This window comes from Hordeum vulgare, chromosome 6H (assembly GCF_904849725.1).
Source record: "Hordeum vulgare subsp. vulgare chromosome 6H, MorexV3_pseudomolecules_assembly, whole genome shotgun sequence".
Lineage (NCBI taxonomy): Eukaryota > Viridiplantae > Streptophyta > Magnoliopsida > Poales > Poaceae > Hordeum > Hordeum vulgare.
Window position 1 is genome coordinate 550,669,685 of NC_058523.1, and position 144,179 is coordinate 550,813,863.

Consider the following 144,179-nt stretch of genomic DNA (forward strand, 5'->3'; position numbering starts at 1 on the left):
ATAAATATATCATCTCTAACACCATCTATGATTGTGAACACTCACTAAACTATTACATGCCTAGAAGTATATGTTGGACAAGGAAGACAACGTAATGAATTGTGTTTGCTTGGCTCTGAACAATGTTATATGATTAGAGATCCCTTAGCATGTGACGATTTCTTCCACCTCATATTAGCCAAAACCTCCCGTACCAAGTAGAGATACTACTTGTGCATCCATAAACCTTCAAACCAGTTTTGCCATGAGTGTCCACCATACCTACCTATGGATTGAATAAGATCCCTCAAGTAAGTTGTCATCGTTGCAAGCAATAAAAATTGCTCTCTAATATGTATGGTCTATTAGTGTGTGGAAAATAAGCTTTATACGAACCTGTGATGAGGAAGACATAAAAGCGACAGACTGCATAATAAAGTTCTTTATCACATGAGGCAATATAAAGTGACGTTCCTCCGCACTAAGAGGACACGCATCCAAACCTCAAAAGCGCATGACAACCTCTGCTTCCCTCTGCGAAGGGCCTATCTTGTACCTTTACCTATTGTCCCTGAAAGAGTCATGGTGATCTTCACCAATTCCTTATTTTGCGTTTGTCTTGGCTACCGTCGCATGCTTGGGAAAGATCTATATTCATATGTCAACTTGGAGGTAAGTATCCATGAATTATTATTGTTGACATTACCCTTGAGGTAAGCAGCTGGGAGGCAAATATAAGCCCCTATATTTCTTTGTGTTTAGCTGAAACTTTGATCTCATGAGTACCACGTGAGTTGTAGCAATTGTAGAGAACGAAAGAATGATTCAGTATGTGGATTTGCTTTACAAGCTCTTATTTGACTCTTTCTGACGTTGTGATAAATTGCAATTGCTTCAATGACTAAAGGCTATCGATTGTTACTTCTCGGTAAGGTTCTTGATCCATACTTTACTTTGTGAAGGAATTATCACTTTAGCATGAGAGATTATATGTTGGTATTGTTGTTCTGATCATGATCATGTTGCATGAATGTTCGTATCTTGTTTTGTCGACACCTCTGTCCCTAAACATGTGGACATATTTACTGAGCTCGGCTTTCGCTTGAGGACAAGCGAGGTCTAAGCTTAGGGGAGTTGATACGTCCATTTTGCATCATGTTTTCATGTTGATATTTATCGCTTCTTTGGCTGTTATTTCACTTCACGGTACTATTCTTATGCCTTTTCTCTCTTATTTTGAAAGGTTTACATGAAGAGGGAGAATACGGACAACTGGAATTCTGGCTTGAAAGTGGAGCAAAGTTGAGATACCTATTCTGCGCAACTCCAAACACCGTGAAAATCAACGGAGATTTTTTCCCAATTTATAAAAAATACTGGGCCGAAGAAGTACCGGAGGGGCACCACGGGGTGCCCACAAGCCTGCACGGCGCGACCCCCCCCCCCAGGCCGCGCCATGGGGGCTTGTGGGCAGCCCATTGGCCCCCTCTTTTGCTATATGGAGGGTTTCGTCCAAGAAAAAATCAGAAGGGAGCTTTTTCGTGGTTTCGCCGCCGCCATGAGGCGGAACTTGAGCAGAACCAATCTAGAGCTCCGACAGGACGATCCTGCCGGGGAAACTTCCCTCCCGGAGGGGAAAATCGTCGCCATCGTCATCACCAACACTCCTCTCATCGCAGGGGACTCGTCGCCATCAACATCTTCATCAGAACCATCTCATCTCCAAACCCTAGTTCATCTCTTGTAACCAATCTCCGTCTCGCGACTCCGACTGGTACTTGTAAGGTTGCTAGTAGTGTTGATTACTCTTTGTAGTTGATGCTAGTTGGATTACTTGGTGGAAGAGTTTATGTTCAGATCCTTGATGCTACTCATTACACCTCTGATCATGATTATGATTATGCTTTGTAGTAGTTACTTTTGTTCCTGAGGACATGTGATAAGTCATGCTAATAATAGTCATGTGAATTTGGTATTCGTTTGGTTTTTTGATATGTTGTATGTTGTTTTTCCTCTAGTGCACTAGAGGAATCGGGCATTTTGCCGTCACGATGCTACAGACGGCAAAGACAGAATTACAGACGGCAAAGATTTTGCCGTCTGCCCATGACGGCAAACAATGTCGTCAGCCTACGTGCCCGCAAAGGGTGTCTTTGCCGTCAGCGGCCGGGAGAGCAGACGACAAATATTTTGCCGTTAGTGAAGTTATTTTGCCGTCTTCTAGGCTGGTAGACGGCAAATATATGGTAGGAAGACGGAGCGTCCTAGCTAACGGGCGCCGTTAGTCATGTTTGCCGTCTTCTTCATGTGTACAAGACGGCAATCTACCTCAAAAACTTGCCGTGTGCCAAACCTATATAAGACGGCAAACTAATCATACTATTTTGTCGTCTGCGGAACGTGTACAAGACGGCAAATTAATCATACTATTTTGTCGTCTTGAACATGACGGCAAAGAGGTTTAACAGCATAAATAGACAATATAATAGAAGAAATAGACAATACAACAGCATAAATACACAATATAGCACACATCCATAATCCCCACATAACACATATATACAACATATGACACATACCATAACACATACATATAGTACCCACCATAACACATATATATACAGCATATAACATAATCCATAGCACATTCAGCACACACCATAACACAACCATAATCCACACATAACATATATATACAGCATATGGCACACACCATAACACATACATATATATAGCACCCACCATAACACACACACACACACACATATATATACAACATATAACATAATCCATACCACATTCATACATCATATAACATAACCCATATCCCATCTATATATATAGCATTATAGCACATCCATGTCATAATAGTTGGCATTACTACATAATATTTGACATTAAGATAAATGTCTTCATGTGAATATCGTAGTCCAAAGAGCATTCGTATGGCAACCTACAAGATGAAATCATACACATATGTCAAATTTTGGCACACAATAAATAACATATTTCAGTTGATTAAGGAAATAATAAAAATTATTTAAAAATAAAAATAGCATTAGATTCTCATATTTAGGAACCGAAGGGAGTAGTTACTAGCTAAAAATAGCATCAGGTTCTCATATTTTAGGAACCAATTAAAGGGAGTAGTTACTAGCTAAAAATAGCGTCAGGTTCTCATATTTAGGAACCGAATGGAGTAGTTACTAGCTAAAAATAGCATAGGTTCTCATATTTAGGAACCGAAGTGCTTGATTGATCATTCAGCCAGATCCATGTCACTTCAACTTGCAAAACACATCGAATAATAGTCTAGTGGCTCCGCTCCCAGATGCAACGTTCCCTAACATGAACCACCAATAATTCAATCACCAGTTCACATGGGGAAGCAACAAGCAAGTAGCAGAAGGCCAGCAGCAATAAGCAAGCAGGAGCAAATGAACATCATGGGGAAGCAACAAGCAATCAGCAGCAGCACATGAACAACACGCGGAAGCAACTAGCGAGTAGAAGCAGCAGCAAGGGTAGACGAACGGGGAATGCGCAGCAGCAGCTCAACAAAAAATCGATTCAAGTGTGGGAAACATCAGATGAAAATATAAGACTTTTTTGACACTACACCAGAGTAAAAAATTGTCTTAGTACGGACGGAGGGAGTACATCCTTACTATTCAAGTTGGCTCTTTTTTTACGTTGAAATATAGTTGATAAATAATCTGTCTAAAAGTTTAGAGGTGGTCACTTTGATCTAATAGTTGCAGGTCTTCTACATATAGTATACTCGCTGAAACTAAAGATTTGAGGTTTTTTAGTTATGCAATAGATAATTCGGAGGCCATTGTTTGTATTGTGCAGTGCTAAAAGCATTCCTACCATATTGAGGCATGAACAATACAAAACAACGGGCGCGGCATGCCGTCGCGCTTTTCCGCCTGCTAGTAAGTCTAAAATATGATATCAATTGCATAAATAAAACAATCAGGATATAAATAAACCAATCAGGATATAAATATTTTGTGAAAGCGTCTAAAATGTGAATGTAGGTGACTCATCTAGTTCTATGTAAATATATAGCTTCAAGTGGTCTCTAAATCATGAAGATCTCAAGTGGTCTCTAAATCATGAAGATCTCAAGTGGTATCTACTTGTCAATGAGATATGGAGGCACTAACCATATCAGATCTCAAAGATGTGGAGAACCATCAAGGTTATTGCCAACAAAGCTAGGACCATGAGCATGTGAAGATCCAACATTATTCGATCCGTGGGTCGATGGATGCTGGATGAAGTATTTACATGGTTAATTAAAATGAAACTCGGACTAAGAGATGCAATAATGATCCTTGCAAATACTTCAGTTAACTAACCATAGGATGCGGAGTAAGGGCGGAAAAATCAAAATCAGGCATACCATTCTGGGTACAATAAGCCTGCAAATTATGTTAAGAGTGATGGAGGTTAAGCACCGATAGTAAAAGAATACATGTGTTGGCTATTAAGGAATTTTGCTTGGCTATTAAGCAACTAACCGTAAATATTTGGAAGTTTTTAGTATTTTGTGCCCACAACGCCTGCTGCATCCTCTCATCAGCCAGTCGCCTCTCCTCCGCCCTCTCCGCTGCCCTGTCCTCAGCCGCCAGTCGCCTCTCCGCCGCCCTGTCCTCAGCCGCCAGTCGCCTCTCCTCTGCCCTCTCCGCAGCCGCCAGTCGCCTCTCCATTATCAACTTCTTTGTATGTTCTTTATAGTTTTTACACTTGAAGTAGGGACACCAATTTTTTCTCTTGCCAGTAGCAAATGTTGCCTTTATGAATTTATTGGTCTTGTCCAACAACTCAGCGGTCATGTCACCCTCACTAGGGTGATCATTGTACATCCACTCACGATCATCCATATTGTAAGCCTTGGGACTAATGGCAATTAGTTACAAGGCTTCGAATATACTTGGGACATGTCATTTTATTCAGATTCATCAAGTTAGATATAATGTAATTAAATGTAGATACATAACTAATTACTTTTTTCATATTATTTACCCCACAGTTTTATTTTTTATCACTAGCACAAATGCCCGTGCGTTTCAACGGACGAAAATATCAATTCTTATGAACCATGGTTGGACCGGGCGATGAATGACGTCAAGGGACAACATTCGCTAGTGATAAAAAAAGATGCATCATTTGAGGATAACGACATGAAGCTTAGGATGCAAAGGGTATGATTTGGAGTAAATTGATCCCTTCCTTGTGAAAAAGAGTCAAGAAACACTAATGGCAAACCTTTGAGACATTGTTTTTTGAGAAAAATTCAGTTTTTTATTTAAAACATCATGACAACATAAAGAACATCAAAAATAGTTCAAAAATTAAATCAATGTCGTGCGTTGCAACACGGTAAAAAAACATTGCACTCCAGCACACCTAATCCAATTATTATGGGTTCTTTAAAGGAACAATAAGTATAGTCAAGTATCCCTAACACGAAAAACAATTGTTCTTTAGCCGTCCATATTTACAAAAAGCCTAACAAATGGATGCATTGTTTTTCTTGTGGAGGGGAATGTATGCATTTTTTGAGGCTTGGGACGTACTTTACTTTTTCACAATGAATTATATTCTTTATTAATGAGGGAGGCGAGGACTGCTTTCCAAATTTTCTTCTTTATTAATGAGCCAGAGGCATGGACACCTTTCCTTATGTCTCATCTCCTTTTCAATTCCTTTCCTTCTTTGTATATTTTTCTGTCTCAATTCCTTTCCAAATGATCTTCTTTATTTGTTTGATGTTTAGGATGACGTGGCTTTTGTTAAAAGATGTAACATATATCCGTATAATATAAACGGTATATGATTGTGCTTAAGTTAGTTGTTGGAGATATAACTTGTATATCAATCCAACAACTAATCTTGTAAATCTTTGTAACTACCTGGCCGGTGGCCTATATTAACACGTAAAGCGCCCCTGCAAGAGGCAAGCGTTATCTCATATTTTCTACATGGTATACAGATCCTAAACTCTTCCAAACACATCTATGTCTTCATCCTCTACCGCCGCCGTCGCCATGGCCCTCCCCTCCATCGCTTCTCTCGGCCACACCATCGCCGAGAAACTCAACAGGGAGAATTTCCTTGTCTGGAGGGCGCAGGTGTTGCCTCATGTCCGGGCTGCCGGCATGATGGGTTACCTTGATGGTTCCCTCAAGGCTCCTCCCGCCGAGCTCATCTTGGAGAAAGATGTCGCCGGGAAAAAGGAGCTCACCGCCACGCCAAACCCCGAACATGCGGTTTGGGTAACGCAGGACCAGCAGGTGCTCACGTTCCTGCTCGCGTCCCTCTCCCGTGACATCCTTCTCCATGTCAGCAACTGCGTGACGGCTGCGGCAGCGTGGAAGGAGATCCTCCAGAGCTTCTCCCCCCAGTCACGGGTGCGCATCATCCAGCTACGATCTCTGATCGGGAGTACCCGCAAGGGTGACTCCTCCGCCGCCGCCTACTTCACCAAGATGAAGGGCCTTGCCGATGAACTGGCAGCAGCCGGGAAGCCCCTGGACGAACATGATGTCGTCTCACATATCCTCCAGGGGCTGATGCACGAGCCTGAGTACAACGGGTTCGTCTCCGCCATCACCACCCGCACCGTCACCGACCAACCCATCGGCCTCGGTGAGCTTTTCTCCGTCCTCCTGGCAGCCGAAGCTCGGATCACCTCCCAAACCAGCGTCTACACCGCCAACTTAGCTGCTCGGGGAGGTGGCCGTGGCCGTGGTGGCTACAACAACAATTCCTCCCGTGGTGGCTACAACAACAACACCACGGGAGCACGCTTCCCCGACAACAACAACAACGCACCACGTCAAGGAGGGGACCGCGGTGATCGCAAGTTTGAGAATTGTCAAATTTGCAAGGAGAGTGGACATGGGGCGTGGCGTTGTGCGAAGCGCTTCGACCGCAACTACAACAACAATGTCCGCAATCCAGCAGGAGGGGGAGGTACCGGTGGACGTGGACAAAAGTCCGCTAACGCCGCCCACTCCTATGGGATAGATACCAATTGGTATCTCGACACCGGTGCAACCGATCATGTCACTGGCGAACTTGACAAGCTAGCTGTCCTCGATCGCTACACCGGCAACGAGCAGATACACACCGCCAATGGTCAAGGTATGAGCATTGCCCATGTTGGCCACTCAGTTTTATCTACCCCGCATGGTTCTCTCAGCCTTAACAACATCCTCCACTCTCCACAAGCCGAAAAAGTCTTCTTTCCGCCTCGCAACTCATGCTTGATAATCATGCGTTTCTCGAAGTTTACCCTGAAATTGTTTTTGTTAAGGATCGGGACACTCGGAGAACCATTCTTCAAAGCAAGAGTAAGGGTCGCTTGTTCCCAGTATCTAGTCATCATGAAGCCCCACATCCCCAAGCTCTTGGCGCCGTCAAACCCTCCACCTCGCGATGGCACAAGCGTTTAGGACATCCGGCTTTACCGGTGATCCAGAAAGTTCTTAGTAATTTTTCTCTCCCAGTATCAAATAAAAAGGATCATTTGTTAGTTTGTGATTCCTGTCAAAAGGCCAAGAGCCATCAACTTCCATACTCTCGATCTAGTAGTGTGTCGAAGTTTCCTCTAGAACTTGTTTTCTCGGATGTGTGGGGTCCTGGACCCGTCTCTGTCGGTAGACAAAAGTATTATGTGAGTTTTATCGATGATTTTAGTAAGTTTACTTGGATCTATTTGCTCAAAAACAAGTCTGATGTCTTCGAGAAATTTCATCTCTTTCAACAACTTGTTGAGCGTCAGTTTGATCGCAAAATTCTAGCTATGCAAACCGACTAGGGTGGAGAGTATCAACACCTAAACACCTTCTTTGAGCGCATTGGTATTGTCCACCATGTCTCATGCCCTCACGCTCACCAGCAAAATGGATCCGCTGAACGGAAACACCAGCACATTGTCGAAGTTGGTCTCTCCCTTCTTGCTCATGCGTTCATGCCCTTGAAATTTTGGGATGAAGCCTTTGCCACTATCGTATACCTTATTAACCGTGTCCCAAGCAAAGTCATCAATGATCAAACACCTCTTGAACGTCTCTTTGACATTAAATCCAACTATAATTTCCTTCGTATTTTTGGTTGTGCGGTTTGGCCAAATTTACGTCCTTTCAATAAACACAAGATTGAGTTTCGGTCTAAGCAATGTGTTTTTATAGGGTATAGCTCGTTGCATAAAGGTTACAAATGCCTTGATGTGGCCTCTGGTAGGGTTTATGTGTCTCGTGATGTGGTGTTTGATGAGAAAATATTTCCCTTCTCGCAACTACATCCAAATGCTGGTGCCCAACTTCGCAAAGAACTTATTGTGTTGCCACCTCACCTCCTTCCTCCATCCCTACCCTCCCTACGCGGCGGAGATACTACTGATGCTAGCATGACCATGCCTCATACTACTACCTTTGATCGTGTCTCAGATGAAAGTGTGCAGGAAAACAGTGCAGGAACCGGTGCAAAAACGGCTGAAAACAGCCGTGATTTCATGCTCTACAACGGGGCAGACAATCCGGCAGGATCTCCCTCGGGATCTAGTCCAGCAGACTGCACGGTAGGCGGATCTCCCTCAGGAACTGCGGCGCCAGGCGAGCCAGCTGCTCGCGAATCCTCCCTGTGAATCGCGGCGCCAGGCGGACCTGCAGTTGGCACAGGCGGGCCAGCAGTTGGCATGCCTTCCTCGGGATCCGGCGCGGCGTGGCGACATCCACTACGTGGCGCGCCCAACGCGACGCCAGGCGGGCGAGTGGTTGGCGGCTCCTCGGGCGCGGGGCTGGGTGCGGGGACTGGCGGGTCCCCTGCACATGATGCTGCCTGGACCTCGGACTCCCAGACGCGGTCGCTATCGGTCGCTGACTCCCACGACGGATCTGGCGCTGACTCCCATGACGGCTCCCATGCAGCGCATGCAGACGCTGCTGCTGCCGACGTCGCCGCCTCTCCACAGGAATCTTCCTCGGGATCTGGTTCTTCTTCGTCAAATCGACTCCAACTGCAACTCTCGCGTCCTGCGCCACCTCCGCCTGCGCGTGCTCACACCAGGTCCCAGGGTGGCATCATCAAACCAAAGGTATATCACGATGGTTGCATTCGTTGGGGCTCCTTTTGTGCCACAGGTGAACCATGAAACATGACAGAAGCCCTTACCTCACCTCGGTGGAAAGAGGCCATGGATGAGGAGTATCGTGCTCTTATGCAAAACAAGACCTGGCGCCTAGTCCCTCCAGCTCGGGGCAGAAACATCATTGATTGCAAATGGGTGTACAAAGTCAAGAGGAAAGCTGATGGCAGTGTGGATAGGTATAAAGCACGCCTGGTCGCCAAAGGTTTTAAGCAGAGGTATGGGATTGACTATGAGGACACATTTAGTCCGGTAGTTAAGGCTGCTACTATTAGGTTGATCCTTTCTGTTGCAGTTTCTCGAAATTGGTGCATGAGACAATTAGATGTGAAGAATGCGTTTTTGCATGGCATTCTGGAAGAGGAAGTGTTCATGAGACAACCTCCTGGGTATGAGAGTTCTAACTCACCTGGACATGTGTGTAAACTTGAGAAGGCCCTATATGGGCTCAAACAAGCACCTAGAGCTTGGTACTCTCGGTTGTCCTCAAAGTTGCAATCTCTTGGGTTTGCTCCATCCAAAGGAGATACCTCACTTTTCTTCTACCATAAGCATGGTGTCACTATTTTTATGCTTATTTGTGTTGATGACATCATAGTTGCAAGTTCCTCTCCCCAAGCGGTTGAGGCTCTTTTGAAGGATCTCGGCAAGGAATTTGCACTCAAGGATCTTGGAGATTTGCACTTCTTCCTTGGCATTAAGGTAAAACAAGTACATACTGGAATTCTTTTGTCACAAGAAAAGTATGTGCAGGAAATCCTTCAACGCATACGGCTGACGGGTTGCAAACCCTCTCCCACACCCTTGTCTACCTCTGAAAAACTGTCTCTTTATGATGGGGAAGTATTAGGAGCAGAGGATTCGACAAAGTATAGAAGTATTGTAGGAGCATTACAATACTTGACTCTTACTAGGCCTGATATTTCATATTCAGTTAATAAAGTGTGCCAGTTTTTACATGCTCCCACTAGTGTGCATTGGACTGCAGTGAAAAGAATACTGAGGTATCTGCAGGGAACAAAGAGTCATGGACTTAAGATTAGCAAAACTGATTCTATGCTTGTAAGTGCATTCTCAGATGCAGACTGGGCTGGATGTCCTGATTATAGGAGATCCACTGGAGGCTTTGCTGTGTTTCTTGGAGGTAATCTTGTTTCATGGAGTGCTTGCAAGCAACCTACAGTTTCCAGGTCAAGCACTGAGGCTGAGTATAAAGCCTTAGCAAATGCAACTGCTGAAATTATTTGGGTTCAGAACTTGTTGACTGAACTAGGTGTACGTCATCCAAAGGCAGCCTCACTATGGTGTGATAATCTTGGTGCTACCTATATGTCTGCTAACCCTGTTTTTCATGCTAGAACTAAGCACATTGAAATTGATTATCATTTTGTTCATGAACGAGTGGCAGACAAGTTGTTGAACATCAGATTTGTACCAACTGGTGATCAAGTTGCAGATGGCTTCACTAAGCTACTCACCATTCGGCAGTTAGAAGCATTTAGAAACAATCTCAACTTAGATAGTTGTGATTGAGGGGGAGTGTTAAAAGATGTAACATATATCCGTATAATATAAACGGTATATGATTGTGTTTAAGTTAGTTGTTGGAGATATAACTTGTATAGCAATCCAACAACTAATCTTGTAGATCTTTGTAACTACCTGGCCGGTGGCCTATATTAACACGTAAAGCGCCCCTGCAAGAGGCAAGCGTTATCTCATATTTTCTACATCTTTCACATACAGGATTTTCTCAAGAAATTAGCACATGGCCGACCTTTCCTTTTCCTCTGCCCTCGTTATCCTTCAGTTCTTAATTCCCTATCTGCTCCCCTTTTACCCAGGAACTTCTCTCAAAATAAATATATTGATGCTAAACGAAATTCTGCACTTGTGAAAACTAATAGACAACATCCTGTTCTTTCTCTACTTTCAAAAAATCATTATTCAGATGAAAAAATCAGCAACATTGGAAATCTTATGATAAAGACCAGGGGCGATTCTACCGTCCAGGCACCCAGGACACGTGCCCGGGCTCGATGGCTGCAAGTCTGTGAACGATGGCAATTTGCTATAGGCTTATAGTGGCGGAACCGTCAAAATTGCTGAAAACAAACGATCCTTCGCTGGATAACAAGGCAGCTTGTTAAATGGGGCAGCTTGCGTGTTCCTTGCTTTTCGGCCTTACAGTAACTAGATAGGCTATAGGCCCATTTAATAATTTTCTACTCCCAGTAGGCCTACACAGTTTGTGAAGAGAGAGGATCGATAGATCGCTGGCTTCCCTAATTTTTTTGATCGCTCGATTGTTTCTCTGTGCCTGAACTGAATGTTGCGCCTTTGCACTATCTGTGGAGAGATGGGCGCACCCAAGCTCTTGTATGATTCCGGAAGGACGGTACATCAATACCCCATCTCTGTCAATGCTGCAGCTAGAATCAGCCACGCAGCACAAGTAGGACGATCAATAATTATTAGCGCGTATGTAATATGAGTGTGTATGTTGCGCATGATGATTGATGGGGTTATAGTCCTAGGGTAGGGTCATAGGCCTGCCCTATAAGTCCTACCCAAGGACTACCCTTCATAAGGGATAAGGCCCTTAGTCAGTTCTGACTGAATTAAGGACTTCCCATCATCCAGTCGGTGACGAATCCTCCAGCACCCAGTCGGAGATGAGCATTCGGAGTGTATCAAACTAACCGACTGGATTCCACTCTGTGCATCGTAACCCCCCTGGAGGGAAACGGTCATACGTTTCTATGTGCCTTTATTAGCATTTAAGACGTACGTTACCTGTAAGGTAGGCATTTATTCGCCACTACTCCACCCCTGTGCACCGAACCGTTGTGAAGGGCAGTGCACTCTATATAAGCCACCCTTCCCCACTGGTGCAGGGGTTAGCAATTCACTGTAATCCATATTTCACTCGACAACAAGCTCCCAGAGCACTGAGACGTAGGGCTATTACCTCCACCGTAGAGGGGCCTGAACTCATACAACCTCGTCGTAGCTAAGGCTCTGCCCATCCTTTCATACCCTACACATCTACTGTCAAGCTTATACCCACGACAGTTGGCGCCCACCTTAGGGCAGGCGTCTAAGCGACTTCCGGCGAGTTTGCGACTACATCTTTTCGTCATGTCATCCGGTGGAGATCTGAGCATGGGTCACGAGATCCTCTTTGGTGCTCTCTCCTTCATTGTCGACGATTCGGCGTGGCTTCGGGATGCCCCTCTCGACGTCGAGGCGCTCCCCCATCGCGGGGCTACGCACTTCCGTGCCGGCGCCCGCGGTATTCTTCTTCTCCAGCAGTCGGCTCCGGTGTCGACCTTCACCGCCGTCACGCGCCGCAACAAGCGGTCCCGCCATCCGCGGCTCCAGCGTTGGGTGCAACACGCCCAGGCGCGCCAGAACGCGTCTTCACAAGTGGCGGTCCTAGAGTCGGTTGTGGTTGCCCCGCCGTCCCAGCGCTCGGACTCGGTTCCGACTGAGTTTCCTTCCGAGTACTTGGGTCGCGGGCCTGCAGCAGAAGTGCACATGGCCAACTCCCATGAAAGTCCCCGCCAAACTGGCTGGAACGAGCACGAGATCGGCGAAACATCCGGCGCTCGCCGTCCGCCTCGCCGTTCTGCGAGTCGGCACACTCGACGGAGCAACGTGGAGGTGTTCCGCACACCCATCCTCAACCTGGCTGCCGCTGCCAAGATAGCCGATTCCCTTCAGCCGACTGATTCAGAGGCTGGCAGGGGGATCGAGCAAATCCGCGCCCTGCTGCACACGGCGCAGCAGCAAAATTCGGCGGTCTCCTAGTCGCACAACAGGATCCACAATAGTTCTGTTCATGCGAACACGCATCGGTCAGTTCACAGCCCTGGTTCTCATCAGCGACACAGGGGAGGCAGCCGTTCCATAAATCCCGAAGATCGTCGCCGTTCACGCACCCCTCTGTGGGGTGGGCCCTACGGGCCCCGACATCATGATGATCGGCGTTCAGTCGGTGACACTTACAATCCAAGGCCCGACACGAGAGGGCATATCGCCCAGCGGAGGGTCGACAAGGGCCGAGCCCACCGCTTTGGTCACGATATGGACCGTCCGAGTGGAAGCAGGACCATCGTTTCTGGTCCCGAGTGTTCCAGTCGAGCCATCCGTTCGGCTGACATCCCTCCCAACTTCCGATTGGCGACGAGGATCAGCAAGTTTACAGGAGAATCCAAGCCAGAAACGTGGCTGGACGACTACCGAGTGGCAGTCCAGATCGGAGGAGGGGATGACCAAGTCACCATGAAGCACCTCCCTCTGATGCTCGACGGCTCGGCGCAAGCATGGCTGAACCAATTGGCCCCCTCAAGCATCTACAGCTGGGCAGATCTGGCCCGAGTCTTCATCAGGACCTTCGAAGGGACGTGTAAACGCCCTGCTGGCCTCGTGGAGCTCCAGCATTGTGTCCAGAAGCAGAATGAGCCCCTGCGCGATTTCATTCAGCGTTGGACGACCCTCTACCACACGGTGGAGAACGTCACAGAGCACCAAGCAGTCTGCGCCTTCAAGGCAGGCGTGCGGTACAGAGATTTGTACCTGAAGTTCGGTCGAACAGGCGACATCTCCATGAGCAAGATGATGGAGATAGCGGCACGCTATGCAAATGGCGAAGAAGAGGACCACATCCGTAGCGGCAAGCACAAAACAGTCGCCGATGGAGATGGGAATAACACTCAGAAGCAGAAGCAGAAAGCTCCGACCACTCCGTAGGCAGAAGCTGCAGCTGTTACCAATGCCAAGTTCAAAGGCAAGGGGAAGGCTCAATTCACCCCCAAGAAGAAGCAGTTCGGTAACCCCATCCTGGACCAGCCATGTCCGATTCACACGAAGATGGATGAAGAGGGCAACGCCATATATCCGAAGCATACCACTCGGCAATGTCGCCTCTTGATCCAGGGGTTCGGCGAAGGACAACCGAGTGAAAAGGGCAATGAACAGGACGAGGAGGACAAGGAGGACCCGTTCCCCCAAGTCCATGCAACACTGATGATTTTTGCTGACGTTGAGAGCAAGAGTCGACTGAAGCTGGTGAACAGGGAGGTGAACATGGCCACGCCTACCAACCCCAAGTTCCTCAAATGGTCTCAGACTGCGATCACCTTTGACCAGTCGGATCATCCAGCACATGTACCCACCCCAGGGAGATAGGCTCTGGTCGTCGACCCGGTGGTGGAAGGAGTCCGACTGCGCAAAGTCCTCATGGACGGCGGCAGTGGCTTGAACATCATGTACACCGACACTCTCAAGGGAATGGGCATTCCGATGTCCAAACTTAGCGAGAGCAGCATGCAGTTCCATGGAGTCGTCCCTGGACGAAAGGCCAAGTCACTCGGCCAGATCGCGTTGGACGTCGTTTTCGGCTCCGACAAGAACTTCCGCAAGGAAAAGCTGACGTTCGAGGTGGTGGACTTCCAGAGCACGTACCACGCAATTCTGGGCCGCCCGGCGCATGCGCGTTTCATGGCCCGTCCATGTTACGTGTACCTGAAGCTGAAGATGCCAGGCCCGAAAGGTGTGATCACTATCACAGGCAATCGACAGCGGGCCGAGGAGTGTCTGCAGCAGGGATCAAGGATCGCCGATCAGCAGATGGATGTCCTCGAGCTTGACGAGTACAAGAAAACAGTCGACCCCGCTGACTTGATGCGTGCGAAGAAGTCAGCTTCGAGTCCGCATTCCAGTCGGTGGGAGAGACGAAGAAGGTCAGCATCCACCCGACGGACGACACCGCTGCCCCGACGAACATCTCCACCACCCTCGATCCTAAATAGGAAGCCGAGCTCATCCAATTCCTCCGTGAGAACTGGGACATCTTCGCATGGAAGCCCTCTGACATGCCAGGTGTACCCACGGAGTTGGCTGAGCACCGACTGCACGTGGATCCCGCCGCTCGGCCTGTCCGAGAACGCCTGCGTCGGTCCGCCGCGCACAAGAGGAAGGCAATCAGAGAAGAAGTGGCCAAGCTTTTGGCAGCCAACTTCATTCGCGAGGTACACCACTCCGAGTGGCTCGCCAACGTTGTCATGGTGCCCAAGAAGGACAAGTCGCTCCGAATGTGCATCGACTTCAAGCACCTCAATAAGGTCTGCCCGAAAGACCATTTTTCGCTCCCCCGCATCGATCAAATGGGAACGACGCTGTCGTCGTCGACGGAAAGCGCGATGGTCTCCCCGAGTTGCGCCTCGTACGCCGCTTCCTCCTCATCGACCTTGCGCCGCTCTTCCTCCTCGCTCTCGTGGAGTGCGACTGCAAGCGCCGCCTGGTAGGTGGCCTCCGCTCCTAGTCCTCGTCAATAACGACGGGCGGGGGAGGCGGAGGACTTCCTGGCTTCACACCGCGCACGCCGCGCCGGCGCTGCTCCTCGTGCTCGACTGCGAACCAGACCTCTTAGATGGGAGAGTCGGCCGTGTACGCAGGGTCGCGCCGCTGCTTCGGCGTCAGCTGCCGCCTCCAACGACTCACATCCTCCACGTGCATCCGCGCCGACCGGGGCACGGCCGACACCAATGTCCTCTCCAGATCCAGATGCAAGTGGTGAGGGAGGATGACATCCGGGTATGGCAGTAGGACGTGATGCTCCCAGTGCCACCGTGCTTGGTGCACCGGGACGCTGACACGCTCGTGAGGCCAGTGCGAAGATGTCGGCGGAAAGATCGCGCGGGAGGGACTTGCCTTTGTTTTGGGCGGAGCCGGCCATGGCTGTTGGCTAGGGTTTGGTCACCGACGAGGGAGCACAGAGGTGGCGAGATGGGGACGGGGTCTGGAAGCAGATGAGGCCAAACCCCACCGCACACCCGGATTAAAAAAGGCCGACCGCGGTCGCTGAAGCCTCGGCCCAAGGAGAGCGGTCGTCATAAATTATGTTGATCGCGGATAATTGGGGCGGACACCGAGAGGGCGCGCGCATTCGCGCCGACGCATTTCAATCCCAAATTGAGGTCCAAAATGGATCGGCGCGGACGCGAAACCGATGTGTTTTGGCAACGGGTCCGCACGTTGGTCATCACATTTGTCCGTATGAATCCAAACGGACGGTGACGGACAAAATGGGTCGCCCCGTCGAAGTTGCTCCTAAATGTTGAGGCCGGGGTATTTCTTCTTTTCTACAAAAATGCTTGCTGATGTATACTAACGCCGTCCGGCTCCGTGGCGTTCCATGATCTGGCGCATGGTTAGGACCAGGAGGCTGCATGCAATGGCAGTATTGTCGATGACATGACCACCGCTGGCAGAAGTCAATTAGGTGAGCCATTCTATATGTTCTATTGAGTAAATTTAGAATTAAACATTGATGATTGTTCCGAATTTCAATTGAATTTACCTGAGAAAATTGTACTAGGGAGATTTTGGTTTGACACTAAAAATTCACCACAAATTGTACCACCACAAAATTTCAGTAGTGTGGTACTCCCTCCGTACCTAAATATAAGTCTTTTAAAATATTTCACTAGATGTCTACATACGAAGCAAAATGAATGAATATATCCTTTAAAGTATGTCTATATACATCCCAATGTAGTCCATTAGTTGAACCTCCATAAAGACTTATATTTAGGAACAGAGAAAGTATTTACCAGTGGTGTGGCTAGTATTTAGCGCGGGGAGGGAGGGGGGGGGGGGGTGTTAGTGCAACTCATTACATTTATCAATATGCCACATTAATGCGTAGATGCACACTGTATTTATCCAAATATGGTTATTCTTGGTAGATAAAAGTGAAGTACATCAGATTATAGTGTGCCCGGGATTCGATAATTCAGTAGCTCCCCCACGCAACCCTGTATACGGGGCTGATGCATGGTTATGTTTGGGATGTTCTGTGTGTTAAAAGACCCACTTGGTTTCGAGTATGTGATAACAAACATGAGTATGAACCTGATTGGTGGCAGACAATCTAGCACAGTAATAAAATGGCGTAGGTCTAGCGGAGAGAATGAACTACCGCAACAAGTCATTCCATGATCCGGGTAGGTCTAGCGGAGAGAATGTGTGCTTCAAATGAAATGGCATCGAGCACACAGCAGATGGCATGCTGCTATAATCAGACTGACCTGGCCCATGTGCATCCTTGGCAGGATCGGCTCCTGGATACATCCTGAGATTAAACAGATTGGCCGACTGAAATGTGTTTTTATCAAAGTTTTGAAATGCTTGCATAGTGGCACACTCAATTATAGGGCCTAACTAATCTGCACGTCTTCCCGTTGATGATCATACTTCAGCAGTCCTATTATTTGTTCTGCTCCAGTATCTCAAATTAATATCATATCAGCTTTTCTAAAAAAAAGAGGAAAATAATACGAACAGCTTAAGAATAGTAATACAGAAGGAGACCATATCCTACTTGACTCTCGCTTGCTGCTTCACCAATTTATATAGGAAGATGTCTTTGCATTCCAAGTACTAGGCCGTTCATCCATGTCTTTCATCCGATTTTGCACTGTCCATCATGCGTGTATTGTTTATGAGAGTAACCATAATTTCCTCCCAAAGGAAGCACAAGATCCAAGATGTGCGTGACTGCGTCTCAGTCAATACTGCTGTCCAACTTGCGTACAATATCGTCGAGCCTCAGGAGCAGGGCTGGCAACAGGCAACAAGACCATTCACCGGCTGCAGACGTTTCATCTCGATGTTGGAATATGGCGGCTCCCAACATTCCAATGCTTACTATAGGCAACACCTTTCCCAAAAATCACCGAATTTGATGTGGCTGCAATGTTGAAGATGTGTTTTTCAGTGTGAAACCACTACCGTCGGCGGTCATGAAATTAATGGCAACTCATACTTCATAAATGAACACATAATCAAGCATTGAACACTTAGGTGGAGACTATAATTTGACTTCTAATACTTACTCCGTCACAGTTTAGAAGGCATGCACGTGTACCTAGGTCGTCAATTTGACCTATATAAAATATATTGTTTAACATAAAAATTATATCAATAAAAAATAGAACATCTAAAGTTTCTAATGATATAATTTTTCATATTAATGCATTTCCATGTTTTTAGTCATTCAGTTCCATTATTTTTGTTTGAGTGGACTTGCATTTGTACTTCATAAAAAATAGACATTAAATTGTTCACCCTGGCCATGTTCTGTTCCGGGACCCGCCACTGCACAAAGGTACACGATCATGCTACATTGTAATGAAACAAAAAGAACACAAAAGATGCATACATAGGATGTTTAGTTTGGTTATGGTTTCATTGATCTCAGAACATCTAATTTGACATGTAGCATATAGCAATAGACATGCAGAAACAACTTGGGCATCATATTGCCATCCCAATGTTTTGTTCACTTCTTCAATTCAAAGATCATTGGGCATCATATTGCCATCCCAATGTTTTGTTCACTTCTTCAATTCAAAGATCATCTCGAGGACCGACTCAATTCTTTTTCTTTGAATAACCTCGCACGGCTTCAGGCTCGATGGCTAGAACTTTCCCTGAGTCGACTTGAGGATACATCGAACCATTCATTGTGTGTCTCTACAGCGTAGTTTGCTCTAATCACCGGTTTCTCATAGCTGACTGCATGATAGTTTCTAGACACATACTGGAAATTCAATGAACGATCCTCTTGTTTGTTTTGCTCCAGTATATCATCTGTTAGACTGTATATTAGTTTCAGGGCACCTACTGCAATCATCAACCATGCTAAGACATCCAAGAAAAAAATTATGACCAGCTCGAGATTAATATACACAACAAGGCATACTTGTCTCTCGCTAGCCTCTTCACCAATTTATAATGAAAGATGTCGTCACTCTGTTTTGCTAACTCTTGGCTAGGTCATCCGGTTTGGCCATGCGATCATACATGCATTGATGAAAATTGTGTCTTACCGACCATTATTTTTCATGAAGAAAGCATGATAAGTGTGTGCCTGACTTCATGTGTTTTTTATTGACACCATTTGGGTTCCACACTGCAAAAAGTGTTCTCCTGTGACTAGAGCACAGCAATGTCGTCCTCGACGGCAAGGAACGGGACGATCTACCAGAGCAAGTCAACTTTGGCATAACATTAAGGAGCACACAGTAAAAAGCTCACAAGTGGGTACTTTAATTTGCTCACTGAGATATGAACTTTTATATGGCATAGGTTCAACAAAGTAATCTTAGCCTCAGATAAGTCCACACTTCACCCTAGCAAACGTAGTATCCATGATGCATTCAGCCATACCTACAGTAAATTATCGCCAAGAAATTAATGTTATTACTGTCACACGAGATCAGTCGCATCACGCAGTGGCACTGTCTTGTAAAACATCACCATGATTAGAAATAGCTAACCGTGTGCCGGACTATGATGAGCCCTGTCAGTCTTCATCAAATGATGGTCTATCAAGTGTTGCAGAAGCTCCTTGATGTTTACAATAGGAGTTGGCGCTCTGCGCCAGTTTTCTAAACTGACACCTATGCACAGTTGTCCGTGGGCCGGCCCATTAAGCGAGTGCTCACTGGTTTCTTCCATGGATCGATTTATCAGTCCGTTGATTTGTATGAAAAAACTAAAAGGTTTACACTAAAAGAAAGTTTATGAATTCAAAAATATGCACGAACTTTGAACGGAAGTTAACAATTTTTTTATAAAAGTTCACCGAATTTGAGAAAGAGTTCATTGAATTTAAAAAAAATCATCCAATATGAAAAAAAGTTCATCTGATTTAAAGAAAACTTCATCAAATTTAAAAAAAAATGATCATTATTGAAAAAGTTCGTCGGTTTTCAAAAAAGGTCAATGAATTTTAAAAAGTTCAAGAAATATGAGAAAAGTTCATCGAATCTGAAAAATAAGTTCATGGATTTTTGCAAACAGTTTATCAGATTTTAAAAATGTACATAAATATTAATAAAAATTCATTAGTTTGGAAAAAAGTACATGGATTTTTGGAAAAAATGTACGTTGATCTTGAAGAAAAAATTCATCGGCCAGCGAACTTGGGCGGTGCAGGGTCCTCCTCGCCGGTGGACACCGTCTTCTTCCCCTCCTCCTCTACCGGTTCTTGCTGTTGCGGGTTGGGCGGTGCAGGGTCCTCCTCGCCGGTGGAGACGTCGCCGTCCCTTGTCGCCACCATCTCCCACTCGCCCTCCGCATCCGAGGCCTTCTTCTCCCCTTCATCCTAGAGTCCGGTCTCGGTCTGGTCGGCCTCGTCGACGACGACAGGACTCGCCACGTCGATCTCCATCGCCGCGGTTTCAGTTGTCACGGCGGTAGCCAGAGGATCACCCGCCGCATTGTCATCCTCAACCGGCAACTCCGGCGCCATCGCATCCTCTGCTTCTTCATCTGCATCCTGAAGCTCCGGCACCATCGCATCCCCTACTTCTTCCTCTGCATCCTGAACCATCGGCACATCAGCGGTCACCACCGCGGGTGCGAGCGCGGGCGAGGGCGAGGACTCAAGCGCGTCGACGGCGTCCTGGAACGCGAGCACCCGCCTGGCGACCCGCCTGCGGTACTCCCGGGCGCCGCGCACCCCATCGAGGCGCAGCAACAGGCGCATGAGCTCCTCCCCGAGGCCGACCCGCTTCTTGGCGACCGCGCGCAGCGCGTCGGCCTCGGCCGCCACCCTCGCGGCCACGGCCTCCCGCTTCACCGCGCGCACCTCCCGCACCATCCTCCTCGCCATGTGCCCGCGCGCCGCCGCCTGCACCCTCACCATGGCCTCCTCCGCCGACGGCGCCGGCTTCTTGGGAACGGGGTCGGGCCCGGTGACCTCGATCTGGAAACAGTCGGGCGAATTCTTGGAGCACACGCTGGCGGGGCTGGGGCGCGCCGGCTCGGCGGAAGGGAAGTAGGAGGAGGCATAGTGGTTCCGCGCGGGGGCCCTCCGGCGGGCGTCCTGGAAGAAGGTGGCGGGGTGGGTGTAGTAGGGGAAACCCTATTATTTGTTCTGCTCCAGTATCTCAAATTAATATCATATCAGCTTTTGTAAAAAAAAAAGAGGAAAATAATACGAACAGCTTAAGAATATAAGTCCTTTCAGAGGTTTTACTAATAGACTACATACGGATGTATATAGACATACTTTACAGTGTACATTCAATCATTTTGCTTCGCATGTTGACCCTTAATAAAATTGCTTAAAAGACTTATATTTAAGAACGGAGGGAGTAATACAGAAGGAGACCATATCCTACTTGACTCTCGCTTGCTGCTTCATCAATTTATATAGGAAGATGTCTTTGCATTCCAAGTACTAGGCCGTTCATCCATGTTTTCATCCGATTTTGCCCTGCCCATCATGCGTGTATTGTTTATGAAGAGTAACCATAGTTTCCTCCCGAAGGAAGCACAAGATCCAAGATGTGCGTGACTGCGTCTCAGTCAATACTGCTGTCCAACTTGCGTACAATATCGTGGAGCCTCAGGAGCATGGCAGGGCTGGCAACCGGCAACAAGACCATTCACCGGCTGCAGACGTTTTCATCTCGACGTTGGAATATGGCGGCTCCCAACATTCCAATGCTTACTATAGGCAACACCTTTCCCAAAAATCACCGACAGAGCTGTGAATGGGGTATTCTTAGTAAAGTCCATGTACACGAATTTGTTTAACACTGGACCATTGCCCAGATCAATACATATTTGGAATACCAAAGTGCCTCTAAGGACTAAAATCTGTATGTAGTTTATACACAGAGTGGTGGTATTAACCAAAGATAACTTGATAAAACACAGGTGGGGAGGAAGACCTAATTGTTGTTATTGTCATCAGAATGAAATAATAAGACATTTATTTCTAGACTGCATCCTTGCAAAACTACTATCGCACACTCTTCATATAGCTTTTAATGTTTCACCATCAACATGCATTACCTCGCTATTTACAACGTGACTCAACGGAGTAGACGTTAAAATATCAAAACTTATCAGAATTGGGGTCTGTGCTTTATTTTGGGCTATATGAAATACCAGAAATGATAGGAGTTTTAATGACAAGAAATTTAATTACTTTTTGCAGGCTATCTTCAAAGCAACGACTTGGATCCGTACGTGGTCGTCACTCAGCCATGCAGACTCCAGGGAGCTTATGGATATTGGGTGCAACCGATGAAAGATGGTCGCACGGGCTATCTTCAACCGGTTTGGATGTCGTGCTAATCATAGGCTAGGTGTATAGGCATCGTAGTCTGCTTTTAACTACACCCAATATGGCAGTCATCTTGTCATTTTATCTGTGTTTTACTTTCGAGCTTCAGGACCTTGTGGATTTATGACTATTTGTTACTTTTTAATAAAGATGGCTGCATGCATCGATTGATGCAGAGGCCGGGGGCTAAGTTCCTCCTTTTCAAAAAAAATTTGCTACATTAATGTTCTTTTTCACATTTAATGCATTTCCATGTTTTTAGTCATTTAGTTCCATTATTTTTGGTTGAGTGGACTTGCATTTGTTCTTCATAAAAAATAGACCTTCAATTGTTCACCTTGGTTATGTCCTGTTCCTGGACCCGCCACTGCTCAAAGGTACACGAATTTTAAAAAAGGTTAATGAATTTCAAAAAGTTCAAGAAATATGAGAAAAGTTCATCGGATTTGAAAAATAAGTTCATGGATTTTTTAAACAGTTCATCAGATTTTCAAAATGTACATAAATATTAATAAAAATTCATTACTTTGGAATAAAGTACATGGATATTTGGAAAAATGTACGTTGATCTTGAAGGAAAAGTTCATCGGCCAGCGAACTAGCTAAAGAAGAAAAGGGACAGAAGAAGTTCTATCAGTTACCCATGGTCGTAGTGGTTAGCTCAGTGTGCTGAGAACCCAGAGGTCTACGGTTCGAGTCTTCTGTGAGCCTCATTTTTTGCACTTTTAAACAGTTAAAGGAAAATGATAAGTGGGCCGAGCCCAGCCAACACACCTACAGGCGCAGGTTTGGAAAAAACAACTAAAACTGGTGCCTCTGGCGCTAAATAAATTTTGCTCCTAACTACGGCAAGGAGGTGCCCCGACTGGTCCGGCCCAGCTTTATTTTTTTTGTCTCAAAAAATCTGATATTTTTTCTTTTTCCTTTTTTGCTAATTCCCTTTTTTTGTTCATTTTTATTTCATTTTTCCTTTTCATTTCGAATTAAAAGCAAGAACATTTTTCGAAGTTGAAGAACAAATTTTTGAAAATCCAGAACATTTATCTAAAATAGAGTTTCTTTCTGAATTTACGAACAAAGTTTGAAAAGCAACAAACTTTTGAAATTTGGAACATTTTTCAAAACCAAAAAGAAATTCAAAAATTGAGAACAATTTCAAACACGAATTTAGTTTAGAAATTGAACAAAACTTTGATATTGCAACCATTCTTTGAAAATACCTAACATTTTCATAACATCATGGACATTTTTTAGAAAAATCACACATTTTTTGAAAATAACGAACAAAAATTTAAGTTATGAAACTATTTGAAAAACGGCAACTATTTGAAATTTAGAACATTTCTGAAGAAAGCAAAAAAGATTTTTAGAATTTCCAGAACAATATTTGAAAATACAGAACATTTTGTGAAAAGCAGAATGTTTATTGAATTTATGAACAAAGTTTGAAAAACAACATTCTTTATTTGAACATTTTTCAAAAATTTAAGAACAATTTTTGAACAGGAACTTAGTTTAAAAGTTAAACAAAATTTTGATATTTCGAAGATTTTTTTAAACTACAAAATATTTTCTTAAAATACCCAACAATTTTTTTAAAGCCGAAGATTTTTTGATAATTCCGAACATTTATTGTAGTTATGAATGTTTTGACAAACGACAATTATTTGAAATTTAGAATATTATTTTAAAAACAGAAACATTTTTCGAATTTAAAGAATAATTTTGAACATGAACTAATTTAAAAAAAGATAAATTAACCTTGAAAAACAGAAATAGAAAATAAAAAAGAAAGTAATAAAACAGGGAAAAGACAAAAAGAAAAACGAAAATAAACTTAAAAAAAGGGTTCAGCTACCTTCTAAAATGTTCCCAAAACCAAAAAAACAATTGGACCTTCGAGTAGGTCCCAAAACCGGAATCCTGGGACACTTCTAATGGGACGGCCATCTCTGTTCATGGCTTTCTCTTCCACTTGACGCATTGACGCATAATGCGTCAAATAGCATTTTTCATTTTTCACTGTCCCTCCGATCCTTGAAATCATTAATTACGGAGTACTTATTTTACAATATACTCTCACCTCCTTAGTCTGTGACAAGTGGTGTACTGTATGCCTGTCACTTGTCGCAATCAGAAAATTTCCATTTTTTAAATGATTTATATGTTTGAAATGCTTTATCTTCTAAACCGTTCATTCAAATCTCAAACTATTTTTACTGTTGGATTTTTCACGTCGAGATCTTCAAAAGTAGATACCATGTTGATAAGCTTTGGTGAACTTTTTTCAAGAAAAAACCTGGACAAAAAACTGTGCCTCTCGCGATAAGAAAAAAACAAAAAAAAATCGTTTTTTCAACGTTTTTTCTTTTCCGAGAGGCACGCTCGCGAAAGCAAAATTTTGCCTCTCGCGAAAACAAAATCGTGCTTCTCGTGAAAAAAAATGTGTTATTTTTCCCTTTACAAGAGGCACGGGTGTGCCTCTCACGAAGATAAAACCGTGCCTCTTGCGGAATCAAAACCATGTCTCTAGCGGAAAAAACACGTTATTTTTTCCATTTCCGAGAGGCACGGACGTGCCTCCCGCGAAATCAAAATCGTGCCTCTCGCAAAAAAATACGTTTTTTTCGTTTCCGAGAGGCACGGCCGTGCCTCTCTCGAAGGCGAAATCGTGCCTCTTGCAAAAAAAAAGCAAAAAAACGTGTTTCTTTGTGCAAAATATTTTTTTTGCCAAAAAAATAAGAAAAACCGAAGCACCCAAAAAATCAAAAACCAATCTAAAAAACAAAATAGGCGTGCGAAAAAGTAAAATAATATGAAATCCGTAGAAAGCGCTCAGAGCACCGCATATGGCGACAACTGAGAATGCGTCAAATGGCGGCGGGTGGAAGTGCTTGCTGCGAGGCTCCCGAAGAAGCGCTCGCTAACTAGTGACTCCCACATCACCGTTTCCGTGATGCCAAAGAAGAAAGCAAGTGGGTGCAGCCCATTTTAGTTTTTGTATCTCCTCAAGCTTGCCATCACACGAAGATGATTTTTGGTTGCACATCTTCAGCGTGTAAACTTAAGACTACAAACAAGAGAAGCTTGACACAACAACATAAATTCATCATATCCGAATAATCGAATATGCGAAGATAGAAAACTCTCCAACCTCATAGCATCGCCAAAAAAAACAAGAGAATATTCAGCCTCTCAAAACTTGATGATCACTAGACATTTTACGAAGAACAAAGAAATTACTGAGATGGTAGAGGCGAGGGGACCTAAATTTCTCAAATGGCAGCGACGACGGTGGCACAAGAAGCCTGATGCAACTGCCTTGTTTGCGCGCCCAAGTACGATGGATTAGGCATCCCCGATGAAGGTTGCTCAACCATGCACTACTTTTTTTTCTCTTTCGTTTTAAACTGAAAAAGCTAACACCCATATGGAAAGTCGGACGAGGGATCTCTTGTCCACAATAATAAACTGCACTAAATACCCTCGCACAAGACTTTGTTTTTATATTTTCTCCTTTTTATTCGTTCTCTATTCTTTTTTCTTTCCTAATTGATAACGCACACACGTATGAAACGAGGCAACATGGTCTACACGCATTTATAATCATCTATTTTGCCACATCGAACATATGACATCAGCGATTTTTTATAAAATATTTAGACTTACAAATATTTTCTCTCTTAAATAAAAAACAAATGAAAATATGTTTCATCATTAAATCCATCTCGACGAAATCTTTAAAACTAGATCTCATATTAATATGTTTCGATGATTTTTTTGGGACAAAAGTTGTCATCATAATTACATTGAGGTCGACATGTTGTTTACAATAAAGTGGCAATGACATGCGTTATCTACTTTTTTTTTCTTAATTTAAAGTTACCATTGTATTTCAACTACTTTTCACGGTAATTTTTGTTAATCGACCACGGTAAATTTTATTAATTAATCAAGATAAATTTAGTTCATGGATCATGGCAAGTTGATTTTATATATGATGACAATTTAGTATTTTGACCATAGCAATTCTAGTATTTAGAACATGGAAAATATTTTTTGTATGAACCATGGAAAAATTTAGTGCATGTATCATGGTAATTTAAAAAATCATCTTGGCAATTTTAGTTTATGGTACATGGCAAATTTGAGTCATTGAACATGCATTCTTAAAGTAATTGACGACATATATTTCTTTACTTATGAACCATGTCAAACCTATTTCATGAACCATGTCAAATTTTAGTAATTCATCATGACAAGTTAAGTTTTTTAATTTTTTTTATATCATGTCAACGTAAGTATAATCGTGATGGCAATTTATGTGCCATAGACATGACAACTTTTAGCGGGAGAAAAATTCGTGGGCGCCAAACAGCTTCCCTGATGCCTGAAATCCGGAATAGGACCTCCGAAGGCTATCTGCACAAGGGGCACGTGAGACATGGGAACTATCAATGAAGGTGATAACGAGATGGCCCGGGCCGGATGCGCAAAAGGCCACAACCTCCTTTTTCTTTTTTTATGGTTTATGTTGTTTTTACTTATTGTACTATAAAATACTCTATATATATATTATTGAAAAATACACTATGGAAACCATTTTTAAAATGTTGACAAAGTATTGAAAAATGTTATATCTGTCTATAGCAAATTTTATCATGCATACGGGAAATGAATAAAAAATGTGTACAATTTTTTTATCATGTGCCTATAAAATGTTCGTCAACAACTGAATTTTTTCTGATCAATTAGTTAAAAAATACTAATGATTCATTTAAAAAATATTTATAGAAAAAATGAAGACCATTAGTTAAAGAAATAATATATTTTTACTCATGTGCTCTCTTTGTACCAAAATAATTGGTATTTGGGGAGAAGTTGTGTAAAATATATAAATCAAGCATTTGCAACAAGAGTTGAACAATTATTTGATTTTTTTAATCACTCATTTGGAAAAGGTTAAACATGCAATGAAAAAATGTTGACCATTTACTAAAAAATATTGACAGGTTGGGTCATGTATATATAAAATGTTAATCTGTCATTTGAAAAACATTGTTGAAAAAATATTCAAAAATAATAATAAAGCACTTAAATATATTAAATGTGTATAGAAAAATATTGACCATGTATAAAGAAAATGAAGAAAACATTTGACCATCTATATAAAACTATTAGTTAAGCATTAGAGGAAATGATGAAGAAGCAATTAAAAATGTTAAGCTATCATTTGGAAAATATGAAATGTGTATAGCAAAAATGTTAACCATATGTTTAAAACAAGAAACAAAACCGAAAAAAAAAAAAGAAGAAAACGTAGAGAAAATAAAAATACAATTAAGCCAAGAAAATAAATAACAAAACCCAAATCAAAACATCAAAGACAAAAAAAAATAAACAATGAAAACGGACCAAAAAGGCAGAAAACCAGGTGGAAAAAAGCCCGAAAATGCCTGTGAAAAACTAGCTTGTTCCACCTGAAGTAGGCCGCACCCAACTATATTATCACAGAACGAATGGCAAGCCGAGGGGAAACCCTATTTAGGGGGAACTCCTACCTGCCGCTCACTGTAGCAAGCAGTCCCTCCCCCGGACAGGGCGACCCCGGACTGCGCCGGCACAGTACGAGGGCGAAACTGTAACTTCTTTTTTCTTTTTTGAGTTGTTTTTCATATATTTTTTTTCCTTTTTTTAATACCAATAAACGTTGAATTTCATAAATATTTTTTGAAAACATGAACGTTTTTAAAACAGGGAACAAATTTGAAAACTCGAACAATTCTTTAAAGGACGATCATTTTTTCTATCTTGAGAAAAAATTTAAACCCAAGAACAACTTTGAAAAATACTGAACGAATTTGGGACCGCAAACAAAATTTGAAAGCTTGAACAAGTTTTTAAAAGCACAAATATTCTTTAAATCTTGAGAACAAAATTTGAAAATGAGAACAATTTTGAAAAATCCTGAAGAACTTCATAAACGTGAACCATTTTTGATAACGAACATTTGCTGAATTTTGAGAACAAATTTCTAAAAACAAGAACATTTGTTGAAAACATTTTAGAAAATCCAAACATTTTTCAAAAATACAGAACATATTTGCAAATTCCAAAGCATTTTTTTTGAACATGCAGAACATTTTTGTAAAAAATAAAAAAAGAATTGTTAGATTGAAGGAACAATTTATGAAAATTCAGAATATATTTTGGAAATCTAGAACATGTTTTTTTGTAACAAATCTGAAACTTTTTCCGAATTTGAAGAATATTTTTTGTAAACCCATTACATTTAAAAAACTATCCAGAACAAGTTCCTAAAAAACAAAATACCCAACATTTTTGAAAAATCCTAAACATTTTTGAAACCCCAATATTTTTTGAAAATGAAGAACATTTCTGAAACAGAAACAGAAAAAAAAAATTCCAAAACCACGAAGAAAATTTGGAAGCGTGAACAAAATTTTACAAGTACAAATACTTTGTAAATCCTAAGAATTGTTTTTGAAAATTAATTCAATTTTGAAAAATCCTACACAAATTCATAAATGTGAACATTTTTTAAAATACAAACATTTTTGTATTTGGAGAACAAATTTCAAAAAGCAACAACATTTTTTGAAATAACATTTTAAAAAATCGAGAATATTTTTGGGAAATCCAGATTTTTCTGAAACGGTAGTACATTTTTCTAGATAGCAAAAATACTTTTCGAATGGAAGAACAATTTTACGAAATCCCGAACATTTTTCGATTATTGAGACCATTTTTTCGAAATCCAGCACATTTGCTGAATTTCGAAAAAATAATTAAAAACCTTGTACATTTTTTGAAAATCCGGAATATTTTTGTAAATAACAAAAACATTTTTGGAAATTGAAGAACAATATTTGAAAATTTTGTACAACTTTTGAAAGTGCAGAAGATTTTTTTTCAAATCCAGAATATTTTTGAAACTGGAATCGAAAAAAAGAAACAGAAATAATAAAGAAAAACAAAACGAAAAATAGGAAAACCGGTTCAGGGAAGCCTCTAGAAAGTTCGTTAAACCGGAAATACCTACCTGGAAAGTCTACAAGGTTCCCAAAACTGCGATCCCCGCAACCGGTAATGGGCCGGCCAAAATCGATTGTGTGTGGAGCCTCGACATCTTGACGCAAACAAGGGCAAAAAGCGTTTAAAGGCAAATTTTGCTAACCGGCGCCTACAGCGCTCCACCATGGGCCGACCCATTCCGAGATCCAATCTGTGTTTCAGCCCATGATATTTTTCTATATTGATGAATTTTTTTGAAAATCGGTAAATTTTTTAAAATCGATGATCTTTTATAAAAATTGGTGAATATAATTTAAAATTCGTGAAATGTTTGTTTAAAATAAATGAAATATTTTTAAAAATTGATGACTGTTTTTATGAAAATCGATGAATTTGTTTTGAAAATAAATGATTTTTTTTCAAATTCTATGAAATTTTTGAAAATACATAAACATATTTGAAAAATCGCTAAACTTTTTAATAATCATTTAACTTTTTCCGCAAATCTCATTTTTAAAATAGTTATGTGAACTTTTTTTAATTTTTAAGGACCAACATATTCTACATGGGCCGACCACGAGAAGGAACGCTGCAGGTGCCGGTTAGGCTGACCGGCGGTGAAGGCGCCGTATAGGACCTCCCCAAGCCGAGTGGCTGCCACGATCCCTGGTTGCCCCTCCTTTATATTCCCTATATTTTTAGTGTGTGTGAGCTAAACGGGCCGACAAGATACAGTTGTTGCTTGAGGCGAGAGAACCTTGGTCTCGCTTAGTGCGAGGTATAGCTCTCTAGCGGCGCCAGCGACTATAGATCTTGAAAGTAGCAATGACATTCTGATTTGGGAGGATCAGTGGCTGCACAGATTCAGGATTCAGTAGCTTGCGCCCGCTGTTTACGAGATAGTGTAGCATATCGTGTCACGCGCCATTCAGGAGAACACTTATGCACATGACATTGGGCCTAACCTTGCTGTGCAGGCTATTGACGGATACCTATGATTGTGGTCCACAATAGCCATTGCATCTCCGCGGCAGCGTTCAACTCTGCCTCTATGGCCTCTGTCACAGGGGATGGAGCTTCCTCTCATGTCATCTGCCTCACTGCGGGCACACTGCTCCGTACCACGAACGAGTTGTGGTGCATGTCCTCATTTACCTTTGAGTCAAAGCAAAACGTCTTGAGGAAAACGTGCATCCATGTTGGGGTGCCAGACGGGTCGGACCACTTATGGTGAGGTAGCGGTCACGTGCCTCCTGCCACCAGGTTCGGTGGATCTAAGCGCCAATTGTGTGGACCCAATGGAGTTTTATCGGATGAGTCCGGCCGCGGTCTCGTCAACTCCTCCCGGGAGCGTCCGAGAGCCATGCACACAACCTTTTTCTACCGACCCCGCATGTGACAAGATCCGAGTCGACAAAGTGGGACATTTGAGAGTCAGATCCACTGCCCGAAATGCGGGAGAAGGCTGGAGATCGCCAGAATGGAACTTGGGGCGGAGTAGAGTGATTATGATTTGTTCTCGGTTGCCAATGGGGACGAATATATGTGGGATCAGAGTGGGCCAGTGTGGGCCGGACGAGTCTGGGTCTCCTCATATCCGTCCTAGATATGGGTTGGATATGAAGGATGCCAGTTAGCCTAGACGTATAGGGACGATATGGGGGTGTGGCTGGGTGGGGATTTTATGACCGATCACTCACACGGTTGTCTGCACGGGCATATAGAGAGAGTTTGAAGAGTTCTGTCATAGATTCTCTAAAGTCTCTTGTTTTTTTTTTGTGAAAGACTAAGTGTCTTGTCAACCTTCATCTCTTACATGAAAGATGAGCCAAATGGGGTCCTCGCTTGGACCTTATGGAGGATCTGCATAAGCTCATCATAGAACGCTCTTCTCTTGGGTGACCTATTGATGCTATTTACAAAAATGTGTGGTTTCTTGTAACTGTAGAAGCCGCTTAACCGTGGAACGGAGCGGGACGCCATTGACACTATAACAATAGGCTTCAGATCGTTGGCTCTCCATTTGGCGCCTCCACTCCTCCCCCTCCTCCCCAGACTAGCTACTTGGTCGTCACTGTCGCTTTTGACCCCCACTATATTTATTTTCTGAGGGCTTGTTAAGTTGATGCCTTCAGCAGAACCCCACTCTTATTTGTGTTTAGCTACTTTGTCGATATGACTTTGTGACATTCGGTTCGTCGTGCGGTGATTTGCTTTATATATAAAGTGGGATGAAACCCTATTTGAGTAAGATGAGCCAAATGGCCGCTTAGACAGCGGTAGTAGGGATAGTGGTACTAGGAGGAGTTTTGTGGCCATAAACAGGAACTGTACCTCCAGCATTTAGTTTCGACCCTGATAAGTGTCACATGTGTGGCACGAAGCAACTATGTGGTGACGTTTTTTTGACGGCAAGTTTAGTTATCCGAGGAAGGCAACTTCAGTTGTGAGAACATGGCAAGTTTCTGTTTGATGGCAAGTTTCAGATTTTTTTTGGAATTTTTTTTTTCGGATGACAATTTTAGTTGTAAAATTATCCGGGCGGTGTTACTTCATGCCACACATGTGACACTTATCATTTGGGTTTACTTTTGAAGAATCATGAGCAACACTTTGTCATAAAATATCTGAACAATGCTAGATATCCAAAGTATAGTGCCAAACTATGTGCCGTTGAACACAAGGATTGTACTTGTACATGATCATGCTACACTTGTTATCAGACAAAAAAGAACAACACTATGTGTTTATTTTATGTTTAGTTTGCTTAATTGGTCACAAAGCATCTATTTGTTGAAGTAGCATAGCGCAATAAACATGTAGAAACGATTTGGCTATCCATATATCACCTGACCAAAGTTTGTTCACTTCTTCAATCCGAAGATCATTGCGGAGGTGCGAAGCTCCATTGCTTTTCTTTGAAAACCCTCGCTCGACCTCTGGCTACTGGCTAGGATTATCCCTATATTGACTTGAGGGAGACATCCGACTATTCATTGTGTGTGTCTACGGGGACTTAGTTTTTTCTAATCACCAACGCCAACGGTCCTCTTGTTTGTTTTGCTCCAATATGTCATCTATTGTTAGACTGCATAAAGTGCATATTAGCTTCGAGAAAGTGTTAGACTGCATATATTAGTTTCAGGGCGCCTACTGCAACCATCAACAATGCTAAGACGTCCAAGAAAAAAACTATGAACAGCTTGGGATTAATATACAGAATAAGACATACTTCCTCTTGCTAGCCGTCTCACCAATTTATAATGGAATATGTCACTCCTCTGTAGTGCTAACTTATGGCTAGGTCATCCGGTTTGGCCTTGCAGTCATACATGTATTGATGAACAATGTCTCTTCCCAACCATTATTTTTCCATGAATAAAGCACGATAAGTGTGTGCCTGTCTTCATGTATTTAGACCATATGGGTTTCATACTGCAGAAAGTGTTCTCCAGTGACAAGAGTACGGCAATGTCGGCCTCAACGGCAAAGAACGGGACGATCTGCCAGAGAAGTTCAACTTTTGCATGACATTAACGAGCACGCAGTAAACAGCTCACAAGTTCGTACTTGAATTTGTTCACTGATATATAAGCTTCTATATCGTATACACTCAACAAAGCAATCTTAGCATCAGATAAGTCCACGGCTCAACTCTAGCAAACGTACATTCATCCAACCCATAATAGCTTATCACCAAAATTTCAAAAGTCATTACAGTCGTGCAAGATTAGTCCCATCATGCATGTGGCACTGTCCAGGGTTAAAAAATGAGATTTTTTACAGTACTTCTAGGACCAGGTAGTATTGAATCATCTCAGCCGTTGATTTGCAAGGTAGTTTTGTCATTTTTTGTTTGATGATATAATTTGTAGAATCCTTCACCATGATCACCTTTGTTTGGCCTCATCGTTGCCGTCGCCAATCATCGGCGGCGTCCATATATAGTACAATATCTCCTCCACGAGCTCCCTCAGCACGCGATCATCGTGGGCTGATGTCACCGCTGTTCGTCTGTCCTATGAGTTTGTCCATCGGCAAAATTCATCGACGTTGTGTGCGTGCGTTGTTTGTGTGCAGTCCCCGGCTGACATACGTAACTACACGTATACATATGCGTGATCGCCGGAAAGAAATCAGCTTGTAAGGGCATGCAGTAGCTTTGAAGCATTTATATTGATTTTTTCTCTTCAATACAAGCTATTATGAGTGTGCCTCATTAAATAATTAAAAATAAAGACTTTAATACACACTCATTTCTACTTTTTACTCTAACTTTTTCAGCTTTTTACACCGGACTATACTTTTTCTCTTTAAACACCCGCCTCTTGCAAAGGATCGCGCTTCTTCATCCGAACCTACTTTTTCTGACATCCGATCTTACGTTGCATATGAGGCATCACCTTGAGGCAATGCATTGTACATGCCCTAAGTGAATCTCGCGTTCTGAACATAATCGATCAATCTGGGAGGCTAGCTCATCTAGCTTTATATATGGAGATTTCCTCGGCGCACCAGCCAGGGAGCAGGGTCGGGCCCACAGTGATGCCAAAAGTGTGGTCCGCACAGGGCCCAAAACTCTGGAGGGCCTTAAATTTTTTATACAGGCCTAGTGTTAAGAAGAAGAAAAATCTGAGCGCTCAGTTGGGCCGCTAGGGTCTGGTGGAGCTGGCTATATGAATAGAAAGTCATACAAGTCTATTCAATGGGACATTCGAGAAAGAGATGTTTGATTGTTTCATTGTGATTATAAAAACAACATCTAGAGTTACCCACCCATCTCCGTTTTATCAAATTATCTTTCGTCGGTATCACTTCTTTATAAATGAACCACATAAAGATCTTAATCTTAAGTGGTATTTTTATCTTCCAAATGTGTAGAGAAGTAGGTATTAGTCCAGCATTAATAAGGTGCAAATACATTGATTTTACAGGGAAAAAACTACCCCTTGTAGTTACTTTCCATCGAATTGTGTCTGGTTGGTCTCAAAGTTGGACGTCCATCAAACGTCTTACTAAATGGAGTTATGCATTCCATCGCTCTCCTACCAGAGACCTCCTAAATTGAATATTAAGAAGGATCGTTTGCATAATTATAGCAACATAAGCCTCTTTACGTTGTAGAATGTTATATAGTGTCAGATATTGTGTAGCTAGTGGCATCTCTCTTAGTTATGTGTCTTCCCAAAACCTGGCCGTGTTACCATTTCCAACATGAAACTTCACATTGTGGAAAAAGGCTTCTTTTGGCCTCAACAGGCCTTTCTGAAAAGGTAAATCAGAATGTTTCACTGTAACTTGAGCCAAAGTTTTGGTTTGTAGGTACTTATTACGCAAAATTTATACCCAGGTGCCTTCCGTCTCCACAAACAGTCTATAAAGCCATTTGCTTAATAGACATCTATTCTTAATTTGTAGATATTTAATTCCTAACCCTCTGTGATCTTTGGGTCTGCACATCATGTCCCACTTGGCAAGTCTATATTTAGTCTTACTCTCACCACTTTGTCAGAAAAATCTAGATCGGTAGAAGTCAAGCCTTTTCCGTACCCCTACTGGTACCTCAAAGAAAGATAATAGAAACATCGGTAGGCTTGTCAACAATGAGTTAATTAGCACTAACCGACTACCATAAGACATAAGTTTGCCCTTCTAGCAGCTTAATCTTTTTTCAAACCAAACTTCTACGCATTTCCATTCCTTATTAGTTAGTTTGCAATAATGAATAGAGATACCTAAGTAACTAAATGGTAAAGATCCTATCTCACAACCGAATAATTGCTTGTATGCCTCTTGTTCTTCTTTGGCTTTCCCAAAATAGAACAATTCTTGAGCCCCGATTATTGTTCAAACAGACAGAGTACCAACTTCATGTTTCTAGTATTGGCGAGGTCATGTTCCATGAAAATAATTGTATCTCCTCCTACCACCAAAATTTTACCTGCATTCATGGACACCATAAGAGTATTAGTATAAGTGAATTAAACATTGATGATTGTTCCGAATTTCAATTGGATTTACCTGAGAAAATTGAATTTAGCGCGGGGGAGGGGGGTGTTACTAGTGCAACTCATATTTAGGGCATTTATCAGTATGCCACATTAATGTGTATATTCACATGGTATTTATCCAGATATGGTTATTCTTGGTAGATAAAATCATAAAAGTGAAGTACATCAGATTATAGTGTGCCCGGGATTCGATAATTCACTAGCTCCACCACCCAACCCTGTATACGGGGCTGATGCATAGTTATGTTTGGGATGTTCTGTGTGTTAAAATACCCACTTGGTTTCGAGTATATGATAACAAACATGAGCATGAACCTGATTGGTGGCAGACAATCTAGCACAGTAATAAATACATAATGAACTACCACAACAGTTCATTGGATGATCCCGGTAGGTCTAGCAGAGAGAATGGGTGCTTCAAATGAAATGGCACCGAGCACACAGCAGATGTCATGCTGCTTTAATGAGACTGACCTGGCCCATAAGCATCATTGGCAGGATCGGCTCGAGGATTCAGCTTGAGATTAAACAGATTGGCCGACTAAAATGTGTTTTATCAAAGTTTTGAGATGCTTGCATAGTGGCATACTCAATTATAGGGCCTAACTAATCTGCACGTCTTCCCGTTGATGCTCATACTTCAGCAGTCCTATTATTTGTTCTGCTCCAGTATCTCAAATTAATATCATATCAGCTTTTGTAAAAAAAGGAGGAAAATAATGCGAACTGCTTAAGAATAGTACTAATACAGAGGCAGAGCATATCCTACTTGACTCTCGCTTGCTGCTTCATCAATCTATATAGGAAGATGTCTTTGCATTCCAAGTACTAGGCCGTTCATCCATGTCTTTCATCCGATTTTGCCCTGTCCATCATGCGTGTATTGTTTATGAAGAGTAACCATAGTTTCCTCCCGAAGGAAGCACAAGATCCAAGATGTGCGTGACTGCGTCTCAGTCAATACTGCTGTCCAACTTGCGTACAATATCGTGGAGCCTCAGGAGCATGGCAGGGCTGGCAACCGGTAACAAGACCATTCACCGGCTGCAGACGTTTTCATCTCGACGTTGGAATATGGCGGCTCCCAACATTCCAATGCTTTTTATAGCCAACACCTTTCCCAAAAATCACCGACAGAGCTGTGAATGGGGTATTCTCAGTAAAGTCCATGTACACGAATTTGTTTAACATTGGACCATTGCCCATATCAATACATATTTGAAATACCAAAGTGCCTCTAAGGACTAAAATCTTTATGTGGTTTATACACAAAGTGGTGGTATTTTATTTATTTTTTGCGCAGGACAGGGTGATTTTATTCCATAGGTATAGAATTACAATCTTCAACAACCAACATGGTGATGCATGGAGACCAAAGATAACTTGATAAAACGCAGATGGGGAGGAAGACCTAATTGTTGTTATTGTCATCAGAATGAAACAATAAGACATTTATTTCTAGACTGCATCCTTGCAAAACTACTATGGCGCACTCTTCATATAGCCTTTAATGTTTCACCACCAACATGCATTACCTCGCTATTTACAACGTGGCTCAACGGAGTAGACGTTAAAATATCAAAACTTATCAGAATTGGGGTCTGTGCTTTATTTTGGGCTATATGGAATACCAGGAATGATATGATTTTTAATGGCAAGAAATTTAATTACTTTTTGCAGGTTATCTTCAGAGCAACGTCTTGGATCCGTACGTGGTCGTCACTCAGCCATGCGGACTCCAGGGAGCTTATGGATATTGGGTGCAACCGATGGAAGATGATCGTACGGGCTATCTTCAACCGGTTTGGATGTCGTGCTAATCATAGGCTAGGTGTATAGGCATCGTAGCCTACTTTTAGCTACGCCGAATATGGCAGTCATCTTGTCATTTTATCTTTGTTTTACTTTCGAGCTTGGGGACCTTGTGGATTTATGACTATTTGTTATTTTTTTAAATAAAGATGGCTGCATGCATCGATTGATGCAGAGGCCGGGGGCTAAGTTTCTCCTTTTCAAAAAAAATATTGCTACATTAATGTTCTTTTTCATATTTAATGCATTTCCATGTTTTTAGTCATTTAGTTCCATTATTTTTGGTTCAGTGGACTTGCATTTGTTCTTCATAAAAAATAGACCTTAAATTGTTCACCCTGGTTATGTCCTGTTCCTGGACCAGCCACTGCTCAAAGGTACACGATCATGCTACATTGTAATGAAGCAAATAGAACAACACGAAAGATGCATATATAGGATGTTTAGTTTGGTTAGGGTATCACTGATCTCAGAACATCTAATTTGACATGTAGCATATAGCAATAGACATGCAGAAACAACTTGGGCATCATATTGCCATCCCAATGTTTTGTTTACTTCTTCAATTCAAAGATCCTCCCGGGATGCGACTCTATTCTTTTTCTTTGAATAACCTCGCACGGCTTCAGGCTCATGGCTAGAACTTTCCCTGAGTCGACTTGAGGATACGTCCATCCATTCATTGTGTGTGTCTACAGCAACGTAGTTTGCTCTAATCATCAGTTCCTCATAGCTGACTGCACGATACTGGAAATTCAATGAACGATCCTCTTGTTTGTTCTGTATATCATCATGTTAGACTGTATATTAGTTTCAGGGCACCTACTGCAAGTCTGCAACCATCAATCATGCTAAGACATCCAAGAAAGAAAAACTATGACCAGCTCAAGATTAATATACACAACAAGGCATACTTGTCTCTCGCTAGCCTCCTCACCAATTTATAATGAAAGATGCCGTCCGCCTCCCCGCCAGCTTGACTTCAACTGGGCAGCTGTAAACCCTGCCTCACATGCTTTGGAAGATCTTGACCTGCCTTTCTCCGAGCTCGAGATAAAAGAAGCGATCAAGGACATGCCTGCGGACAAGGCTCCCGGCCCGGATAGCTTCTCCTTTTCTTTTTTCCGGTCATGTTGGGATATCATTAAGGTTGATCTGATGAGGGTCATCAACGCCTTCTCCGAGCTTTCGGTCTCCAATTTCGTATCATCAATACGGCCAACATTGTTCTTCTTCCTAAAAAGGATGGTGCGGAGTCTATCACGGATTTCAGGCTCATAAGCCTGATCCACGCAATCCCGAAGATCATTGCCAAAGCTATGGCTCGGCGGCTCGGCCCGAAGATGGATGTTCATGTCTCCCGCTGCCAAAGCGCTTTTATCAAGACTAGATCCATTCACGACTACTTTTTGTATGTGAGGAACACCGCTCGCAAGCTTCATCGCAGCAAGACCCCGACCCTTCTCGTCAAACTTGACGTCGCCAAGGCTTTGTCCGTTGGGACTATATCATGGATCTCTTGCAACGCATCGGGTTCCCTCCGAGGTGGCGAGCTCTTCTCGCTACTTTGTTCTCGTCTCCTTCATCATGGGTCATCCTCAACGGCATCCCCGAAAAGGACATCATTCATGGTCGTGGTCTTCGACAGGGGACCTGTCGTGGTTTTGTCACGGCAGATGTCCTCGTGAAAGGACTTAGTACTCGAGCCATCGCACCTTGATGGCGACTCAAAGGGGTTGAGCAGGAGAGACACGGCGATTTACCCAGGTTCGGCCCCTCGTGAGGAGGTAAAGGCCTACGTCCTGCTTTAAGTTGTATTGATGTAGTTTCGATTACAAGGAGGGCGTAACTCGCCAAACCTAGCACTCGATGATTTCTAACCTGCCCTCTTCTTCCCTGGGACTCGCCTTTATATACAGGTCGAACCCCTAGGGTTTACAATGGTACTTTCCTTCCTACAAATCGTGACCTCTGCGGTCTCTAAGTCGCCATCCTCTAAAGCTTGGAGACCTTCCGGAAATTATAAACCGCCATACAACCTTTGGTCTTTCCAGGCCAAGGCCCAAACCACGCTCAGGTGAATCGCCTGATTCGGTGACCCGGCCCAATTAGGGCGGGTTATTAACAGGTAATATCCCCAACATTAGGCCCCAGATTGACTTGAACTCTTTTCACGCCAATATTTCTGCTCAGTTAAAGGCGATTCATCCTTCATTCTTCTCTATACGTCAGAAACTTTAACCCGCCATCTGGTGCTAAAAATCTTTAAATCGCCAAACCATTTCTCGTCGGCATCTTCTTATCCCTTGAATTCCGGGAAGACTGACATTATCCCAACGGATCTTTTGGTGCCGTTATCCCAAAATTTTCGGAGCGCCATTATAGCGAATCTTTTTATCCTCCGACGGTTCCCGCTCACGGCGCCTCGATTCCAGCGCCCGCCCTGTTAAATAGGTGGGGGGGACAGGACTGGCGCTTCCCACCTACCAGTCTCATCAATCTCCTCCCCATTATCACAGCGAGGAAACCTTACCGCCTTCCGAGGGCTCCGCCGCCGACCGCAGTTCCTGTCGTCGCCCGAAAGCTTCGGCGCCGCCCATAGATCTTCGCCGCCGTCAAGCATCGTACCGTGGCCGATCTGCTCGCCGCCATCGACCACTGCGTCGCCGTCGACCACCTCGTTGTTTGCCAAGCACTCCGTCACCGCCGAAGATCTCTACGCTCGACAAGACTTTCGTGCTCCTCCAATAGCCTGGTCGCCGTCGACCGCTTCCGACCGAAATCATCAGGTTAGGTCACCGCTCACTTAAGAACAGATCCCATCCTTGTTCGAAGTTTCAACATCGCCATGTTCTTGATGCCCTTCGTGAATATCTGTTACCTGTCCTTGACTGATTAATGCAAATGTCGATGAGATAGCCAATGTTTTTAATACCTTCATTTATCTGCCCTTGACTTGCGTGTTTAGAACAATATTTCGTCAAACGAACGATATCACCTTATCCTGGTAGTAAATTGCTGCATCCAGTCATTTTTCTCATGTTTTTCGACTGTCCAGTAGATCCATAGTTTACCTGCTCATTGCGTAAAGCTGTTTGTAGTCTTCACACTTCACCGTTTCGAACAAATGTCTTCGACACCTTTAGAACATAACTCTTGTGAATAGCCAAACTTCGTGAGTCGCCATAGCAACCCAACCCGGATCTTTATATGGCGGGTCAAGCTTTTTCCTTAGTCCGTAAACAAATTACTTGGCGAGTTAAATGAACTTATTTCACCCCTTACGGTAGATGTTCAAGGCGTGTAAATTCACCCGTACTTTACTCCTTTGTAGCATGGGCACCGTCTTCAAAAGTGACTGGCTCCCTACCAAAGTCGACGACACCATACTAGCAGACTATGTGAAAACGGGCAACTTGGACCCTCAGAATGTTATCGGTTGGCGTACCGGGTTCGGAGAGGATCTCCCGAACCCCAAAGAAGAGGAGATAGTCGTTTTCGTTGAACACCTTGAGCGAGGTTTTAAGCCGCCCGGATCAAAGTTTCTTAGAGACGCCATGGCTTTCATGAACGTCCGCCTCCAGGATCTGGGACCTAACTCGATAAGTAACCTATGCCAGTTCCCAAGTGTTCTGTGAGGCTTATCTGCGGATGGAACCCTCAGTTCCCTTATTCTGGTATTTTTTCCACTTAAATCGTCAGACGGAATTTCACAATAGTCCCAGCCTGAAACTTGGCGGCGTAAATGTTCAGCGCCGCAGGGATAGCCCGTTTCCCTCACTCGCCATGCCAAGCCATCCCAAAGGCTGGGGCGAGTCTTGGTTCTACTGTCAAGAGACCTCACCCGCAGGAGAAAACAAGCTTCTGGGTTATAGGAAAGACCGCCTTCCAACAAACTTCAAACTTCCGGACAAGCTCACTGAAGAGGATGAATTAGATTTTATCCCTGTATTGTCTGAGTTAAGATCTTTGACAAACAACGGCCTTACTGGGGTCGACTTGATTCGCTGCTGGGTCGAATGGCGGATCCTTCCTTTGAGTCGCCGGGACGGGCTAATGTGCGAGTTTGATGGTACCTTAGATCATCCTCAATGTTATTTCCATACGGCTTTAACGGAAAAGGATATTGTCACCATCATCAAGAAGCTGACCGGCGAGCCTGCGGGAAAATGTGGCCAAATCGGCCTCAAACCCTTCTGCAAAATTAATCCGGCGCCCAAGGTAAGCGATTTTAACCCGCCCTTTGTCTCTATTTCTTATGTTTCATTCAAGTCGTGGCCTTTTATAACATATATCATTCCAGAAAGGTGATAAATTTTGGTCCAAGAAACCCAAAAGGCCAGCCATGAAGCAAGCTAAGCCGCCCCCAAAGAAAACCAAGGGCAAGGGCAAAGCTGTTGTGGCTGAGCCATCGGAAGCCGATGAATCTCAAGTCGGCGATGCACCTTCAGAGGTAAAAACCTATCCTCTTTTCACTCGCCATCCGCTATTGTTAACTTTGTATTTATGCATCTACCTCTCTTGAATAGAATGAAGACAACGAAAGCCAGGAGGATTCTGTAGAGGTAATTTCTGTTTCCTCCGATTCCTCTCCTTATCCACCTAAGTCGGCCAGGCGAATTTGTGGGAAAGTTCCCTTCTCACATCCAAATGCTTGTTTGGACCCTAATTTTCTATTGAAGAAAGCACAACATACCTCAAATCGGAAGACCCGAAGTCACTCCGGTGATCTGGTGTTCGGCTTACCAGCAAAGAACAAGATGAAACCAAATGAGGTACCCATGAACAATACTTCCTCATGTTTCTTTGGATCGCATCCATAATCCGCCTATATCTTTGACGTATAGTTCTTGCAGAATTCTCCTCCTACATCTGGCGACTCAGTAATGTCGACACATCCGCCAATGATTCGAGTCCCTGGGTAAGTCCTTTGACAATTTTGCTTTGAATCTGAGGATAATAAATTACCAGTTTTTTAATGCGCCGTTTCCCTTTTTTAGGGCACAGGCGAAGAAGAGGAAGACCAGCGGGTCAACTCCTGTCATAATTTCAGAGCCCATCAAAGAGTCAGTGCCAATCCAAGATGACCCGGATCAAGGCGAGCCTGAGGATCAAATGGATCTTCCTAGCTCACCCAAGGACACAACGGATGCCCCTAAGCCGCCAAGTCCATTGACAACAGCAGAAGACCCGGATGATGTGGTTATCACTGGCACCAGCTTCTCTAAACCGGCCACAACGGTTTTATCAAAGCATGCACCATCATCCTCTTAAAACATTTCTGAATTTGGACTCTCCAAGGCTAAGCTTTCTGAATATTAACATCTGGAATTCCAAGAACTCTGCTCTGGTTTTGCGAGTCGCCTGGAGGCGAGTTATGAGATGGAGAAAAGCCTGCTCCGGATGCTAAAAAATAAACATGAGATAAGCTTTGTTATATATTATATTACTCCCATTAACCCCCAAGGGCCGGGTCATCAGTAAAAAGATGAGCCGGGTCTTGATAAATTAGAAAAAACTTTCGACCAGTAACCCCCAAGGGCCGGGTCATCAGTAAAAAAGATGAGCCAGGTCTCGATAAATTAGAAAAAACTTTCGACCAGTAACCCCCAAGGGTCGGGTCATGAGTAAAAAAGATGACTTAGAAAAACTTTCGACCAGTAACCCCCAAGGGCCGGGTCATCAGTAAAAAAGATGAGCCGGGTCTTGATAACTTAGAAAAAACTTTCGACCAGTAACCCCCAAGAGCCGGGTCATTAGTAAAAAAGATGAGTCGGGTCTTGATAAATTAGAAAAAACTTTCGACCAGTAACCCCCAAGGGCCGGGTCATCAGTAAAAAAGATGAGCCGGGTCTTGATAAATTAGAAAAAACTTTCGACTAGTAACCCCCAAGGGCCGGGTCATCAGTAAAAAAGATGAGTCGGGTCTTGATATTGTATAATTTTATCTGAAAAAATTATACATTAGCCCCCAAGTGTCAGGGATATTACTTGCAATAGTTCTAAGACTTGCCCCTTATCATGTACTTTCAACAGGAAACTCTTAGTCGGACTGAATCGGCGCTTGGCGATTTAAAGAAAAACTTATCTAATCAGCAAGATGCCCGAACTAAGTCGGAGGAGAAGTATCAATTGGTCCTGGCTGAGATGGAAAAACTCAAAGCCGAGTTAAAAAGGGCTCAAGCTGACCAAGATGCTGCTACAAAAAGAGCAGAGAAGGCTGAAGCCAGGCTGGCTACTGTGCAACAAGAATTGTCCGGCTTGAAGCGTCATATCTCAAACATGGCGCAAGCCGTCTTTGATAAAATACTCAAACTTTTGATCTCTTTTTTTTACCAATAATTCTTATTGTGAGTCGCTGATTATCATGACCCCTTACGCAGGTCCGAGAGCCGCCAACCTTCAGGATGATTGCGTGCTGATGTTGAAGGCGATTTACACGCTGATAGAGCAGTTGTATACCGGCAGTGTATTAACTGTTAAAGCTGTGATGGGTGCCAAGGAGCCTATAACTTCCATAAAGAAGATGCTTGGCTGCCTATCTACGCTTCCCCCTCAGATTGGCGAGTTGACTCGCTCAGCTGCCCGGAAGGGGGTACTCACCACCTTAAGTCGCTGCTTAGCGTATGCTCCAGAGATCAATCCGGAAGAGGTAGCGGCAGGCTTTCCTCAACTCAAAGATGACGGGTCAGAATTCGTCGAAGAGGATTATCAGCGTGTCGTCAAGGACTCTCGGCTGGCGGCGACTCAACTTGCTGCAAGTCTGGACTTATCAAAGTATCAGGCTGCTTATGACAGCAAGAACAAGAAGGTCAACCCGCCAACCTTTGTGACGACCAGCTTAACTCCACGGCGACCCAAGAACCCTTTTGACCTGGACACAGATCTTGCATCAATCCTGACCGATGAAGATGACTTCGCGGCTCTGGCCAAGTGTAACTGGGTACTGGGCGACTTGCAAATTGAGGTCGGCCAAAGCTCGCAGCAAAATGATCCAAGGGCGCCAGTAGAATAAACTTCATCGATTTGGCCTGAGAGCCATGTAATAGGTCTTTTTCATGAGTCGGTACTGCTTTAGTGATACTTTCGAAAGAATCTTTATATCGCCCTTAAGGCGACTTGAAATATTGGATCCGCCGTTTGAAAATCCTTTATAATGCTTAATCCGCCATGGATGAAGTGATGTTGATCATCAACCTGTTTTAAGCTTGAAAAAACATATACGAAACCAAATAAATGACAACAAATATTTTCAAGATGAATCAGGAAAAAGGTTTGGAAACCCTCGTGGCAATGCCATGAATGAAAATAAAAATAGCAATTTCGTGGGCTCATAAGGTCGCGACAGGATGGGCCGAGTCAGAAAGCTCAAGCACACACCCAAAATGACGGTTTCGTCGGCTCATAAGGTCGCGACAGGATGGGGCGAGTCAGAAAGCTCAAGCACGCACCCTAAGATGATGGTTTCGTCGGCTCATAAGGTCGCGACGGGATGGGGTGAGTCAGAAAGCTCAAGCACGCACCCTAAGTGATGGTTTCGTCGGCTCATAAGGTCGCGACAGGATGGGGCGAGTCAGAAAGCTCAAGCACGCACCCTAAGTGACGGTTTCGTCGGCTCATAAGGTCGCGACAGGATGGGGCGAGTCAGAAAGCTCAAGCACGCACCCTAAGATGATGGTTTCGTCGGCTCATAAGGTCGCGACGGGATGGGGCGAGTCAGAAAGCTCAAGCACGCACCCTAAGATGATGGTTTCGTCGGCTCATAAGGTCGCGACAGGATGGGGCGAATCAGAAAGCTCAAGCACGCACCCTAAGATGATGTTTTCGTCGGCTCATAAGGTCGCGACAGGATGGGGCGAGTTAGAAAGCTCAAGCACGCACCCTAAGATGATGGTTTCGTCGGCTCATAAGGTCGCGACAGGATGGGGCGAGTCAGAAAGCTCAAGCACGCACCCTAAGTGACGGTTTCGTCGGCTCATAAGGTCGCGACAGGATGGGGCGAGTCAGAAAGCTCAAGCACGCAACCTAAGTGACGGTTTCGTCGGCTCATAAGGTCGCGACAGGATGGAGCGAGTCAGAAAGCTCAAGCACGCACCCTAAGTGACGGTTTCGTCGGCTCATAAGGTCACGACAGGATGGGGCGAGTCAAAAAGTTCAAGCACGCACCCTAAGATGATGGTTTCATCGGCTCATAGGGTCGCGAGAGGATGGGGCGAGTCAAAAAGCTCAAGCATGCACTCTAAGATGATGGTTTCGTCGGCTCATAGGTCGCGACAGGATGGGGCGAGTCAGAAAGCTCAAGCACGCACCCTAAGATGATGGTTTCGTGGGCTCATAAGGTCGCGGCGGGATGGGGCTAGTCAGAAAGCTCAAGCACCACCCTAAGATGATAGTTCTGTCGGCAAATAAGGTCGCAACAGCATGACAATTGATCTTTAAATGAAGAAGCCCCCAAGTCGGGAAGCATTTTAATTTTATTGCTTCATAATGAAACTGAAAAACTTACAAAATGGAGAGCTTAAGAGCTCAAGTGTAATAAGGCCGCAGGTGGGCAATATTCCAAGGGCGAGTTGACTCAACCTCCGTGGTTGGCCGGTTAGACCGAAGATCCACCAGATAATAAGAGCCGTTGCGCAGATTCTTGCTGACGACGAACGGTCCTTCCCATGGTGGTGACAACTTATGCATGCCAGCACGATCTTGTATCAACCGAATAACTAAGTCGCCTTCCTGAAAGGTCCGGCTTTTAACCCGGCGATTGTGATAACGTCGTAGATCCTGTTGATAGATGGCCGAACGGGCCGCAGCCAGGTCACGTGCTTCTTCTAAGGCGTCCAAGGAATCTTGACGCGCCAGCTCATTGTCTTGCTCCACATATGCGACGACTCTAGGCGAATCATGCCTTATGTCAGTAGGAAGAACGACTTCTGCTCCGTAGACCAAAAAGAAAGGGGTAAAACTCGTGGACCGGTTCGGGGTGGTCCGGATACTCCACAACACCGAAGGCAATTCTTCGACCCAACATCCTGGGGTTTTCTCCAGGGGAACCATGAGTCGGGGCTTAATTCCTCGTAAGACCTCCTGATTCGCCCGTTCCGCTTGCCCATTAGATTGTGGGTGAGCGACCACAGAAACATCAAGCCGGATATGTTCTCGACGGCAAAACTCCTGCATCGTCCCTTGGGACAGGTTAGTACCATTATCAGTAATGATACTATGTGGATATCCAAACCGGAAGATCAGCTTCTTCAAGAACTTGACCGCTGTCTCCGCATCGCAACTTCCAACAGGCTCTGCCTCAACCCACTTGGTGAACTTATCGACCGCCACCAGCAAATGGGTTTTCTTATTGGATGACATTTTAAAGGGGCCGACCATGTCTAATCCCCAGACCGCAAAAGGCCAAGTGATGGGAATCATTCTTAATTCTTGAGCCGGAACATGAGCCTGCCGTCCATAACGCTGGCATCCCTCGCACCGACGAACTATATCCTCTGCATCTGCATGAGCCGTCAGCCAGACGAAACCATGACGGAAAGCTTTTGAAACCAAAGAGCGTGACCCGGCATGATGCCCACAGTCCCCAGAATGAATGTCATTTAAGATTATGCATCCTTCTTCGGAGGAAACGCATCGTTGAAAGACTCCAGAGGCGCTTCGTTTATATAACTCGCCATTGATGATCACCATGGATTTGCTGCGCCGAACGATCTGACGGGCCGAAACTTCGTCTGTTGGTAACTCGCCCCGGGCGAGATAAGCCAGATAAGGAAGAACCCAATCCGGCGTGACGTGGAGAGCCGCCACAAGCTGAGACTAAGGATCCGGTATTGCCAACTCCTCCTCCGATGGTAAAATCACAGATGGTTTATGCAAAATGTCAAGAAAAACATTGGGAGGAACTGGCTTTCGCTGGGAACCAAGTCGTGAGAGGGCGTCAGCCGCCTCGTTGAGGCGCCGATCAATGTGGTCCACCTGATAACCATGAAAATGACCCGCCACGTCAGACACAGCTCTTCTGTAAGCCGCCATCATGGGGTCCCGAGAATCCCAGGTACCCGAAACTTGCTGCGCCACCAAATCAGAGTCGCCAAAACACCTGACTCGCGTTAGATTCATCTCTTTGGCGAGTCGCAAATCGTGAAGCAAAGCTTCGTATTCTGCAGCATTGTTAGTGCATGGAAACATGAGTCGGAGAACATAACAGAATTTATCTCCTTGAGGGGATACCAATACCACACCAGCCCCCGAGCCTTTCAGCTGTCTAGATCCATCAAAATAAATAGTCCAGTAAGTGAGATCAGGCCTGTCTTCCGGAGCCTGCAACTCCGTCCAGTTATTGACGAAATCAACTAAAGCCTGAGACTTGATGGCTGTGCAGGGGGTGTACTGCACGTGATGCGGACCAAGTTCAATCGTCCACTTGGCAATCCGCCGTGTTGCCTCCCGATTCTGGATGATGTCCCCAAGGGGAGCAGAGCTAACCACTGTGATAGGGTGTTCTTGGAAATAATGCTTAAGTTTCCGACTCGCCATAAACACCCCATACACTAACTTCTGCCAGTGTGGGTAACGTTGCTTGGAAAGGGTTAGCACCTCGCTGATAAAATATACCGGGCGCTGCACTGGGTACTCCTTCCCTTCCTCCTTTCTTTCAACAACCACTGTCACACTTACTGCTTTGGAATTTGCCGCAATATACAAAAGCATGGGCTCCTTTTCAGCCGGGGCGGCCAGGACCGGCGGGTTAACCAATTGCCGTTTCAAAGCTTCGAGTGCCTCGTCTGCCTCGTTTGTCCAAATGAACCGGTCAGATTTCTTTAGTAACTGATAAAGAGGAATCGCCTTTTCACCTAGGCGACTTATAAAGCGACTCAGAGCCGCAATGCGACCCGCCAGTCGTTGAACTTGATTAACGTTTGCCGGCTTTCCAAGGGATGTAACTGCTTCGATTTTGTCCGGGTTAGCTTCAATGCCACGCTCCGACACCAGGAAGCCCAACAATTTCCCTGCAGGAACACCAAAAACACACTTGGTGGGATTCAGCTTCATCTAATATACCCGCAAATTATCGAAGGTTTCTTTGAGATCCTCCAGTAGCGTCTCCCCATGGCGGGTTTTGATCACAATATCGTCGACATAGGCGTGGACGTTGCGACCGATTTGGCTGTGAAGGCAATTCTGGATGCAGCGCTGATAGGTCGCCCCCGCACTCTTGAGTCCAAAAGGCATGGACACATAGCAAAAGGCCCCAAAGGGGGTTATAAAAGCTGTTTTCTCTTGATCCTCCACGGCCATCTTGATCGGGTGATATCCTGAGTAGGCGTCCAAAAAGCACAATCGTTCGCATCCCGCCACCGAGTCAATGATCTGGTCGATGCGGGGAAGAGCGAAGGGATCTTTCGGACAAGCCCTGTTGACATCCGTGTAATCAATGCACATACGGAAGGTACCGTTCTTCTTGAGCACCAAAACCGGGTTAGCCAACCATTTGGGATGAAAAAACTTCCACGATGAATCCGGCGACTAAGAGACGGGCGACTTCTTCCCCGATCGCCTTGCGTCGTTCCTCGTTAAACCTGCGAAGATACTGCTGAATAGGTTTTGCCTTTGGGTCAACATTAAGATGGTGCTCAGCGAATTCTCTCGGCACACCAGGCATGTCAGAGGGTTTCCATGCAAAGATGTCCCGATTCTCAAGGATGAATTCGATGAGCGTGCTTTCCTATTTGGGGTCCAGACCCGTCCCGATAGTGAACTGCTTGGATGAGTCGCCGAGAACGAAATCGATTGTTTTAGTGTCATCCGTTGGTTTGAACTTGAGGGGCGACTCAGCATCTGTCGTTGGCTTCTTCAGGGGTGACATGTCTACCGAGTCAACATTGGCCTGATGGTGTTTGAGCTCCTCCGCAGCGCAGGCGACATCTGCATAAGCCGCGTCCCCTTCTTCACATTCCTTTGCAATCCTTCTATCCCCTTCGACCATGATGGGTCCCTTGGGACCGGGCATCTTGAGCTTAAGGTAAACATAGCATGGGCGAGCCATGAAGCGGGCGTAAGCCGGCCGCCCAAATAACGCATGGTAGGGGCTTTTCAATTTGACCACCTCGAATATCAGTGACTCGGACCTGTAATTCTGCGTCATTCCAAATGCTACTGTGAGTCTGACTCGGCCGATGGGGTAGGCCGACTTGCCCGGGACAATTCCATGGAAAACCGTGGTTGAAGGCATCAGGTCCTTTTCCAATAGGTTCATCCTTTGGAAAGTGTCAAAATATAAGATATTAATACTGCTGCCACCATCCATTAGCACTTTGGACAGGGTGTAGCCCCCAACTTGGGGAGCCACGACCAACGCTAAATCGCCCGGATTGTCAACTCTTGGCGGGTGATCCTCCCTACTCCACGATATGGTCTGTTTAGACCAGTGGAGGTACCTAGGAAGGGCCGGCTCAGACACACTGCACGCCCGGTGACTCATCTTCTTATCACGCTGCAAGCGTTGGTGGTGAAAACGTGATACTGCCCATTGCTTAACTGTTTGGGATTGCTGCGGAAACCTCCGTTGTCATCCTGACCCTGCGGAGCCCCCTGTGGGGGCGGCTGCTGAAAGGCTCCTGGCGGGTTATACCGCCGCTGATGGTGTACCGGATACTGGCCGCTGCTTGGCTGCGGGCCTCCCTGAGGCCCCTGTTTGGGAAAACCGCCGAAGGGGTTCTGTCGTTGGTTGGATGCGGCGAACTGCTCCTGGCGTTGGTCTGGGTCATCGCTTTGGCTTTTCTTAATCGCCTCCGCCCGAAACTCCCGCATCACGAAGCAGTTCTCCCAAGAGTGAGTCGCCGGACCGTCCGCCGTGGCATGGTGCGGGCAAGGGCCTTTGAGTAGCTCTTCATAGTTACACGGCCTCTGTTGGAAATATGCCCTAGAGGCAATAATAAATTAGTTATTATTATATTTCTTAGTTCATGATAATCGTTTATTATCCATGCTATAATTGTATTGATTGGAAACACAATACTTGTGTGGATACATAGACAAAACACTGTCCCTAGTAAGCCTCTAGTTGACTAGCTCGTTGATCAAAGATGGTCAAGGTTTCCTGGCCATAGGCAAGTGTTGTCACTTGATAACGGGATCACATCATTAGGAGAATCATGTGATGGACTAGACCCAAACTAATAGACGTAGCATGTTGATCGTGTCATTTTGTTGCTACTGTTTTCTGCGTGTCAAGTATTTGTTCCTATGACCATGAGATCATATAACTCACGGACACCGGAGGAATGCTTTGTGTGTATCAAACGTCGCAACGTAACTGGGTGACTATAAAGATGCTCTACAGGTATCTCCAAAGGTGTTCGTTGAGTTAGTATAGATCGAGACTGGGATTTGTCACTCCGTGTGATGGAGAGGTATCTCGGGGCCCACTCGGTAATACAACATCACACACAAGCCTTGCAAGCAATGTAACTTAATGTAAGTTGCGGGATCTTGTATTACGGAACGAGTAAAGAGACTTGCCGGTAAACGAGATTGAAATAGGTATGCGGATACTAACGATCGAATCTCCGGCAAGTAACATACCGAAGGACAAAGGGAATGACATACGGGATTATATGAATCCTTGGCACTGAGGTTCAAACGATAAGATCTTCGTAGAATATGTAGGATCCAATATGGGCATCCAGGTCCCGCTGTTGGATATTGACCGAGGAGTCTCTCGGGTCATGTCTACATAGTTCTCGAACCCGCAGGGTCTGCACACTTAAGGTTCGACGTTGTTTTATGCGTATTTGAGTTATATGGTTGGTTACCGAATGTTGTTCGGAGTCCCGGATGAGATCACGGACGTCACGAGGGTTTCCGGAATGGTCCGGAAACGAAGATTGATATATAGGATGACCTCATTTGGTTACCGGAAGGTTTTCGTGCATTACCGGAAAAGTTTCGGGCTCATCGGTAGTGTACCGGGAGTGCCGGGAGGGGTGCCGGGGACCATCTGGAGGGGTGTCACGCCCCAAGGGGTCTCATGGGCTATGGGAAGAGATAAACCAGCCCCTAGTGGGCTGGAATAAGTTCCCACTAAGGCCCATAAGGTTTGAGAAGGAAAAAACACAAGGTGGAAAGAGTTTCCAAGTGGGAAGGTGGAATCCTACTCCAAGTAGGATTGGAGTAGGACTCCTCCACCTCCAATTTCGGCCAAACCTTTAGGTTTTGAGGCTGCCTCCTCCCCTCCCTCCCACCTATATATACGGAGGTTTTAGGGCTGATTTGAGACGACTTTTCCACGGCAGCCCGACCACATACCTCCACGGTTTTTCCTCTAGATCGCGTTTCTGCGGAGCTCGGGCGGAGCCCTGCTGAGACAAGGTCATCACCAACCTCCGGAGCGCCGTCACGCTGCCGGAGAACTCTTCTACCTCTCCGTCTCTCTTGCTGGATCAAGAAGGCCGAGATCATCGTCGAGCTGTACGTGTGCTGAACGCGGAGGTGCCGTCCGTTCGGTACTAGATCGTGGGACTGATCGCGGGATTGTTCGCGGGGCGGATCGAGGGACGTGAGGACGTTCCACTACATCAACCGCGTTCACTAACGCTTCTTCTGTACGATCTACAAGGGTACGTAGATCACTCATCCCCTCTCGTAGATGGACATCACCATGATAGGTCTTCGTGCGCGTAGGAAATTTTTTGTTTCCCATGCGACGTTCCCCAACAGTGGCATCATGAGCTAGGTTCATGCGTAGATGTCTTCTCGAGTAGAACACAAAAGTTTTTGTGGGCGGTGATGTGCATTTTGCTGCCCTCCTTAGTCTTTTCTTGATTCCGCGGTATTGTTGGATTGAAGCGGCTTGGACCGACATTACTCGTACGCTTACGAGAGACTGGTTTCATCGCTACGAGTAACCCCGTTGCTCAAAGATGACTGGCAAGTGTCGGTTTCTCCAACTTTAGTTGAATCGGATTTGACCGAGGAGGTCCTTGGATGAGGTTAAATAGCAACTCATATATCTCCGTTGTGGTGTTTGCGTAAGTAAGATGCGATCCTACTAGATACCGATGGTCACCACGTAAAACATGCAACAACAAAATTAGAGGACGTCTAACTTGTTTTTGCAGGGTATGCTTGTGATGTGATATGGCCAACGATGTGATGTGATATATTGGATGTATGAGATGATCATGTTGTAATAGATAATATCGACTTGCACGTCGATGGTACGACAACCGGCAGGAGCCATAGGGTTGTCTTTATAACTAACGTTTGTGCTTGCAGATGCGTTTACTATTTTGCTAGGACGTAGCTTTAGTAGTAATAGCATGAGTAGCACGACAACCCCGATGGCGACACGTTGATGGAGATCATGATGATGGAGATCATGGTGTGACGCCGGTGACAAGAAGATCGTGCCGGTGCTTTGGTGATGGAGATCAAGAAGCACGTGATGATGGCCATATCATGTCACTTATGAATTGCATGTGATGTTAATCCTTTTATGCGCCTTATTTTGCTTAGAACGACGGTAGCATTATGAGGTGATCTCTCACTAAAATTTCAAGACGAAATTGTGTTCTCCCCGACTGTGCACCGTTGCTACAGTTCGTCGTTTCGAGACACCACGTGATGATCGGGTGTGATAGACTCAACGTTCACATACAACGGGTGCAAAACAGTTGCGCACGCGGAACACTCGGGTTAAGCTTGACGAGCCTAGCATGTGCAGACATGGCCTCGGAACACATGAGACCGAAAGGTCGAGCATGAATCGTATAGTTGATATGATTAGCATAGAGATGCTTACCACTGAAACTATTCTCGACTCACGTGATGATCGGACTTGAGATAGTGGATTTGGATCATGTACCACTCAAATGACAAGAGAGATGTACTTTTTGAGTGGGAGTTCTTAAGTAATATGATTAATTGAACTAATTGTCATGAACATAGTCTAATGGTCTTTGCGAATTACGATGTAGCTTGTGCTATAGCTCTACTGTTTTATATGTTCCTAGAGAAAATTTAGTTGAAAGTTATAGTAGCAAACTTTGCAGACTGAGTCTGTAAAACCGAGGATTGTCCTCGTTGCTGCACAGAAGGCTTATGTCCTTAATGCACCACTCGGTGTGCTGCACCTCGAGCGTCGTCTGTGGATGCTGTGAACATCCGACATACACGTTTCTGATGACTACACGATAGTTCAGTACAAAAATACTTAATGGCTTAGAAGCAAGGCGACGAAAACGTTGTAAAACGTCACGGAACATAAGTGATGTTCTAAAGAGATGAAATTGTGATTTCATGCTTGTGCCCTTGTTAAGAGGTACGAGACCTCCAACAAGATTCTTTGTCCACAAAGTAAAGGAGAAAAGCTCAATCATTGAGCGTGTGCTCAGATTGTCTGAGTACGGCAATCACTTGAATCAAGTGGGAGTTAATCTTCCAGATGAGATAGTGATGGTTCTCCAAAGTCACTGCCACCAAGCTGTGAGAGCTTCGTGATGAACTATAACATATCAAGGATAGATACAATGATCCTTGAGTGATTCGCGATGTTTGACACTGCGAAAGTAGAAATCAAGAAGGAGCATCAATAGTTGATGGTTTGTAAAACCACTAAGTTTCAAGAAAGGCAAGGGCTAGAAGGGATACTTCGTGAAACGGCAAAACAGTTGCTGCACTAATGAAGAGACCCAAGATTAAACCCAAACTCGAGACTAAGTGCTTCTGTAATGAGGGGAACAATCACTGAGGCGGAGCAACTCAAGATACTTGGTAGATAAGAAGGCTGGCAAAAGTCGAAAGAAGTGTATTTGATATACATGATGTTGATGTGTACTTTACTAGTACTCCTAGTAGCACGAGGGTATTGGATACCGGTTCGGTTGCTAAGTGATTAGTGACGCGAAATGAAAGCTACGGCATAAACGGAGACTAGCTAAAGGCAAGGTGACGATACGTGTTGGAAGTGTTTCCAAGATTGATATGATCAAACGTCGCACGCTCCCTCTGCCATCGGGATTGGTGTTAAACCTAAATAATTGTTATTTGGTGCTTGCGTTAAGCATGAACATGATTGGATCGTGTTTATTGCAATACGATTATTCATTTAAAGAGAATAATGGTTACTCTATTTTCTTGAATAATCACCTTCAATGGTTTATTGAATCTCGATCGTAGTGTTACACATGTTCATGATATTGGTGCCAAAAGATACGAGTTGATGATGATAGTACCACTTACTTGTGGCACTGCCGCTTGAGTCATGTTAGTATAAATTGCATGAAGAGGCTCCATGCTGATGGATCTTTGTACTCACCTGATTTCGAATCACTAGTGACATTAGAAACATACCACATGAGCAAGGCCTTGTTTTCATTGAGATGAAATAAGATAGTAACTTGTTGAAAGTGATACATTTTGATGTGTGCAGTCCAATGGGTGCTGAGGCACGTAGTGGATATCATTATGTTCTTACTTCACTGACGATTTGAGTAGATACAGGAGTATTTACTTAATGAATCACAAGTCTGAAATGTTGAAAAGTTCAATTCCGTTTCAGAGTGAAGTTCGTCGTAACAAGAGGATAAACTGTCTACGATATGATCATGGAAATGAATATCTGAGTTACGAATTTTGGTACGCAGTTAAGACAATGTGGAAATTGTTTCGCAGTTCATGCCACCTGGAACATCATAGTGTGATGATGTGTCTGAACGTCATAGCCACGCACTATTTGGTATGGTGCATACTATGATGTCTCTTATCGAATTACCACTATCGTTTATGGGTTATGCATTAGAGACAACCGCACTCACTTTAAATAGGGCACCGCGTATTTCTGTTGAGATGACACAGTATAGACTGAGGTTTAGAGAAATCTAAACTGTCGTTTCTTGAAAGTTTGGGGTTTCATCACTTATGTGAAAAAGTTTCAGTCTGATAAGCTCGAACCCAAAGCGGATAAATGCATCTTCATAGGATATCCAAAACAGTTGGGTACATCTCCTATCTCAGATCCGAAAGCAAAGTGTTTGTTTCTAGAAATGGATCCTTTCTCGAGGAAAGGTTTCTCTCGAAAGAATTGAGTGGGAGGGTAGTAGAACTTCATGAGGTTATTGAACCATCACTTCAACCAGTGTGTAGCAGGGCGCAGGAAGTTGTTCATGTGGCGCCTACACCAATTGAAGTGGAAGCTGATGATGATGATCATTGAGCTTCGAATCAAGTTACTACAAACCTCGTAGGTCGACAAGTTCGCGTACTGCTGCAGAGTAGTACGGTAACCCTGTCTTGGAGGTCATGTTGTTGAGCAATAGTGAACCTACGAGTTATGGAGAAAGCGATGGTGGGCCCAGATTCCGACAAATGGCTGGAAGCCATGAAATTCGAGAGAGGATCCATGTGTGAAAACAAAGTGTAGACTTTGGTAGAACTACTTGATGGTCATAGGACTATTGAGTAAAAATGGATCTTTAAAAGAAGACAGACGATGATGGTGATAAGTCACTATTAAGAAAAGCTCGACTTGTCGCAAAGATGTTTCCGACAAGATCAAACAGTTGACTATGATGAGACTTTCTCACTCGTAGCAATGCTAAAAGTCTGTTAGAATTATGTTAGTAGTTGCTGCATTATTTGTGAAATATTGCACGTAGGATGTCAAAACATTGTTTTCTTGACGGTTTCCTTGAGCAAACATTGTATGTGATACAACCAGAAGGTTTTGTCGATCCTAAAGATACTAGCAAGTATGCAAGCTTCAGTGATCCTTCAATGGACTGGTGCAAGCATCTCGGAGTTGGAATATACACTTTGATGAGATGATCAAAGATTTTGGGTTTGTACAAGGTTTATGAGAAACTTGTATTTCCAAAGAAGTGAGTGGGAGCACTATAGAATTTCTGATAGGTATATGTGGTTGACATATTGTGGATCAGAAGTAATGTAGAATTTCTGTAAAGCATACAAGGTTGTTTGAAAGAAGTTTTCAAAGGAGTACCTGGATTACGCTACTTGAACGTTGAGCATCAAAGATCTATGGAGATAGATCGAAAGCGCTTAATAGAAGTTTCAACAAGATGCATGCCTTGACAAGTTTTTGAAAGAGTTCAAAATAGACCAGCAAATAAGGAGTTCTTGGTTGCGTGGTGAGGTGTGAATTTGAGTAAGACTCAAAACCCGACCACGGCAGAATAAAGAGAATAGACGAAGGTCGTCTTCTATGCCTTAGCCGTAGAATCTAAAGTATGCCATGCTGTGTACCGCACCTGAAGTGTGCCTTGACTCAAAGTATGTTGAGAGGTACGGAGAGTGATCCATGATTGAATCACTAGCAGCGGTCGAAATTTATCCTTTGTAACTAATGGACTAAGGAATTTTTCTCGATTATGGAGGTGGTTAAAGAGTTTGTCGTAAAGGGTTACGTCAATGCAAGCTTTGACACTAATCCGGATAACTATGAGTAGTGAAACGGATTCGTATAGTAGAGTAGATATTTGGAGCATTTCCGAATAGCACGTAGTAGCAGCATCTATAAGATGACATAAAGATTTGTAAAGAACGCACGAATCTGAAAGTTTCAGAACCGTTGACTAAAACCTCTCTCACGAGCAAGACGTGATCAGACCCCATAACTATATGGGTGTTGGATTCGTTGGAATCACATGGTGATGTGAACTAGATTATTGACTCTAGTGCAAGTGGGAGACTGTTGGAAATATGCCCTAGAGGCAATAATAAATTATTTATTATTATATTTCTTAGTTCATGATAATCGTTTATTATCCATGCTATAATTGTATTGATTGGAAACACAATACTTGTGTGGATACATAGACAAAACACTGTCCCTAGTAAGCCTCTAGTTGACTAGCTCGTTGATCAAAGATGGTCAAGGTTTCCTGGCCATAGGCAAGTGTTGTCACTTGATAACGGGATCACATCATTAGGAGAATCATGTGATGGACTAGACCCAAACTAATAGACGTAGCATGTTGATCGTGTCATTTTGTTGCTACTGTTTTCTGCGTGTCAAGTATTTGTTCCTATGACCATGAGATCATATAACTCACGGACACCGGAGGAATGCTTTGTGTGTATCAAACGTTGCAACGTAACTGGGTGACTATAAAGATGCTCTACAGGTATCTCCAAAGGTGTTCGTTGAGTTAGTATAGATCGAGACTGGGATTTGTCACTCCGTGTGACGGAGAGGTATCTCGGGGCCCACTCGGTAATACAACATCACACACAAGCCTTGCAAGCAATGTAACTTAATGTAAGTTGCGGGATCTTGTATTACGGAACGAGTAAAGAGACTTGCCGGTAAACGAGATTGAAATAGGTATGCGGATACTAACGATCGAATCTCCGGCAAGTAACATACCGAAGGACAAAGGGAATGACATACGGGATTATATGAATCCTTGGCACTGAGGTTCAAACGATAAGATCTTCGTAGAATATGTAGGATCCAATATGGGCATCGAGGTCCCGCTGTTGGATATTGACCGAGGAGTCTCTCGGGTCATGTCTACATAGTTCTCGAACCCGCAGGGTCTGCACACTTAAGGTTCGACGTTGTTTTATGCGTATTTGAGTTATATGGTTGGTTACCGAATGTTGTTCGGAGTCCCGGATGAGATCACGGACGTCACGAGGGTTTCCGGAATGGTCCGGAAACGAAGATTGATATATAGGATGACCTCATTTGGTTACCGGAAGGTTTTCGTGCATTACCGGAAAAGTTTCGAGCTCATCGGTAGTGTACCGGGAGTGCCGGGAGGGGTGCCGGGGACCATCGGGAGGGGTGTCACTCCCCAAGGGGTCTCATGGGCTATGGGAAGAGATAAACCAGCCCCTAGTGGGCTGGAATAAGTTCCCACTAAGGCCCATAAGGTTTGAGAAGGAAAAAACACAAGGTGGAAAGAGTTTCCAAGTGGGAAGGTGGAATCCTACTCCAAGTAGGATTGGAGTAGGACTCCTCCACCTCCAATTTCGGCCAAACCTTTAGGTTTTGAGGCTGCCTCCTCCCCTCCCTCCCACCTATATATACGGAGGTTTTAGGGCTGATTTGAGACGACTTTTCCACGGCAGCCCGACCACATACCTCCACGGTTTTTCCTCTAGATCGCGTTTCTGCGGAGCTCGGGCGGAGCCCTGCTGAGACAAGGTCATCACCAACCTCCGGAGCGCCGTCACGCTGCCGGAGAACTCTTCTACCTCTCCGTCTCTCTTGCTGGATCAAGAAGGCCGAGATCATCGTCGAGCTGTACGTGTGCTGAACGCGGAGGTGTCGTCCGTTCGGTACTAGATCGTGGGACTGATCGCGGGATTGTTCGCGGGGCGGATCGAGGGACGTGAGGACGTTCCACTACATCAACCGCGTTCACTAACGCTTATGCTGTACGATCTACAAGGGTACGTAGATCACTCATCCCCTCTCGTAGATGGACATCACCATGATAGGTCTTCGTGCGCGTAGGAAATTTTTTGTTTCCCATGCGACGTTCCCCAACAGCCTCTTCCCGCTAAAGCCCCTGTTTTTCTTCTAGCGTTGGTTGCTAGTGTTGGTGTTGGTGTTGGCGACTAAATCCGAGGGCTCCTCTTGCGGTCTTCGCTTGCCATTGGCTCCTTGATTCTGGCGATTACGTCCCTGGAACCGGGTATGATTTTTGGATGACTCTCCCTTCTTGGGCGAATTGGCCTTACCATCCTCGCCAGGATCTTTGGTGTCATCCGCTTCAGCGTACCTAGTGAGGGTGTCCATCAGTTCTCCCATGTCTTGGACCTTTCGCTTAAGTCGCCCTAATTTTTGCACCAAGGGTTCATAGTGGCAATTCTGCTCGAGGATCAACATAGCCTGAGCCGCCGTAATACCGTCTGACGAATGGATAATTTCCGCAACTCGCCGTGACCAATGGTGGGCCGACTCATCAGGGCGCTGAACACAATGCTGCAGATCGACGATCGTCATCGGACGTTTGCAATTTCCTCGGAAGTTCTTGATGAATCGCTCTTTCAACTCGGCCCAGGTTTGAATGGAGTTGGGGGGTAAGTTTTTCAACCAAGTATGTGTTGATCCCTCGAGCATCATCGTGAAGTACCTGGCGCAAACTGCCTCGTTTACGTCGAGCATGTCCATGGCGATTTCATAACTCTCGACCCACGATGTCGGCTCAAGGTCCGGGGTGTAGTTAGGCACCTTTCTTGGTCCCTTAAAATCTTTGGGCATCCTTTCGTTACGAAGGGCGGGGGCCAAGCATGGCACCCCCACTCGCCCACAGCTCCCGACGAGAGGGGCCGGGGCGACTTGGGTGTTCGGGAGATCCCTGCCCGGCAGGTTCTGATGATCAGGCGGGTTGTCCTGAGGGACGGGTCGCGGCCCGCTGTTCATGGCGGGCTGGTCCTCTGGCCGACTCCTGGTGTAACTCGCCTGGGGGGTGGAATGCAGCCTATCTAGGCTATGTGAGAACTGGGCGTTTTGAACCACCGCCGTCTTCAACATCTCTATGGCGTTCCTTGCCTCTATCTCGGCAGGGGTGTTGCCGTGGATCGGGAGAGACTCCAAATGGCGAGTTGCGACGAGGACGTTGTCCACCGGGTTGGAAAAGTGGCCTTGAGGCGTCCGGAATCGGGGGATGCGATCCTCAGCCATCTGAACCGGCGGGTTAGGCGGTTGACCCGGCCCTCCCCCTGGGGCGGCTCCCGCCCCGGGGGTTCGTGGAGTGTCGAACAGGCGGGTCGGGTTGAGATCATGGGGCAGGCGACCTTGGTGTCTCCGTTGATGGACGGCGTCGGATGCCCGCTGGTGTCTTTCGAGCCGCCAGTTGTCAGTACTTAAGCGCATCCTTTCGGCCGCAATTTGAGCCTGCCGAGTCTCGATCCTGGTGGACTCCACCTCGGCATCCCGATGAGCCTTTGCCACTTCCTCTCTGAGTTTTGCCAGCTCCATGTTTATCCCCTCCTGGTTTTCTGGTGTGAGGGGGGTCGCCATCAGCCTTGTGATCTCCGCCGCTAATTCCACCAGGACAGCGGCCGGGCTTCTGGACGTCTCGCCGGTTCCATCGCCTCCCGTAGGGTTTTGCGAAGGCTGAGTCGCCCCTGCCATATAAATGGCGATCTGGCGGCGGGTTCGGTCAAGGACTTCGGGGTCCATGGCTAGCGACAAGCCCCCAAGACAATCCCCATGTAGAGACCGGATTGAATTTGAATCGCCCATGGATGATTCGTCATCAGAGTTGACTGGCATAGTTTCCTGGGTCGCCGAACGTTCTGGCTCCTCTGATCCCTGCGTGAACCCAACAAAAACCGGGCGAGTCAGATTCGGCGTCACCAGTGGGCGAACATACCTGGCCGGCTCGACGATGTCGGTGGAGATGTCCGGCTCAGGCACGGATGATCCGATCATGCCGATGAAGATGTTGATCTTGCCGAAGGGGACCCTGTAACCAGATTCGATCGAGTCTGCTTCGGGCCCTCATTGCTGGTTGTCGATGTAGATCTTCCCGCGGCGGCTCCGGGTCATGAGCCCCGTCGCATAACTCCCAAACCCTGGTGAATCGCCTGATTTGGTGACCCGGCCCAACTAGGGCGGGTTATTAACAGGTAATATCCCCAACAGGACCCTCTGTCCCCCTTGCTCTTTGATATCGCCATCGACCTGCTGCAACAAATTTTGGGCAGGGCCACTGCCTCCGGTCTGCTTCATGAGATGCTCGGTGGTTCTCACGGACCTCGCGCCTCCTTATATGCGGATGACGCAGCCATCTTCTTGGCTCCTGACGAGCAGGATGTGACCAATCTGGCTGATATCCTTCAGAGTTTTGGGGAGGTTACACGGATGATGACTAACATGGCCAAAAGCTCTGTGGCTCCCATATACTACCACGATATTGATCTTGCATCGGTTTTGGCAAACTTTCGGCTAACATCGTTCAGTTCCCGTTCAAGTACTTGTTTTTGCCTCTTGCCCTCGGCAGACTCAAAAAAGCCGACCTCCAACCTTACATTGATAAGGTGGCTGCGTGTCTGGATCCTTTGAAAGGCAAATTTCTCTCCCGGGCTGGTTGATGTGCTTACGTGAAGTCCGTTCTTTCTTCCATGCCGATTTTCCTCCTCACGGCTCTCAAAGCAGATAAGGGTATCCTTAAGGCTTTTAGCAAGATCAGCCGGGGAATGCTTTGGGATTGAAAAGAAAATGTCAGCGGGAGAAAGTGCAAAGTTAATTGGCAAAAGGTTTGTCGTCCCAAGGAGCTGGGCGGTCTGGGGATTCTCGACTTGGACAGGTTCTCCCGTGATCTAAGGTTTCGCTGGCTGTGGTATGAGTGGACGGCACCGGAAAAACCTTGGGTGGGAACTAAAACCCCCAAGGACGACGCCGATCGACAACTCTTCAACACGGCTACTAGAGTTATTATTGGCGATGGTAGAAAAGCCTCCTTCTGGTCTTCCTCCTGGCTCAACGGAACGCCGCCTAAAGACCTGGTGCCTTTTCTCTTTAAAGGGTCTAGAAGAAAAAACGAACGGTCCAAGACGCGCTTAACAACCAAAACTGGATCACCGATCTTGCGGTGGATTCCTTTACTATGGAACACATCATCCAATTCGTTGACCTTTGGGAGCTTATGTCGACCATTCAGCTTTCTCCGGGTATTGAGGACACCATTACCTGAACTCTGTCGCCTAACGGTTGCTATTCGGCATGCTCCGCCTACGGGGCTCAATTCTTGAGCTCCCTTCCGTGCTCCTTTGGGACTATCGTGTGGAAGACTTGGACCCCTCCCAAATGCCGTTTCTTTGCTTGGCTTGCCGTCCAGCATCCCACTTGTCAACTCTGCAAGTGTACCCCCGGCACAACATCTTCTCTTTGAGTGTCGATATTCCAAGAGGATCTGGTCCGCTGTTGTTACTTGGCTCTCATGCCCAGATTTGCTCCTCAGCATGGGCTCCAATCGCCCTAAGGTTTTGGATTACTGGCATGCTACTGCTAGGACGCACACCTCCTCTCCCAAAGGCCTGAAAACCGCCATTGTTCTCATCGCTTGGGAGATTTGGAAGGAAAGAAATGAGAGGGTCTTCAACAACAAGTCATCGGTGCCTTCGGAGGTCATGCACAAGATCACTGAGGAAGGGAAGGCTTGGATCTTAGCGAGAGCAAAAAACCTTGTGGAACTTATGGGCTGAGCTTTTACCTCTTCGTGGTTGTACCCAGTGGCGGAGCTTGAGCAAGATCATTGGGGAGGCCAAATGAAATATATAGGCTAGTGGGAGGGGGGGCAAACATGCAAAATTTCACAATCCATATCTTTTCCTAATATTTTTAAGCCTGCATGTGCTAATCTTGGGAGGGGGGGGGGGGGGCAACAGCCCCAGCAATGCACTACCCTTTTTCTTGGTTAGGCCCCCTTGTTTTTGCTCCTTCTATATCAATATAAAAGCAACTTCCCTGTTTCAAAAAAAATTTGTGTCTTACCGACCATTACTTTTCCATGAAGAAAGCATGATAAGTGTGTGCCTGACTTCATGACTTCTTTATTGACACCATTTGGGTTTCACGCTGCAGAAATTGTTCTCTAGTGACTAGAGCACGACAATGACATCCTCTAGCAAAGAACAGGACGATCTACCCAGCCGCGGATCCAGGAATTAAACTTACCCTAGGCGAAAAATTGAAGGTCTAAATTTTTTAATGCCCAAATGCAAGTCCGTTCAATCAAAACTCATAAAATTCAAATGCGAAACCACTAAAATAACTGAATTAATGATTCAAAAAGTTCAACACTCTCAATAACTAGGTGATGTTACCACCAAAACTTAAAAATTTACTGTTTGTACGAGGAAAAAATGGACTTGACTAGGTATACATGTACGTCCGGGCGAACAACCGATCAGTGACTTGTCATAAAAACTTTGCCGATTCAAACTTCTCAAACCGGCCCTATACGTCCGGTTGACCAACGTCCCTCAAATTCGATCCATATTTTGGTAAGATACTAGGATGCTCGGACGCGATCGGACACGTCAACTACGTTGGACTAACGTGCAATATCCATCCGCACACCCGTTGTTACCTAGCGGTCCGATGAGGATGTCGCTCCGGTGGGCCACCCAGGAGCCGGAGCTACAGGAGGGGGGTAACAACTAGGAGGCAGGTCCGTCTGATGCTGCCGATACAGATGCCATCGGTGTTATCTGTGTAGTACTCTATCCGATTCATAATGTAGTACGTCCATGCTTCTAGAAATTTAAGTTTGATCATAAATTTAACCAACATGACCGACCATGACTTATTATACATCCATGATGCATTCAGCCAAACCTACCATGACTTATCACCAAGAAATTAATGCCATTGCGGTCACACGAAATCAGTCCCATCACGCAATGGCACTGTCTCGTAAAACACCACCACGATTAAAAATAGCTAACCGTGTGTCGGACTATAGTGTGCCCTGCCAATCTTCATCAAACGATGATCTACCAAGTGTTGCAGAAGCCCGCTGATGTCTTCCACTATCCCTCCAATCTTGCACTATCCAAACTCACTGATTCCCGTGATGCCAAACAAGAAAGCAAGCGGGTGCGGCCCATTTAAGTTTCTGCATCCCCTCAAGCTCGCCATCACCCCAAGATGATTCTTACTTGCATATCTTCATCCTGTAAACTTAAGACTACTACGACCCAGTTGATATCTGAAATTTGGGAGTTCCTGTCCTCACACATGCCCATTTGTTGTACCCCAATATCTCAAATCAATTCTTTGTTAGTTTTGAGAAACAAACTATGAAAGTAATGGCTTCAAAGTAAAACACATATCAGATTATGCATGTTTCTTCTTAGCCACCTCACCAATTTATACTGAAAAAAGATAACGTCTTTGTTGCACTGGCCAGTTCATCCCATTTTGCATGCTGCCTTGCATGCGTTATTATACATCCACAACTAGCATGTGATGTGTTTCTTATCTTGGAGAAGCACAACATGTGTGTGTGCTTTAAGTATGAGTGAGGGTTCATTTCGTTTTTACCCTAAAATTGATAGTGAGAGAAATTACCCACAAAACGTGAAACGGTCAACATTTACCCCTAATTTAGAAACTCGTTTCACATTTTGCCCCCCAATTCCCCACATCGAATTTTGGAGCATTTTGTGCTGACTAGCCATGTCACGTGACAGGGGCGATTCTACCGTAGGGGCAGCCTGGGCACCTGCCCGGGCTCGCCACCTTCGTTTATCTGAGCATTGCTGAGCTTCTGGACCCGTCCGTATTGGAAAGATCATTAAAATAAGCAACCACGACGGTACCTCCGCGCATGCATTGCTGAAGAATCGCTGCTGCAGATTTCTGAATGTGAATCTGTTCGATTAAATCGACGCGCTTCCTTCCTCACCGAAACGAGGACCTCACGACAACTGCCCTGACTATTGCCCTAGCTACTCTGGAAAGATGATGTGCAGCGGGGGCTCGACTTCGGCGTCAATGGTCAGCGCAAGTGTGAGGGCCAAGGCACAAGCCGCACGTACGACTCCTCCCATGGTAATTTCACTCCGGCTTCAACGGATGCATGGTGGTTCCTCGCCGTCGGCTATCAACCCAGCATTAGCTGCATGAGCAGCACCGGCAGTGAACCAATCTAGCATAAGATAAAAAAAACTCAATCTAGCAGTGAACCAAGAAATCTGGCAGCAAACGAACCTTATAGGCATATAATTCTGCACCATCAAAACAAATCAGACAAACAAAATTGAGTTCCGTGCTACAATACAAGTAAGCAATCGTTCCCAATTAATTTCTCCATCTATGAAAACATAAGACCTTCTATTAGATCACTACAATAGGGATCTAAAATGTCCTATATTTTTGTACAAAGGTAGTATCAATTTGCAATTGCATCAAATGATACACGATTTCCAGTCCACTACAAGGCTTGCATAGTGGCGTTGTCCCCATGGCGCTCTGTAAATAGGTGCATGGCCAACGCCGCCGCTTCGCTCGCCCGAGCCCCAGCTCCGTCATCACACTCCTTCTCACGTCCTTATCAACCATCTTACCATCTTTCTTTGAAAAAGTGCCCGCAGCCAACACTCTACTAGAGTAGCTATAGTTGTACTGGCAGTAGTTTTGCTGGCAACCATGCAAATTTATGGGATTTGCTTTCTTTATTAACTACTCCCTCCGTTCCTAAATATAAGTCTTTTAAGATATTTCACTAGAAGTCTACATAGGGAGCAAAATGAGTGAATCTATACTCTAAAGTATGTCTATATATATCCGTATGTAGTCCACTAATGAAACTTCTTTAAAGACTTATATTTAGGAACGGAGGGAGTAACATATGGTGTGTTGTTTTTTTCTTTGACAGAAAGACTATAAAGAGTATACTGACCAAAAAGGACTTCTCCCGCTTTATATTACAAAGCAACCAACCAGAACATTCGATGATAGGTGCTGGGGCGGAAACAACAGAGACACGCTTAAAAGAAATGAAAAAGAAAATACCAAGGAAACAAATGCAGACACCGGCGGATAGACAGAAAACACAAAAAACCTCGCGACCCCTCCGTCCACCAAGTGTCTTCCGTCAAGCTCCAGAACTCCGAAGCGTCGGTACCCATCAGCACCTCCAAGAAGGAATGTGACGAAGACGACGCTGCTGCCAAGGGTTTCCCCCGGTATGCGACGAGGCGCGAGGAAGGGTAGCTCCGACGCCCTCCACGAAGGTTCGGCGACACCCAAGGGCGTCACCGCGTCAGTGTCGGCCGGGCCGAAAGAGGTTTCCCCCAATCCAAACCTGCACCTCGGGCGCTCCAGAGCCTGCCACCAAACCATCCGACACCCTGCACCAACACGGTCTTGAGACCCCTGCGACGTCTCACCACGACACCGTAAGGAGAAGCCTGCACAACAATGAAGAGAAATCAGGACAAGGAGCAGCAGCACCGTCGGCACGCGGGAGGGCTCAACCTCCACCGTCAACGACGGTAGCCGACCGGACGCAATAACAGGAGCATACCAGGCCCGTGGGCCCACAGGCCCAGCCGGGATCCCTCGTAAAGCTCCCGCCGCCACGCTGCAATAGGCATGTCGTCCGCAACGCCGTCCCCTGTCCAAGCTGCTCCGCCTCACCACCATGCAGAAAACGTCGTCCCCTGTCCAAGCTGCTAGGGCCCAGATCTGGACCGGGGGCGCACCGCCAGCCACCTCGCACCACCACGCCGCCCTGCCGCCAAGGAGCAGCGCCGCCACCTCACCCGTCGCCAACCACCATCACCGGGTCACCGGACCGCAGCCGGCCGAACTGCGCCGCCGCCGTCCCCTGCCCCAGGAAGGGGGAACGGGCGCGCGACGAAAGGAGGGCCCGCCACCGCCGGCACCACCCGGGCCAGTGGCAGGGGAGGAGACAATGAATAAAACGCCCGCGGGAAGGAGCTCATGTGCCGCCCCGGCCTCCTCCTGAGAGGCGGCCCGAGGACGGATCTGGAAGGAGAGGGAGGGACGGGGGCGGGGGAGGTGGAGGGGGCTGACTGGCGGCCCGCGGCGGGAGGGCCGGCGACAGCGGCAAGGGAAGGGCGAAACCCTAGGTTGCCCTTGGTCGCGGGAGCCCGTCGGGTCTCACGCTCTGTTCCGCTTTCGAACTGGTGTCTAATTGATGCAACTAACCCAAATTGCAAGTACCACGCATTGAATCTAGGCGTGGGAAAGCATCAACCCTTTTCCATCACTAGGACATGCCTCGGTCTGTATGGGCGTGTTGTATGTAATGTCGTAAAATCATCAAGGTTGAACTAACAGTAGATTTCTCGATAAAGGGCACTTCATTGAATTGAATTATCGAGTTGATACAATCGCATTAAATAAAAAACCCAGCCTATGCCAGATGCACACAGCCAACAAATCCACAAAATCAAAAAAGCTAAACGCAAGCAGCAGCTAAGAAAGCATAATAAATAATAAATCAGCCTAACGCTCCAGCCTGGAAGACGCCATCATAAATAGGTCCCTGTCCCCGGTCGCTTGAATTTCATTTCCCGACCTCTGCGCCAACTACAGATGCATACAACTATATTAGTATGAATACCAACATAAACATGGTCTTAAAAAAATTAAATTGGTATCAAGATATTTCTTGATGAGTAGTTTCACCACACAATAAACTTGATTAAAAAATGAGGAAAAACTCATGTGCATCACTTGTCAATTATAGGAATTGAACTCAGGTCGTTAGGCCACACAACCTCATGCCCAACCATTGAGCCAATGCTCCCTTTGAACAGTAGATGAAGATAATTTGAATGTGGCACTCAAACAAGCCCAAAATTGTAATCTCCTATCACACAAATGTCATAGGGCAGTCCAATTAGCTCACAATTTGACAACAAAATGATGAGAGGGAAAAAAAAACTATGTGTCGGAGTTTCCACCACTTTTTTTTGCTAATGTTGAATGTGAATTACCACAATATGACAATGTTGATCGCTAATCAACCAAACACACAAATTGCATATAGTAAGATGGGTTGAGACCTCCTTTTATGGATTTCATGCATCCTTCACATCTAGCAAGGTCTCGAGTTGCTCTGTTAGTGCATACCTAATGTAGATACCCAAATGGATTCAGTGATGCATGTAGCAGGGACATGCTTGTTTGTTCTTCCCTAATATCCCAGCTCAGCTGAGGAAACTACAAATGGATCGAGCGTAATACAGCAAAACGAATCAATCCTTGGCTCTGCCCATCCGCTCACCAATTTATATGGAAAAAAGATGTGTTTGCACTGTACTTACAAGTTCATCCAACTTTGCCGTGCTATCACGCATGAGACAATGTACCACTCACATCAGGATTATGATATTGTTCAGAGGAGGCATAATATGTATGTTCCTACATTTTTAGCGCATGAGGAGGGCGAAGCATGACACTTTCGTCCGTAGAACCAAGCAAAAAATCACACAGAAGGGTTGCCTACTACTACTGCTGCTGATTGAAGCTGGCAACATTGTTGACAGCCATATGACGTTCTGCTAATCCAGACGTTGTATCAGGACTTTGTACGGCATATGTCTTTCCTCAGCAGAGTGATCTTAACCACACATAAAACCGAATTTAGCAGTGAACCAAGAAAGGAGTAACATTGAAGAAACCATATAGGCATATAATTCCGTACTATGTGAACAAATCAGACAAATAAAATTGAGTTCCATGCTGCAATGCTGCAATACAAGTAAGCAATCGTTCCCAATTACTATCAGTTTGCAGTTGCATCAGAGATCGAACGTGTGTAAAATAGTTTCAGGCAACTAGGCCTGCATACTGGCGCCGTCGCCGTGGCGCTCCATAACACGGCGCATGGCCAGCGCCGCCGCCTCGCTCGCCCGCAGCGTGCCACTCGCCATGAGCGCCGCAAACTCTCTCATCACCTCTTCCTGCACCTTCCCCCTCGCGCTTCCGAGAGGGTCAGCCATAGCCGGCGCCGCCGCGGCGGCTTTCTCCGGAGTCTGCTTCTCGACCTTCTTCTCTCCTTCTTGCTTGGAAGGAGAGCCGCCCGGCGGCGCCGCACTAGTAGCAGCAGCAGTTGCAGAACTCGTAGGGACCTTGCTGGCCGGCGTGGCAGCAGCCGGCTTTGGCACGGAGACGGATGCCGGAGTGGGCACGAACTGCGTGGTCTGGGGCGCGGCGTTGTTCCGGAGCGTGGCCTCGAGGTTCTGGATCATGGGCATGATCATGGCGCCCATGGGGCTGGACAGGACCTCGTTGGGCAGGTTGAGGATGTAGTCCGGTATCCCGGCGCCGACGAGGAACTGCGCGACCTCGTTGGTGAAGTTGTTGCAGTTGTGGGTGAGCAGGCTGTATGTGGCGGCGGTGTAGCGCGGCGCGATGTCGCGGAGGTAGTCCTCGAAGACCTCGCGGGGGAGGTGGGTGACGCCCAGGTCGACGACCCGCACGGGGCGGCCGTACTGCGTCGCCCCCGCCGGCGCCGCCTGGATCCCGCCCCCGAAGAAGTACTCGTTCCCGTACACCACCACGCCCGTGTGCCTGCCGGAATCGACCGCGGGCCGCGTCAAAATCGCGTCCTTTTCGGATCAATCGGATCTCAGAGGGGGTTGGGGGGGGCGACGTACCAGATGGCCTCGATGGGCTTGCCGAGGAAGGATGTGGAGAGCTGGCGCGCGAGGCCGTTGCTCAGGTCGTAGACGTTGAGCGCCACCTTGTGCCCCTCCTGCCACCATCGACCATCGACGACGACAATCAAGCAACCAGCGTCAGATCTCGGGAGCCTCGAGCCGATTCGATCGGTTGCGAGCGGCGGCGCAACGAACGACGGCGAATCGGAGGGGAAGGAGCGCTTACCTCCGCCATTATCGCCTGGGGAATCGCCGAGAGCCGAGGAGATTCGAGCCGAATCTTGGAGAAGAAGACGACGCCGCCGCCGGAAAGGAACGGCAACAGGAACAGGGACGCACGCGCGCGCGGATCTGGGAGGAGCGAGCGGAACAGAGCAGAGACAGAGACAGAGACCGGCCGTGGGACGCGCGCGCGCGTATATAAAAGCGGCGAAGGATTATTTTAATTTAACTCGGATTGGGGAAATACTAGTGGCGGAAGCTTCTCGAGCCGAGTGGGCGGGGTTGCTGGGCCGTCGGATGGGGAATCGGGCGACGTGGCGGGGGATGGGGCGGGTTTCGTGGAAGGGTCGGAGCGTGACGGGATGGGACGTGAATGTTCTGGAAGGCCGTCATGTGGGGTCGGGGACTCCGGGTTGGGTGCGGGGAGAAGGAAGCGAGGCGGTCGGTTGCGTGCGCGAGCTCGGGTCCGACGACTCTTGGGGGCGTCACACCGCCGGCAACGGGAGCAATTGTGTTGGCGTGTGACGTATGGCCATGCGTCGCCGGTGAGTTCACATTTGACTTTGACTAAACTCCATTCCGAACGTGTCAAGGCTGGTACTGACGAACGCCATTTCTGTCCTTTGAACTGGCCGCACGGATCTTGGCACTCCTCGCAGAGGCGGAGGACGAAAAAATTTAAGGTGTGACCAAGTCTTAAGGAAAGAATTGTCTTGATGCAAATCGAAAAAGTCAATACACATTGCAAATGAAAAACAAAATACAATAAAAATGTAGACATGTTTCAATAGAAAAATAACCTAAAAACGTATTGATAATGAAGCTTTTAATGAAGACTAGAAGACCTAGGTAATGACAATGCACTCTCCTTATTTTAAAAATCTTCCCTAATTTTACCAAGATCAATACCTTTAAAGGTCTTTCGTTCAATATAACAAACCACCAATACATTAAGCCTATCATCTATCGTCATGTTGTGCAACTTAGTCTTGATGATTTTCATTGATAAAAAGGCCCTTTCAAACATGTTCTCACATCCATAACCAATGATATTGCCTGAAATCACATTGCCTGAAACGTATTCTCATATAAGCAATTCTAACATCATCTCTAATGTTGGGAGCAAAACAATCAAGTGGAATGCAAAGTCGTGGATAACCATTTATGTAATCTAACATCAGCTAGATTAGCATCTCGATAAGTCCGGATGAAATGAATGCCCTGCTATATGTTCTTTAATTTTAATTTTTGGTCGTCCAAGTAATAGAGAGAATGATTTTTTCTGGCAATATGGTTATTACCGTCTTATAATATACTTTGTACTACATAGACGTTAAAATGGACAGGTATAAACATGAGCTATAATTTTATCAATGGTTGATAAGCTCATTCTCTTAAGTTTGGTTGATGGACAATTGACTTGCAGTTTTCAGCCTAATTTATCACAAGTGAAGAATGGTGAATTCTATAAGCTTCTATTTTCAATGACTGTATCAGCAAATAAACGCTAAAGTTGTTGCCTACTTTTGCTAAGTTAAATCTGAGTAACAACATAAAAGGACTTCTACATGACCAGCTCGACCAAAATAGCACTGACATCCGTTCTTTCAGTTTAAAGTAAAAAAATATCATACATGTATGCAAAGGCTCCAACACGGGCACGGCGTGCCGCCGTGCCTTCTTCCTGCTAGTCCGCATTGAACCTGCAACAAATGGTCCACTAAAAACGACAAGGATGGGGCCCTTCTCACTAACCCACACAATCGACATGGCATATGCGAGAGGGCGCCCTTTGAGCCACCCTTATTGTGTTTGATTTGCAATATTTGATTCTTCGTGAAAACACATGCGCTCACTTAGGTGACTCCTTTGATGATGACGACGGCACAAGAAACATGTCGTATAATTTGTGGGTCCGGGCGAGTTTAAATACATGACTTTTATTTAGACTAAACTTTTTCAATTCATTGTAATTATAACATGAATCATTTTAACATATGATCATAACTAGCACAGTTGTCTATTGTACTTAACAACTAATTAATGTACAACTAAAATATAAAAGATATTTTTCTATGGTTTTAATATCTATTGTGGAAAATACAATTTCACTAGATTTGAAGCATATTTTAGATACAGTATGACATAGTTGTTTCCTTTTCAAGGCATCACCTCTTATTTACTTAATTTGGATTTACAAAATCCTTCCCGATCAAATAAATGGAAAAATAAAAAATGTATGTCTTCATAGATTAATTTTTGTGATGAACTGCCAATTTAAGTTGGGATTTGTGTCTCTTATAGTTTCACTAAATATCATGTCAAAAGCTATAATGTCCTTTGAGATTTTCTACAAGGCACGGGGAAAGATAAATATCACATACTAAATATGAAATTTCAGAATATGAAAGATATCTATGAGTGACATGGAAATGTTGCATTGCTTATTTATTTGTGTAATGTAGTTTTGTAATAAAAAGATATCCTACATTAGTAAATAGTAAAACTGAGCTAGCTACAAAGACCTGCATGAGGTGGAGGGCCGCCGTGAGATATTAACAAACCCGCGGGAGAAGCCTCACCAGATGCTATACACTGGCCCATGTACTCCCGACCCCCTCTTCTATTTCGAACATTGACACTCTTCTCTGTATGACATCCAGTATGAGCATGTACCTCACTTTTGCTTCTCGTGTGGCCGACTCGGACATTCAGAGCTCTACTGACCTAATCCAGGCCCCCGAGATGCTAAGGTCGATCTGCCTTTTGGGCCAAAACTTAGGGCTAGTGATGACTGGAAGAAGGCTGCGTCTGGTGACAGCTCGAATAAGGAGCACTATTCAGGAACAAGTAACAAGAGGGAGTCCAAGAACTCTACTACCAGTACGAAGGGTGGCAACGCTGAAGTCAATTCTCCTGTCAAAAACCGCACGAACTATAAGAGGAAGGATGTACCTAAGCACGCATACCGCCGTGTGGCTGAAACTAAGCTTTTGATCACTGATGGTTCTGCCGCAGCTGCTGCAGAGGTGGGGGATCATGATATGAGCAGAGATGAAAATGGGGTGGATCATGAGTTGGAACAGGAAGGGGAAAGAGTACCGAAGAAGAAGAAACCTACTCCAGCTAATTCGGCAGAGGCTGCGGCGCAGCCCTGCCAGTCCCAATGAGGTGCATCAGCTGGAATTGCCGAGCGCTTGGGAACCCCGAGACAGTTCGAGAGCTTCGCAACATTGTGAAGCAAGAAGCTCCTGCCCTGCTGTTTGTAATGGAGACCAAAATCAGGGCTCGAAGGGTGGAAAACCTACGCCATCGGCTAGGGTTTGCGGGATGCTTTGCGGTGGACAGCAATGGACTAATTGGAGGCGTTGGCCTGTTCTGGTCCAAAGACGTCACCGTTGATTTGAGAAATTTCAGTATTGACCATATTGATACTATGGTGCGATTGAGTGATCAAAACTCAGTTGAGTGGAGATTCACAGGATTCTATGGTGCACCAAGAGTGGACAATAGGATGCAGAGTTGGAATCTGTTGCGGACACTGTTCGCTATGCCACACTCAGCGTGGTTGAGCATGGGGGATTATAATGAGACTCTCTATGCTGATGAACACTTTAGTCGGGCGCGTCGGACAGAGCGTCAGATGCAGGCTTTTAGAGATGTCATAGAGGAGGTAGCATTCCAGGATCTGGGATGGACCGGGATTCCCTTCACATGGGATAATAGACAGCAAGGTTCTTCCAACGTGAAAGCTCGGTTGGATAGAGCTTTTGCAAATGACTCTTTTCGACAACGGTATGATGATGTTAGAGTGCGCCATGTGAGTGATGTGGAGTCTGATCACTGTTTCCTTATCGCGGAAATAAATATGCACGGGGTTGACCAGGGGGCACGTCGAGCAAAACAATTTCGCTATGAGAATGTGTGGCAAACACACCTGGATTACGAACAGCTCGTTTCGTCCACTTGGCAAGAGCAACAGCGGCCTGATGACCTTCAAGGTATCATGGATTCACTCGGGGCGTTACAGAGAACACTCGAACCATGGGGGGGCGAGAGAGTTTGGCTTCTTGGCAAGGACGGTTCGCCAGCTACAGTGAAAGCTTGAGAAGCTACGGCGAGGCTCTATAGGGCGAGGTCCCACTGATGAGGAAAAAAGGACCGCAACGAAACTTAGGGAGGCTCTGAAGCAGGAAGAAATTTGGATGCGTCAGCGATCGAGAGTTCGGTGGTTGCAAGAGGGTGACCGAAATACTGGGTATTTTCATGCACAGGCAAAACAACGCCAGCGGATGAATAAAATCAGTGGTCTTGAGAGGGCAGATGGCTCTGTTTTGTGCAAATAGTGAAGAGGGCAAAGTTGAGATTCTGTCGTTCTATCAAAACCTATATACTTTCCAAGGTGGGCATGACATGAGTGAGATCCTGTGACATGTTCCAGTCAAAGCATCACCTCAGATGAATGAGCTTCTTGATAAACCCTATGAAGCACAGGAAGTTCGGGAAGCATTGTTTCAGATGGCACCATCGAAAGCTCCGGGAGTAGATGGTTTCACTGCGGGTTTCTTCCAGAAACATTGAAAATTATTGAGTGGGCAGGTCACTATGGCTGTGCTTGGTTTCTTGAATGGGGGAGAGCTACCACAGGGTCTAAATGACACCTCAATCACCCTTATACCTAAGGTACGACACCCCCAAAAGATCTCCAATTTCGTCCTATTTCCCTTTGTTCAGTCCTGTACAAGGTGGCCTCCAAGGTTATCACAAACCGGCTAAGAATTTTTATTGATGAGATCATCAGCGAGGAGCAGAGTGCATTTGTGCCAGGCCGATTGATTATTGATAATGTGCTAGTTGCTTTCGAGTGTGTTCATGCTATACGCAGAAAGAAGAAAGGCAACAACTACTCCTGTGCGATTAAGCTGGATATGATGAAAGCATACGATCATGTAGAATGGTCTTATCTGGAGGCAATTCTTCTTCGTTTGGGGTTTAGCATGACACTAGTTTAACTGATCATGAAGTGTGTTACCTCAGTGCGGTTTTCGGTGAGGATCAACGGGGAATTACAACCTTACTTCACACCTTCCCGTGGTTTTCGGCAAGGGGACACAATGTCGCCCTTTCTATTCCTCCTTTGTGCTGAAGGATTGTCCTCGCTGATCAAGAACTATGGTTACATTGACAGAGGAGTACGGGCAAGCTTTCAGGCTCCTTGGGTAAGTCATCTATTGTTCGCAGATGATAGTCTGATTTTTATAAGTGCCAATGCTCAGAGTGCAGAGAGGCTCAACTCAATTCTGCGGGTTTATGGAGAAGCTTCGGGCCAGTGTGTGAATCGCGATAAAAGTGTCATCTACTTCAGCCCTAATACTCCCCATGAGCTGTGTCAGTTTATGAAAGACGTTCTTGGGGTTTCTGTTGAAGCTTTCAACGATCGGTACCTCGGGCTACCCACAGCAGTGGGACGAATCACCAGCGGAACATTAGATCATATCGGTGAGCGATCGAGAAGTAAGATGAGGGGTTGGTCTGAGAGGTTGTTTGCATGTGCAGGTAGGGAAGTACTTCTCAAATCGATAGTCCAGGCCATCCCAACGTTCAACATGAGTTGCTTCCTACTTACAAAGAAGGTGTGCAAAAAATCTAACTTCCAGCATGGCCAAGTATTGGTGGGGCAGTTCCATTGATAGACGATCTTTACACTGGATTTCGTGGAAGGAGCTGGCGACACCAAAATGCAAAGGGGGGATGGGTTTTCGAGACTACCATAGCTTCAATCTAGCTCTGCTGGGCAAGCATGGATGGCGTTTGATCACCAACCCTTCCTCCCTTTGTGCACGTGTGTTGAAGGGGAGATACTATCCGGATACAGACTTTATTCGGGCACCGGTGCCACATTCGGCCTCAGCTACATGGCGTGCCATTGTGGCTGGCAGGGAGGCGCTAAACCTAGGCCTCATTCACCGCATCGGCGATGGCTCTTCCATCAATGTCTGGAATGACAGATGGATTCCTTCTACAAGGACCATGACCCCTACTGTTAAACCTCGTGGAGCGACTGTCATGAATGTCAGTGAGCTGCTTAATTTGGAATCAGGAACATGGAGGCTGGAGTTGGTTAGGGCAAACTTCGTTGCGACAGACGCAACCGCAATTGTGAACATCCCTCTTCGGAGGGGAGGGGGTGTAGATATTTTGGCATGGGCGCATGAGAAGTCCGGCAACTACACAGTGAAATCGGCGTACCGAGCTCTAATGACACACAAAGAGCAGTCAGCTCAAGTGGAAGGGCAGGTCTCAGATGCTTCAGTGGCACAAACACACTTGTGGAAGTTGCTATGGGCCCTGAAGGTAGTGCCCAAGGTGCGTGTTTTCTAGTGGAGGGTCATGCGGGGCATACTACCAGATGAATCAACCCTCAAGTACAGACATATCAGAGATACAAGCTTGTGCAAATTATGTCTTCTTGCTCACGAAAATCTGGAGCATGCGCTCATACATTGCTCTCATGCTCGTAGTTTCTGGGTCGAGGCACAAGCATTGTTGGATTTCCGACTTGCAACGCTCCACCCGGACTCTTGGTGAAAGGACATCCTTACTGATCCCAGGTTCTCCCCAAAGGATCGGGCCACGATCATCACCATCATGTGGTCTATTTGGAGCTCTCGGAACAGATGGACTCATGATGGAGAGAGTTTCGATCCAATGCAGTCCATTAAGTATACCAGGGAAGCTCTAGCTTTGTTGGAGATTCCAAAAGCTCAAGCCGCAACATTGCCGGGGTATGGATGGCAGCCTCCTGAAGGTAACCAGGTTAAAATTAATATTGATGTAGCGGTTGATATCCTGCGCCAACAATGCGCTGCTGGTGGGGTGGCCCAGTCCAGAAGCTCCTTACTAGGTGCATGGGCCAAGCCTCATGCTGGGGTGACTGATCCCCTCATTGCCGAAACCCTTGCACTACGGGAAGGAGTCATATTTGCAAGTCTAAGGGGCTTCCCTGATGCGGTGATGGAAACAGACTGCCAGGAGGTGGTTAATCTCTCGCATGATCGCCGTGACGGACGCTCCGTCGTGGCTGCTATTCTATTTGAGATTGAAGAGTTTTCTCTTACTTTTTCCTCTTTTGTAATTCAGCATGTATTAAGAGCAGCAAACGGTCCAGCGCATTTATGTGCCAAGCATGCTTGCACTAGAAACGCTACCGAAAGCTGGCTTACTGAAACTCCTAGTTTTCTGGTGAGCAGCCTTGTTGACTCACTGCCCAGCGAACACCTTTCATCAATAAAGCTTTGAAATTTCGACGCAAAAAAATTTGACACTCTTCTCTCTCCAGATTCCATGTCGTGGACACCTAGGTCTCTCCGTCCCAGCCGCAACGTTCGCGATTACTAGTTAGGCGATGAAAATGAGGAGGGCAAGCCATAGAAGTCGGCGATTAGTATGGCAAGCACCCGCCACAGTAGTAGCAACACCACCACCAACATCATTGTCCTAGACCACGTGGACAGCAACGAGGGATAAGATGAGTGTAGGTTGCTGGCCATTTCTCTGTCTGATTCTCTAGTTGGAAGTTGCTTTCTCGGGATCTCATCCTACTTGTTGTCAAGGAAATTTGTAGATAGGGAGGGATTAGATGAGATTATTATAGAGGGATGAAATTGAAGGGGAAACGGTTTCAAATTAGTTGGACACTAAATATCTATCGCTCCATTTCATTGAGATTTTGCACGTCATCCTTTATTAGAAGTGAAGTTCAATTTAATCAAATCCAACCATGTGCCCCACAACTAGAAGCCAATGCCACATTTAGTTATAGGGGTTAAATCTGTATTGTTTTTTTATGGCTGCAAAAGATACATTTGTATATAGACAAAATTAAAATATGGATCGGATCGAGTATCATATCCCTACCAATATGTACAAGTATTTTTTTTTTAATTTTCAATGGTGGGGGGCAGAGAACTCCCCCACGTGAATCTATTGATATATCAACAACAGCGGCAGCGGCGCACAAGCATCCAATACAACAGCACGAGAGATGGGGGTGAGATTACAAGCGAAACACACGTAGCCAGACATCTACGTGTTCTTTTTCGTTGGATCAAAACCGGTCGCGCCACAGCGTGGCGTCATCATGACATGCCTTCAACTCGCAGCAAGGGAGGGGGACTCATGCCTGAAGACAATGGCTTTCCGCATATTCCACAGGTGCGAGCAGCACATCACAGAGAAGGCATGAGGGGACGCAGGGCCGACGGCGCCAGAGGCATCGAAGAGATGGAGCCCCCGAGTTGAACAACCCTCGGTGTCCAAACCGAACGCAACCCAAAAAGCGCTCACAAAGGGGCAGCCGAAGATCAGGTGGTCGGGTGTTTCCAAGGCAGCTCCGCACTCAGGACACCCAGCGCCACTCAACTCGACAATATGTTTCTTCAGCAGGACGTCACGGGTGTGGATCCTCCCCAGAGATAGAAGCCACACGAACTTGACCCTTAACGGAGCGGGGGAGCTCCAAAGAAATGCGTTGTTCGCCAACACCTCGCCGCCGAGGCGCGACCGCTTTGTATGCAGCAGAGGAGGCGAGCCCACCCCTTTTTTCTCGCAAAGGGGCAGGACCAGGACGTCAGTAGTTGCGGCAGAAGTCATACCCACAAGAGGCAGCATGAGAAGGCACCGCTGCATGGCGGTGCGCGGAGAGGCGCGGGACCAGGACATCGCCGAGGCCCAGCGAGTGCACCACCCAGACCGAAACCTCCGGGCGCGTGGTGTGGGTGGTGAGGGCAGGGAAGGCATGTCGCAGAGCCCCGCAGGGGAGCTAATGGTCCTCCCAGAAGGATGTCATCCTCTCGTCCCCCACCACGACACAAGACAACAAGCGGTAGAGCGGCATGAGGGCGCGGAGGCACGCCCAGTGCTCACCGACGAGCACAGAGGTCCGCGAGTCGAGGAGAAGACACCCGCCGAGGGAGCTCCCGACCCAGGCCGCCCATCCGGACGGGGAGGCAGAGTGCAGCCGATGTAGTATCTTCAACAGAAACCGCGTCTGAGCATGAGGCCCTCGTGTTCTCGGTCCCGGTTGCGAGTCCAACGCTGGCGCGGGTCATGGTCGTCGTCGGCGTCCCATCCAGCGCCTACGTCAAATGTACAAGTATATAGATGAATGCCATGTATTTTTGTTTCCTTGGGTTTGTTTCAGTCAATGGAAATTGGGAGCATTAGTCTCCTTGATTGAAATAATCATGGCCAAATTAATCGTAAGAGCTCTTCCTTTTGATTTTCAAGTCTTCAGGTCAAGGATCATCTCCCTCCCACCCCGCACCCAACCAAAAAAGGATCATCTCCATCTTGTGTTGCGTCGAGGAGGGCTGCACGCGCCGGCAAAACCGTGCTGCCTCTATCGTCGCAGCCGGCAGATTTGTGCGCGCGAACGCCACCACGTTGGTCTTCTTTATTTCGTGGCGTAATCGACATCACCCTCTTCGGGAAAAGTGTTGATAACGTGTGAAGATAAAAATGAATGACAAATGAACCATCTTTTTTGTGTCAAAGAAAAATGGATCGTGTTCTTCGCTGATTGAAAATTATTGTACGTACATATTAGCACGCGGACGCGTTCACCATTCTGCCTTTACCCTAGGCACAGGTCTCGCCCTGCCTCCCCAAGGTCGGAGTGATGTGATGAGCTCCATGGACGAACCTGATGAAAGATAAGGAGAGTGGCGAGCTAGAACAGTTTTGTCTGCCCTTCCCGTGTCGCGTCCGCTGTGGGTTCTGCAAGATTTTGCCAAGTCGACACGGCGGTCGTTTCCCTTTGTATTGTAGAACTGTATGAACCCTGTTTAGTTTCCATTGGAGAGTGGAATAAGTATATAAACATTATCAAATGTTATGGATACCAATACCTCAACTAAGCGCCTGTAGCTCAGTGGATAGAGCGTCCGTTTCCTAAGCGGAAGGCCGTAGGTTCGACCCCTACCTGGCGCGTGCATTTTTTTTTTCTGTTTTTATGTTGCATTTTCCCACTTTGTCTGCAATCTCGAATCCACTGGATGAGAAACAACTCCTGTCAATTGTTTTCCTTTCCCTATAATAAATAGCTTGGCCACGGTGGTTTTCTTTTGTTCTCCATCAAGTTTTCGTGTGCTCCAAATTACGCCAAATTTCATCAGCTGAAGCTTTGTGAGGCTGAGTGGCTGACACTTCTTGGTAGTACCGTGGTGAACACAAAGCTCGATCTCATTCACAACCGTGTTCATCAGCCGAAGCTCGTGATGATGACAGACATAACCTTTTTTAGCTAGTAGTAGTAGTAGCAGCACTATATACCACGGTGTAACGCGACAGGATTATTTCTTGCGACAGGATTACTACTGGTAGCAGAGCATCGTCTCCGTCGTCGTCTCGTCGGAGAGAGACACGACAGTCGTAGTAGCTAGTACATCATCAGGTTCCTTCCAGAGCGGCGTCGATCGGTCGGTCGGTTCACTTGGCAATGGCATCACCGCATGGCTTGACTGCTTCGTCAACCGCGTGGTGGACGGCGTCGTAGGGGCGGAAGCCGTGCGCCAGGGCGGCGCGCCACGCCTTGTCGACGCCGGTGACCGCGTCGCCGCACTCGTGCCCGGGCCACCTCTCCAGCGCGTGCACGATCCCCGCCGCGCGCCACGCGCTCATCACCCGCCTCGCCAGCCAGTTCTGCGCACACCAACATCAACAGCCACGCCACATCACATCAGCACCGCCCGTGCGCGCACACACAGACGCTCGATCTATGGTTGACAGCATACCTCGCAGGCGTGGAGGTTCTCGTAGGACTCCGGCGCGACGAGCGCCGGGGTGCTGTGGTACACGCAGTCGGCGCGGGCGTCGCCGCCGTCGCCGGTCACCGGGAACTGGGAGTAGGGCACGAAGTGGGTGCCCGGCGCCGCCCTCTCCTGCTCCCGCTCCGTCAGCCCGTCGCCGACCAGCCACACCTGCAACCGAATCCAACGCCTGAGTCGCCGCGTCCACGTCCAAAATCTTACCGCAGCCGCAAGGTCTGTAGTGTTCGTGTACCTTGCTGCTGTAGCTGCATGACAGAGCCAGGCGGCCCCGCAGCTCCGGGCCGATCTGCCGCCTCAGCGCCTCGTGCAGATCCGCGTCCACCACCCGAACCTGCTCGACACGATCATGAACCAATCAATCAACGATCGTCCGAATTATTTACATCATTTGACGGATCCAGATCATTGCTGCCAGCTTTGCACTTGTTCTGTTCTGAAGAAGAAGAAGAAGAAGAAGAAGAAGAAGAAGAAGAAGAAGAAGAGCAACTGTGTTTGCAGCGTACCTGGATGTCCCGTTCGCAGAGGGCCTGGGCCAGCACGGACACGACCTTGCACTCCTTCCCGAGGAGGAGCACGTCGTTGGCGCCCCGAGGGATCATGTGGAGCACGGCGGCGACGGCGAGGCTGGTGCCGTCGACGATCTTCGTTTTCAGTTCAGGCTTCCTGATCACGTACAGCTCCCCGTTCCGGTTCAGCTCGTACCCCTGCACGCATCAAACCACAATCCCATCCATATCATGCCACCGACTTACTTAATTAGCCAATTAATCTTCAAGTGTCAAGTCACTATAACTACTAGTAATTGTTTCTTTTCAGAAAGTAGCATGTGTGTGATGCGTGTGCTCTTTGCTCCTGGGGTCTGAAGATCTGAAAGTACTACTACTACTGCTCGCGTGCATGTATTCATGGCGCTGCACCTACTGTCTGAATCCCGCATTTAAGCTAGCGCAGTGCTGCTTGTACTAGGAGTAAATAATTCCATCAATGGCGGCAAGGAATTGAATGCGGTTTGCAGTGCGCATTGAAGGGTGTTCATGTGATGTGCTCGCCTGGTTCAGGAGCCCCAGCGTGAGCACCGCGGCGCCACTCGCCTCCGCGTCCGCCACCGCCCGCTCCACCACCCGGCTCACCGCGTGCCCATCCTTCTTCGACGTGTACTGCACAAATTGCAAATCAAGAGCGACAACGCATTCATCATCTCTCAGAAAACCACATGGAATTCTCGTTGACCCGTCGAGAAATACGATGAATTCTTTGAAAAATGGTGTCTCAAGCGAGAGATCGGAGAAATTAAGGAAGGAATGGAGGTAATTCATGGCGGATGTTTGTTGTGTTGTTGTTGGTAGGAGTACCTGGGAGGAGTATCGTGGGACGACCCATGTCTCGGTGCTGAGCTTGCCCATCCTGTTGGCCTCGCACCGGAACGCCGTCCTGCCCAGCAGCGAGGCCAGCGCGGCGAGCGGCCGCTCCACCACCGCGAGCGCCGATGCCGCCGCCGACGAGGACGAGCGGAGCGGCGCGGAGGCGAGGGAGGCGAAGCCGAGGCGGAGGTGGAGGAGGGATCCCGGCGTGGTGAGGTGGGTGAGGTGGACGACGTCGGGTGCCTCCTCCCGGCCGTGCAGCGTGCGCTCGTAAAGGTCGTCGCTCGACTTGTCCATGGTGCCGTACACGTAGTCGTAGAATGGCACGAACAGCGAGTAGTTGGTCCTGAACTGCGTGTGGTGCAGCGAATGGAACCTGCAACCCAAATCCGCCATGGATAATCGCCATGGAAGAAACTAAGAAGCTCGTGCATGCATGGTCATGGCCATGGAAACGGAGGAAGGTGAGCGACTTACGATGGGGTGTACATGAGGTACTTGAGCGGGGGGAAGAGGTCGAAGAGCAGCTTGGGGACGAGCTCGAAGTTGCAGTGGCCGAGGTAGTTCATGAAGTCGATGTAGATGAGGTAGGCGTTGGACATGGCGACGGAGCCGGTGCCGGTGGCCATCATGGTGAGGAGCGGGATGGCGAAGAGGCCGAAGTAGACGGCCTCCTCCGCGAACGGGTGGATGACGGAGGTGACGGGCTCGGTGACGATGGACGCGTGGTGGTGCGAGTGGTACCGCGAGTAGAGGTAGTGGTGGTGCAGCGCCCGGTGGAACCAGTAGTAGAGGAACTCCACGGGGCCGAGGTGGAGGAGCACGGTGAGCACCATCCCCTTTGGGTTCCACCACGGCAGGCCCTGCGTCATCGGCGCCACCGAGTTCACCACGTAGAACAGCAGCGCCGTCAGGATGATCTGGTCGTCCCTGCCATTTGTGCACGGACGTACGTACGTCGTCAGCGTCGTCTCTGGCCATGCCGCCGCCATTGCCACACGCATGCATGCATGAAGAAGAAGAAGAAGAAGAAGAAGAGGAGGAGGAAGAAGAGACTGACCAGTTGCGCTCGCGGTCGACCTGGTCGAAATCGAGGCTCTTGCTGACGATGCGGTGCTTGGAGCGGGCGGTCTGGTGGCGGGAGACGGAGATCCAGAGCTGGGTGTAGAGCAGGCGGAAGAGGAGCGTGGGCAGCACGAAGAGGCTGAGCAGGTCACCCTCCTCGCCCCTCGCCGTCGCCGCCGCGAACCTGTACGTGCTGTACGCCGCCCACGGCGCCACCAGCGCGTACTGCACGCACCCAAGAAAAACAGAGCCGGTGGTCACCGCGAGCTCCGGCCGAGTTGCATGCACACACTGACATGACATGACATGACACACATGCAAGGGCCGAGCGGGCGTACCTTGTAGTTTCCCATGTCGTGCCATGGCCACCGGGTGAGAGGGCCGGGCTTGGAGGCCATTGTTCGGAGCTCGGCTTCGCAACAGAGCTGCTCTGTTGCTCGTAGCTAGATAGGCGGCACTGGCAGAGTTGCAATGGTGGGGTGGAAGATGGCCATGGCAGAGGGGTGCTGGCTCACATTTATACTGCTCAAACAACCAAGCGGCAGTGGGTTAGGGAGGCCATAAATTTGGCCGATCTTGATCGCCAATCGGAAGGAGAGAAATTCAGGGGATTAGTGGGAGGTTAGTGAGAATCAACCCCGTAAATTTCCGTCCGTAGGTTCGTTACCCGTAGGTTTAGGGATTTCTGGTCCCTTTATGTGATGTGATCGGGGTCCCTGCCGTAGCTAGTCCGCCGATCGCGCTGCCGACCTCGCACACGCCGTAGAGCGTCGCACACAACGACAAGTCATGTGATGTGATGTTCGGTGCATGGGGTGAAATTTTGTAGGATCCTCCGGAACAACACGATTCGAAATGCAACATAAGAGATGAACGATGCTGAAAACGTATGACGAAGGGCACAAACTATCTATAATATGCCTTAAATTTTTGAAATTTGCAACCGACGGCTAGCATTCGACTTGCATCGTGACTCGCCTTCTTCCTCCGTTCGTCCTGCTGTCCTCCGACACTGCTCGGTCGACGAGACTCTTGCGTGCGTCTTTTCGTCTCGTCCTCCTTAAGTGGCAACCTCCATCGGTCTGCCACCGTTGCCGCCATCGGTTATCCCTCTAACCTCATCGTCATCTCGCCCCCCCCCCCCCTAAATCGGACCCATACAAGTCAACCTTGGCTTTCGCTCGATCAACAAACACCGCAACCACGTTGTGCCCATTTTAGGTATCTCTTTTCTTTTAACAAAGGATCATGACGAGTCTGGTTTTTAATTAACAAAGCCATCAACCGGTCAGAAATTACGACACACGTCCATATTACAACAATCAAACTAGTACAATAGGGCACGCTGAAAGGCAAACCCGAACACCAACCTTCAAAAGCATCTAAAAAATGAAAATGAAGATTACAATTGCTAGAAACCGAGCACTCCACACTAGGATCATCAGGATAAGGGACGAAGAAGTAGAGTAGGCCATTGCCACCATTGAAATGAAACTTGCTCTAGAAACACCTATGAGCCGAGGGGACAACTTAATCTTCCTTCTATGTCATCGAAGAGGGACCCTACCCCCTCGCCATGGTTTGTAGGCGTCGTACCGTCGGGATTTCAAAAAGCTCCCCCAAGAGCTAGAAGAGCGCGTCCCTCACAACGACAGGTGGACCCAGGACGACCACCTCGAATTGGGAATTGCCATGCCCGCACCACCGTTACGATTTTAGATTGGCTCAGGTGTTGCCGGGACATTGCGATCAGCTGCAACACGCCCCCCCCCCCCCCAACCCCTCCTTTCAAAAAATCGAACAACGAGAATTGCGAATTCAGGGAGTTTACAAATAGGAAAAGAGAGTCAAATAAAAATAAAAAGTACCTAGGAAACAAACCACGAGGGAGAAATCACGACAAAAATGCCGTTTGCACGCACGACGCGCATGATGAGGCAGCTGCATAAACATGCCTTACGGGCCAGCAAGCTAAGAATGCGTGACCTCGTGGAGTACGCACGCAGGAAGTCAGGCAGTTGCACACGCATGGCACGGTAGTTTGTATAATTCCTTTTTTCCCCCCTCTAATTCTTGCCAAACGTGATCAGGCCCAGAATTACACATCTATTCATTCTACCGGGATTCACTTGTGCAAACGAATCACAAAAAGACTAGAGGCATCATAATGTATCCGGTCATTTAAGTAAAATGAAAATCATCTTATTATTATTACAGCATATGCAGTTTACCTGATTTTTTTAGGGGTGCAGTTTACCTGATTAGGCATACGTGCTTCATCTTTTTTTTTAAGACAATAAAGACGCATATACATATGTATACACTTATTCCTGTAACGCACACGCACATCATGTCCTTATGAGTACATTTGAAAGACCAAGCCGACATATCAACTTCAAATTTACTAAGTCATCATATGAATAAATGTGAGCATCAGGATTTAAACCCTGGTGGACTTGGTATAACACAGTCCCTCTAACCATTCAACTACGATGATTGTTTTGTTAGGAACAGTTTTGCCTCGAACATTTAAGATATACTCCTTCCGTTACTAAATCTAAGGTGTATTAAAAGAAAAAAAGTTAAATGATGTCTATGTTTGACCAAGATTATAGTAAAATATATAAATATTTACTAAATCAAATATACATCATATAAAAATATATTTCAACACAAATCTAGTGCTGGTGATTTCGTATTCTAGATATCGATATTTTTTTTCTATAAACTTGGTCAAAGTCTGAGAAATTTGACTTTTGAAAATAATAATACATCTTATAGTCTGAAATGGAGGAAGTATACCCAAGTGTTTGTAATCATGGATAAATTGATTTTTAGTACCTTTCGGTATTTATCTATGTTAAATTGGCTTGCACGCATTACCAATTGCCAGATCTCTTGCCCACTGTCATCTTTTATTCCATAGAAAAGACAACGCCAACAAGCACAACTGCCTCACGACGAGCACCACGCGTCGCCGGGCCTTCTGCCTGTTAGTTGTTGATTCTACCGATGCAAGATTAGGAGGCAAACAAGAAACAACGGCATCCTTAGGGGAAAGTAGATCTCTTGTGGGTTAGTGGGTATTCATGTCTACGGATACTCGTCAATACGTTTAAAACAGCCCAAGGCCTCCAACGACGCATGAGCGAACCTAGAAAGTGACGGACCAAAATAACTGGCTAAAAATTAGGCAGTAATGTTACCAAGTGTGAGGCATACGCCCTAAAATCTGGTCCAAAGTCAGGCAACTTGTCTCATTCTCGCCTAAATCGATGGATTCTGGTCTAAGGTAGTGATTGATTTCGAGATTTGACAAGATTTTGCCATTTCCTACCTAAATTGGGCCATCATTAGGCAGGTCCCGGGCATGCGTGGTTGGTATGCCTGAAACCTGGTGATTGCGCGCGAGCCTTGGCTTTTTTACATACGGAGCAGTTGGCAGGCAGGATTGGGTTCTTTGCGACTCGTCTCATCCTAAGATTACATGGGAAATATCTTCCAAAACAAAAAAGAAAATGCATGAGAGTTCTTGATAGACTCACCACCCTCAAAACTACTCCGTAGTTAATTACTCCCTCTGTCACAAAAAAAATGTTTTAACCTTAATATAATTTTATATTAGAATTAATGGATAGTTTAGACTGTTATTTTGGAACGAAATGTCCCTCGCAAAAAAAAAAAAAATAGTAGAGGGAAGGCTTGGAGATGAGCACAACGGCAACGGCCAGACGCCAAAGGCATCGAGCCCTTTTCGTCGATCGTTCCATGCATGAGGCCGGCGCATGTCAAGCGGTGTACTGAACAAGATCGATGGCATGCATCCACGCATGCATGCATTCAACAAGATCAATCATCGTGACACGGCACACACTATTTACCCTGCCCCTGCATTGCCCACTTACGCCTCTTCTTGAGATGTGATTACCGTACCATCACATATGCGTACCAAGAGTTCGTAGAAACAGAAATCACAATTGTGCAACGAAGAAGGGACCCGTGTGTGTGTTTGTCAAATAATGCTACACTTACGGGAAATAGCTACGCACTAAAGTTACAAACGCAACGTGGCTTCATCCAGTTGAAATACTTAACGTATTTGTTCTGAACTTGAGTCCCGCAGTTGCATGGCTGCATGCCACCTCAGTCCGTAGGCCGAATCCGTAGGATTCATCTCGTAATTATAGCATTATTGGTGTTTGTATTCGTGTTATGTCAACCTGTCAACCGTAACCTTCTCTCTCCGTGTGTGTGCAGCGCATGCATAGATATCATCGATGGATCGAGCACGGTCTATCACTGCTACTGTCGCATACCGTATCATGCATTTCGTGCGGCCGTTGCATTGCATGACTAGTCGTGCGAGAGTACGCACCACGTGTCTACCGTCTACTTATTTTCAAACGTGATCAGGCCAGCTGGTACACTTACTTGTGCAAATACAAGGAACCAGCGTGTGGTTTTATTCCAAAAGAAGGACATCAACGCCTACTCTTCTAGGCTGCCAACGCGTGTTATGTGTACCATCTCACACGCCTTAACTAATCAGCCATGCATGGAGGCCGGCGAACGTAGCACGCGTCTAGTGTCTGCTCATTTTGGAATCTGAACATGCCGCCTGGTCAATTTCGACGATAATTGGACCTAAATCACGTACATGTCAGATGCATGAGGGCTACTTAACCGGGTCACATGCATGCACGGCTAGCTAATATTTATTGATCGTGTTATTGTTTCACGATCGGTCCCAAAAGTCGCAGCACATATTCATGCATGGATGTGCAAGCGAAAGGCAATGCATGCACGTATTTCCCTTGGAGAAAATGGACCATGCACGGCGTGATGTAAGTAGACGAAAAGTGCTGCACCCAGCTAGCTAGCTGCCACCTTCTTAAGCTGATCGTACGTATGCATGCTGCTACTGCCGGGTGATGGTGGTTGGACGTACGTACGCGTGAATTTACAGGGCCACCGCGTACTCCTACACGCATTTGGTACTAATTCGTTCGTACGTACAACTACTAGCTAGCACGGTCCACGGGTCGTCGACGATGGCAGTTGAACGCATGAATGTATGCACACTGGTCTGGCTGTGACGCCGATCGATCGACAATGGAGCAAAGTTAATGTACGTCGTCCATGTCAGAAGCTGTTGTTTCGCATATTTAGGCCATGTTTGTTTCAGAAGTCCCGGAACTTTTTTTTAGTCCCAACGTAAAAGTCCCTACCCGTTTGTTTCCAGGGACTAAATAGGGACTAGAAGTCATTAAATGACATGCAAAAAGAACATGTTACCCTTAGTAATATAGTAGTAGCTATTAAATGAAATGTTAAAAGTAGGGGCATTGTTGGAAAAAGTGTTAAAAAAGTCTCAAAAAGCCCCTCCCATAGGGACTTCTTCAAATAGTCCAAAATACTCCCTTTTAGTCCCTAAAAGTCCCTCCTGTTTATTTCACATGGGACTTTTTAGGATTTTTTTCTAGTCCCTACACCAAAAAATCCCTGGAAACAAACATCCCCTTAAACGGTCTTGAAATACAACTCTCTAATCCACCATGCATCCATCAGCACGTATATATTGGTCTAAAAACAAATCCATGGTAATGTATTCGTAAAAACAAAAATAACCATGCACTGTGGTTTGAGTATACTACTCCTCGACAGCGCAAGGAGACAAAGGTGCCAAACGCGTGCATGCGACCAACGTGAGGCGGGTCAAAATTGAGTGAGCTTTAACAGTGACCCGTCCTTTGTGTACACTCCGATTAACCGTGACCCGTCCTCAGGTGAGCGATCCCCTACTTGCATGGGATATCCGTCAGTACACAGGTTGGCGCATGGTGCCATGGTGTGGTAGTTGGGAGCTTGGAAAAGTTACGTATGGATTTCCGCTGGGCGCATTGAAGTTTACCGTGGACGACGATCGGCTTACACTGGCCGGCCGGAATCCAGGGAAGGCGATGATATCGATATGTATGTACTCCATCCTATACTACTAGTGTCGCGTTTGACAGCTTCGGCGCCTGCATGCAGCAGATCCTCTGTGTTGTTGGTTGCTGCATGGCTTGACTAGCTAGGACGGCCATTACTTCTTGCCCGAACTGGGTCCGCCAGTAGCGTGCATGCATCGCCCGATCTTTCATGTTTTGCGTTTTCTTTCCGGTCTCCGTTTTGCACTTGTTCTTTGGCCCAAGCCTCCAACACCCGTACACGTCGATCCTGCACCAGTGCCTCCTTCTGCTAGCTAGCTAGCTAGGGAGATATGTGTTTAATTTGGTACGTAATAAACGAGCGAGGCTCCGTTTGGAATAGGTGTAAAACTTATACACCCGCATTTAATCTACAAGTGTATAATACCGGTCGTAGTATGATTTCTACCCGAAATAAAAACGACCATTTGAGGTCTGTACCAATTATACACCTGTATTAGCTCCAAACCGACGATCCAAGCGCGCCTTATGGGTGTCCTGGCAAGGCAAGTGTAGCGCATGGGTCGTCAAACTTGTTTGATCACTGACCGGGAAAACAATTCGTTAAATAATCTGGTGGAGGGATAAGGAATTTGTCGTTGCAGAGCCAACTGTAAGACATACTTACATACCAACCCATACCGGCGGACGATGACCGGGAAAAGAGATTGAAGTGGCAAGAAACTTCGGGCGCACCATGGCACAATGCATGATCAATCGATCGCCCGGCATGCGGCGGATCGAGCAGTAGTAGTTCCTACTCCTGTACCCATCCGTCTTCATTGTACTGTATTCCGGCGAAACAAATTTTGTCAGTCATATCATGGAGTGGCTGCTCTCCCGCATTGCCGCCCATGTGAGAGCTGCGTCCGGCCGCCGCTTGTGTGTGGGTGGTCGTTCAACGCCGCCGCGCGCCCGGCTCCGCACCCACCATCCGTCCATCCTCTTGTCTCCTGCTCAAATTCACGCCAAATATTTATCGCGGCGGGACCATGAAGATTGAAGAATGCCAACAAACTTTGTACGAAGCCTGCGCCGTGAAGTAAGCGCAACTTATTGAGTTTTTTCACTGTTTTAACCTTTCTGTTAAACATGAGTACGAAATCAACCGGTTTTGAAAAGATTTCACGATCTAATCCTTTTTGAAACGCCACAAGCCGTGGCGTTGCTGCCCCACTATGCAACGACAGTCTACTGTGGCGTTGCTGTCCTAAAGTGAAACATCAGTCTTCTATGGCGTTTATTCTTTCTTGCAACGCGAGTCTAGTATGACGTTGCTGCTCTATTGTGAAACGCTAATAGCACTGGTTTTGCTGCCTATGAGTCGGCGCAGTGTGCATGTGCGGTCTGACGTGAACGAAAAGACGCGGGACGTTGGAGTTGGCGCACAGCAACGCCAGCTCCCATGACATTTCTAGCCTCGACAGAAACGCCAGATGCCGTGGTGTTTCAGCCTGGGCTACAACGCAAGCTGGCACGGCGTCTGAATGTGGAGCTGAAACGCCACGGTAGACTGGCGTTTGTAAGTGCCGTAACAACGCCACGGACTCTGGCGTTTTTAAAAAAGTAACATCGTGAAATATTATCCGATAGAGTTCGTTTCGTGTAAATTTTTCGTCTCATGGGGCAAAACAGTGAAAAAACTCCAACTTATTCCACGCACAGTACACGTTGGCCTGGTGGTGCACTCACTCACTCACGCACGCTTAAGGGCTAACTCGAACGCACAATCCTAAATGGACGTCCATTTAGTTCAGATTTTGTTGGTTTGAAAGTGAGAATGAGGCTGTGTGTTCGATAGAATTTGGGTTTGCGTTGACCGGACCGGACGCCTAACGCGCGGCCGCATCTTCGGCCGTATATTGTTTTCGTGCATGAAAACATGAGAACCAAGGATGTTGGTCGTTGCCGCGGTTCACACTAGTTCACGCTGGTCGGCAACACATCAGACGGTCTACAGTCTCATGCCAACAACAAAGCGAGCAGCCGACACAGGAGCCGGCCCTCAAAATGAACAAGTTTTTGACACCGACAACGTCCCGAGGCCTCACCTAGTTTATGCCGTCGCGGGCGAACATCTCCTTCCGCCGATTCGCGAACCAAGCCTTCCTCTCCGATGACATGTTGGTCTTGTCCATGCTCATGAACTCGAGTGCCACCTCTTTAAGTTTTGGTTCTACCATGACGGCCTCAATCTCGAGCTTCTTGAGTTGAGCGGCCTCCTCGATGTCAAGCTTCCTCCTCTTCGTTGCCTCCTTCATGTCAAGCTTCCTCCCCCATGGCAAGCTTCTTTGTTTGGAGCTCTAGATGTATCTTCGTTTGCTCCTCATTTTCTTCGCTCCTCCTCTCATCCCTCACTTTCTTTTGGCTCATCATGTTCTTCCTCTTCATCACGGCCGGTGAAATCATTGTCCTAATAGTGGTCGCGGTCATCCTAACTCTGGGTCTCGTCGAGATCGATAGCCTGGCCTTGGCCGAGGTGTTGGAAGACCTCGCCACGGCCCTCGAAGATGATGCTCTCCATGAACGTCGAGCAATCAGGGTCTTCGGTTGTGACATTCATTGAACAACTTGCGGGCGCCGGCGAAGCTTGTCGTCGGAAACGATCGGGATGCTTCCTTTGCGTCCCATCGGACATGTGGCCAGCGCCACTGTACCCCGGCGTCACATTGAGGTCGATGGTGTTGAAAATATGCCCTAGAGGCAATAATAAATTAGTTATTACCATATTTCCTTGTTCATGATAATCATTTATTATCCATGCTATAATTATATTTATTGGAAACTCAAATACATGTGTGGATACATAGACAACACCGTGTCCCTAGTGAGCCTCTACTGGACTAGCTCGTTGATCAAAGATGGCTAAGGTTTCCTAGTCGTAGACATGAGTTGTCATTTGATAACTGGATCACATCATTAGGAGAATGATATGATGGACAAGATCCAAACTATGAACGTAGCACATGATCGTGTCAGTTTATTGCAATTGTTTTCTGCATGTCAAGTATCTATTCCTATGACCATGAGATCATGCAACTCACTAACACTAAAGATGTTCTACAGGTATCTTCGAAGGTGAGTGTTGAGTTGGCATGGATCAAGACTGAGATTTGTTACTCCGTGTGACGGAGAGGTATCTCAGGACCCACTCGATAATACAACATCACAACAAGCTTGCAACCAATGTGACTAAGGAGTTAGTCACGTGATCTTGTATTACGGAACGAGTAAAGGAACTTACCGGTAACGATATTGAAGTAGGTATGGGGTACCGACGATCGAATCTCAAGCAAGTAACATACCGATTAACAAAGGGAACTACCTACGAGATTAACTGAATCCTTGACATCAAGGTCCGACCGATGAAGATCTTCGTAGAATATGTGGGAATCAATATGGGCATCCAGGTCCCTCTATTGGTTATTGACCGTAAAGGTGTCTCGGTCATGTCTGCATAGTTCTCGAATCCACAAGGTCTGCACACTTAACGTTCGGTGACGATATATATATTTTGAGTTATTGGATTGGTGACCAAAGGCTATTCGGAGTCTCGAATGAGATCCCGGACGCCACGAGTAGCTCCGAAATGATCCGGAGGTATATATAAAAGTGATATTCGGGTTTCGAAATAGTTTCAGGGTTTTTCGGTATCGTACCGGAAGTGTCAAAAGGGTTCCGAGGATGCACCGGGAGGGACCCACCAACTCCGGGGAGGGGCACATGGGCCTATGAGGTGCTGCACCAAACCTTGGTGGGCTGGACAACCGACCCCAATAGGGCCCATGCGCCGATGGGTAGGTGGGAGGAGGTGCCTTGGTGAAGGAGTCGTCCTCCCTAGGATGACCACCTGCCTTGTGGGTGTTTTCATAGTTGATGGTCGCATGGAATGTTGGATTCTTACAAACTATTTCCTGTCTTCTATCAAGATATGGCAGCAGCAAGAGCAGCAGCTCTGTGTTGTTGGTTGCTGCGCAATGCATGCCCAGCCAGGACCAGCATATTTACTTCTTTTCCGATCTAGGCCAGCTAGTGGATACCGCGCGATGCATCGATCGGGCTTTCCCGTTTCACATTTTCTTCTTAACCAGATCTCGTTTCGCATTTGGTCTTTGGCTCCAAGCCTGATGTTCAACGCAGCTAGGCGTCGATCGTACGTACCGGTGCCGGCTGCAGCGCTGGCGAGATATTTCTACTCGTATATACGGTAATAAACGACAGCGAGTCATGGGTGTCCAGACACTGGCCAGTGTAGTGAGGGCCGTCAACTTGTGACATTCCTAGTCAGAAAAACAATTTATTAACCATTGGAGAAATAAGGATAGGCTTACGGGTACGGTACAAAACGGTACAGTTCAGCTAAAATATTCTCAACTGAGGGAACGTTAGGAAGAAGGAAGTGTCTATAACTCATCTAAATAAGATATAATTTGATCTTATTTACCTGGAAAACAAAAACAGATACGAAATAATACTAGAAAACACACACACACATCTTTATATATAACGTCCAATGGCTATAAAGATGAATGCGACATAAACTAAAATCCAGATAGATGAATTCTAGAAAACCTACGAATTTCGCTGCTGCGTAGACGTACAGCTGCAAGTCATAGAATCGGACGACGACCAGAAAAGAATGAAGTTATCTGAAAGTAGCAAGGAAACAAATACTGGTGCAGGGTGCACCATACAGCAGTTGGAGCAGTAGAAATGTCTGTACCGCACGAACTGTCCGGTGTTCACCGTCCACCGTAATTACTGTCCGGCGTTGTACGGTGGATTCTTTCGCCAGTTGAACAGTGGTGCGCAGAGACGTACGGGCTTTGCATAATGCATGCTTCCATGGAGTACGAAGCTAGCTTAAGGTAATTTGCTACTCCGTAGGTTATATGAGTCGATCCACCGATTGACTAGCCAGCTACAGCTAGCATGCACGTACTGCCATTGAGCATGTGATGCATTTAGTCGGTGAGTCGTCGTCGCCCCAAGATATGCATCACGTTCAGACGATGATCATGGAAGAATTACGTACCTAGTACGTGCACGGTCCCCGGTGGGCCGGCCTATGCAAATGCAAATGCTGCATGCAGCCGGATGTTACTGTGGACGGATCACTTGATGTAGCTCGCTGGCGTTCGTTGACGTCTCCGGCCGCCCGGGAAGTTAAGATGTGCATGTGCGTATGTACGTAACGTACCCACGCCGCGTCGTGGCTGCCGGCAAGTCAGTTAATACTAACAAAAACTACCGGAGCCCATGCATGTGATAGGAAGACGAAGGTTGTCATGGCGTGGTAGTTGCTCTCGCGCGGAGCCCATGCATGAGATGTGCATCCGCCGCCGTCGGCCCGCATATCCGATCGGGGCGAAGAGGGGATGTACCGACCCCCTGCTGTGCGCCTGTGTATACTATATGCTGGTGGTGGGTCGTGTTACAGTGCTTCCGACCGAGCCACGGGAAGAAGACGCGGGCACCGGCATGGCCGCTGCATGCATGAGAATATGAGATGAGTATATATCCCTCCGTCACAACGCAGAGCCGAGCTTTGTATACGATGCATCGATCGAGCTTTTCAGTTTATCATTTTGATTCCGGATTACGTTTCCCATCTTCCTTTTAACAACACATTTGTTGTTTGGAACAAGGATATATGCGCATATGGTAGTAGTGTCGTGCAGTACAACTCAGTTAAAATACATACTGCCGTATATATGAGTGGTTCTCCAGTCATAAACCACACAGGAAATTAAAGATGATCGATACTCGGCAAAATACATACTGCCGTATGATTGGTTCTCCAGTCACAAGCCACCCAGGGAAGATGGTCGATACTCGGCAAATTTGACAAAAATGACCCCTCGAACGAAAGAACTCACGAAGTGAACCCTAGCGCGAAACATTTCACTTGTCTGACCCTTTTTTGTGGCGCCCGACACCTAGACGCCTAAGCCGTCGGCGCCACACGCCCCGACCACCTGGCAGAGAGGGCCCATCCCCCAGGCAGTGTGACGCCTAAGCCTCACACGTCGCACATTGTAATGTGTGACGCCGAAGGCTTAGGCGCCATACTTAGACTTATACAGCCACGGGCCAGCCCCCCTCCCCCACCCCCTCCTCATTCCCCATTCAAACCGGCGGCGGCTGGCTCATCTTCAAGTCCAAATCCCCTCCCCCACCCCCTTCAGATCTGGTGATTTCTTCCGTGGATTGATCCCCCAAGCTTGGCTACGAGGTAATCTGTTCCGTTTTCCATCTCTCTATCCAAATGGAATTCGTTATTTTTTAGATTTGGGTTAGTTAGGTTGATATTCATATTTTGATTGGATTTGAAATGTAGATGAGGAGTTAGTCCTATTTCTATGAGTAGATGACGTGGCTAGATGAGTAGTTGTGTTCTATTACTATTTCTATGAGTAGATGGCGTGGATTTTTTTAGTAATATCGTAGATGAGTAGTTAGGATATGAGTAATATGCGTATTTTTTTTGAAGATGAGTAATATGTAGATGAGTGGATTAGTAGATGAGTAGATTCATATGAGTATTTTCTTGAATATGAGTACATTCATAAGTTTTTTTGTGATATGTAGGATGGTGTGGCTTTTGAATGATGTTTATGACGTTGAACACCGGGCCTATTTGATGTCGGAGAAGAAAATGGTAAGTAGATCATATGTTAAAAAATCATGTATTTAATAAGATGAAACTGTAATGATATCACTCACTCCTATCTGTTTGCAGGAGCTTATGCCCTTGAAGATCCGGTCTCACGGGGCATCAACTGTAATGCAGTACGATGAGCGGTACACACCATACATCGAGATGACAAGACTCCTCCCATTCATTCAGCTTGTGAGTCGGTCAACGCCCAATCTAAACGTTGTGGCAATCACTGCACTTATTGATCGGTGGAGGCCGGAGACCCATAGTTTTCACCTCCGGACCGGAGAGATGACAGTGACTCTTCAAGATGTTTCCATGATCACCGCACTTCCGATCGAGGGGAAGCCTCTTTGTATGAGCACTGATTCCGAGGGATGGCGGCAACAAATGGAGGCCCTTATTGGTATGTCGCCTCCAGAGCTGGAGGTAGAAGATGGAGGAAAGAAAGATAGAGTCCCGGCCGGCGCTCCTTTCACTTGGATTGCCGCCAAGTTTGCTCATTGTCCTCAGGACGCAAATGACGAGGTGATCCAGACGTATGCTCGCGTGTACATGTGGTATGTCATCTTTAGGACTATCTTCGCTGACGGCACTGGCAAGAATGCTCCATGGATGTGGCTGAAGGCATTGACTGTTTTCGACAACAAGTTCAGTTGGGGCTCGGCCGCACTGGCCTACTTGTATCGGCAGGTAATAAATTGTTAATAGTAAGTACTCTCTGTTATACTTTTCTGCTAAACTGACCCATGTTTGTTGTTACTTGTAGTTGGATGATGCTTGTCGCAGGTCCACAAAGGACGGTGGAGTTCGTGGTTGTATGCTCCTACTTTCGATATGGAGCTGGGAACGCCTTCCTGTTGGACTCCCTAAAACCGCAAAGTGGAATACCTGGGATGACCATGGCAACCCTGTACGGCTTCCTACCCGGGCTTACAAGTGGGACGTGGTATCGGAGGTGGCAAGCGAAGTGAATCTATTGTACAAGCAATACACCAACGAGATGGATTCGCTTACCGCCGAGCAGGTAAGATGGTTTCAGAGTTGACTCCCAGCTTTTGTTGTGAGTAAAATGAATTGTGCCTTTTATGTTGTGCTGTAGGTGGAATGGCAGCCATATGATGCCGGGCCAAGCTTTGGTGATGCACACACGTTCCAGCTCAATCCAATATGCCTGCAGGAAAAACATCTTTGGCTAATGCGTCCCCTTATATGCAATTGGGCGGTTGAGTTTCATCTCCCGCATCATGTGATGCATCAATTTGGGTTGTTTCAGCCACCCCCGCCGGAGTGGGTGGACACCGACACACAGCTTCATAGGTAACAAAAGAATGCACAATAAAGAACTACTGATGGGTTTTGTTTTTAGTGTTGAGCGAGCTACTGATGGGTTTTGTAAAAAGCAGGTTGGATAGGAAGAGGCAGCGAAAGATCAAGTATTGGCATAAGCATCATAAGAACTATGTCATCATGTTCGAGCAAAGTGTGCAGGCAGCTACGAGTACGCAAGGAACCCAGCACCGCGAGCATTGTCCGCTTGCGTTCAACAACTACGTAAGATGGTTTCAGGAGAGTACTCGTGTCGAGATTTGTCCGTCGTCTTACGAGGAGGACATATTGGAAGAACCCACTAAGTACGATGCACTTGCCCATGGCGAATACAACAGGCTAATTCGCGAAGGGTACCAAACTTCCTTCGCCCCTGTCCTGAACTTTGTGGTAAGTGTGCTCATCTATGTTAAGTATGAACGCTAGTACACATATTCACTTGCCTTACATGTCATTGTCTTGTGATCATAACGCAAAGAGGTCAAGAAACAAGTTGATGAGTCCCAAGCTATTCTAGACAAGACACCTGGAGGGAAAAAGGGAGAATCTGCACTTCGTCTTTTCATAAAGGTGTTGTGTCATTATTAATATTTTGCCGACGAACGCAACATACGGTACCTTATATATGTCATTTATATTTGAATCTAACAGGAACAGGGCAAGAAGTTGCGGCGCCTATCCAACATTTTAGGTTGCCGTGACCCTGAATATGTTTCACCTTCGAGATCCGGTTTATCCCAAAGAAATACTCTAGACGATTCAACTTTTTCGGGAGCTCGTATGGACGATGGTGACATTACCTCGGCAGCTCATTTAGAGGATGATGTTGACACTCCAGAGGTATGACATAGCCATCATACATTGTGCACTTTCAACCTTCATATGTATGACGATATCGTTTTCACATCATAGGTTGCGGACGAAATGACGTTGAAGGCTTTCCAACACTCCGCTTACATGTTGAAGCATAGGAAGGAATTTAGGCGGTACTCACCGGATGATTATGCGCACAAAGGAAAGAACCCGGTCGCCGGGGGGTCTCATTTGTCAAGGATGAGAAGCATGGACGATGAGGATGACGATGACGATGACGATGAGTTGGATGAATCGGAGCAATTTGTAGTTGCGAGAAGAAAGAAGCTAGCTTCTAAGAGGGGACGAGGCCCCCAAGATGTGAACCGGAGCCATTTGGAGTTGTGAAGCATTTGCACTTGTGGGTGTTGCACTTGTGTTGTGAACCATTTGCTTACCGTGGGTGTTGTGAACCATTTGCTGTTAATGCTATGAATTGTGGGTGTTGCACTTCTAAGAGGGTTTAATGCTATGAATTGTGAACCATTTGCTTACGATGATTTATATGCTGTCAATTGCTGTCAAAATATATGCTGTCAATTACTGTCAAAATGTTGTGAAAGTATATGCTCTAAATTTTTGTCAAAATGCTGTCAAAATGCAGATGCCAGTAGGTTTTCACATGTGTGGCGCCTAAGCCTTGGGCGCCACACATGTGCAACGCCCAATGCTTAGGCGCCACACATGTGAAAACCTACTGCCACCTTTCCCTCCTCCGTTCCCGCCAAATTTTGAGCACACCCTTTCCCACCACCTTTCCCTCCTCCGTTCCCGCCAAATTTTCCACGTCTTCTTTCCCGTCAAAATTTTCCCGCCAATATTTCCACGTCTTCTTTCCCGCCACCTTTACCTCCTCCGTTCCCGCCAAATTTTCCACATCTTCTTTCTCGCCAAATTTTTCCCGCCAATATTTCCACGTCTTCTTTCCCGCCACCTTTCCCTCCTCGATTTCCCGCCATCTTCCTGGTCATCTGAGTCTATAAAAGGAGGCATTGGACTGCCTTCCTCCGTCATCCAGCCTCACTTGAGAACACTACCAATGCTTTAGTCAATATGAGTTTGCCTTGCTCGGATCAAAGCATCAGGCCTAAGAAAATGAAGAGTGTGAGTTTCCCTTGGGGGGTGGAAGCAGTTCGATGTTGGTGTGCTGATCTCTGCAAGGTGAAGGAGGTGACGGATTTGTCAGATTGGTTGGGCTTGAAGTTTTTCATGTGCGCCAATTATGAATGTGATCCACACGGATCTATTTATGCATACATCTGGCCTCCGGTATGCTCAAGTCATCCAGATTATTGTTTACTTGATATTATTGTTTACTTGAGTCTGATCCATCCGGTAGTCTCCTCTTCCTCTCTGCATGTACTATCGTTGGATTGACACGGAAATGCCGGACTGGGCGGTGACCGAGATTCGTGAAAGAGGTCGTCGTGCATGGGCTAGCTTGGACTTGGAAGAGCGTCACGAGAAGGCTGAAGCAGAGGAGAAAGCAGCGCAGAAGAAAGAGTGGGAGGAGTATTGTGTGGAGCAGAGGGTTTTTCTTGATGAGATGATAAGGAAAACCAAGAAGAGAAACTTCGGCTGGAGGAGGTTTACAGACAGCGGGAACAGACCCGTCAAGCTGAGAGGGAGAGAAAGAGAGAAAGGGCTCGTGCGGCCAAGGCAGCAGAAGAAGCCAGTGATGAAAAAGAAAAATATCTACGTTGGACTCCGTAGATTTCAGCAAGTTGTATGAGCAAGTTGTATCTTAATTTCAGCAAGTTGTATCTTAATTTCAGCACGTTGTATCTTAATTTCAACAAGTTGTATTTTAATTCCGGCAAGGTGTATCTTACTTTGTTTGTAATCTAAAGTTCTTGGTACTATTTGTGTTATCCAACCTGGTCATACACATAATTCTCATACATAACCAACACACGAATCTTATACATAACCAACACACGAATCTCATACATATCCATGGCACCTAGACCTTCTTTACTAGCACGTTGTAATCTCACACATATCTCATACATAACCAACCTTTTTTTACTTTACAAATAATTATTGTTAAAGAGAGTAGTCAAGCTTTTTTACTTCAAAAATAATTCTTGTTAAAGAGAGTAGCCAAGTTCTCTGTTAGCCTCTGTTTCACTTGTGTGGCGCCTAAGACTTAGGTGCCACACATGTTAAGTGTGGCGCTTGAGTCTTAGACGCCACACATGTGAAACAGAGGCTAACAGAAAGTCCAGTTCAGATGCCAGTAGGTTTTCACATGTGTGGCGCCTGAGCCTCAGGCGCCACACATGTGAAAACCTACTGGCATCTGAACTGGACTTTTTGTTAGCCTCTGTTTCACATGTGGGGCGCCTAAGGTTCAGGCGCCACACTGGTGCAATGCCCAAGGCTTAGGCGCCACACATTCTGGCATGCTGAAAACTGCAGCACATAGTAGTGGAGGAGTTCAAATATACATCACAGGGTAGTGGAGTTGAAACATACAACACAATAATACTGGAGTTAAAACATACAACACAAATATAGTGGAGTTCAGACATACATAGGGTTCTTAAAGTACATACTTCCAAAAGTGCATACATAATGGAGTTTCATAGTAAGAAAGCGCGCAAGCGAACAAGGTTCAACAACACATAGGGTTCAACAACACATAGGGTTCGAAGATGAAAGCGCGCATGAGAATAGAAGCATCCGACTCTATTGGGTCGAGCAAGGCCCCTTTCCCTTCTTCTTCTTCCTCTCTTCTTCCTCTTCCTCTTTCTTTTTGCGCATTTTTGAAGCCTCTTCCATCACCCTCTCCGTGAAGCGTTGATGCTCTCGCTCTCTCTTTGCTGCGCCCTCTGCCATCACCTTCTTAAAGTTAGACTCCCATTCTTTTTTACGTTTCTCTATCGCCTTCTTGTCCTTCTCCTTCATCCTAGCCTCATATCTCGAGTGCTCAAGGTCTATTTGAAACTCCTCCTCCATCCTTGCGTTATACTCCTCTTCCTTCTTCTTCCGCGCTTCGGCCGCATCCTCATCTCTCAACTTCTTTGCAGCCCTCTCCATCAACCGCTGCTCCTCACTGGCTGCATCCTTCTCCTCCCCCACTCCGCTTTTGCCTTGTTGGGTTGAGACGCCGCCATACCTACATAAAAACAAGCATAAAAGCTCAGAGTTAGTAAAATAACATACAAAGGAGCATGAAAAACAACATGATAAAGATAAGTCAAATATGTGACATACGGAAATGGTCCTCGTAGGTATCCACGCATACCAATCCTACTAAGTCCACCACCTATCCCACCCCTGCCTCTAGAACCACCACCACCTATCCCACCCCTGCCTCTAGCACCACCACGACCTATCCCACCCCTGCCTCTAGCACCACCCGTGCCTCTAGCACCACCACCACCAAGTCCTCTAGTAAGCCCAAGTCGGCTAGGAACATGTTGAGTAGGAACTTGTTGAGTAGGAACTTGTTGGCTTGTGCTTGCTTGACCCGTAGCTTGTTGGCTTGAACTTGGTTGGCTATGACCATGTTGGCTAGGACTTGGTTGGCTTGACCTGGAATCATTGTTTTTGGACTTCTTCTTTGGCTTTGTACACCTTCTTGTGTTGTGCCCTGTTACACCATACTCTCCACAATGTGATCTCTCAGTAGGCTCTTGGAATTGGTTGTTCCCCATTTCTCTGCCACCACCATGGCCCCATCCATCCATGTCTCTCTAAAACGCTTTGTCTTTCGTCTTCCCCGTTTCACAACCTTTCACTCCGGGTCGGGCCATAGTTGTACTCCATGATACTCCGGCCATTGTGATTGGTCAAAGTATGGTTCAAATCTAGGAGCCCATGTATGCTTCGTGGTCATGATCGAGAACTCGGACTCCCTCACGGTTAGTGGATGGTTGACATCCACATTCCTAGTGCGAGCTTCCGTGTGCAAATGCGAGCAAGCGAGATGAAGCAACCTTGGCCTCCCAGAAGAGCAATCACACAACGATAAAGATACCTTGAACGCCCTGTTTCCGTGTTGTTGGCCATCGTTTGTCGTTCCTCCAGGCTCATTCACTTGGTATGTCCAATCCTCATTGTTCTACAACGTAGCCGTTTGGGAGTCAGCCTTCCGTGATTGAAATACCATCCATTTGTCAACCTTTGGTGGAAACTGGTACTTGTACTTTTTCTTGTTCTCTCGAGCAATCTGATCATTCGTTTCTTGCGAGTACTTTAGAAAGTATGCTCTCAACTTGTCGAATGTGTATTGAACTATTATCGTCACCGGCAACGCACAGACACCCTTCAGCACCCGGTTGAAGCATTCTGCCATGTTACTTGTCATTTGACCATATCTTCGGCCATCTTCGTCATAAGCTCGTACCCACTTGGGCCGAAGTTGAATGTGCATGTTGAGAAACTCAAGCCCACCTGCATCAAGTTTTTTGTTTGCAAGCAAAGCATTCTACAATCTTGCAAATCGTTTGTCCGAAAATGCTTGACAACAATCTTGAAGATCATCCGCCAACTACTTGCTACCACATGCCCGGTAGAAGTTTGCACAGAAATGCCTCATGCACCATCGATGATGCAAAGGAGCATGGCCGGGAATGACAATGTCAACCGCGTTAAGTATGCCTTGATGGCGATCCGATATGACACATATTTCCCTTTCAAATGGTAATACTTTGGTTCTCAAAATATGCTAGAACCATTCCCAGTTAACATTGTTCTCTGCCTCAACCAAAGCAAAAGCCAAAGGCATCAACCGGTTATGGGCATCACTTGCTATTACAACCAACAAAGTGCCCTTGAATTGTACGGTCAAAAACGTGCCATCGATGGAGATGACACGACGACAGTGCTGAAAAGCCCTCACACATGGCTCAAATGCCCAAAATGCACGGCCAAATACGCGGACCCTATTTCCATTGAGAATCCTTGTTTTCTCCCCATACGGCTCGACCACATGAACCATGCCCGGGTTAGTGGCGGCAATAGCTCGCAACAACCTAGGTAGTCGGTTGTATGCTTGCTCCCAATCACCATACACCATCTTGAATGCGGCTTGCTTTGCTTTCCATGCCTTACCATATTTCACCTCGTAGTGAAAGAGGGCTTTCAAATGGTCTTGTGCGCTTTTTATGCTCATTGTAGGAAGAGAGGAGATGGAGTTGGAAAGCCTATAAGCGATGAACTCAGAGGTGAGTTGTCTATGGCTTTGCGAAGAAAGGGAACCATCAACCCTCTTGCCTCAACACGTGTGAGGCATACAACTGACAATGTTCCATCTTGTCCCTCCTTTCCGTGGTCTTGCACGGACAATCCAAGGGCACCCTCTATCCTCACATGCAACCGTGTAACGCAACTTCATGTTTGAATGAACAACTTTGTGTGGCCTATAATGCGTAACAGAATATTCATCCAACCACATCTTCAGTTCAAGAAATGTTTGGAACTTTGACCCCGGCAAAATAATTTTCTTCCCATGTTTGTTCCGGTGAGAAGATGGCCTAACTCCAAACAATATGCCTTCGTCTCCGTCAACCACGGCTTCATCCGCAAGGCTAAGGTCCTCGAACAACGGTGTCCGGTGATCCCGCTTTAATACCTTCGTGAAAGCTTCAGACTCCTTTGTCGTGAACCCTTCCTCATCAACTTCTTCATTGGGACCCTCATCGTCAGACTCAGATGCATAGCCACGTGAGTACGGAATAGAATGGTCCATTGTCTCTTGTAAATTATATTTGTCCAAATCACCAAGGTTGTTGTCATGAAGAACAGTACCATCATTCTCATCATCATTGTGCTCATCATTAGCCTCTAGCAATGGTTCATGTTGGATACAAGATTGTTGTGATGAAAGAGGTTCAATGTTGGCCTCTTCGTTGATGGGCGGAGGACTAGCTTCAACAATCGGAGAGGCAACCCGGTTCAAATCCAACTGCAAGTTAGGAACATTTGTTTTGATGGCAAATAACTCTAGAGCCTTGTCTAGTGATTCGGTCACCGTATCCTTGTATGCAAGCCAACATTGCTCGGAGTTGACATGCATGGTCTTCCAACGAATGTGCATTCCGAATCCCACATTATGCCTACCATCAAACTCAACTACATCACTATGGTCCATCCAATTCAAATCCTTTCGAACTTGTTCCAACAATTCAGCATAGCTAGGACAGAAATCGAACACCATGTCAAGCTCATCCGGGTCCGGATCAATATTGCCTTTTAAAAAGGCATCCTTGTCCACGTGATGAACATAAACACATGTTCTTCCCATCCCTAAACAACACAACATACAATATTTTTTATAAGCAATCATACAATTACAATATCTACTTACTAAAAATAAACCCTATTCCTAACTTCCAAACATCCATAACACTAACCCTAACCCTATCCTAACCCTAACACAACCAAACATCCATAACCCTAACCCTAGCCTAACCCTAAAACAACCATAATGCAAACATCCAAACAACCCTAATCCTAACCCCATCATACCCCTTATCCTAACATACAAACAAATACAACAATATCATATACATCCCATATTTCATGAAAAACTAGGGTTTCCTCAAATTTGCAACAAAATGACCACAAGAGATTTTTGTTTGGATGAGAATGAGGGGATACGTGGGGATTACCTTAGGGGATTGGACAACAAATGTCCGGTCCAAACCTTCAAATTTTGTGATTTAGAGAAGGATTTGAAGAAGGGCCGAAATGAACACAGTGTGGGAGAGCGGGATGGGGGAGGGGAATGAGGAGGGGGTGGGGGAGGGGGGCTGGCCCGTGGCTGTATAAGTCTAAGTATGGCGCCTAAGCCTTCAGCGCCACACATTACAATGTGCGACGCTTGAGGCTTAGGCATCACACTGCCTGGGGGATGGGCCCTCTCTGCAAGGTGGTCGGGGCGTGTGGCGCCGACGGCTTAGCCGTCACACGGTGTAGTGTGACGCCTAAGTGTCGGACGACACACAAAAGGGTGAGACGAGTAAAATATTTCGCGTTAGGGTTCACTTCGTGAGTTCTTTCGTCTAAGGTGTCATTTTTGTCAAATTTGCCCTACCCCCATCATCTTTGCTGGTGGATCATTTTTCGTCTTCTCTGTGTCGTCGCTACCAAGCAAAGCTAAACACGTGCGCCTGGCTCCTGCCACATGCATGGCGATAGTGCCGCTGCCTGTTGTATGTATCCCATGGGTATGTATGTGTTCTCGGACCGGATTTAATTAGCCTCCTGTCAGCATTGAAATTAGTCAAGGAAACCGTATAGCTTATGCGTTTGTTGTCAGATGATGCGAGGGTGATACAGAAGGCAGCACAGTGATTGAGCAGATGCCGACGGTTTCCTTGGTCAGGTGCTCTAAGAGCATCCCAAGCGCCGCGTCCAAAAATATCCTTTTTAGCGCGCGCGACGCGGCGGGATGTTCCAGCGGACGCGTAAAAACCGCGCGCGCGCTAAAACAAGTTGAGCGCGCTGTCCATAGCCTCATCCCGCGCTGGTAATTTGGAACGCACACTTTCACGCGCGGCAGACTCGAGCGCGTGCGAACTTTCTCTCTTTCTTCCTTCTTCGCACCGCGCGCGCCGGCGCCAGCGCCCCTGCCACCATGGACGCGCAGACCGGCACCCCGCTCACCCCGCTGTACAGCCGCGAGCCCCCCGCCGCCGCCGCCGCCGAAAACCCTAGCGCGGCGAGCGTTGGCGCCGCCACCGCCGGAGCTCCGCCGACCGTCGGCCTCGCGCGCAACCTCTTCTTGCCGCCGCGGATGACCACGCCGACGGGCGGCGTCGCGCCGGCGCCGTCCCGTCCCGCCAACTTGTTTGTGTCAAATTCACATGTTTTCATAACGCGCGCTGCATTTTAGCGCTTCCAGCAGCGCTACGCGATGCGCGAACCAACCGAAGCGCGCGCGGCAAATAAATTTTTTGAACGCGGCGCGAAGCGCGGCTGTTGGAGATGCTCTAAGAAATGCCCACGCACTACTCCGCTGATCATTTTGACGCCGTTAGTTAAGTGGCAAGATTTCCACACTGTAACGTATGCTGACCCCCATTGATTTCTTATTTTCCCTATCTCCGTCCCGTGCCATCAGCCCAGCAGTTGATTAATCGACTCGAGGCTGACGGCTCGGGCGAATCAGGATAAGCCCTCCGTTTTCTTGAGGAAAAATACCGTACGGTGGACGACGTGCCAGCAGCCCAGCATGTGACGTTTTTACTCATTCGTTGTCGGCTACGAGAGCGAGAGAGTGCCTGGTGAAGGACCGGTGCAGCAGGCAGCACGGTGATTAATTGAGCCAGTGATGAAGGCCACGCCAATGCCTTCCTTAAGTTGCTCATAGAACTGTCCACGTATATTAGCTTTGACACCGTTAAATTAGCATATCAGGGGCAAGATTTCCGTTACGCTGTTGTAACATACGCTGACCCACATTGATTGCTTTTCCTCGCTACGTCTTGTACCATTTATTTGGTCGGATATTTGATTCGATTGGACGGCTCGGATGAGTGGTACGTATCTCGACACGCATTTTTTGTTTTTTTGATGACATTTTGGATTAGAACGTCCGGTCACTTTCCATGTCTCTGACCGGTCCTGCACGCTTGATTCCGTCTTCCATTGGGCGGTCGGGTCAGTAGTCTAATCTAATCTCTAAGCTCCAGCGTTGCCTTGTTTGTTACGCTCTAAAATAATTGTGGACAACGTCTCGCACCAGGGAAGCTCAGCCTTCATTTTTCGATAAGGAGATAAGACACTGCAGCACAAATGTGTAGCCAAATGAGATAAGATAATGCATCATTCGCATCACTGGCCATGCAGCGTGACAGGGCGTGAGCCGCGGCATTTTATGGCCAGATCGCCGGAACAAGTTAAAAATTGAGAGGACAAAGAAAAAAAGAAACATTTCTCAAAGGAAGCTTGAGAAGGAGATGTTGAAGTTTGCTCTAGACACATAAAGAATTTAAGAATAATGTTCGTGCCTTTTGGACCAAGAAGAAGAAAGTGGCTTGAGGAGAAGAACAAGAAGATCAACGAATGTAAAAAGAAATACAAAATGATGAGGCAAAACAGGTGGCACCGAATGGCGCCCACGCAAGTGATCTCGCGTTGGGCAGCCGTGGCTCGGACTTGAATTTTATTTTGACATGTTCATGTTTATGATTTGTTAAACTACGATTTACTTTGATTTGTTGAATTTGTGATAAATTCATGCTATACCAACGTGAATTTGAGGAGTGATTTATTTGAGGAGGGACGTCCGATGATGTTTGTGGACACATCCACAGACGTCAGGAGATGGGGCGGTCAATCATGCACACGCAAGCAAGATCAAGATTGGGTTTGCTTTGGGGGCTTTTCTTCTGCCCCTCCTTGAATTGCGTGACCCGAAGATGGATTTTTCTTTCCTTTTTGTCACTGAAGCGACCATGTGCTTATGTGTGTGTGTGTATGTGGCCCTATCATCCCGATAACTCACGGAGGAAAGAAGTACTTCTTCCTTGTGGTAGATGACTACTCGAGATATATGTGAGTCGTTCTCCTATGATCTAAAGATGAGGCATTTGAAGCGTTCAAGAAGATGAAGGCTGCAACGGAGATGGAACACAAGTTGAAGGTTCGCGCTCTACGGACAGATCGCGGCGGAGAGTTTACATCGAACGAGTTCAACGACTACTGCGAGAAGATTGGCATAAAAAGGTTCCTCACGACATCTTATACGCCACAGCATAACGGGGTCGTTGAAAGGCACAATCGAACCGTCGTTGACATGGCAAGGAGTTTACTCAAGAGCAAGAACCCGTGGGGAACTTTTTGGGCAGAAGCCGTCTGGACGACAATCTATCTTCTCAACCGGGCTTCAACGAAGGCGGTGATCGACAAGACTCTATATGAAGCAATTTACGGACGTAAGCCGAATGTGTCTCATCTACGGACGTACGGGGTGCGTGGCGAATGTGAAGACGGCGGAGCCACATCTCTCAAAGCTTGCCGATCGTAGCACCAAGATGGTGTTCATCAGATACGAGAGGAGTTCTGGCACCAAGGCATACCGCTTCTACGATCCACAAACCAAGCGTCTACGGATTTCACGCGACGTCGTGTTTGAAGAAAACCAAGCGTGGAATTGAAGCGCCGTAGCCGACGATGCTCCAAACGGTAACATATTCACGATTGAATTGCCAACTGATGATGATGCAGGGGAGGATGTCCAGGTGGTTGGCAAGACACCCAACCAAGGTGACCACAATGGTAGTGATCATCACGGCACATGCGGAGATCACATCGACAACGAGGCGCATAGTGACGATGACAATCAAGATGATGGTCACGGTCACGACGACTACGCCGACGACGCGGATGTCGATGACACGCCCGGGTCTCGGCCATCTTCCTCAAGTGCATCAACACCGACACAATTTGTGTCGCCTCCTTCGCAAGCCACAACGGACTCCTCAGGGCCTCGTCGCTACAAGACCCTCAAGAAAGTCTACAAGTACACAAAGCCAGTTACGCTCGAGTACTCCGGACTATGTCTGTTCGGAGTTGAGGAGCCGGCGAACTTCGTAGAGGCAAGAAAAAGTCCTAGCTGGACGCACGCCATGGATGAGGAGATGAAGGCGATTGAGAGCAATGGCACGTGGTCTTTGATAACCCGACCTCCAAACCAAAAGGCGATAGGTTTGAAGTGGGTTTACAAGTTAAAGAAGGACACGGAGGGTGCCACTGTGAAGTACAAGGCAAGACTCGTTGCAAAGGGCTGCGTACAACGTCAAGGAGTTGACTATGATGAGGTGTTTGCACTGGTTGCTCGACTCGAGATGGTGATAGTGCTCCTAGCTTTGGCAGCACAAGAGGATTGGAAGGTTCATCATATGGATGTTAAACCCGCTTACCTCAACCGTGATCTCACAGAAGAATTGTACGTGGAAGAACCCCTCGGCTACGAGAAGAAAGGCGAAGAAGGGAAAATTTACAAGTTCAAGAAGGCACTTCACGGGTTGAAGCAAGCGCCAAGAGCTTGGAAGTCAAAGTTAGACCGAGGTTTGGTCTCGCTCGAGTTCAAAAGATGTGCCTTGATGATCCGAATGATAGTCTAGAAAGCATCGAAGAAGAGGTGAATGTCGAAGACGTGACCAATGAGGAGAGTTGGCGTCAAGCATTTGACGAGCTGACGACACCAAAGGCGGTCCCTGAAATACTGCAAGGAACGACGAAGGCAATGTCGATGATAATATTTATAAGAAACAACAATCGTGTTTGGGATCCATGTCGCATCAAGGACGTCATGTTTAAGGAGGTGAATATTACGATTAAACTTGACGTGAATATGTGTACGTATCGGAGTAGTATTTCCAAGTAAAAACCGAGTAGGTTAGCTTTTGGATGTCTAGCTCCTTTATATATCCATGTAACCCACAATGTAAACACCAGATCAAGAAAGATCAAAAAAAGCAATAAGAAAGCCCAGGAGCGACACGCCCCTAGCCATCAAATAAATCTTCCGATCGATTTCTTCCGTTGGCAGGTTGACACCGGGACTCCGTCGTGATCGATACGATTAGCAGAAGCTAGCCAGCCCAGCCTAGGTGTATACATACATGCACTACTGCTTACCGCCGCTACTGGGAGCCGTGCTAGAGCTCGTGCTCGCATTCGCGCTACTGGTGTTAGCGCCCGCGTTGGAGCAGGCAGCCTCGTCGTCTTCCTCTCCATCGGATCTGACCAACCTCTCAAGAAATAAGGTAGCAGCGTTGGATGAAAAGACTTTGTCCGGCCTCGGTCCGACTCTGTTGTCCGTTTTTCTATGACAAAATTCAGATAAAACCGGATGTCCGTTTGGGTCCTGCGGTGGAGTCGACGTAATTCTGAGCGGTGGTACCATCGGCACTGCACGAGCTCCGTCGTCAGAGCTGAGCCTGCTTGCTCTAGGTTGTCAGCCAGGCTGCTTCACTGGCCGGGGCCGGGGCCGGGGTGGCAGGCGCCGCCGTGCCATGCAATGCATGCATGCATGCGTACGCATGGTAGACCAGTGGACCGCAACGTTGCTTGTCTGTGGGTGGTCGCCCAACGCCGCCACGCCCACGCGCGCCTACCATCCGTCCATCAATCCTCTCGCCGGCGGGCCTGCTCCTGTTCACGACGGATCGACCGCTTATTTAGCGCGGCTGGACCAGGAAAGAATGCCAACGCACGCACTCTGCGCCGTTCAATACTGGTTCTTCGACGAACAGTACAGATAGCTAACTCAATCAATAGCCTGGCCTGATGCTCCGTGCGTGCACGCTCAAGACGGAGACAACCGGATCTTTCAAACCTTTCTCATACATCCGATCAGACCGTCCACTCTCCGATCTGAAAATATGACCTAGACGGGCTTTTCAAATCGGTCTTCAACGCACAGGCTGACCGGCACCCCATTTCCAATCTAAATATGGGTGAATATAGGGTAGTCTGGACATGCCCGGACACGCCCACCACGTCGGCCTGACGGCTTGGCCCCATACAGACTTGTCGGAAAAACCCAACGGTCCGACGGACGCCTCGACCATCGACACGGTGTGAACGTCGTGTCGCGCCGCTCCGGCTCCCCGCCCGAGGTCGGGGCCGGCTATTTAAGCCGGCCAACGCCCACGAGCCCTAGCTCATCCGCCTCCTTCTTCTCTCTGCCGCCATCCAAGCTGCTGCTCATCTCGCACTTCCCTCTCCGTCAGGATGGTCCGGCGGCTCATCACCACCTACACGCAGCTCACTCCGGAGCGGCGCCTGCAAATCGAGGTGGAGATCCAGGCTCGTCGCGCCGCCCGCATCGCTGCGGGTCTCCCTCCAGACTCGCCGAGGCGGCGGAGGAGGAGGAGGAGCCGAAGGCCACGGAGGAGGACGGGGCGGAGTTCACCGTCGCCTAATCGGAGGAGATGGGAGAGCAGCAGTCCATTCTGGATTCATCCGGGGTGAGGCTTAAGTGGAGGCCAACCGCCGGCTCATCTGACAAAGGCAGACGGAGGCCGACGCCCTCTTCGACGAGCTGGAGGTGGAGATCGAGGCGGAGGAGGCCACAATGGAGCAGCCAGAGGGGGCGGGGCTACGTCAGGCGGCCATTTATCCGACGGATGACACGGAGATCGTCGACATCTCCAACAAAGAGTAGATATGTTATATTTAGTACGCATGTTTTATATGTTGCATGCTTCTGTACTGATTTGAGGTTTTTAATTGGAAGTATTCAGGTGTAAAATGCATTATTTAAGCGCGTATGTGAGTGTTTGAAGGCTGGATTTGCAAGATCCGATTGTAGATGCTCCCATGTTACTTTTCATTAAGAAGTTCGGCAACAACACTACCTTTCTTTATAACATCCCCTAACTGGTAACACTCGTGAATGTACTCTAGAACAATATATATTTTCCTTTTTTCTTTGTTTCTTTTTTGGTTTTCATTGTTTTTTCTTTTTGTTTCTTTGTTTCTGCCTTCTTCGTTTTTACATATTTATTTTCTTGATTTTTATTTTTTGTGTTTGTTTCCTTCTCAGGTGTCACTGCTTTCCATTAGTTGCATTTATTATTATTATTTTCCATTGGTATTATTTTTAGTTTATATTGTCCTTTTGTTTTTTCTTTGTCGATTTTCATCGGTTTTCCTTTTTCAGCACATTTCTACTCTCTTCAGGACACAATATACATTTTATTGTACATGTAAAACATTTATTTATACATAGTGAACTTTTTTCAATACAAGATGTACATTTTCTTTTAATACATATTATGAACACACTTTTGAATATATGGTATGTATTTTTCAAATATATGTTAAACATGTTTTACTGATAATAAACATTTTCTATAACTACTTGAACATTTCTTTACATTTTATAAACAATACTTAAATGCCACAACTACTGTTTTGAAATGGCACAACAATTTCAAAATATATTATTTATTTTTGAAGGCATCCAATTTTTTTATATTACCCAAGCATTTATTTTAAAAATTATGGACACAATAACAAAATTTTCACCTACAATGTTTTTGAAATGCATTAACACGTCTCATTGTCACGAACTCATTATTTGAAGCTATAAAAAACATTCACTTCACCAAGACTTTTTATACTATGTTAACATTTATAGAATTAATGGTTTTAGTTATTTAAAAAAATACATTTAAATGATGTCAAAGTGAAACATTTTTATACACATTGAACATTTTTTTAATACACGATGTACATTTTTATTTTAATATATGTTTTGAACTTTTTTTATATTATATGCAAACATACTCCCTCTGTCCTAAAATAAATGTCACATATTTAATACTAAGTTAATACAAATTTAATAATAAAGTAATGACACTTATTTTCGGACGGAAGGAGTGTTATTTTACAGTGTATACATATTTTTTAAAACTTAACATACAACTTTCTGAAATGCAGGAATATTTTTCATTGTCGCGGATTTTTTTGTTTTAAGCTATCGAAATTTTTCTAAGTTGTACCACATTTTTTATACTGTGTTAACTTTTTGAAATTCATGGTTTTACTTTTTTAAATATATTTATGTTTTTAATATATATTTATTCAGAATATATAAAGAAAATATACTATCAAAACTTTGGCATGACATAACGTGACAAACCAAAATTCCTACTTGGCTAGCCCAGCAGAGTCTTGCTGTAAACGAGGCATAGGTGCGCACCGCTTTGAGAGCGTCGTGTTGGTGCAGCTTAATATCAGCTCTCACTAGACGCCACGAGCACAACAGTCAGGACTCTAAGGGTGTGTTTGGTTGGAGGGATATCCTCCCAGGGACAGGGATAACCACTTTTTTCTGTGGTTGCCATGCGTTTGGATCTGAGGCAAGGAGGGATAGAGTCAACCAGATGCTGGGAATATTCTTAAAAAAAAGGGATGTGGCTAACCGCCAAAACGGGCGGGGCGGTGGCAACCACTCTGGGGCGGCCGACGCGGCAGGGCGCGGGAGGCGGCCGACGCGGGAGGGCGGCAGGCGCGGGAGGCGTGGCCGGCGCGGGAGGAGGCGGCTGGCGCGGGAGGTGCGGCCGGCACGGAAGGCGCGGCCGGCGCGAGAGGAGGCGGCCGGCGCGGGTGGCGGCCGGCGCGGGAGGAGGCCGGCGCGGGGGGCGCGGGTGGCGGCCAGCGCGAGGGGAGGCGGCCGGCACGGGTGGCGGCCGGCGCGGGTGGCGGCCGACGCGGGGGGAGGAGGCCGACGCAGCAGGATCCCATCCTCCCAACCAAACAAAAAAGGGATAACCCTACCCTTTCAACCAAACAAAAAAAGGCTATCCCCAGCCACCTGGTTGGGGATACCCACAACCACCCTAGCCTATCCCTCCAACCAAACACACCCTAAGTGTTGCCATCATAAGCACTGGTGAACGCATGCACAAGGTTAAAGTAATCATCTTTCCAAAATCCGACGACACGTACGTTTACGTATGCGTATGCACGTAGCTAGGAAGTGTCCGTCATGAAGCGCTCGACTCATGAACCACCTGTTGGGACGATCGCTTGGCAGACAAAACCTCCACGTTGCTATCCTTTAGAAAATTTTAAAAAATGCAATGTCAAAAACTTCAGAGATGAACAACACGATCTTCAAGAGCTCCTCCGTGCTAGTGCGGATGATCTCTTGCTATGTGTTAGACTATTACTTGGGTCTCAAGTTACATAATCCTAGTCGGTTTGTAATTGGACTAGTCGGTTTATAATCCTATATATACCATGTATGCGGGTGTCAATAAATAGTAAAGCATAGTTCTATTCAATCTTATATGGTATCAGTTTTTCGGTCCTAGGGTATGGCTGCACCACCCACCCCTCCGTCATCGTCGTCGCCCCGCTACTTCGAACGTTGGGCTGCTACTATCGCCTGAGGCACCACGACTCCCTCTTCGTCTACCCTTGATCTACCACCACCTATGTCTAAGTACTATGGAGCTGGGGTTGGGCTCTCGATCGTGTGGCGACGCACAGTGAGCTAGTATCAGTAACTTAAGCTGGCGAGAGATAGAGTTCGAAGTGAATGGGCCGTAGAACCGTGTGTGGGCCTAGATCCATGTAAGTTTAATTTGACCGCGTTGTTATAAGCGGAGGACCCGGGAGGTGGTCGGCATCGCATTTATGAAATAGAATATTCGCCTCGCTTCTCTGTGTGTCGTTCTCTCTCGCTCTTCTGCTTGTCATCTCCTCCTACCTTTCTCTCGACCGATTTCAAATCTCACCCAGATCCCAAATCCCAAGCTCGAACTCGCTGCCGACCAGCTAGCCACCGTCGGTCGTGACAGTATGGCATCAGAGCCGTAGATCCTCGTCTTCTACAATGTTTTTTCCTGAGTCACCCGGCAAATCTGACGTGAAGGTAGCGGATCACCTAAGGATTCGATCTGCGTAAATCCGGACCTGAGGTGGGCTAATTTGGGGAATAACAATGGTGGCGCTCAAGCCGAATCCGCAGACGCGCTGCTTAGTCAAGCAGATGGAGGCATTTCAGGAGTGGATGTTGCAAGAGTTCGCCGACATTCGCGCGACACAGTGCAAGCGGGATGTGGTGGATGGCATTTGGGCACAGCTGGAGGCACTCGACGGAATCCGCAGACGCGCTGCTTAGTCAAGCAGATGGAGGCATTTCAGGAGTGGATGTTGCAAGAGTTCGCCGACATCCGAGCGACACAGTGCAAGCGGGTTGTGGTGGATGGCATTTGTGCTCAGCTGGAGGCACTCGACGTCAAGCTAACTGAGCAAGCTGCTCGCTTGGATCAAGTGCAGATGAAGATCGACCTATAATGTGATGCCATTGGACGGGCTCACCAAGGACCGCCATGTACTACGCAAGGGGGGAAAGCAGACACATAGGTGAGGCAGTGGGGAGAGTTCATCACCCACAGCTTCACAGGTGTTAGACGACATACTTGGCGCTCCTCCTGTGTTGCTTACGGAGCGACCACCTCCGATTCGGTATCCCAAGATTCACATACGTGCGGATGGCATTTGTGCTCAGCTGGAGGCACTCGACGTCAAGCTAACTGAGCAAGCTGCTCGCTTGGATCAAGTGCAGATGAAGATCGACCTATAATGTGATGCCATTGGACGGGCTCACCAAGGACCGCCATGTACTACGCAAGGGGGAAAGGAGACACATAGGTCAGGCAGTGGGGAGAGTTCATCACCCACAGCTTCACAGGTGTTAGACGACATACTTGGCGCTCCTCCTGTGTTGCTTACGGAGCGACCACCTCCGATTTGGTATCCCCGATTCACGTACGTGAGCAACATCCTGACCAACAGATACAGTTTCGTGTAGAGGACACCGGTAGCAAACGTGGATGGATGCCTAAGATGGATTCCCCTAGATTTGGTGGTACTGAGGTCCGGTTTTGGATAGACAAGTGTGAATCCTTCTTTCAACTGTACAATATTCCTGAAAATTTCAAGGTTACTTCTGCATCTCTGTATCTGACTGATAATGCGGCACATTGGTATCAGTCAGTTAAGAAATCAGTAGCAGTTCACTCATGGGATAAGTTTTGTGCAGCTGTTATAATGGAATTTGATGCGAATGTATACAAACAGAAAATGAAGGAGCTGTTGTCTCTGAAACAGGCTGACAGCGTGGAGTTGTACAAGCAACCGTTCCTACAATTGGTGTATCATGTGAAGTTATATGAACTAGCTCTTAGTGACACTTTTTTTGTCACAAGATTTACCATGGGGTTAAAGGAGGAAATAAGGAGTGTAGATGAGCTCCAATTGCCTACTACTATTCAATTGGCAGCAATGTATGCCTCTGTTCAGGAAGGACTGTTGTTGACACAGAAACAACCAAGAGCATACTACGGGAAATCTGCTATGGGAAAGTTTGAGTCAAAAGGATAGTTATCTACAGGGGAACTCTCGAAAGCTAAGCAGTTGAAAGAATACAGAAGGGCGAATGGCTTATGTTACAAATGTGGAGAGAAGTTTATACCAGGCCGCAATTGTAATCAGCAGACTGTGCCTGGGGGCAGTTGAAGGCTGCAGATTTAATGGATCCTCATGAGATAATTTTTGATGCAGTGTTGGATGCTTTGGTCCATGACAACTCTGAAGAATGTGCAACAATTTCAACTACTGCTTTGTCTGGTGCTACTCATCCTAAAACAATTCAGCTGAGAGCTTTGGTGGGCAATCGGGTGGTGCTCATACTCATTGACTCTCGCAGTACACACACCTTTGTGGATCAAGCTTTGTTGAACAGAGTAGCACTTAAAACTGAGAAACTGTCAGTACCTTTGCAAGTTAGGGTGGCAAATGGAGATCTGGTATCCTATACTCACTTAGTACGTCAGTTGACTTGGTGGATACAAGGACACAGTTTTAGCAATGTGCTACTTCTTGAGCTTGCGTTGGTTTTTCCCTTGAAGAGTAAAGGATGATGCAGCAAAGTAGAGATAAGTATTTCCCTCAGTTTGAGAACCAAGATATCAATCCAGTAGGAGTATCAAGATGAGGCACCAAGGCACCTGCGCAAGAACAAATAAACTTGCACCCAACGCGATAAAGGGGTTGTCAATCCCTTTATGATTACTTGCAAGGTGAGATCTGATAGTGATAATAGGAAAATATATATATATAGTGCAATAAGGTATTTTTTTGTACTTTTGTATGTAGATCTGAATATATAATGTGTAAAATAGACCCGGGGGCCATAGTGTTCACTAGAGGCTTCTCTCATGATAACAAGTATTACGGTGGGTGAACGAATTACTGTCGAGCAATTGATAGAATCGCGCAAAGTCATGACGATATCTAAGGCAATGATCATACATATAGGCATCACGTCCGAGACAAGTAGACCGATACTTTCTGCATCTACTACTATTGCTCCGCACATCGACCGCTATCGAGCATGCATCTAGTGTATTAAGTTCATAACAAACAGAGTAACGCCTTAAGCAAGATGACATGATGTAGAGGGATAAATTCATGCAATATGATATAAACCCCATCTTTTACCCTTGATGGCAACAACACGATGCGTGCCTCGCTACCCCTTGTGTCACTAGGTGAGGACACCGCATGGTATGAACCCAAAACCAAGCACTTCTCCCATTGCAAGAATTATAGATCAAGTTGGCCAAACGAAACCCATAACTCGAAGAGAATTACAAGGATACGAAATCATGCATATAAGAAATCAGAGGATACTCAAATAATATTCATAGATAATCTGATCATAAATCCACAATTCATCGGATCTCGACAAACACACCGCAAAAGAAAGTTACATCAGATAGATCTAGATGAAGATCATGGAGAACTTTATATTGAAGATCCAAGAGAGAGAAGAAGCCATCTAGCTACTAGCTATGTAACCGAAGGTCTGTGGTGAACTACTCACGCATCATCGGAGAGGCAATGGTGTTGATGAAGAAGCCCTCCGTGTCCGAATCCCCTCCGGCAGGGCACCAGAACGGTCCCCAGATGGGATTGTTGGAAATATGCCCTAGAGGCAATAATAAATTAGTTATTATTATATTTCTTAGTTCATGATAATCGTTTATTATCCATGCTATAATTGTATTGATTGGAAACACAATACTTGTGTGGATACATAGACAAAACACTGTCCCTAGTAAGCCTCTAGTTGACTAGCTCGTTGATCAAAGATGGTCAAGGTTTCCTGGCCATAGGCAAGTGTTGTCACTTGATAACTGGATCACGTCATTAGGAGAATCACGTGATGGACTAGACCCAAACTGATAGACGTAGCATGTTGATCGTGTCATTTTGTTGCTACTGTTTTCTGCGTGTCAAGTATTTATTCCTATGACCATGAGATCATATAACTCACTGACACCGGAGGAATGCTTTGCGTGTATCAAACGTCGCAACGTAACTGGGTGACTATAAAGATGCTCTACACGTATCTCCGAAGGTGTTAGTTGATTTAGTATGGATCAAGACTGGGATTTGTCACTCCGTGTGACGGAGAGGTATCTCGGGGCCCACTCGGTAGTACAACATCACACACAAGCCTTGCAAGCAATGTAACTTAGTGTAAGTTGCGGGATCTTGTATTACGGAACGAGTAAAGAGACTTGCCGGTAAACGAGATTGAAATAGGTATACGGATACTGACGATCGAATCTCGGGCAAGTAACATACCGAAGGACAAAGGGAATGACATACGGGATTATACGAATCCTTGGCACTGAGGTTCAAACGATAAGATCTTCGTAGAATATGTAGGATCCAATATGGGCATCCAGGTCCCGCTATTGGATATTGGCCGAGGAGTCTCTCGGGTCATGTCTACATAGTTCTCGAACCCGCAGGGTCTGCACACTTAAGGTTCGACGTTGTTTTATGCGTATTTGAGTTATATGGTTGGTTACCGAATGTTGTTCGGAGTCCCGGATGAGATCACGGACGTCACGAGGGTTTCCGGAATGGTCCGGAAACGAAGATTGATATATAGGATGACCTCATTTGATTACCGGAAGGTTTTCGGAGTTACCGGGAATGTACCGGGAATGACGAATGGGTTCCGGGAGTTCACCGGGGGGGGGGGGGGGCAACCCACCCAGGGGAAGCCCATAGGCTTTGGGGAGACACACCAGCCCTTAGTGGGCTGGTGGGACAGCCCCAAAGGGGCCTATGCGCCAAGAGAAAGAAAATCAAAGGAAAAGAAAAAAAAGAGGGAAGAAGTGGGAAGGGAGGGGGACTCCTCCCACCAAACCAAGTCCAACTCGGTTTGGGGGGGGAGTCCTCCCCCCCTTGGCTCGGCCGACCCCTTGGGAGTCCCTTGGACCCCAAGGCAAGGTCCCCCTCCCTCCTCCTATATATATGGGGCTTTTAGGGCAGATTTGAGACGACTTTCTCACGGCTGCCCGACCACATACCTCCATAGTTTTTCCTCTAGATCGCGTTTCTGCGGAGCTCGGGCGGACCCCTGCTGAGACAAGATCATCACCAACCTCCGGAGCGCCGTCACGCTGCCGGAGAACTCTTCTACCTCTCCGTCTCTCTTGCTGGATCAAGAAGGCCGAGATCATCGTCGAGCTGTACGTGTGCTGAACGCGGAGGTGCCGTCCGTTCGGTACTAGATCGTGGGACTGATCGCGGGATTGTTCGCGGGGCAGATCGAGGGACGTGAGGACGTTCCACTACATCAACCGCGTTCTCTAACGCTTCTGCTGTACGATCTACAAGGGTACGTAGATCACTCATCCCCTCTCGTAGATGGACATCACCATGATAGGTCTTCGTGCGCGTAGGAAAATTTTTGTTTCCCATGCGACGTTCCCCAACAGGGATCTCGCGGAAACAGAAGCTTGCAGCGGCGGAAAAGTATTTTCGTGTCTCTCTCTGTTGGTTTGGGGATTTTAGGGAATATATAGGCGAAAGAGGTAGGGCAAAGGAGGCACGGGGGGCCCACGAGCCTGCTAGGCGCGGCCCCCCTAGGGCGCGCCTAGGGGGCTCGTGGCCTCCTCCGTGGCCCACTGCCTTGGTTCTCAAGTCTTCTCGATATATTCTGTTATGAAAAAAATCATCCAGTAGGTTTTATTCCGTTTGGACTCCGTTTAATATTCTTATCAGAAAAAGGTCAAAAACACGGAAAAACAGAAACTGGCACTGGGCACTGAGTTAATAGGTTAGTACCAAAAATGATATAAAATAGCATATAATTGCATATAAAATATCCCAAGTTGATAATATAATAGCATGGAACAATGAAAAATTATAGATATGTTGGAGACGCATCACAATGCCATGCAAGTGTTTCCTTTCGGTGGACATGACATTATCCTCGGTATGGACTGGTTGGAACAATTGGGAATGATGAAATTCCATTGGGCTGGGAGATGGATTCAGTTTCAACATGAAGGCCCGGAAATGAAGTTATGAGGGGTCGTACATGTGCAACAAAATAAAATCAAAGAAGTATGTGCCGAACATCTCATCAAGTGGGAAAAAGGCAATGAGGTGTGGGCTACAGCTATAATGAATCACATTGTCATGGCACCATATGTGGATGTACCTCCTGTAGTGCAGCAACTATTGGAAAAGAATCAAACTGTGTTTCAGGAGCCTAACTCACTACCTCCACATAGAGATTTGTATTACGCTATTCATTTGGTACCTAATGTTGTACCAATAAACTGCTGACCATACATGTACTCTCCACTGCAAAAAGATGAAATTGAGAGACAAGTGGCAGAGATGTTGGAAGCTGGTCTGATCACACCCAGCATTAGCCCTCTTGCTTCTCCTCTTCTCTTGGTCAAGAAAAAAGATGGTACCTCGAGGTTTTGTGTAGACTACAGAAAGTTAAATGCATTAACCATCAAAAGTAAATTCCCTTTGCAAGTGATTGATGATTTACTGGATGAATTGGGAGGCACTAAATGGTTCTCAAAATTGGACCTTAGAGATGGGTACCATCAGATCAGGATGAAGGAGGAAGATGAGTATAAAACTATTTTCAAAACTCACCATGGGCAGTTTCAGTTCAGAGTAGTTCCTTTTGGCTTTGCAACAGCACCAGGGACATTTCAGCGTGTGATGAATTTTGTGTTTGCTGGTCCAAACAAAAAATATGTTTTAGTATTCATGGATGACATATTGGTTTTAAGTGAAACTTTTGAGGAACATCTAGATCATTTGCAATCTATATTTGATATTCTCATAGAGCATCAGTTGTATGTCAAGGAAAGCAAATGTGCTTTTGCCCAACAATCCATGGAGTACGTGGGTCACATTATCTCTGATAAGGGAGTGGCAACTGATCCTGCCAAGACTGAAGCCATGTTGAAATGGTCTGTCCCGACAACATTCACTGAATTGAGAGGTTTCCTAGGACTAACTGGGTACTATAGGAAGTTTGTCCAAAACTATGGGCTGTTAGCAAAACCTCTTATTGCTTTACTCAAGAAACAAGCTTTTGAATGGTCTGAAATAGCAGAACAGGCTTTCCAGCATCTCAAACAGGCTATGGCAAACACTCCTGTGCTAGCTCTGCCCAATTTTGAGAAGACTTTTGTGGTAGAAACTGATGCCTGCAATACTGGAGTGGGAGCTGTGTTGTCTCAGGAAGGTCACCATGTGGCTTACTAAAACAAGGCTTTGGGAGTAGCTAGTCAAAAAACTTCCATCTATGAGAAGGAGTTCTTGGCTATTATGATGGCAGTGGACAGATGGAGATCTTATTTGTCCAGGGCTCCTTTTATTATAAAAATATATCACCAGAGTTTGTGTCATCTAGGAGATCAGCACTTAACTTCAGATCTTCAGAGGAAAGCCATGACAAAACTAGTGAGACTACAATTTGCTATTCATTATAAGAAAGGGGTGGAAAATACAGTGGCAGATGCTTTGTCTAGAGTAGCTCACCTATTTTTTACTCAGTCCATATCTACAAGTAGGCCAGTCTGGCTACAGGAGATATTGAATTCTTATACAATGGGCCGTGTGGCCCAGGATATGTTGCAAAAGTTGGCATTGGATGCAAATGCTTGTCCTGGTTTCCAACTCCAGGAAGGACTCATTAAACAGGAGGACAAGATATGGGTGGGAGTCAATGTTGGACTTCAGACCAAACTCATTCAAGCTTATCATACCAGCCCCATAGGTGGACATTCAGGTATCTTATCTACCTATCACAAAGTGAAGCATCTGTTTAGTTGGAAGGGTTTAAAGGCAGCAGTGGAGAGTTTTGTAAAGCAATGTGGCATATGTCAACAAGCTAAACATCAATTGTGCAAGAAACCAAGAATGTTACAAACTTTACCCATATCAGATAGTCCTTGGCAAGAGATCGGTATGGATTTTATTGAAGGTTTGCCTAAGTCTGATGGATACTCAGCCATTCTTGTGGTGTTTGATCGTTTCACCAAAGTGAGTCATTTCTTGCCTTTGAAACATCCATTCATTGTTGCATCAGTAGCCAAAGTTTTCCTCAACAACATTGTTAAACTCACGGGCTACCTTTGGTTATTGTGTCTGACAAAGACAAAGTGTTCACCAGTGCCTTTTGGAAAAAATTGTTCAGGGTGTGGGGGATAGAACTTCACATGAGCATTGCTTATCATCTACAAACTGATGGACAAACTGAGAGGGTAAATCAATGTTTGGAGATGTATTTGAGGTGTGTTGTGCATGATTCTCCAACAAGATGGGCCAATGGATTCCTCAGGTAGAGTTTTGGTATAATACCACTTATCATTCTTCATTGGGTTGCACTCCTTACAAATCACTCTATGGACATGATATAAATATAGGACAGCTTGTGGGTCATCGAAGCTCCACCAATGCTGATGTAAAAACTTGGTTAGAAGAGCATACTCAACACACAACAACACTAAAAGAACATTTGACCAAGGCTCAGTGCAAATACAAACACTTTGCTGACAGGAAACGTTGAGAACGGGTGTTTGCTACAGGTGAGATGGTGTATCTGCGACTACAGCCATACGCGCAATCTTATGTGGTGAACAAACCATGTCCTAAACTAGCTCTGAAGTACTTTGGGCCATACAAGATTCTGGAAAAGATTGGTGAAGCAGCTTACAGACTTGATCTGCCCAGAGGAAGTCTGATACATCATGTGTTTCATGTTTCCCAGCTCAAAGGCCATGTGCCTGATCATACGCCAGTATTCACCACTTTACCAAAACCGGTGAATTTATCTATTCCTGGAATGCTGCCTAAAGAAGTTTCGGATTGTCGTTTAGTGAACAAGGGTAATGCTCCTTACCTACAAGTTTTGGTGAAATGGTCAGGGATTCCAGCCGATTCAGCAACTTGGGAAGATTATGAGGTGATCAAGGCCAAGTTTCCCAGTGCTCCAGCTTGGGGACAAGCTGGTTCTTCAGGGGCGGGTACTGTAAGTACTATGGAGCTGGGGTTGGTCTCTCGATCATCCGACGACGCATACTGAGCTAGTATCAGTGACTTAAGCTGACGAGAGATAGAGTTTGAAGTGAATGGGTCGTAGAGCCGTGTGTGGGCCTAGAGCCATGTAAGTTTAATTTGACCGCGTTGTTATAAGCGGAGGACCCGGGAGGTTGTCAGCATCGCGTTTATGAAATAGATTATTTGCCTTGCTTCTCTGTCTGTCTTTCTCTCTCGCTCTCCTACTTGTCGTCTCCTCCTACCTCTCTCTCGGTCGATTTCAAATCTCACCCAGATCCCAAATCCCGAGCTCGAACTCGCCGCCGACCAGCTAGCCACCGCTGGTCGTGATACTATACCTACATTGATCTCCTTCACCGATATACAACCTCCGATGTTAGCCCCTATATTCCCTTCACTCTCGATCTCAATTCCCACAACTACTATCATTGGCGCCACCTCTTCGAAGTTCATCTCGGACGTTGCAATCTTTGTTCCCACGTCGATGCCACCGCCGTGACGCAGCCCCATGATCCCCAATGGGTCAAGGATGATTCGCCATCATCCAATGGATCTACATGCGCCTCTCCACCAATATTTTTAATCTCGTCTACCGAGATGCCGCCACCGCCGCCGGTCACTGGATGGCCCTCCGGCAGCTGTTGAGGGATAACGTCGGTGCTCGCACCAACCTCCTCCACACCGAGCTCAGGAATATGGTGCAAGGCGATACCTCACTCGGCATCTACTGCCAACGCCTCAAGTCTATCTCCGACGAACTTCGTGAACTCGGCAATCCAATCGTCGATCGACAGCTCATCAACATCCTGCTCATCGGGCTAAGCAAACAATTTGACAAGCATGCCTCCTTCATTAATGGAGCCTATACAACTATCTTTTATTTATAATAAAATTTTATACTTGTTTATAATTACAACTATATTTACACGTCTTAAGAAGTGGAATTTTCTGTTATATCAAGGAAGCGATGGCGAAGCGAACTATTTTCTTTTTAAGTTTGGGTGTCTACCATACGCCAAGGTTGCCGCATATAGTGTATGTACTACTGTATTACAACTTTCTTGTTATATGTACATACATGTTAGTATAATAGCTTCATGGTTTTTCCTTAATAAACTACACCACACCTAAAATTTGTCCTTTCTTAGCAACTAACGTAATACAACTAAATATTAAAATATAATTATTATATAATGCAAATCTAACACTGGTTGTGGAAAATATTAATTCACTGATTTGAAGCATATATTAAATTGTAGTGTGTCATAGTTATTTCATTTTGCGACACCACCTCTTACGAATTTTTGGTATATCTCAAAGTTCCCATATCAGAGCAAAAAAGTGCAAGCCTTGAGAGATCAATTGCGGTGATGAATTGCAAAGATATGCCAGTGTTTATGTCTATTATAGTTTTACTAAATGTCATGAGAGAGAACCATATATTCTGATATTTCTAGATTTTATGCTTGTTTGCAAGTAATGTCTATGTATTTTTCAATATCTTAAATACAAAAAATATCTATGAGGGGTTTGTCATTGAATTATTTCATTCCTTTCTTATTGGTTTTTATATGCCCCACTATGCCTTCTCTATAACTTGCGATCAACAATAATTGACACTCTAGGAATATTCTCATGGGCACCCATGTGCTCCCCGCCCTCTCCACCTAGACGAAATTTAGTGAGGAAGTCTTTGAGAAGAGCAGCGACACCGCGTTTACGTCCATGATGTATGGTACTTCCTCGGCGGTGGTTGTCGTGGTCTGCCTAGCAAGCTACTTGGCGGCATAGTAGTATAAAGCCTTGTAATGATCAGGCCATGGAGGCATTTGGATGGTGGGTGACACTATTGGGGTTCAGCGGCACCGCCACGGACACCATGAGCATGCTCTTTGTTGGCCTCCCGCTTCTTCAGATTTTGCACCTTTGCGACCTTTGCTTTGACGTTGCGATTTTGCCGCGTCGCCGAGTTGATCTTTCACACGAGGGTGATGATGGGATTCTCCTATACCTCCACCACTTCCAACTCTGGCATGTTGTCGTCCGGTTACATGCATCGGCGATGGGAGAGAGGAAGAGAGTGGGAGAATAGGACGTGAATTGGTGGAGAGCGGCGAGATGCAGAAAGAGAGTGGAGATTTTCCCCTAAAATAGGGCGGGCAGCTACAAAAGCATGGGTTCCTCCTTACTTTTGGGTGCACCATAGTTGTAAGAGTCCGAAGTGTCTCCTGTTCGTGTTGGAAATATGCCCTAGAGGCAATAATAAATTGGTTATTATTGTATTTCCTTGTTCATGATAATTGTTTATTATCCATGCTATAATTGTATTGATTGAAACTCAAATACATGTGTGGATACATAGACAAAACACTGTCGCTAGTAAGCCTCTAGTTGACTAGCTCGTTGATAAAAGATGGTTAAGGTTTCCTAGCCATAGACATGTGTTGTCACTTGATAACAGAATCACATCATTAGGAGAATGATGTGATGGACAAGACCCAAACTATAAACGTAGCATATGATCGTGTCAGTTTATTGTTATTGTTTTCTGCATGTCAATGTATCTGTTCCTATGACCATGAGATCATGCAACTCCCGGACACCGGAGGAATACCTTGTGTGTATCAAACGTCGCAACGTTACTGGGTGACTATAAAGGTGCTCTACAGGTATCTCCAAAGGTGTATGTTGGGTTGGCATGGATCAAGACTGGGATTTGTCACTCCGTGTGACGGAGAGGTATCTCGGAGCCCACTCGGTAATATAACATCACAAAAAGCCTTGCAAGCAATGTGACTAAGGAGTTAGTTACGAGATCTTATATTACGGAATGAGTAAAGAGACTTGCCAATAACGAGATTGAACTAGGTATAGAGATACCGACGATCGGATCTCGGGCAAGTAACATACCGAAGGACAAAGGGAACAACATACGTGATTAACTAAATCCTTGACATAGAGGTTCAACCGATAAAGATCTTCGTAGAATATGTAGGAGCCAATATGTGCATCCAGCTCCCTCTATTGGTTAATGACCGTAGAGGTGTCTCGATCATGTCTGCATAGTTCTCGAACCCGTAGGGTCTGCACACTTAAGGTTCGGTGACGTTTCGGTATAGTTGAGTTATAGGTATTGGTAACCAAAAGTTGTTTAGAGTCCTGGATGAGATTCTGGACGTCACGAGGAGCTCCGGAATGTTCCGGAGGTAAATATTGATATATAGGAAGTCCTGTTTTGGTCACCGGAAAAGTTTCGGGCTCATCGGTAGTGTATCGGGAGTGCGGGGAGGGTACTGGGGACCATCGGGAGGGGTGTCACGCCCCGATGGGCCTTATGGGCTGTGGGAGGATACAAACCAGCCCCTAGTGGGCTGACATAAGCTCCCACTAAGTCCCAAGGGGTTTGAGAGGCAAAACCCCCAAAGGTGGAAAAGGTGGAAAGGGTTTCCAAGTGGAGAGGAGGAATCCGACTCCTAGTAGGATCGGAGTAGGACTCCTCCACCTCCAATTTCGGCCAAACCTTGTGGGTTTGAGGCTGCCTCCTCCCCTCCCCCCTCCTATATATACTAGAGGTATTGAGGGTTTTTGAGTCACAAAAAAACAGCCACGTGTTGTCCTCTCTCTCTAGATCTATTTCTCTAGTCTAGTTTCAGCGGTGCTTAGGCGAAACCCTGCTAGAATAGCTCCACCACCACCACCACCATGCCGCCGTGCTGGAGAACTCATCTACCTATTCGCCCGTCTTGCTGTATCAAGTAGGCGGAGATCGTCATCGAGCTGTACGTGTGCTGACCGTGGAGGTGTCGTCCGTTCGACACTAGATCGGGATGGAAACGTGGGACGGATCGTGATGAGATCGCGGGACGGGCTGCGATTTGGATCGCGAAGATGTTCCACTACATCAGCCGCATTATATACGCTCCCGCTTAGCGATCTACAAGGGTATGTAGATGCACTCTCCCCTCTCGTAAATGATCATCACCATGGATAGGTATTGTGTGTGCGTAGGAAATGTTTTTTTCCCATGCGACGTTACCCAACAGTGGCATCATGAGCTAGGTTAATGCTTGGATGTTATCTCGAGTAGAACACAAAGGAGTTTGTGGGCGTTGATCTTCAATTTGCTGCCCTCCTTATTTTTTTCTTAATTCAGCGATATTGTTGGATTGAAGTGCCCCGGACCAACTTTACTCGTACGCTTATGAGAGATCGGTTTCATCGACTCAGATGCAACTTGTTGCATAAAGATGACTGGCGGGTGTCTGTTTCTTCAACTTTAGTTGAGTTGGATTTGACCGAGGCGGTCCTTGGAGAAGGTTAAATAGCAATTTGTATATCACCGTTGTGGCTTTGCGTAAGTAATATGCGGCCATACTAGATACCCATAGCAGCCACGTAAAAATTGCAAGAACAAATTAGAGGACGTCTAACTTGTTTTTGCAGGGTATGCATGTCATGTGATATGGCCAAAGACATGATATGATATATTGGATGTATGAGATTATTATGTTGTAATAGTTAAATATCGACTTGCACGTCGATGCTACGGCAACCGGCAGGAGCCATAGGGTTGTCTTTAAACTAACGTTTGTGCTTGCAGATGCTTTTACTATATCGCTAGGTAGTAGCTTTAGTAGTAATAACATAGATAGCACGACAACCTCGATGGTAGCACGATGATGGAGATCATGGTGCAGCGCCAGTGACGATGGAGATCATGTCAGTGCTTTGGTGATGGAGATTGATACGTCTCCAACGTATCTATAATTTTTGTTGGTTCCATGCTATTATCTTGTCAACTTTGGATGTTTTCTATGCATTTTATACCTTTTTTGGGACTAACCTATTAACTCAGTGCCAAGTGTCAGTTCCTGTTTTTTCCGTGTTTTTGACCTTTTTCATAGGAGTATATCAAACGGAGTCCAAACGGAATAAAACCTTCGATTTTTTTTCTAGAACAGAAGACACCGGGAGACTTGAGAACCAGGGCAGGGGACCTCGGAGGAGGTCACAAGCCACCCAGGCCCGGCTTAGGGGGGGGGCGGGCCTGGCAGGCTTGTGGCCCCCCTGTGGCTCCCCTGCCCTAGTTCTTCCGCCTATAAATTCCCTAAAAATCTAAAACCACGGAAGAGAGCCATGAAAATACTTTTCCGCCGCCGCAAGCTTCGGACTCCGCAAGATCCCATCTGGGGCACGTTCTGGTGCCCTACCAGAGGGGGGATTCGGACACGGAGGGCTTCTCCATCAACATCATTGCCTCTCCGATGATGCGTGAGTAGTTCACCATAGACCTTCGGGTCCATAGCTAGTAGCTAGATGGCTTCTTCTCTCTCTTGGATCTTCAATACAAAGTTCTCCATGATCTTCATGGAGATTTATCGGATGTAATCCTCTTTTGCGGTGTGTTTGTCGAGATCCAATGAATTGTGGATTTATGATCATATTATCTATGAATCTTATTTGAGTTTCTTCTGATCTCTTATATGCATGATTTCATATCCTTGTAATTCTCTTCGAATTGTGGGTTTCGTTTGGCCAACTTGATTTATAATTCTTGCAATGGGAGAAGTGCTTGGTTTTGGATTCATACCGTGCGGTGACCTCACCCAGTGACAGAAGGGGTAGCGAGGCACGTATCGTGTTGTTGCCATTAAGGGTAAAAAGATGGGGTTTATATTTATTGCATGAATTTATCCCTCTACATCATGTCATCTTGCTTAAGGCGTTACTTTGTTTGTTATGAACTCAATACACTAGATGCATGCTGGATAGCGGTCGATGTGTGGAGTAATAGTAGTAGATGCAGAAAGTATAGGTCTACTTGTCTCAGACGTGATGCCTATATGTATGATCATTGCCTTAAATATCGTCATGACTTTGCGCGGTTCTATCAATTGCTCGACAGTAATTCGTTCACCTACTGTAATAGTTGTTCTCTTAAGAGAAACCTCTAGTGAACACTATGGCCCCCGGGTCTACTTCACATCATATTTTCAGCTTTACACTTTCACTTTATTTCACTTTCCGCCTTCAGATCTCACTTTGCAATCAATCTTGAAGGGGTTGACAACCCCTTTATAGCGTTGGGTACAAGCTCGTTTGTTTTTGTGCAGGTACTCTGGACACTTGCCTTGATACTCCTACTGGATTGATACCTTGGTTCTCAAACTGAGGGAAATACTTACTGCTGCTGTGCTGCATCACCCTTTCCTCTTCAAGGAAAAAACCAACGCAAGCTCAAGAGGTAGCAAGAAGGATTTTTGGCGCCGTTGCCGGGGATTATCAAGTCAAGAATAGTCTTCCTCCAACGTGTCAATTTCTGGCACCGGAGACTGTTCTAAGTGAAGCTTATCCAAGTAATTATCGCAAACTCATCTCTTGCATTTACCTTTTTTGCCTCTCGTTTTCCTCTCACCCACTTCTGAAAAACAAAAATTACAAAAATATTTGCTTTTTTTGTTCGTCCTTTTCTTTCGCTTGCTTTATGTTTGCTTGTGTGGGATAGTCTACCTGTCCTTATGGCTAGACCCATCGTTTCGAACGATACTACCGAGAGCGAAGTTCTTAATTTCAAACAAAATAAGGGAGAAAACTTAAAGGATGCTTGGTATAGGATTTGCAATGCTCAGAATTGAGCTACTCGTAAGCAATCTACTACTGTCCTACTTCGCAGCTTTTATGTGGGTATTTCTCCTTGGAATATGTATGTTCTTGACACCATCGTAGATGGAAATTTCTTGGGTAGCCATACCGTTGATTCTTACGGTGCTTTAATAAATTTGGTAGGCTCACCTCGACTCATGGTTACGGTGCTTTAAAAATTTAATTATGGATTAGTTACACGTGGGATAAAATGAATGAATCTACACTTTTTATTTTAAAAAGAAGATTAAATCTCCGGCCACTGCAACCATCGATGCATGCAGTCATTTTTATGAATCTATACTTTAAATCATGTCTACATATATTCGTACGTAGTTTAGAATAAAATCTGTAAAAAAGAAAAAAAATTACAGCCGATCCACTGACTCGGTAACATGCACGCAGCGTACGGAAGGAGTAGTAGCCGGCTTAATTTTCACAGTTGTTTTTTACAGCCGATCCACTGACTCGGTAACATGCACGCAGCGTGTTGAGTCTTGAGAGTTTCCGACGGTGATGGATCACGATCATTTCCACATACACAACCGAATCAAACTGGCAAATGAGTAGGCGAGCGGTCCCCCGCCGATCGGCGGCCGTATGTAGCTGCCGATGTACGTGCTCGCCGTTGACGTCGCCGGTCGTGTCGCTGGCCGGACCGGCCGGGAAATTAAGACTTACGTACACGTAGCTACGTACGCGCCATCTGATCAGATCGTGGTCACCAGGCGATCGATCAATTATTTTGCCTCGTCATTATCAGTCAAATAATTGGCGTATGTACGTACGTACGTACGAGTGCCGTTAACAATTTCCTCCGTCAAATCCAAGGCGCCCATGCAGTACGCGGTGTGCGTCGGCCGGACAACATGGCCAATCCCGGCGAAGGGACGATGGATGGAGCCACCGGCGACTGTCTCCTAGGCCCTAATTCTGAGCGGTGGCACCACCGGCACTGCACGAGCTCCGTCGTCAGAGCTGAGCCTGCTTGCAATGCATGCATGCGTGCGTGCGCATGGTAGACCAGTGGGCCGCAACGTTGCTTGTCTGTGGGTGGTCGCTCAACGCCGCCACGCCCACGCGCGCCTACCATCCGTCCATCAATCCTCTCGCCGGCCTGCTCCTGTTCACGACGGATCGACAGCTTATTTAGCGCGGCTGGACCAGGAACGAATGCCAACGCACCCACTCTGCACCGTGCAGTGTACAGAAGTACTGGTTCTTCGACGAACAGTAGAAATAGCTAACTCAATCAATAGCCTGGCCTGATGCTCAAGACGGAGACACCGACGTTACTTGTTCTTTCAGAAGATTGGCAGCAACATGACCTTCCTTTATAACATCCAGTAACACTCGTGAATGTACTCTAGAACACTACGTCAGCATACACGGGAGATTATTTTGTAAACTTAAACAAGCTGGCAAAATAAATTATCAGAGTTGCTTCCGGTCCATATAGCCCATCAGCTGAATAAGTGTTTGGGATGCCGCTTTGAGCGCCAGTTCTATAACTCGCTTATAACAAGGCCCTGTTCGGTAATCGACTTGCTCCCATAATCTATGGAGCTGGAAAACTGAGCTCTCGTATTTTCAACTGTAGCTCCGTCAGCTCCGCTTCCGGAGTTGCGGAGCGGAGCGTCTCCAAACAGGCACCAAGTATAGCGTCTCATTCGCCTCACGTCGCTCGCTGCCCCTCAATCGACATACCGGTTTGGTCTTGTTTCTTTTTCTTTTGTTTTTTCTTGCGGTTTTCTTTGTTAACTTACCGATCTTCTGTTTAACCGGATTTCTCTATTTGTTTTACCCATTTTTACTGGTTTTATACATTTTCCTATTTTTTATTGGTTTCTTTGTTGGTTTTCATGGTTTTTTCTTTTCCTTTCTTTGTTTCTGCCTTCTTCGTTTTTATATATTTGTTTTCTTGATTTTTATTTTTTGTGTGTGTTTCCTTCTCAGGTGTCGATTTTTATTTTCTTGATTTTTATTTTTTGTCCGAGGTCGGGGCCGGCTATTTAAGCCGGCCGACGCCCACGAGCCCTAGCTCATCCGTCTCCTTCCTCTCTCTGCCGTCATCCAAGCTGCTGCTCATCTCGCAGTTCCCTCTCCATCAGGATGGTCCGGCGGCTCATCACCACCTACACGCAGCTCACTCCGGAGCGGCGCCTGCAAATCGAGGTGGAGATCCAGGCTCGCCGCGCCGCCCGCATCGCTGCGGTCTCCCTCCAGACTCGCCGAGGCGGAGGAGGAGGATGAGCCGAAGGCCACGGAGGAGGACGGGGCGGAGTTCGCCGTCGCCTAATCGGAGGAGATGGGAGAGCAGCAGTCCATTCTGGATTCCATCCGGGGTGAGGCTTAAGTGGAGGCCAACCGCCAGTTCATCTGACAAAGGCAGACGGAGGCCGACGCCCTCTTCGACGAGCTGGAGGCGGAGATCGAGACAGAGGAGGCCACAATGGAGCAGCCGGAGGGGGCGGAGCTACGTCGGGCGGCCATTTATCCGACGGATGACACGGAGATCGTCGACATCTCCAACAAAGAGTAGATATGTTATATTTAGTACGCATGTTTTATATGTTGCATGCTTCTGTACTGATTTGAGATTTTTAATTTGAAGTATTCAGGTGTAAAATGCATTATTTAAGCGCGTCTGTGAGTGTTTGAAGGCTGGATTTGCAAGATCCGATTGTAGATGCTCCGACGTTACTTTTCTTTAAGAAGTTCGGCAACAACACTACCTTTCTTTATAACATCCCCTAACACTCGTGAATGTACTCTAGAACAATATATATTTTCCTTTTTTTCTTTGTTTCTTTTTTGGTTTTCATTGTTTTTTCTTTTTGTTTCTTTGTTTCTGCCTTCTTCGTTTTTATATATTTATTTTCTTGATTTTTATTTTTTGTGTTTGTTTCCTTCTCAGGTGTCACTGCTTTCCATTAGTTGCATTTCTTATTATTATTTTCCATTGGTATTATTTTTAGTTTATATTGTCCTTTTGTTTTTTCTTTGTAGATTTCCATCAGTTTTCCTTTTTCAGCACATTTCTACTCTTTTCAGTACACAATATACATTCTATTATACATTTTATTGTACATGTAAAACTTTTATTTATACATATTGAACATTTTTTCAAATACAAGATGTGTGTTTTATTTTAATACATATTATGAACACACTTTTGAATATATGGTCCGCATTTTTCAAATATATGTTAAACATGTTTTACTGCTAATAAATATTTTCTGTAACTACTTGAACATTTCTTTACATTTTATAAACAATACTCAAATGCCACAACTACTGCTTTGAAATGGAACAACAATTTCATAATATGTTATTTATTTTTTAAAGGCATCCAACTTTTTTTATATTACCCAAGCATTTATTTTAAAAATTATGGACACAATAAAAAAATTCACCTACAATGTTTGTGAAATGCATTAACACATCTCATTGTCACGAACTCATTATTTGAAGCTATAAAAAGCATTCACTTCACCAAGACTTTTTATACTATGTTAACATTTTTAGAAGTTATGGTTTTAGTTATTTAAAAAAATACATTTAAATGATGTCAAAGTGAAACATTTTTATACACATTGAACATTTTTTAAATACACGATGTACATTTTTATATTAATACATGTTTTGAACTTTTTTTATATTATGCAAACATACTCCCTCTGTCCTAAAATAAATGTCACAAATTTAATACTAAGTTAATACAAATTTAATAATAAAGTAATGGCACTTATTTTCGGACGGAGGGAGTATTATTTTATATTGTATGCATATTTTTTAAAACTTAACATACAACTTTTTGAAATGCAGGAATATTTCTCATTGTCGTGGAGTTTTTGTTTTAAGCTATCGACATTTTTCTAAGTTGTACCACATTTTTTTGTATTGTGTTTACTTTTTAAAATTCATGTTTTTTTATATTTATGTTTTTAATATATAAGTAAAATATATTATCAAAACTTTGGCATGACATCTCGTGACAAACCAAAATTCCTACTTGGCTAGCCCAGCAGAGTCTCCCTATAAGCGAGGCATAGGTGCGCACCGCTTTGAGAGCGCGGTGTTGGTGCTGCTTAATGTCAGCTCTGACTACACGCCATGAGCAGTTGAGCACAACAGTCAGGACTCATGCACCATCGTCGATGCATAATTCCAGGCTGACTAAGTGTTGCCATCGTAAGCACTGGTCAGGGCATGCACCAGCTTAAAATAACCACCCTCTCAAAATCCGAAGGTACATACGTTTACGTATGCGTATGCACGTAGGTAGGAAGTGCCCGTCATGAAGCGCCCGGCTCATGAACCACCTGTTGGGACGATCGATTGGCAGACAAAACCAGATCCACGTTGCTATCCTCTAGAACATTTGAAAAAGATGCAATGTCAAAGACTTCAGAGATGAACAACACGATTTTCAAAAGCCCCTCCGTGCTAGTGCGGATGATCTCTTACTATGGTCCAACAAATGTACCATCGATCTAAAGTGAGACATACTTCAAGATTGGAGTACGGTGTTGTTTCAGCTTGCGGCGAGAATGTAACCTGTGTAACAACTTACTTCTTCCTTCTTCTTTTTTCTTTCTCTCCCTGTCGTGAGTATAAGCCTGACAGTAGATGTGTAGGGTACGAATGAGATGGGCACACAGTCCTAGCTACGGTGAGGTTGTATGAGTTCAGGCCCCTCTGCGGTGGAGGTAACAACCCTACGTCTCAGTGCTCTCGAAGCTTGTTGTCGAGTGTAATATAGAATACAATGTTTTGCTAACCCTTTTACCAGTGGAGGAGGGCGGCTTATATAGAGCCCGCTGCCCTCCGCAACGGTTCTGGTACCGGGGTGGAATAATGGGGTTTGAATGCGTACGTTAGAGGTAACGTATGCTCTAAATGCTAATAAATGCACCCGGAAACGTATGATAGTTTCCCTCGAGAGAAGTTACGATGTACCAAGTGTGTCCAGTCGGTTAACCTGGTATCCTCCGAATGCTAGTCTCCGACTGGATGATTCGGAAGCATGTTACCGACTGGATGACGGGGACTCCTTTATTCAGTCGGGCGGAGTTAGAGTCCTGTCCTTTGTGTGGGATAGTCCTTGGGTAGGACCTGTATTGCAGGCATATGACCCTACCCTAGGACTATGACCCCATCATTAGTCACCGAATGGATTGGGGTTGAAGCGACGAAGCGGTGCTTGAATTTCGGATCCGACTGGACTAGGTTCGGCTTGGGCGTTGCTTGCCTCTATCCATTTTATCTTTCTTGACCACAGATCCGAGTGGAAGTGCTCGCGAAACAGACTGTCGGGAACCGAGTGTTTCCGCGGCATCTTTTGACGCGACCGGTCAACTGACAGCGGCGGATTTTTCGGGATCTCAAATTTCGGGTTCCGCGCGCCCAACGGGGATGACGCTAGTGCGCTCGAGTAGCGCCTGACGCCTCGATTCTCACGCCTTCAATTCCTCCACTGATATCGCCGCGGCTGGTCGGGCGGATAGGGTTTCGGGGCCACTCACCAGTGACCCAGTCGGAACTCTATTTAAATCCGGGCGGCGAGGCTTCCTCTCTACGCTTTGCCGAATCTTTCGCTCTCGCCTGCTCCGTCTTCCCCGCCACCTCCAGCACTCCTACGCCTCTTCCTTCTCCTCTCTCTTCGAGGGTTCGCCGTCGCCTCCATGACCAAGGGTCAGACCAGCAAGATGGAGGCGAGGAAGAAAAAGGGCAAGGCGGCGCCTGCTCAGCGGCGGCAGCGGCCGCTGTCGGCGGGGTGGATCCAGGGAGACTTCCTCCCCTCCTTGGTGACACAGGGAGACCTGCTGGAGTTGGTGGAGCACAGAATGCTCGTGCACAAGTCATGGAGACTGCCGGCGGAGGACGAGGTCGAGCCAGCGCCTCGGGAGGGGGAGCGCGTCCTGCTCCTCAGCCATGTCCACTGAGGTTTTTCTTTGCCCCCGCATCCTTTCTTTAAGGGGATCATGAATCACTTCGGGGCCCAACTCCACCACTTTCCTCCGAATGCCATCGCCCATCTTTCTGCTTTTATTGTTTTGTGCGAGTGTTTCATCGGTTGTCCCCCCCATTGGGGTTTGTTCAAACACATCTTCTCCGCCCGATCCCAAACTATCAAACGTCTTAGTCAGTCGGATGATAAGACACACCTCCTTCAGCTCTGCGGAGGTTTAGGATTCCAGAAGAAGAGTCGGAGTAGCTATCCTGCTCTCCAGTTAAGCGAGTCGGTTAGGAACTGGCAGTCGACGTGGTTCTACTGCCAGGATATCGCCCGTCCGAACGCGTCGACTGGGCTTCCTCCTTTTTGTCTAGATCGGCCCGCCCCGCCTAAGCAGATCGCGCTCTCGAAGGCCAAGAAGAACGACATCCAGCCCTTGGTTGAGGCTCTCGTGGATGTCGTCAGGAGGGGGGTCACCGGTATAGACCTGCTGGAAGTCTTCCTTGGTCGGGGGATCCAGCCTCTACAGGCTCGCGACCACGCTATGTGGCATTACACGGGGCCCGAAGACTCCACTCGGACCAACGTGGTGAGCGTGACTGAGGAGAGGGTGACCTCGTGGGTGCTCCAAATCACGGGTCCCTGCGAGAACCCCAAGGGAGCCCGGCGAGTGAAGCCATATAGCGCGGATCATCCTCCACCGAATCAGGTGAGTGGCACTTGTCGAGTGCATTGAACTGTCTTTAATTCTAGTCGTTTGTCTAATGTTTCCGACTGAACTTTGTGCAGGCGTGGACCAACTGGTTCTCCCCCGTCTCGAGTGGGAATCCGGAGGAGGAAGAGGAGGAAGGCAGCCAGGAGGGCAGCGTGGAGAGCGCCGAGTACGTCTCCGACAGCGGGGAAACGGAGGAGGAGGACAGCGAGGAAGAGGAAGAAGACGAGGAACAAGACTCGCCACCTCCACGACTGGAGCATCAGACCAAGCGCCGACACGAGCCTGCCGTCCCTTCGGCTCCTCCTGCTTCGTCGAGTGCTCCGCCTACTACTCCGGTGGTCCCGAGTGTCCGAAGCACCAAGAGGGCCAGGGACGCCGCCGCCGAGCCTGCGGGACAGTCTTCGAAGGCGCCCAAGCCGAGTGGGACTAAGCCTCGGAAGGCCTTGCCGCGAATGAGGGTTGCTATCCCTGTTACCTCCACGTAAGTGTATCCAGCTTTCGGTTTTTTCTGTTATCCGAATGAACTTCTGTTTACTGGCCGAATGGATTTTACTCGACAGGGTCGCTACCTCTGCCACCTCTCCGGCTCGCCAAGGAGATGACCCCATGGAGACGGACAATGTCGTTTCATCCCAGCCAGGTGCGTTGTAGGAGCGTCGAGTGTTTCATCCTATCGCGTCTCAAATTCTATCATAGGGCTTGTTTCTTTCTTTTTTTGAGACGCCATGTCATTCAGCCTGTTAGGGGCGATTTGCTTGGACGAGGATGACCAGGGGAGAGCCGACCCTGCTGTGGAGCCTGTTCTTGAAGCTGCTCCTCCTGCTGCTGCTCCCGCTGCCGACGTCCTGCCGACTGAAGCACGGCCACCGACTGAACCAGTGCTGGTGGAGGAGGAGCCGACTGGGGCGGACCTTGGGATGCCCCGGGAACCTCCGACGATTCCAGGTTCGTCGAATGCTGAATTCAGCATCCGGCGTCTTCCGGAGGAGCAGGTGGGAGCGGCCAAGGGGGCTATGGTGCAGGCGGAGCTGATGACTGGAGAGGCCAAGAGGGCTTATGACTCCGTTGTGGCCTTGTACCAGCGGAGCTTGGAGCTACGCGATGATATCCGAGTAAGTAGTCTAGTAAGTATTTACTTTTCCCCTGTAACCCACTGGGTGTTTCTTGAATAGCAGTTGTTGTTTGCAATGGGTTCACTCTGAGTGAACCCAGTGGGTGTAGTCCCCGAGACTTCTGTCGAGTGCTTGCACCGACAGTTGTCTTTATACATTTTGCCTTGAGTTTGGTTGTGTCTGTAGATAGGATTACCGAGTGCGAGCATTTGTTGCAGTCGGAGTGCACTTACGGTAAGAGTCCCCGAGAGTAAGTTGTACTCAGGTCGGGTAGTATTGGCCACGGAGGCGTAGGTGAGAACATGCATCTCAATAGGGCAGGCCTGCTTGAGGTGCATGCCAGTGGGGTCACTCTTAGTGAACCCACTGGGTGTAGTCCTCGAGACCGCTGTCGACTGCTTGCGTCGGCAGGGGTCTGAAGAACTTAGACTGTTAACTGATGAACTTGCTGATTGTCCCTTGTTTCTTGGTGGCAGAGAACTTGTGAAATGGGGACGGCCTATGAGGCGCTGAGAGCAGAGAGGAACCAGTTCGCTGGTGAACTTGATGCGGCTATGCTCGCCATGGCCGGCATGAAGCTCTGGAGGGACGAGAGAAGTCCTTGGAGGAGGCTCGGGAGGCGAACAAGGCGTTGACGCAGGAGGTGGAGAAGATGAGGACACACAGGACTACTCTCATGAATCAGATGGCCGCCCAGAACAGACGATGCATAGCTCAGGAGAAGTATGTCAACGACTGGGCTGGGCAGATGATGACTCGTTTGGCTGGTAAGTCTTATGTTTTGCCGAGTGTTTGTACCGTGTGCGTGACACTCGGTGTTTAGTGTGTACTTGCCCTTTTGTTGCAGACTTTTGCATAGACGCTGAGGCCGAAGTGGCGGTCCATTAAAGACAGTGTGCCACTCGGCGAGGACGCCAATCGGGATCTGCTCCGAGTGCATATCCGTGTAGGCAAAGTGGGTCCTTTCATCGGCCGACTGAGAGAAATTTGAGATCCCGGAAAATCCGCCGCTGTCAGTTGACCGGTCGCGTCAAAAGATGCCCCGGAAACACTCGGTTCCCGACAGTCTGTTTCGCGAGCACTTCCACTCGGATCTGTGGTCAAGAAAGATAAAATGGATAGAGGCAAGCAACGCCCAAGCCGAACCTAGTCCAGTCGGATCCGAACTTCAGCACCGCTTCATCGCTTCAACCCCAATCCATTCGGTGACTAATGATGGGGTCATAGTCCTAGGGTAGGGTCATAGGCCTGCAATACAGGTCCTACCCAAGGACTACCCCACACAAAGGACAGGACTCTAACTCCGCCCGACTGAATAAAGGAGTCCCCGTCATCCAGTCGGTAACATGCTCCCGAATCATCCAGTCGGAGACTAGCATTCGGAGGATACCAGGTTAACCGACTGGACACACTCGGTACATCGTAACTTCTCTGGAGGGAAACTGCCGTATGTTTCCGGGTGCATTTATTAGCATTTAGAGCATACGTTACCTGTAACGTACGCATTCAAACCCCATTATTCCACCCCCGGTACCAGAACCGTTGCGGAGGGCAGCGGACTCTATATAAGCCGCCCTCCTCCACTGGTAAAAGGGTTAGCAAAACATTGTATTCCATATTACACTCGGCAACAAGCTCCGAGAGCACTGAGACGTAGGGCTGTTACCTCCACCGCAGAGGGGCATGAACTCATACAACCTCGCCGTAGCTAGGACTCTGCCCATCTCATTCGTACCCTACACATCTACTGTCAGGCTTATACCCACGGTGGGTGCCAACTGTCGTGGGTATAAGCCTGACAGTAGATGTGTAGGGTACGAATGAGATGGGCAGAGTCCTAGCTACGGCGAGGTTGTATGAGTTCAGGCCCCTCCGCGGTGGAGGTAACAGCCCTACGTCTCAGTGCTCTCGGAGCTTGTTGCCGAGTGTAATATGGAATACAATGTTTTGCTAACCCTTTTACCAGTGGAGGAGGGCGGCTTATATAGAGTCCGCTGCCCTCCGCAACGGTTCTGGTACCGGGGTGGAATAATGGGGTTTGAATGCGTACGTTACAGGTAACGTATGCTCTAAATGCTAATAAATGCACCCGGAAACGTACGACAGTTTCCCTCCAGAGAAGTTACGATGTACCGAGTGTGTCCAGTCGGTTAACCTGGTATCCTCCGAATGCTAGTCTCCGACTGGATGATTCGGGAGCATGTTACCGACTGGATGACGGGGACTCCTTTATTCAGTCGGGCGGAGTTAGAGTCCTGTCCTTTGTGTGGGGTAGTCCTTGGGTAGGACCTGTATTGTAGGCCTATGACCCTACCCTAGGACTATGACCCCATCACTCCCCACCCCCATGTACCTCTACAACGCCTAGTTGTAATTGTCACTAAGCATTAATATATCGTTCAGGGACATACATCATGGGACAAAAACAAAATATCATGGCAAAAACTATGCTACCGGAGCCAGAACCAACATGTTCAAGTTACAGAAAAATATAACTAGAACACAAGTCCAATATAAGCAAAGCCTTGAGGAAGAACCGCATGCAAAAGTAGAAGCACGGGCAGCGTATGACACCCAACCATCCATGGTTAGTGGTTCCTTCCTGGATCGCTGCCCAGATCCTAATCATATTTGTAGCATTGTTCCTGAGAAGAGTAGTTCCATACCTCAATAGTCCAAGTCCCTAGACTTCTGCAAACTTTCTAAGACATAGAGAAGCCCACGAAGCAAACACACTTAGAAATGGAAACTGAGGAACCTTCAATTCGAAGGTTGCTCCGTTCCAGCAATTCCAAATGCTCCACCAAATAGCCAGTAAACTAACAATGTAAAAAATCCTCATCAGGAAAGAAAGTATAGCACTAGGCAAGAATTGCCACATATTAAATTTGTTAATCGATCAGTCCCAAAGATCAAGCCCACAGTATGCCACGGCACCCTAGCAACAAGGAAAGAAAGAATAGGTGTTGAAAAGTTTCTCCCTCACCACAGAATGAACACTTAGGGTTATCAGTCAATTTCCTTCACTTCACCTCATCCCTAGTTAGAAATGTAATATTTTCTCAAGAAAGATTAGTATTTTTAAAGGTAACCTAGCTTTCCAGTTCCACCTGTACTGACAACCAGCACTAGTAGAAAACGGGCCTTTGGCCGGGACCCTTTAGTCCCGGCCTGCCTATGGGCCGGGACTAAAGGCCCGGCCACGTCGCCCCAATTCTCATATCCTCCCTCGAGGCTTTAGTCCTGTCCCGTAAGGAGCCTTTAGTCTCGGTTCGTGTCCCAAACCGGGACTAAAGGGCTACGCGGTGGGCAGCCCGCATGTGCGCCACCTTTAGTCCCGGTTTGTGTCTCAAACCGGGACTAAAGTCCTCTGCCTATATATAGCACAGCCCCCCTCTCCCCTCTTCGTTGCATTTTTCTTGGATGGAGGATTGTGGGTGGGTGCTTGCTCTCCACTTTTTTTGATGCACTAGAGGTGTTTGTTGAAATGTGTGTTAGAGCGATGCCGCTTCAGTTCACCGAACACAACTACGATATGAGATGCCCGAGCCACGCTTAAACCTCTTCCTCTTTATTTCTACTTATTCTAAAAGGTTAGCAACTATATTTCCTCGTTTAGACCGTGCGGTACTAATTTTTAGGATCGTGATTGTATTTGATATACTGTCGTATAACGCAGATGAGCCATCCATGGATGTACGGTGATCGACGCACATCCGCTTACAGAGAAGGTGTGCATTCTTTTCGAGATGCAGCCGATGTGAACAAGCATGGTGGTGGCTATATGTTTTGTCCATGTGTTGAATGTCGGAATGAGAAGGATTACACTTCCTCAAGAGTCATTCAGAGCCACCTGCTTCGGTCCGGTTTTATGTCGGGCTATAATGTTTGGACCAAGCACGGAGAAAGAGGGGTTATGATGGAAGACGACGATGAAGAAGAAGAGAACGATGATGACAACTACCGATCTATGTTCCCTGAGTATGCTGATACCGCAATGGAAGACAATGAAGTAGAAGATCAGGATGAAGAACGGGAACCAGATGAGCCCGCTGATGATCTTGGCCGGGTCATTTCTGATGCACGGCGAGGTTGCGACACAGAAAAGGAGAGGTTGCAGTTCGAGCAGATGTTATAGGACCACAACAAATTGTTGTACCCAACTTGTGAAGATGGCCAGAAGAAGCTGGGTAGCACACTGGAATTGCTGAAGTGGAAGGCAGAGACCGGTGTGACTGACTCGTCATTCGAAAAGTTGCTGGTACTGATGAAGAAGATGCTTCCAAGAAAGAACGAATTGCCCGCCAGCACGTACGAAGCAAAAAAGCTTGTCTGCCCTCTAGGATTAGACGTGCAGAAGATACATGCATGCCCTAATGACTGCATCCTCTACCGCGGTGAGAAGTACGAGAATATGGATAAATGCCCGGTATGCACTGCATTGCGGTATAAGATCAGAAAAGATGACCCTGGTGATATTGAGGGCGAGCCACCCATGAAGAGGGTTCCTGCCAAGGTGATGTGGTATGCTCCTATAATACCACGGTTGAAACGTCTGTTCAGAAATAAAGATCATGCGAAGTTGTTGCGATGGCACATGGAAGATCGTATGAAAGACGATAAGTTGAGGCACACCGCTGATGGTCGGCAGTGGAGAAAAATCGAGAGAGAGTTCCCGAGATTTGCAGCTGACGCAAGGAACTTATGGTTAGGTCTGAGTACAGATGGCATGAATCCTTTTGGGGAGCAGAGTTGCAGTCACAGCACCTGGCCCGTTACTCTATGTATCTACAACCTTCCTCCTTGGTTGTGCATGAAGCGGAAGTTCATTATGATGCCAGTGCTTATACAAGGTCCAAAGCAACCCGGCAACGATATTGATGTGTACCTAAGGCCATTAGTTGATGAACTTTTACAGCCGTGGGCCAAACCAGGTGTACGTGTGTGGGACGAACACAAACAAGAGGAATTTGACCTTCGAGCGTTGCTTTTCGTAACCATCAATGATTGGCCTGCTCTTAGTAACATTTCAGGACAGTCAAACAAGGGATACAATGCATGCACGCACTGTTTGGATCAGACAGAAAGTATATATCTCGACAACTGTAGGAAGAATGTGTATCCGTACAATCATCGTTTTCTTCCGCCCAAGCATCCCTTAAATAAAAAAGTCAAGCATTTCAATGGCAAGGCAGAACCCCGGGGGAAGCCTGTCATCCTTACTGGTGCTGAAGTATTTGATATGGTCAAAAATTTAAAAGTAATCTTTGGAAAGGGTCCTGGCAGCCAACCTGTTCCTAACGGCCCTAATAAGCGCGTACCCATGTGGAAGAAGAAATCTATATTTTGGGAGCTACCCTACTCGGAAGTCCATGAGGTCCGCTCGGCAATCGACGTGATGCACCTGACGAAGAATCTCTGCGTGAATATTCTAGGCTTCCTGGGCTTGTATGGGAAGTCAAAAGATACACCGGAAGCACGGGAGGACCAGGAACGTCATAAAGGAAGAGATGGCATGCATCCAGGGAAGTTTCAAGGGCGTGCCAGCTACGCTCTTACTAAGGAAGAGAAGGAAATCTTCTTTGAAGTCCTGTTCAGTATCAAGGTCCCAACTGGCTTCTCGTCGAATATAAAGGGAATCGTAAATATGAAAGACAAAAAATTCCAAAACCTAAAGTCTCATGACTGCCACGTGCTTATGACGCAATTGCTTCCGGTTGCATTGAGGGGAATACTACCGGAAAATGTTCGCCTGGCAATTGTGAAGGTATGTGCATTCCTCAATGCAATTTCTCAGAAGGTAATCGATCGAGAAAGTCTATCAGGGTTACAGATTGATGTGGTCCAATGTCTGGTCAGCTTTGAGTTGTTGTTCCCGCCATCCTTCTTCAATATAATGACACACCTCCTAGTTCACCTAGTCGAAGAGATTAGAATTCTCGATCCTGTGTTTCTACACAATATGTTCCCCTTCGAGAGGTTCATGGGAGTCTTAAAGAAATATGTTCGTAACCGTGCTAGGCCAGAAGGAAGCATCTCCAAGGGCTATGGAACAGAGGAGGTCATTGAGTTTTGTGTGGACTTTCTTCCTGACCTTAAGCCGATTGGTGTTCCTGAATCTCGGTATGAGGGTAGGCTGACAGGAAAAGGCACACTAGGAAGGAAAGCAAAAGTATGTATGGACGGGCATTCTTTCTCTCAAGCACACTACACAGTTCTACACAATTCCACCGTGGTGGCTCCGTATATCGTGAGACACAAGAATATTCTACGCTCCGAAAACCCGGGGAAGGATAACTCTTGGATTAAAGGGGAACACGAGAAGACTTTCGGCAGTTGGTTGCAGACACATCTCATGAATGACGACACCGTTGGAGATGAGCTGTACTGTTTGGCCAGGCCACCATCTTCGACTATATGTACTTTCCAAGGGTATGAGATAAATGGGAATACATTTTACACGGTTGCCCAAGATAAAAAGAGCACCAACCAAAATAGTGGTGTCCGCTTTGATGCAACAGACGAGAATGGACACTGTTTGGAAACATATTACGGGTACATAGAGGAGATATGGGAACTTGACTATGGACCTACTTTTAAGATCTCTTTATTTCGGTACAAATGGGTGAAGCTGACAGGAGGCGGGGTAGTTGTAGACCAAAAGTACGGCATGACAACAGTGGATCTCAACAATCTTGCATACATGGACGAACCATTTGTCCTAGCCAATGATGTCGCTCAGGTTTTCTATGTGAAGGACATGTCTACATTAACGAGAAAAATAAATCAGCAAAAGAAGATATCGTCCGATGAGCCAAAACGCCACATAGTTCTTTCAGGGAAAAGAAACATCGTGGGAGTAGATGACAAGACAGACATGTCAGAAGATTATAGTAAGTTTCCTGAAATTCCGCCCTTCAAAGTGAAAAATGACCCAAGCATCCTACTGAATGATGAAGATTCTCCATGGCTATGACCCAGAAGAAAACAGAAATAATAGATAGGAATACTGGTGCAATAATGTAATAATGTATTAAACCTTTTATGTAATGCATGTATGGAATGTACTAAATTTCAAACACTTTTCATTTTCATAGTATCCATGTAAGAGATGAGTTCTCGTTCGAAACCCTGATACTTCGAGAGAGATTGTCCGTTTTGTACACGAAGTGCATCCAGTTTTTGTCGTAGCCCTATCAACTTTTTAACACATGCTATGTGGGTGAAATGATGATAGCATGCCAACTTTCAACATTTTCAGAGTTCATTCGTAGTGCTTTTCAATTTCAGGGTGAACTAGC

General features: G+C 46.4%; 2 protein-coding genes, 1 non-coding gene and 2 pseudogenes across 3 annotated transcripts; 2 read left to right on the forward strand and 3 right to left on the reverse strand.

The window, feature by feature from the left end:
* Window positions 1-20,123: 20,123 nt before the first annotated feature.
* LOC123405850 lies at window positions 20,124-66,238 on the reverse strand (annotated as a pseudogene).
* A 2,019-nt stretch (window positions 66,239-68,257) lies between these two features.
* On the reverse strand, window positions 68,258-69,685 carry LOC123403432 (desumoylating isopeptidase 1). The gene is made up of 3 exons (XM_045097369.1): window positions 69,504-69,685; window positions 69,275-69,372; window positions 68,258-69,188 (listed from the first exon to the last, which is right to left on the reverse strand). Exons 1-3 carry the CDS (start codon window positions 69,510-69,512, stop codon window positions 68,453-68,455), a joined length of 843 nt encoding a protein of 280 aa, XP_044953304.1. The 5' UTR covers window positions 69,513-69,685; the 3' UTR covers window positions 68,258-68,452.
* Window positions 69,686-79,416: 9,731 nt separating this feature from the next.
* TRNAR-CCU lies at window positions 79,417-79,489 on the forward strand. Its single transcript has one exon. It is a non-coding gene; the product is annotated as a tRNA-Arg (tRNA).
* A 234-nt stretch (window positions 79,490-79,723) lies between these two features.
* On the reverse strand, window positions 79,724-83,417 carry LOC123403894 (very-long-chain aldehyde decarbonylase GL1-6-like). Its single transcript, XM_045097806.1, has 9 exons — window positions 83,093-83,417; window positions 82,750-82,979; window positions 82,167-82,619; window positions 81,681-82,065; window positions 81,378-81,485; window positions 80,832-81,032; window positions 80,561-80,659; window positions 80,293-80,478; window positions 79,724-80,200 (listed from the first exon to the last, which is right to left on the reverse strand). Exons 1-9 carry the CDS (start codon window positions 83,150-83,152, stop codon window positions 79,988-79,990), a joined length of 1,935 nt encoding a protein of 644 aa, XP_044953741.1. The 5' UTR covers window positions 83,153-83,417; the 3' UTR covers window positions 79,724-79,987.
* Window positions 83,418-95,231: 11,814 nt separating this feature from the next.
* LOC123400968 lies at window positions 95,232-96,092 on the forward strand (annotated as a pseudogene).
* Window positions 96,093-144,179: the final 48,087 nt, after the last annotated feature.

Coding starts and splice junctions, on each gene's coding strand:
- LOC123403432 (XM_045097369.1), bottom strand. Junction 69,189..69,274: donor AAGCCCATCGAGGCCATCTG/GTACGTCGCCCC, acceptor CGATTCCGGCAG/GCACACGGGCGTGGTGGTGT.
- LOC123403894 (XM_045097806.1), bottom strand. CDS start 83,152: ATGGCCTCCAAGCCCGGCCCTCTCACCCGGTGGCCATGGCACGACATG. Junction 82,066..82,166: donor TACCTCATGTACACCCCATC/GTAAGTCGCTCA, acceptor TTTGGGTTGCAG/GTTCCATTCGCTGCACCACA. Junction 81,033..81,377: donor CGCTGGGGCTCCTGAACCAG/GCGAGCACATCA, acceptor TGATGCGTGCAG/GGGTACGAGCTGAACCGGAA.